This window comes from Myxocyprinus asiaticus, chromosome 5 (genome assembly GCF_019703515.2).
Source record: "Myxocyprinus asiaticus isolate MX2 ecotype Aquarium Trade chromosome 5, UBuf_Myxa_2, whole genome shotgun sequence".
Lineage (NCBI taxonomy): Eukaryota > Metazoa > Chordata > Actinopteri > Cypriniformes > Catostomidae > Myxocyprinus > Myxocyprinus asiaticus.
The window spans coordinates 32,907,510-33,051,090 of record NC_059348.1 but is presented as its reverse complement, the minus strand read 5'-3'; the positions used below and the strand labels follow the sequence as shown (position 1 = coordinate 33,051,090).

The 143,581-nt window shown below is 36.9% G+C and overlaps 8 protein-coding genes, 1 non-coding gene and 1 pseudogene across 13 annotated transcripts; 6 read left to right on the top strand and 4 right to left on the bottom strand.

Annotated features, from left to right (window-relative positions):
• Positions 1 to 15,867: 15,867 nt before the first annotated feature.
• On the top strand, positions 15,868 to 38,463 carry LOC127440497 (junctophilin-1-like). Of its 2 annotated transcripts, none has more exons than XM_051697115.1 (6): positions 15,868 to 16,485; positions 19,225 to 19,987; positions 30,502 to 30,620; positions 33,195 to 33,847; positions 35,936 to 36,034; positions 37,848 to 38,463. In XM_051697115.1, exons 1-5 carry the CDS (start codon positions 16,107 to 16,109, stop codon positions 36,014 to 36,016), a joined length of 1,995 nt encoding a protein of 664 aa, XP_051553075.1. In that variant the 5' UTR covers positions 15,868 to 16,106; the 3' UTR covers positions 36,017 to 36,034; positions 37,848 to 38,463. The 2 variants fall into 2 exon arrangements, with proteins under 2 accessions (XP_051553075.1, XP_051553074.1); XM_051697114.1 differs by having other exon boundaries at positions 36,223 to 38,463.
• Positions 38,464 to 47,442: 8,979 nt separating this feature from the next.
• On the bottom strand, positions 47,443 to 50,422 carry LOC127440499 (transmembrane protein 70, mitochondrial-like). Its single transcript, XM_051697119.1, has 3 exons — positions 50,156 to 50,422; positions 49,910 to 50,009; positions 47,443 to 48,050 (listed from the first exon to the last, which is right to left on the bottom strand). The coding sequence occupies exons 1-3, from the start codon at positions 50,357 to 50,359 to the stop codon at positions 47,605 to 47,607; spliced, it is 750 nt and encodes a 249-aa protein (XP_051553079.1). The 5' UTR covers positions 50,360 to 50,422; the 3' UTR covers positions 47,443 to 47,604.
• Positions 50,423 to 50,615: 193 nt separating this feature from the next.
• Positions 50,616 to 54,076, top strand: LOC127440502 (elongin-C). The gene is made up of 4 exons (XM_051697123.1): positions 50,616 to 50,738; positions 51,103 to 51,128; positions 52,131 to 52,274; positions 53,407 to 54,076. Exons 2-4 carry the CDS (start codon positions 51,125 to 51,127, stop codon positions 53,595 to 53,597), a joined length of 339 nt encoding a protein of 112 aa, XP_051553083.1. The 5' UTR covers positions 50,616 to 50,738; positions 51,103 to 51,124; the 3' UTR covers positions 53,598 to 54,076.
• A 1,083-nt stretch (positions 54,077 to 55,159) lies between these two features.
• LOC127440501 (ubiquitin-conjugating enzyme E2 W-like) lies at positions 55,160 to 58,633 on the top strand. 2 transcript variants are annotated; one of them, XM_051697122.1, is made up of 6 exons: positions 55,160 to 55,225; positions 55,839 to 55,930; positions 56,158 to 56,260; positions 56,340 to 56,495; positions 56,602 to 56,664; positions 57,677 to 58,633. In XM_051697122.1, exons 1-5 carry the CDS (start codon positions 55,211 to 55,213, stop codon positions 56,617 to 56,619), a joined length of 384 nt encoding a protein of 127 aa, XP_051553082.1. In that variant the 5' UTR covers positions 55,160 to 55,210; the 3' UTR covers positions 56,620 to 56,664; positions 57,677 to 58,633. The 2 variants fall into 2 exon arrangements, with proteins under 2 accessions (XP_051553082.1, XP_051553081.1); XM_051697121.1 differs by having other exon boundaries at positions 56,589 to 56,664; positions 57,677 to 58,628.
• Positions 58,634 to 65,035: 6,402 nt separating this feature from the next.
• On the bottom strand, positions 65,036 to 68,030 carry LOC127440498 (retinol dehydrogenase 10-B-like). The gene is made up of 6 exons (XM_051697118.1): positions 67,483 to 68,030; positions 67,157 to 67,392; positions 66,965 to 67,063; positions 66,003 to 66,148; positions 65,710 to 65,841; positions 65,036 to 65,619 (listed from the first exon to the last, which is right to left on the bottom strand). Exons 1-6 carry the CDS (start codon positions 67,754 to 67,756, stop codon positions 65,496 to 65,498), a joined length of 1,011 nt encoding a protein of 336 aa, XP_051553078.1. The 5' UTR covers positions 67,757 to 68,030; the 3' UTR covers positions 65,036 to 65,495.
• Positions 68,031 to 69,006: 976 nt separating this feature from the next.
• Positions 69,007 to 75,965, top strand: LOC127440500 (60S ribosomal protein L7-like). The gene is made up of 7 exons (XM_051697120.1): positions 69,007 to 69,063; positions 69,661 to 69,760; positions 69,909 to 70,075; positions 70,314 to 70,451; positions 72,993 to 73,102; positions 73,337 to 73,554; positions 75,912 to 75,965. Exons 1-6 carry the CDS (start codon positions 69,050 to 69,052, stop codon positions 73,543 to 73,545), a joined length of 738 nt encoding a protein of 245 aa, XP_051553080.1. The 5' UTR covers positions 69,007 to 69,049; the 3' UTR covers positions 73,546 to 73,554; positions 75,912 to 75,965.
• LOC127441733 (small nucleolar SNORD12/SNORD106) lies at positions 70,159 to 70,248 on the top strand. Its single transcript, XR_007897395.1, has one exon. It is a non-coding gene; the product is annotated as a small nucleolar SNORD12/SNORD106 (small nucleolar RNA).
• Positions 75,966 to 76,621: 656 nt separating the features above from the next.
• Positions 76,622 to 105,311, bottom strand: LOC127440496 (potassium voltage-gated channel subfamily B member 2-like). Of its 2 annotated transcripts, none has more exons than XM_051697112.1 (3): positions 104,955 to 105,311; positions 102,635 to 103,301; positions 76,622 to 82,666 (listed from the first exon to the last, which is right to left on the bottom strand). In XM_051697112.1, exons 2-3 carry the CDS (start codon positions 103,208 to 103,210, stop codon positions 80,741 to 80,743), a joined length of 2,502 nt encoding a protein of 833 aa, XP_051553072.1. In that variant the 5' UTR covers positions 103,211 to 103,301; positions 104,955 to 105,311; the 3' UTR covers positions 76,622 to 80,740. The 2 variants fall into 2 exon arrangements, with proteins under 2 accessions (XP_051553072.1, XP_051553073.1); XM_051697113.1 differs by lacking the exon at positions 104,955 to 105,311 and adding an exon at positions 103,640 to 103,700.
• A 9,118-nt stretch (positions 105,312 to 114,429) lies between these two features.
• LOC127441171 (transient receptor potential cation channel subfamily A member 1-like) lies at positions 114,430 to 123,935 on the top strand (annotated as a pseudogene).
• On the bottom strand, positions 123,390 to 135,805 carry LOC127441119 (dnaJ homolog subfamily B member 6-like). 2 transcript variants are annotated; one of them, XM_051698328.1, is made up of 10 exons: positions 135,642 to 135,805; positions 129,948 to 130,040; positions 129,649 to 129,758; positions 128,440 to 128,496; positions 128,122 to 128,238; positions 127,801 to 127,944; positions 127,275 to 127,428; positions 127,079 to 127,149; positions 124,682 to 124,810; positions 123,390 to 124,595 (listed from the first exon to the last, which is right to left on the bottom strand). In XM_051698328.1, exons 2-10 carry the CDS (start codon positions 130,010 to 130,012, stop codon positions 124,528 to 124,530), a joined length of 915 nt encoding a protein of 304 aa, XP_051554288.1. In that variant the 5' UTR covers positions 130,013 to 130,040; positions 135,642 to 135,805; the 3' UTR covers positions 123,390 to 124,527. The 2 variants fall into 2 exon arrangements, with proteins under 2 accessions (XP_051554288.1, XP_051554289.1); XM_051698329.1 differs by lacking the exons at positions 123,390 to 124,595; positions 124,682 to 124,810 and having other exon boundaries at positions 126,342 to 127,149.
• Between the last annotated feature and the right edge of the window lie 7,776 nt (positions 135,806 to 143,581).

Below are 143,581 nucleotides of genomic sequence, written 5' to 3'. Positions count from 1 at the left end.
TGGAATTTATGTTATTGCTTATGCATTCTAGAGGGATTGTTTTTACTGTGTTCAAACAAAAAGTTTAATTTTGGTTTATTTTATTTATTTATTTTTTAAAAAAGGAAAGAAATAGAAAGAAATATTGAAAAAAAAAAAAAAAAAACATGACCCAGTAACTGGCTGGTATTATATCAGAACTCATGGCATACAGTACACTTCTAATCAATCAACAAATGCTACTTTGCTTTCTGTTTCAAAGAATAAGATTAATACAGAGAATGTATCAGCAAACCTTAGCAAAACTGAATGTCAAAGTGCAGAGATGCTGGAGTGATAATAAAAGCAATATCTTTCTCAGATTTGCAATACATACAATATATGAGTTTTTTGACGAGACTTAAAAACAGACACAGATTCAGCAGATCTTATATCCCAGGGCAGGCTGTTCCATAATCATGGGGCCTTCACTACAAAAGCTTTATCACCTTTAGTTTTGCATCTTGATCTTGGAACAGCCAACAGTTCACGACAAAAGATCTAACTTTTTCTAAGGTCTTAAAAGTTCTGCTTAATATTCTGGAGCCAAACCATATAATGCCTTAAAATCAACCCTATAATGAATTGGTAACCAATGCAAATAAATGAAAATGGGAGTAATATGATTTGAAGAACTAATTTGTGTCAAAAGTCTATCTGCAGCATTTTGCACTAAGTGGAAAAAAAAAAAAGCATGTAAAAGCTTCTCTGTATCCCTAAAACTCAAGACATGTCTAACCTTGGAAATGTTCCTTAACTGATAAAAACAAGACTGAACTAACTGCCTGATGCGATATTCAAAATCTAAATTTGTATCAAAATTTCTCACCTTCTGCTGAATATTTGGGACCACTACCTAAGTGCTAACTCAATAATTTGTTTTAAAAAACCATGACCGATTATAACAACCTCTGTTTTATCAGTATTTGAAGAAAATCACATACCATCCAGTTATTTTATATCTGCTATGCATGCTTGAGGAACATTGAAATTAATCAGATAATTGGGATTCAATGAAAAATGCAACTGCAGTTCATCTGCATAGCAATGAAAATTAATGTTGTATTTTCGAATCACCCAAACAAGCGGTAACCGTAACATATATAGTGAAAACAAAATTGGCCCTAACAGGGATCCTTGCAGAACACCACAATTAATTGTTGAAGAGGATGACTCATCTTCAACAGACACTTCAAATTTCCTGTTCGACAAGTAGGAAACAAACCAGTCTAAAGCCACCACAGATATTCCCCCTCATCTCTTAAATGTATCAATTAAAACTGAATGATCAACTGTATCAAACACTGCAGTTGAATCAAGAAACACTAAAATGGAGCACTCTCCAGCATCCTCCACCATCAATTAGTCTTTGGTCACCATAAGAAGGGTAGTTTCTGTGCTTTGGTTTTCTCTAAATCTTGACTGAAATTTTTCAAAAAATATTGTTATCCTTCACTACCTCCAACAGTTGCTTAGCTACAGCTTTCTCTAATGTTTTAGAGATGAAAGGTAATTTTGAGATTGATCTATAGTTATTCGCAACCGAAGGATCTAATGAGGGCTTCTTCAGAATAGAAAGAAAAGATAATAAAAGATAAAAACGTGTTACAACCAGACAAAAATGCAGCACTAGACACAGGATTGATCAGATTATTAACTGTATTTAATAAAAATCTAGTGTAATGACAGTTAGTAGTTACTGTATTAGTTCAGAAAAATCTAAAATCTAAAAATCTATCTACAATTTCTGGAGCTATAATATGAAATTGATTACTTTTACTGGCAGTTAAAACAATTAAAAAAAGAATACCTTAATGACACATTTTATCATACTTTAAAACCAGATCAGAGAGCAGTTCTGAGAATTCATCCCTTAAATTTGTATTAGAATTTGGATGACGATATATCAAACAACAAAGCATAGGCTCTTTTCTGGATATTCCTGATATGATTTCCCCATATGAAGGACAAAAAGTGTATAAAACGGTGGTTCTCAACTGGTTTTGCTTCAGAACCCAGATTTCACATTGGACATCTGGAACCTTATACTTCACCTTTGCATGTATTTGACTTAATGGTAGACTCAATAGGGCTGGTGTTTATTTGAGTAAGTTTCACACAAACTGTGCTAAGTGAGCTTCAGTAGTAGTTTAAAAATGGTATAAAATGGTATAAAAATGCAAGCCTTTAACATTTTTTTTTTTTTTTTTTTACTGAATTTTAGCCTTAAACCAGTTCATACCTGATTGCTTACAATCTTATGAAATTAAACCCCTACATCTCCCTTTAATATTTAAGTTATATTTGATCATATGATGATGCATATTCATTTGGTGAGCTGGTACTGTGTGTATATGTGCAGAAAATAGTAGAGAAAAAGAGAAGGTCTACTGCCAAGCCATCCATATCCATGCTTAGTATGTGTGCTCCACCCAGTGATGTTTTTACAAATTGGCTGCTCATAGTCAGAAAAATGACTTCATTACCATGTGCTCCATTTAGGAGGTAAAAACGATCCCACTGAAATGACAAATCTGTCAAAGGCCTATTCACTAATGCCAATAACTTCTATGTATAACTATTGTTTCTTTTCTTTAAAAATAGTAGAGTAGCCTATATGGTTAGCTTTTAATCTGTGAATTCTGTAGTAATAAAACAGACTGTCTAGACTACGGATAGCCCTGGATAAGGATTGCTTTGTGCATATGTGTCTTTGTTACATAAACCCATTATCCATTTTATACCATGTCTTAAAATGTATTTGTACACCCAAAACCGTTAACTTTTTAGTTTAAAAAAGTTGTATATTCAAAACACACAACATAAATTCTAAGAATCAAATGATCATTGTGTTCAATGAAGGATTTGTGTGTGCATGTGTTTTGTTTATGCATTTAAAATCATTAATCACTATTCAATCACCAGGGAGCTGGATCTGCTCATCGACATCTGTGAAACAGTCAAATACAAATTGTCTTATTATCTGCCTTTCTTGAAGAATCTGTTCTTGCAAGTTGTTCAATAATCTTATGTTGGACTTATGTAAGTTGTCAAACATCTACACTCCTGAGTGACAATTTAAATTACAGTAAAAGTGTAGCGAAGACTCCGTCTTTTTTTGTACTGTCAATCTCCACCTTTGACCAGCCCCAACCAGTAGGTGGCTGAATGCGAAAGTCACTTCCACACCAGAATGCGGAAGTGAAAGTGTAGATTTGTAGTAAAAAAAGACTTAAATATTGATCTGTTTCTCACCCACACCTATCATATCAATTCAGAAGACATGGATTTAACCACTGGAGTCTTATGGGTTACTTTTATGCTGCCTTTATGTGCTTTTTGGACCTTCAATGTTCAGGTCACCATTCACTTGCATTGTGAGGACCTGCAGAGCTAAAATATTCTTTAAAAAAATCTTTGTTTGTGTTTTGCAGAAAAAAGAAAATCATACACATCTGGGGTGGCATGAGGGTGAGTAAATTATAAGAGAATTTTCATTTATGGGTGAACTACTCCTTTAATTGTGTCAGAAATGTTTGTTAAAATGCAGACTGACTTTTGAAGAAATATTTCTTGTTGTAATATAAATGCAATAGGGTGATGTGTTCCTTGTCAAAAATGCAGAGATAATCCACAATACATTTATATCTTAATAGATTTAGAGAGTTTTGTTGTGTACAGTTAGAGTGGGCGTTTGCTGTTTGGTATGATCTGTGCAAGTGAAATAATGGAGTTGTGCAACATTTCTGTAGATGACTTGCCAGTAATATTTTAGTGTGAGACCAGTGCAAAGGATTTACATTGTTGTTGACCTAGTATTTGAAAACAAAGTAAATAAATGTCTTAAAAATTCAAAATATTTAACATTAAGAATATATTTTAGTAATATCTGATATATTTAATAATATATGATTAAATTATTTATTGAAACATCACATTTAATGTAACTTACACAAGATTTCTAATTAAGGTATTCTGCATTTCCAAAAGTAACATATGTAAATACTGTAACATACTGAAACATACTATAGATATCTTTAGATTTTGTCTGTATAATTTCTGTACAGTAGGTAGACCATACACAAGATGTTTTGCCTTGGCCAACATGCTATTTGTGTGTAGGAGACACTCACATGGTGTGCTGGCATTCAAGTTGAGCTGAGACTCTCTAAGCTTTATATGTGGTGGACAGAGAAACTAATTGTAATAGGGAAATGCTATTAAAGGGTTCACCCAAAAAGGAAGAATGTTAATGCTGCCCTTTTTTTTCCATACAATAAAATTAAGTAGTGACTGAGGCTGTCAGTAACTATCATTCTGTCTAAAATATCCTTTTGTGTTCCACAGGATAAAGAAATTTATATGGTTTTGGGGAAACATTAGGGTGAGTAAATGATGACAGAATTTTAACTTTGTATGAACTATCCCTCTAACAATTAAATCTTTGCATTTGTCTTATTGAAGTATTATTTGTCAGTTGGGAGAGAAATGTCTTTCCACCTTTAGGGAACCTCCAAGCACAACAACTCTCTCAGTACTCCAAAAGCACTTGACTGCAGCTCAGATAAAATACAAAATAAAAACATATTAATGACCTCCCTCACCATCATGAGTCACTCAACAGAATTCCCCAGAACACAAAGTGAACCGATGTCTAATGTACTCACTTCAACAGCAGTGCTGTATTTAGAACACATTATCTAAATCATCATTTGAACATAGTGCCCTACACTGGCAAAACGCCAGTACTGAAACTGAGAAAAATGGCTTTAAAGTTGCTTGATTTTAGTGTGAATTTTGTAGTCACCACAGTTTTCACACTCTGTTTTATCTGAATCTGAGCATAGTTGAGCCTAACACATATACATTAGATCACAGTCTTAGACACCCAATTTCAATCATACCTCACTTTGACAGAACTGCATTTTGCATTTGTATGGTAACATAGTTTACATATTATTATTATTATTATTTTTTTTTACTATTTATTGATGTGTGAGATTTTTGAGCATGTTGGACATTGTAATGAAAACAATTGTATATCAAGTGAAGAACATTCATTTCTGTGACTGGGACTAAAGCCCACAAACTTTGTTGAGTGATCATACAGCCTCTGGAGTCTCTTCGCCGATATTCATTTGCACTTATTGCCTTTTAAAGAGTCGTATTATTCAGTGAATTTTTCTCATTCAAACTAGTACTGTGATGAAGTATCTGTTTCCTCTTGTGTCCAAATGTAATCCTAAAATTACTTACATTTTATGTTAATATCAGAGATGGACCTCAGCTTCAGCCTTCACTTTGTGAACACCATGCAGTGCAGTAAGTGGTTTTCTCAATAGGATTTTAATGGCAAATGATTTATAAGAAGACCTTCAATCAACCACCAAAAAACACATGTGTGAATCTAAAATCAAATAAAGAGAACTAAGTATAAAGTCAGCTATGTGGTTTATAGTGGCGGGCCGTGCATTTAAAGTCTAGGCCTTCAGTGTGATTCATGCCATTAAGAAAACACAGTTTCACAATGAATAAGACCCCCTATGCCTTTGGGCATCATACATTATATCACAGCTAACTAGTAATATCAATTGACATTTTAAAAACACGTCCACGCAAGAAAGCCAGAACTTGAAACGACACTTAATGCTCAAGTAAGCCTAATTTTAACTGCAGCATGACTGTTTTGTGAAGTGAACGTCTCTCGAACAGACATTCAAAAATCATAATTTTTCATATGAATCTACCAAGGAGGTCTATAATACCTGGAAAAATCTATCTAAAAATATTTGCGATTTAAATGTTGCTTGGAATACATTAAGTTTCGTCAGGGTACACGGTTATGCTGCGTTCCATTCAAGCTGGATGTGGGATATTCCTACTTGATATCTCCGACCATAAATGCATTCCATTCCCCGATATTCGGAACTGCAATGCTCCCGTTAGCTTAGCAGGGGTTTGACTCTCATTAGAGATGTCTCCTAGCAACCCAACTGATAAACAATGCTGCAGTGCTAACATTTGTGCTTCAGGTGTACGATTATCAAAAGAGATTATAATATTTTATACACCTGTTTCTGCAGGCGTTTGTTAAACAAGCTTTAATATCATGTAATGTGGAAACGAAATCATTTATCGATATTACTTTATAAAGTGGATGTTTATCACTTACTTTGTATATCTCCCTGAGTGTCAACATGTTTGTGTTACATCATCAGGGTTGGGAGGGTTACGTTTGAAATGTATTCCACTACAGATTACAGAGTACATGCTGTAAAATATAATTTGTAATGTATTCCGTTAGATTACTCAAGGTCAGTAACGTATTCTGAATACTTTGGATTACTTCTTCAGCACTGGTAGATTTTTTCACTTGTTTTGACTACAAAAACTCTGCCAGTACAGTAAGACAAAATACACATGTTAAAAATACATTCTCTGAAAAACATAAATATCTTATGCAGTGCTGTTTCTAAAACAAGATCAATCAAACTAATCTTTTTTTAAGGATTTTTAGATATTTTTACAGGAAAACAATACAAAAATGATCAAGAATAAGATTTTTGCCCTAATATCAAAGGTCTTACTAGAAAAAAAGAAATTATGATCTAACAAATTTTCTTGATAAAAAAATATGATCGTGCCTGGTAACATGTGCATGTAAAGTGGCTAGAAATAGCATTTTAGCTTAGTGTAAAGCTGACAATTTACACAAGGTTTATTTCTATTTCTTGTGCTCCAAACATACTTCAAACTTACTTCTCTGTCTGCTCATATGAATGTAACACATCATAAGAAAATGTTTCACCGCTGTTCAAATGCACTTTGCATCATTTATATGTATAAATGTTTTCCATCTGAAAGAACTAAATATTAAATGAAACAAATGACAATAAAATGCAAAGTAATCTGTTAAGTAATCTAAATAATTTTTGAATGTAACTGTATTCTAAATACCAATGATTTAAAGTGTAACTGTAGTGGAATACAGTTACTTATGTTTTGTATTTTAAATACGTATTCCCGTTACATCTATTTCGTTACTCCCCAACTCTGGACATCATGCCCCTGCATCTCGGCGAAATCAGAGTTGAGAATTTCTGCACGAGCCTACAAGTTTAATTCTGACTTCATGGTGCATTCCTTTGCACTTTTCCTAGTAGGAAGTTATCAAATCCGACTTTCCGAGTTGAATGGAATGCAGCACTACTTTTCAAAACTTGATCCGACACTGAATGCTCCAGCAGCCTAATTTACACTTAGAAAACTCCTGATGTTGCTATAACAATGCAAAAAGCACGTACCAATTTACTTTAAGTGAAAATCAGTCCTCCTTTCCTGTTTAATAAATTAAGCAATCACGCGGTCATGCAGAACATCTCAGGTTTGTAAATCCATAAGGATCTCTTTCTCAATGGCGATAGCAGCAGTAATGACAGTCAACAAGATCTCAAGCTCTTCGCTTTCAAATTACGTCACGTTAAAGCGTGATTGAATCACTCAAGGCCAGCTAGAAAGTCTCGACCAGGACATATCCTAAAGATCACACCCACCAAGAACAAATAAATCAATCTGATTGGCTGATGAATCTGACAATCTGACATTAGATGCGCATTCACTGCAGTGTTGAGGGTTTCTGTGGAAATTCTGAAGGCCTGAGGGAGTGGAGCTCAAACTCACGAGCTGCTTCGGGCATGCGATTTGTGAAACAGTTGTCACACTTCGCTTGTAAGCATCAAGGAATAAATTCTGACTGGATAAACTTTTAGTTTTTCTCTATTTGTTTGTAGATTAATTAAGAGTGGAAAGCGATTAAAAATACATTGGCAAAAAGGTGATTGAGAATGAAAGGATGAAAAATATGTATTTATTTATTTGGCATGTTAGGCCATCAGAGAAGTCTTTGCTGGCCCTGAGAATTTGCCACTGGTGATTTATATAGCAATAAATCGCCATTTTGAGGATTTTGCATTTTATTATTGCAATCATATATGATTACATTAGGAAAAGTCAGATAACCCCAGCATGTGCTAATTGAAATGTAAAACTTTTACAGGAAACGATTATAGTAACACTGTGATAAAGACAACCAAAACATCTTGCATGGCTAGTTCACCCCAACATTAAAGTTATGTTTAAAAGGAGATGTTAAGCAGACTCAGTCTCCATTCACATTAATAGAATGGAAAAAAAAAAAAAATCTAATGAAAGTGAATGGTGACTGAGGCTGTCAGTCCCTAACATCTGCCTTACATCTCCTGTTGTGTTCCCACGGAAGGAAGAACTTCAAACAGGTTTGGGACAACATGAGTGTTAGTTTGTGATGACAGAATTTTCATTTTGGGGTGAAATAAACTGTTAAAAGTACCATTTACACCTACTTGAAAGTGAAATTCAGGACTAACTGCTTCAGTCAAGCATTGAATGTCCATGGAATGACCTTTGGGACAATCCCATCCTGAACCTCTTGTTAGAAGCAAAGGGAAATGTAATCATGAACTGTATTTGGTGCTGTTTTGCCCAGAGCACTGCTCAGTGGAAACCAGAGAGTCCTTTATAAATAAATGTGAATTATAGTGTACAGCGTGGAATAATGTACAAGCTAATGTTGAATGTTGTAAAATGTCATGTTGCATCAAAGGGAATTTTAATGTGGTCTAGACTAAATGGGACAGGGCTTGTATTTTTTGCAGTGATTAAAGTGATGGTGCACTAGGTTGGTCAGCTGTCTGGTTTTGACAGGAATTGGTACTGACCCACATTTTAGCTGTGGGAGGAACAGATGGACACTTATTCTAGGTAAAGCTTCACCTAAAATAAACTTGCAGAAGGGGCAAAGTTTTGGATCGAAGAATTTTTCAAATGCATAAATGTGAATTTTCACAGTGTTACTAAAGTATTATCACCCCCCCCCCCCCTTTTCTCCCAATATGGAATGCCCAATTCCCACTACTTAGTAGGTCCTCGTGGTGGCACGGTTGCTCACCTCAATCCGGGTGGCAGAGGACAAGTCTCAGCTGCCTCCGCTTCTGAGATAGTCAATCCGCGCATCTTATCACGTGGCTCATTGTGCATGACACCGCGGAGACTCTCAGCTTGTGGAGGCTCATGCTACCCTCCACAATCCACGCACAACTTACCACACGCCCCATTGAGAGCGAGAGCCACTAATCGTGACCAGGAGGAGGATACCCCATGTGATTCTACCCTCCCTAGCAACCGGGCCAATTTGGTTGCTTAGGAGACCTGGCCGGAGTCACTCAGCATGCCCTGGATTCGAACTCGCTACTCCAGGGGTGGTAGTCAGCATCAATAATCGCTGAGCTACCCAGGCCCCACTAAAGTATTTTCTAAATCTATCTTGCCTTTGAATGCAACATTACAATGAGTTGCAATGTAGATATGAATTTCAATGTGGTATGCATGTTTTGTGTGGGTGGGTTTGGGTGGTTTATGAGGACATTTTAGGTTACAAACTGGTAATTACAAGGGTGTTATGCTATAGATGTGGTTTATGAGGACATTTCTAGCGTCCCCGTAATTCAAATCGCTTAAAAAACACTAAACAATGTTTTTTTGAAAATGAAAAAAGGAGAAAGTGTTTTGTGAGGGTTAGGTTTAGTGGTAGGGTTAGGGTTAGGGGATAGAATCTATAGTTTGTACAGTATAAAAATCATTATGTCTATGGAGAGTCCTCATAAGGATAGCTGCACCAACATGTGTGTGTGTGTGTGTGTGCGTGTGTGTGTGTGTGTGTGTGTGTGTGTGTGTGTGTGTGTGTGTAACAATTCTCTCTGCATTCCAACATCTTTTTTCCCCCTCTTTAATTCACATGTATGCCAGAAAAGAGATTAGCTCTTGGTACCATATATAGAATTGCACTACAAAAATAGAACGAACAGACAGCATTTACAAACATTCACCCTATAAATGCAGAAGACTTCCTTGGCCATATCATCATCCTAAAACTTAAAGAAATGGCCAAACCTATAAAATGAAACTGTCTAAAATGCATAGCATAGATTAGCAGTTAATTTAATCCTCAGTGTCTCAGTGAAAGGAAAGGGAAACAGCTAGTCTAGTCCTTTAAAAAACAGCTTGTTTTAACAATAACAACTGACATAATGGCAAGAACTTATGTTGTCCTGGTTGAAATCATAGTTTCAAAAAGGAGATGATGTCATGCAACCATGTTGATACAAGGGGTCTGATAAGGAGCAGCGAATTTATCCCTCCATCAGAACAATGCACTAAATCAGTACAACAGCAATTTAATGTTACTTTAGACACAATGACCCTTCCCCACCAGTTTTTATTCTCTCTTTTCTGTGTTGTGTATACTGTCAGTTAAACTGCAAGGACATTTAAATGTGTATACCGTAACCTGACTTACAACTAAGCTAAGCTTTAAAGAAAAAATTATTTGGCCAATTGGATACTGAGCAACTTTATAGAGAAAAACTCCGATAGACAAAGAGAAAGAGTTGCGTATATGTCTGTTCCTTTGTGTGTATCAGTGTTGTGTGTAATTTGATTGCAAAGTAATCAGTTACTGTTATCTAATTACTTTTTAAATAAAAAAATAATGTAACATTACATTTAATATCTTATAATCAGATTACAGATACTGACTTTCAATTAAGGTAATTTTATGTACATTACTAGGACCACACATGTTTCTAAAATAATATTTATATAGAATGCATTCAAAAAAATCATGTTCATATAAATGTTTATTTGCATTATAGAAACATCATTTTAAATTTGAGCATGAAGAAAAAGGTTTCTGTGAAAAGTGTCTTAAAAGCAATAGCTTAAAAGTAAAGTAAATAGTAATGTGGTTACTTTTACGATGAAGTAATTGGTAAAGCAATCTGATTACAATTTTTAGAAAAGTAATTAGTCATTTGTTGTGGATTACTTTTTTGAGTAACTTACCAAACACTGATGTGTATCTGCATATTTATACAGTACATGCGTGTGCTTTCACACGAACACAGAATACAGTAAATCCACTTCCACACACGGGGAAGTGCATACCAATGGCACAGTATCAATTATATTGTTTTTGCAGGCAAAGAGATCCAGCTGAGCACTTTCAGTGTTTTCCTGAGATATCCGAGTACCCGATCTTTGACGTCTTTTCCTTGATGAGGGGTTACATTTGGGCTTTGTTGGATTGCTGGGGTAAATCCTCTGTAATGTGGCATGAAAAAGTGGTCACACATCTTAGTATGTCTTGATAAGACTATTTCATAATGCTTAACCTGCCTATTACACAATATAAAGAAAACAAACCCATTTTCCATTATCAATATTTCTTTAAGCACAAAGGACATCAGGCCCTTTTCATTTCTTCCACAAAGACTCAATCGCTTTGACACAGAGTGCACTGATGGCTTTTTCTATAGGAATATAGCTTAGCCTTGCAATGCCTCCATGGACTTGATACTGGCAGTGCTGGTTTTGTCTTTGTTCCATCTAAGTGCTCAGCAAGTGTTGTTGTTGGCTTGCCACCCACTGCCCTCTAGTTTGAGAGCTGAGCTCTCTGCAGTACCACCAACAAATACAGAGGGCTTAGCCTTTGTGAGAGAGGAACAGTTGTCCAGAGAGGCATAAAACAGGTCTTACAAATAATCAGTTAACAGCTGATGGACTAAATGTGCATTATTTTGCCAGGTGGCCATGCTAATAAGAATAATACTGTATTGTATAACCATGTTGCCAACCGTTGCATAACCATGATGCAACTGAATTAGCTCCTGGTGTGAACATTAATGATGATAACGTCATTTTTAAGTGATTCTTATTAATTATCTTGTTTGGTTTATTGACGCAAGCAAGAATTATCCAGCTGTTCTGCTATTAACCACTGGATAACTCTAAAAACTCCAAAGGTAGAAATCTGAATGTTTCTGAGATGTGACTGATGGATAAAATATAAGAAATATTTGTACAGTATGTTCTTATCCTAAAATAGACTGTACATTTTGTCCTTATTAATTTAACTTTACTCTCTGTTCCATGTAAGCATCAAGGCCAGGTGAAAGAATTTGGTGCTGTTTTCTTTTCTTTCATTTTTTTTTAAATTTTGTTATTTTTTTATTTTTTTTGTGGGTTCTGTCTCTACTCGTTTATTTAAACACAGCTGCTCTTTAGGGGAATGGACACGGACATCATAACCACGTTGGCCCAAATGGAACCAGCGAGAGGCCATCATATTATAATAATAATAAAATAACACTATGTAACACAATTTTTGTTCCTGGGTAGTAAGTGTTATTTCCTAATTGTTTGTGCCTCATAAGCATAGAAAATGGCTATTATTCCCCACAAACTTTGCTTTTGTGACCAGGACAGTGATATTTTGAAATTTACCTATTTCCAATGAGAAAACGGGCAAATTTGTGTCTTTTCGTTCAAATAAAGTCAGAAAAAAAACCAACATATGAATCCAAAATCCTTCTTTATCTGTGGTCTGACGAAGACACTGGCTTTGACCTTTGCCTCAGACAGCTTTGGGAAGAAGTCTTGAAGGTACTTGAAGGCTGCCGACTCCTTATTCAGAGCTCTGACAAATTTCATAAGGGCCAATTTGATGTGCAGTGGTGGCATCAGCATCTTCCGGGGGTCCACCAGTGGCTCCCACTTGACATTGTTCCAACCCACAGAGAACTCGGTCCGCTATGGCCAGTCCCGCCTGTGGTAGTGCGCCTTGGTGTCCCTGCTGTCCCAGAGGCAAAGATAGCAGGGAAACTTGGTAAAACCGCCTTGGATACCCATCAGGAATGCCACCATTTTGAAGTCTCCTATGACCTCCCAGCCGTACTCATCATACTTCAAGGCGTCCAGCAAGGTCTTGATGATGTTGTAATCCTCTTTGAAGTGCACTGAGTGAGCCAGGGGATGAGACGGGTACTTGTTACCATTATGGACCAGCACGGCTTTGAATATTACTTTAGTATAGATACATGTTAATTTGGATTCATATGTTGTTGTTTTTTCTGACTTTATGTAAATGAAAAGACACAATAGGTACATTTCAAAATATCACTGTCCTGGTCACAAAAGCAAAGTTTGTGGGGAATAATAGCCATTTTCTATACTTTTGAGGCATAAGCAATTAGGAAATAACACTTACTACCCAGGAACAAAAAAAAAAATGTTACACAGTGTAATTAATGGAACAGGTAGTTGGACATGGCAATAAACTGAATTCAAATGTAGAATCAGTGACGGTGTCCAAAATAAGACATAGATTAGACATAAACTCAATTTATAGATTATCTTGATGTTTCCAAAGCAGTAAGAGGCCTTTCGACTGGATTCAGTGCACAATGAGAAATTTACCAAGCACACACTGACACCTTGTGGTGGATTATGGTAAAATGACTTCGAGCAAGAAGCTGCCATTTTTATGGGGCATAAAGAAATAACGGTAATCCTACAAGAAGGTTCTGTACATTAACATGACAGGTAATTCATTTGGTATCATTAAATAACAATGAACAACCATTTTTACAGCATTTATTAATCTAATGGTACAAAATGTAATTTTGAATTATACTCTTCTTCCTTGATGGTTAATATTATTTCATAATAATGTATTTACCTGTTAACTTACACAACTTACTGGTACATGTAGACATTAATATAAACCATTATTAATAAATGCTTAAAAAAGTATTGTTCGCTGCTAGTTCATGTTAACTGATGTGTTAACTCATATGAACATAGACAAACTTAAAATTGTTAGCTGAATATGTTTTTCTTTTGTCTTTTACTTTTAACAAAACAGCTCAGACTTTGCATACATTTATAGATTAACAAATATATATTTTTTCTAGATGAAAATTTACTTATACTCTGTTATTAGCTGTCTTGCTTGCTTCAGGTGTGCTAATATCATTGATGTCATACTGCTCACACAGCCCTGAAGATTATTATTATTATTATTATTATTATTTCAGCCTTTGATAGGGTAGTGAATATCTAGACTGCACAGACATGAAGAATAAACACAAAGTGTCAATATTGGCAGTCATTGTTGCACCAGTGCATTGTGAGAGTTGCATTTCCAACTCATACACACGTTCAACACCTGTTACTAAGAATAATTTCAAATGTCAGCGATAGGTGCCAGAGAGTGCTTTATTAAACACATTACATTGCATACAATGACTGGGGGTAAAATTTGATTGAATTCAAATTAAGTGAAAATCTATATTTTCTAACATGATTAATTTTTTTGTGTAAAATCTGAAGGCTCTAGTTACCATCTGGTCATGGATACTTAATGCTCCAGTGTAAACTCAAGGTTTCCAGGTACGTAAGTAACACTTACCACAAAAGAAAGCTATGTATATCTGCTTCCATGGTTTTACCGTTGTTGTAAAATACTGTCCACATGGATCTGAGTTTCTATTCTGAGGACCGATGACGTTCTTTGTCACCTTTTGCATAGCACAAGTTCATTCATCTTTCATCAACTGTCTGCCATTATCTGAGCACTCGATCTTTATAGAAACTGAGTATGACTTGATCTTGAGATATGGTAGACTCTTGCCAGCTCTGTTGCCTAAAGGTTGCATGTGTGTATATATCCTACTACTCATTATTTCACATTGGATTGTAAATCTGGTACAGTATATTCTGTTTTAGATAAGAGTATGTCTGTTGTATTATTTAGTATTAGAAGTATTTATTATTTTAGAACTCACTATTTCATTTTTTCTTAAAACAAATAAATAAATACAATAGTGAGATAATGCATTTTCAGGATCTATTTTTGGTAACAAGTGCAGTGGCCAACCATTACCACCACTAAAGCTGTCGTAAATCCAACTGAAGTAAACCTGGCCACATCTGATCATGACAGTGGCAAACTGTTTTTTTGTGACAATATTGCCACTGTTTTCTATAATTTAGGTAATGCTGCATAAGTATATTCTTAACTGTCCAAACTGGTCTGGCTGTTGGCAGAAGAATTTAGAAACAAAAGTTTATGCCAGATCCAGCTATCTATCTATCTATCTATCTATCTATCTATCTATCTATCTATCTATCTATCTATCTATCTATCTATCTGTCTCTCTGTCTGTCTATCTGTCTGTCTATCTGTCTGTCTGTCTGTCCATTCTTCTATCTATCTATCTATCTATCTATCTATCTATCTATCTATCTATCTATCTATCTGTCTAACTGTCTGTCCATTCTTCTATCTATCTATCTATCTATCTATCTATCTATCTATCTATCTATCTATCTATCTATCTATCTATCTGTCTGTCTGTCTGTCTGTCTGCCTGCCTGTCTGTCTGTCTGCCTGTCTGTCTGTCCATCTATCTATCTATCTATCTATCTATCTATCTATCTATCTGTCTGTCTGTCTGTCTGTCTGTCCGTCTGTCTGTCCATTCTTCTATCTATCTATCTATCTATCTATCTATCTATCTATCTATCTATCTATCTATCTATCTATCTATCTATCTATCTGTCTGTCTGTCCATTCTTCTATCTATCTATCTATCTATCTATCTATCTATCTATCTATCTATCTATCTGTCTATCTATCTATCTGTCTATCTATCTGTCTATCTATCTATCTATCTATCTATCTATCTATCTGTCTGTCTGTCTGTCTGTCTGTCTGTCTGTCTGTTCATCCATCTATCTTCCCTCTACCAATTCTTAAAAGGTCTAATGATGATAACGTTCACCCACTCATAACGTGCAACAGTGTTAATGTGATACAACGCGAGGGGCGGGGTCGTAGTACCGACGTCAGCAAATGGGTGTCTCTCTCACTTTGGGCTGCTGTCTCCTCTCCCTCTCTCCCTCCCCTGTGAAGCGAACAGGGGGGAGAGGATCATTAAAAAGCCAGGAACGGAGACAGCGAGCGCGTGTGGCTCCGGCGCCTGTGCGCGATCCTCCCTCTCACTCACCGCCAACACTCGCACCAATGCGCGCACTCAGCCATCTCCACCAGACACCACCACATCGCATCACCGCCTTCGCATTCTGACATCCCCCTTTATTTATCGTTTAGCACCATCGAGACAAACTCTTCAATTTCAACCCTATTCTGAATGACGGGCGGACGGTTTGACTTTGACGATGGCGGCACTTTCTGCGGTGGATGGGAGGATGGAAAAGCCCACGGACACGGCATCTGCACCGGCCCGAAGGGCCAGGGCGAATACTCCGGGTCCTGGTCCAACGGGTTCGAGGTAGTCGGGGTGTACACCTGGCCCAGTGGGAATACATACAAGGGCTACTGGGCTCACGGAAAGCGACACGGTCTCGGCGTGGAGTCCAAGGGGAGGTGGCTGTATCGCGGAGAGTGGAGTCACGGATTTAAGGGTCGGTATGGGGTTCGCCAGAGTCTCAATACACCTGCCAGGTATGAAGGCACATGGAGTAACGGACTGCAAGACGGATACGGGGTCGAGACGTATGGGGATGGGGGTGAGTTCAGCTAAACATCACTTGACCTATTTAATCCTCTGTAAATACTTGTATTTGTGACACTGTGGCCTAAATAATGTTAATGTGATATCAGTGCAGGATGGAAGATGGTGAATGAAATGAGGTCTCGGTTCAGTGAAAGGATTTCAGCTTTTTTTTTTTTTTTTAAGATTTGTATTTGCTCTTCTAAATGTTTTCTTCTTCTTCTTCTTCTTCTTCTTCTTCTTCTTCTTCTTCTTCTTCTTCCTTCTTTCTTTCTTTCTTTTCTTTCTACTGTCTGCCTATAACATTTTTCCCTAAATAATGGTCCCTGAAGTGTAATGTATTAAGTAGTTTACTCATGCTGAGCTGATTTGATGTATGGCATATAACTGGACTGGTCAGCAGTAGTTGCTCACAGAGGTCATGGCTAATAATAGTTACATCTGCAACATGTCAAATCAAAGCTCTTGTCAACTAGCAGATCAACAGACCAGCTCTTGTCTCTCTTTTTTATATTTATTGTGGCTCTGTTAAGCATTGAAGTTAAGAAGAAAATTGGCATATATTTAAAATAAAATAATAATTGCAACCCTAATTTTATCATTATTAATATAATTATTATAATTTTCAGGCAGTGTAAAACTGGGAAGACTGTTCCACCTGTTACTTATCAGTTTACTTATCTATACATGACTTCTGTAAGATTAACCTGTTACTTAAAATAATGCAATATTTTACAAACAGTGAAATGTAATTACAGTCAAAACAGACCAGCTTACTTCAAGAAATTGGTTCATTAAAATGTAATTAAACCTTTTGTCCATTTGTACTGAAATGACCTTTGAACAAAGTATTTCTAGAACAGTATTGGAATTGCACTTACATTATATAGAATATTGAGGAGTCTTTAAAAAAATTAATAAATAAATAAATAGACCAGGGTAATTTGACATTTAGACAAGACTTTGGCAAGGACAATGAAGTTCTATTGAACTATGGTGGCATCAGAGTGTTAGGCCTGGTGTAGAATTTAGAGAGCAGGGTCGTACATTACCACTTACTCATAACTCACTTTCATGTTCTGCAAAACACACACACACAAAAAAATACCTGAAAACATGGTTAGTGCTCAACTCAGCTGCTGAGGCAGAGGCTCTTTGATACTCCATTTATCATAAGTCCATTCGACGACTTTACCTATTGTTAGAATATTAGCTTCTCAGCATTATTAATGTGGAGGCAATGACGTGCAGAATCATGAAGAATGAGTGGATAAATAGGTAAATAAATAAGAGTTATGGTTGGATGGAGCCACAAACTTCACAATGTCTCAGGTTACCTCCAAGTTTTAAAATAGTGCTGGCTCTGCTGTTGAAGCTGTTAGGTCTGACAGACTGGTATATGAGATGTAGGACGGAGAGCTGTTCACTTCGTCACATCTTCATCATAGCGTGGATAGGATTACACATAGAAGTTTAACTACCCCGGTCCACAACAATAAAGTGTATTAAACTGTAATAGGGTAAATCTCACCAAAACATGTTCAGGTCGTGTTTCATCCTAAAATAAAATAAATAAAATAAAATATATTTTGCCAAAAGAAAAAGAGCCCTATTTTAGGAACTATTTTAGATGTTCCGCATTGTGACATTACATTTCCCCCTAAAAATCTAATTAGCATAATGTGGCCTTATGAGTTTTTTCATTTACATTATTTTCAGTTGTGATTCTCATTAGATTCTCATTAGATTCTCATTAGTGTGATACAGTAATTTTGTTACACGTTTTTTTTTTTTCATTTAAATCAGCATAAATCTATGTCAGTACAACAAATACAACCATGATGAATAAATACTTTTATACTAGTTAAATTAAAATAGCATGTCATAATTTTGTTTTGCATTTCAGTAATTAGAATTAGATTTTATACATTATGGTTATAAGAATAGTGTGTGTGTTGTGGGGGCTTACTTGTCATGATAATGATGTCACATAGCAAAAAACAAAAAAATTATGTTACTAAATGTTTTCATCAATTTTAAACAAAATAGAATTTCTGTGGTAATTATGACCTGGACATGTTTCCAATTTTGAGAGATTTAGACTATTTATTGTTCTTTTATTTGTGTAGGCCTATTTTAGCACTTTGCATATTAGCTGACGGATAAAAAAAAAATAAAAAAAATATAGACATGGCACTGGGAGAAAAAGCCTTGGATCAAGATAATAAAGGTAATGTGAGCACATATGTTTTGTGAGATTATAATTATTTTTAATGGTTTTAAATGGTTCACATTTCAACATGATTCCACAGGAAATTGACAAGTAGCTTTCGAAAGACAAATTATTGACAATTGCCGTCCCCATTATGTGATCACTCTGGATTATGTTATCCACTGGTAAACTGTCTGAGTGCTTGAAGTCATTCAGTCTTTTTAACAAAGTCCCTTGTGCAGTTTAAAAGACCTTAAAATAGGAAATGGAATTACATCAGCGTCATCCATTGAATAATTTTGCAGTTTTCAATATTCATGTATGCAAGAATTATTTTACTATTTAAAAAAATTTTGATAAGTTAGCACTGTGATGCTGCTCTCTCTGATTTAGAAATCAGCCTATAACCTCAATAAACAAAAACATTGCTTAAAAAACAAAGCACCCAGACATGTTAGTTCCTCTGGTGTTTGCTTTTGTTTGTAATCCCTGCATTATGTGTTATGCAATATCTAACTAAAGTCTCCTTAATCCCTCTGCCAGGTACGTACCAGGGCCAGTGGATGGGCGGCATGCGGCATGGTTATGGCGTACGTCAGAGCGTGCCTTACGGCATGGCCACTGTCATCCGCTCCCCGCTCCGCACCTCACTGGCCTCCCTGCGCAGTGAGCAGAGTAACGGCTCCGTTCTGCATGACCACATGTCAGACAGCCCTGCTGGCACCCGTGGCGGTTTCGTCCTGAACTTCCACAGTGACAGCGAGGTGGGCCCCGGCAAAAAAAAGGGCCTCTTCCGACGGGGCTCGCTGTTCGGCAGCCTCAAACAGCTGAGGAAGTCCGACTCCCGCTCATCCATATCCAGCAAACGCAGTTCAGCGCGAAGCGACGCCACCATGAGCCGCATCAGCTCCAGTGACGCAAACTCCACTATTAGTTTTGGTGATGGAGAGGTGGCTGACGAGTACATGCCAGCAGAGGACAACGTCGATGCCACCACCACAGAGACATACATGGGCGAATGGAAGAATGATAAGCGGAATGGTTTTGGTGTCAGCGAGCGAACAAATGGAATGAAATACGAAGGGGAGTGGTTGAACAACAAACGCCATGGCTACGGGTGCACAATGTTCCCTGATGGGACAAAAGAAGAGGGGAAGTACAAAAATAACATTTTGGTGCGTGGCATCAAGAAGCAACTCATTCCCCTAAAGAACACCAAGACGAGGCAGAAAGTGGACCGTGCCGTGGAAGGAGCCATACGAGCGTCTGCCATTGCCCGAACGAAAGTTGAAATTGCCACCTCAAGGTTAATGCTTCCTCCAGATCAATCCTACAACACACGATCAATTGCATCTTACAGTGGTCCCAAAAAGAAATCTGGACACATAAGTCACTCTTTAAAATGTCTGAAAGTCATAGCATTAGATAACAATATATCTAAGTATAATATATATATATATATAAGTGGCATCTGTAAACAAAAGATTTTAGAGCTTTTCTCAGAACATACCTCACTTTTCTGAGCCATTTTTGCAATTACTTTTTAGAAAATTGAGTCAAGGTAATATATAGTGAATGTATGAAGTCAGTTTCCCTCAAGTTCACACAGGTGACCTAGTAGAGTAACCACATGGGTAGTTCATCAGATTAACAATGGACATGTTCCACTAACATTTGACAACCAGTCAATAATACATCCTAATACTTTTTGTCTTATATTGAATGATATATCTACTTTTTTTATCACTTAGTTTGCTTGTATCATCTTTCTTTCAAACAAATGCCACTTTTTTTATATTTTGTTATATAATGCAAAGACATTCATACATTAAGTGTGGCTTAAGGGTCCAAATATTTTTGGGTGGGCATTGTATATTTACGGGTGTAATCATAACAACATTTTGGCTTTTTGTGGCATATCTCATTCTCTTACTTTCTATCTCTCTTTCTTTATGTTGAAAATTCACTCAACTTTCATTGACATAAGATTCTTCATCTAACCTGTTGCTCACAGTAATTACATCCCTCCAATCAACATTGCCCAATGCCCATGCATGCTGTTCACTCAGAGCTGTAAACCTGCTCATTTGCCCTCATGTGAATGAGCAACACAGATGGGATGCGATCAGTGTAACAGGCGAGCAGGCAGGCAGCTATTGTGCAGAAGAGCCCTGTGTGAATAGTCTGATTGCATGAGTGCCATCACATGCCCTCCGGCCATAGCTCTCATCCTGATCACATAATCAATGCAGGGCCAACAGGATGTGCTGAATTACGTCACAGAGGAATCAAGTGAGCCAATATCACTGTTTATAATCATTCAAACATTTCTAGAAGAATGTTTCACAGAAATTTCATCCCCAATTACTTTTATGCATTACTGTTTACAAAGAGGTTAGGGCCTACACTGTCCTAAGAGAAGTTCAGCACAGGTTAGGGTAGTAGGGGTTGGTCATAAAGTGCAGAGGAGCTACTTACGTAACTACGTGATGTGGTGGTATGTGTAAATCAAATGCAGAATGTGTTTTCAAAGGTAAAGCTGCTTCATACCACTGGGATTGAATTACAGTCAGTTGTTTAGGTCTCTATGGCTCATTTCATATTTAACACAAAGTCGTAAATCAACTAATGGAGGAAATGTCCAATATTAGTTTCTGAATGCAACTATAGGCATTTTCTCACTCCACAAAAACCACAAAATATTATTTCTTTTGTATTTATTCTACACAGATGGCTGAATGCATACATTGATGTTTGTAAGCTCAAGCAGGTAGAGAAGATCAGAGTGTGTTAAAGTGACTCAATAATGTTGTCATCTGAGCTGAGTGGTACCTCTGGTTCATGTAAGGACATGAAAGCGTACTAGCTGTTGTAATCACTTGTATAAAGTACTTGTGTTGAACCCTGACTCTGAACTGGCAGAGATTTCTCACCTTGTTTAATTTGAATGTGCTTTCACTCTGAGACACATTTTATTGCATTTAAGTTTAGTTCAATTTTCTTTCTTTCTTTCTTTATATTTCTTAGACTAAGACTTTCTAAGACTTTTTATTTCTAAGAATTCTCTCTAAAAATTAGAGTAATAAATCCGTAGAGTGTTTCCCCTTATTCCCCAGTATTTTTTCCCCAAATTACCATTATTCACAATTGTGATTCTCATTAGATTCTCAGAACTGTAGTTCAGGAGATTTAATGTACTGCAGTAAAAAATGACCATGTTTTTATTTAAATCAGCTAAGGCAAAACAAAAAATAGTTTGATGTACTGTATGTATACTTTGTATTGCATTATGGAAATTAGAATGGGGTGTGCGTGCTTTATTGTCATGAAAATGTCACAATGCACACAATTTTTAATCGTAATGGTCATCACTCCAAAAAGTGGTTACCTGCTATTGTTACCTTAAGGAGCTATTTCTAGCTGATCTCACCCTTAAAATTAGACTAGTTTTGTTGGTGTAACCTAATGTACTGTATTCAGATTGATTCAGTGATGTTACATATTATTTTTTACTGGAGAAAAACTGATAATTTAAATGCTACCACATGAAGCACATTTTTAGGTCAACATATTATTTATTTATTTATTTATTTTTCAGTGTAGGCTTCATTAAGCAAAATAGAATTTCTTATTTCTTTTGATTTTGATTTTGGTGTAAAAGATTTTGTGAGAACTGGGATAAGGATGACATCATTAAGCTAACGATTTAATGTAACGTCCTTAATTTGGTTGGCATGTGCTGGTTTGTGTTCTTAACTCTTTGTACTTTAGAAGCCTGGAACGGTTAGCTTTACTATTCCTTTAATGAATGAGTTATTTACTTCGCTCTGTCAGCAGCACAAGAACCATGTCCTTGTCCTGTTGTTGAACAGAGCTCATACATTAACTTGTGCCTCATTCTGATAGAATATTAATTTTAATGAAAGTTTCTATAATAAGGGTTTCACAGTCCATGTAGCTAATGAAATAGTAATATGTCCCAGAGCTGCAGGATGAATAAAATATCTCTCAGTGCCTTTGAAGATTGTTATGTAGAGAAGAGATAATCACTGTGAGGGCCCAGGGAATGTGTGGAGAGCCTGAGAGGGCTTTGGCTTGTCTTGAAGGAGTCTGGAAAAAAAGAGAAGGAGAGAGAGGGTTCTCAGCTGTGTGCTCTTTCACACATGTGTGCAGTGTGACTAAATAAGGCAAGGCAGGAGTTGGCTTCTTAGCCACTGACAAGAATATAGTCTTGCAGCCGTCACTGATACAGTAGGCAGTCTGCGTCCATTATCATCTGTTAGAGCTCTCAGGATTAGTATGTGTGTGTGTGTGTGTGTTTATCCTGTGCTTTAGCACGAACAAAAATTAGGGCTACAATCCAGCCTTACAAAAAAATTGCCATGGTAACCATCCACAGTTTCCACCAGAATACCATAGTTAAAGGGATAGTTTAACCAAAAATGAAAATTCTCTCATCATTTACTCACCCTCATGCCATCCCAGATGTGTATGACTTTCTTTCTTCTGCAGAACACAAATTATGATTTTTAGAAGAATATTTCAACTCTCTAGGTCCATACAATGCAAGTGAATGGGTGTTGAAATTTTGACACTCCAAAAAGCACATAAAGGTATCATATAAGTAATCCATACAACTCTAGTGTTTTAATCCATATTTTTAGAAGTGATATGATAGGTGTGGGTGAGAAACAGATCAATATTTAAGTCCTTTTTTACTATAAAGTCTCCTCCCTGCCCAGTAGGAGGCGATATGCATGAAGAATTTGAATCACCAAAAACACAAGATGAAGAATGTGAAAGTGATCTGTTTCTCATCATATCGCTTCTGAAGACATTGATTTAACCACTGGAGTCTTATGGATTACTGTTATGCTGACTTTTTGTGATTTTTGGAGCTTCACAATTTTGGCACCCATCCGCTTGCACAGAATGGACCAAAAGAGCTGAGAAATTAATCTTAAAATCTTAATTTGAGTTCAGCAGATGAAAGAAAGTCATACACATCTGTGATGGCATAAGGGTAAGTAAATGGTGAGAATTTTCATTTTTGGATGAACTATCCTTTTAATACATTTATTGTTAATAAAAAACATAATAAATTATTATATGGGATCTCCATGCAGTGTAAGAATATTTTTTTACCTTCTTTTTTAATGACAGTGTTGGCTAATACCCAGCTACCACAGTTTTACAGTGAAAAATACAGTAACTGTAGTAATTATAGTATTTTGACAAAGAAAAAAAACTGCTCATAATAATAAATCTATCAGTCATTTCATATTACAATATGGTAACACTTTTCAATAAGGTCATGTATGCTAAAATTAGTTAATGCAATAGCTAATATGAATAAACATTTATTAATCTTGATTGATATTAATTTTTACAAATACATCTTTACATAAAAAGTTACAGTCAGTCTGTTGTTATCGCAAAATAAGCCCCGACAGAGTGATCAAGTCCTCAACGCGAAGCAGACTAAACAAATAAATAAATACATGGCAATAAAATATTGATTTTCATTTAAATTATTTAATTATGTGAGAAGTAATAAATCGCTGAATAGCTTAAATCCACCTCCGACTTGCATCAGAGCTCTGTTTGTGTTTATTTTGTAAATACTGACCGTCTGACTCCTCATTATCCAGTCTATTACAAGACTACTTGCCAAATAAATAAATAAATAATTGGACATGAAACATTGATTTGAGCTGAAATTGTTTTATTACCTTACTTGTAGAGATCGCACAGTGATCCAAGAAGCAAGAAAGATTACTCGCAATACCCGGATGAGCGGTCTGATATGTGAATGTGCAGTTGTTAGTAATGCAGTATCATGGGAGCAAGAGAGATATATGGCCCTACATGCTGATTTAGGGCCATGCAGTATGATAGTGAGTGTGATATTGCTTTTATACAACAGTTCAAAGAACAAGTAAATAAAAAAATGAGGAAAAACTAAGGACTGTCACAAAAAAGAGAGAGGGAGAGAGAGAGAGAGAGAGAGAGAGCAACTGAGCTTGTGAAATGACTTGCTTCTGTAGCGACACCCAAGCAGCAGTGTAGTGTTTGTCAGCTTGCTTAAGATAATGGGAATAATGGGTAAAAATAGCCTTCTGCGCCAGGGTCCTCCCTGAGTATTTCGCGGTAGCCGGGGCTCAAGAGTCATTCACTATAGAAACCATTCTCTCCTCCGCCATGTTGAATACTTATATCTCCTTCCAACACGGAATCTCAGCTCAAAGGTAAGTGCCTTGAATATGTTTTTGATTACTCCGTCTGTTGTGTCACTCAGCTGTGATAAGCCTTAATGCTGAAGCTGTTAGTTTAACTGTATTTCCCAGCTGTAGTAGTGTAGTAGTAATCCGAGAAATCATGGAGTGAGACAATGTCGATGACTTCAAAGAGACCGTTCGCTGACTGACGTGCACTGACTCAATGCCCGTCAAACTTAACTTGCTCATAACACATAAAAATGGTCTTTTGTCGCCACCTGCTGGCTAAAACCTATAGTGTCACAAGGATAAATGAAAAAACACACATAGCTCTTTTACACATCTGCCCTGCTCTTACACTTTAGTTTAGAATGCCATAAACACAAGCGGAGTGAAACAAACAATGAAGCATCAGTGTGCTGATGGTGTGAGACATCGGTACTGATGGAACGTCTCTCGTCCAATCAGATTCGAGGAGATTTCAGATGTTGTATAATCAGATATAACAGACCGCTAGATGGCGCCATTGGCCAATCAGTTATTACTGCCGTGTAATAACTTTAGTTATGCATTGTAACTAACATGAGCAAACAATGAACAATATGTTGTTAAATTTACATTAATCAAAATCAATAAATGCTGTACAAAATTATTGTTCATTGTTAATTACCTAATGACACACATAAACTAATGGAATTGTATTGTAAAGTGGTACTTAAAATAGTATTTTTTTTTTATTTATTTTTTTTAGGTTATTTAGGTAATTTCAAACAAAAGGTTTCATGTCCTGTTGTCAGAATCTCTAGATCAGTTCAAAGATATAATAATGAATGGGATTACCTGCACAGATTAACAATCTTCCTTAATCTTCGGTTTGTCCTCCATAAAAGTTTGTGTAGAACAATGTTTTCTTCCATGGTAATCTGCTCTATATTTTATCTCCCTAATGATCTGGGATCATTTTCACCCCAAATTAAAATTATGCCATTATTGGCTCACACACAATACCTTTATAAATTTCAGTCACACTTTATTGTACAGTGTTCATGTTACTGTGGATTTACAGGTAATTACTGAGTAATACTAATGAACTACATATAATTATTCTGTAAATATTTAATGAAGCTGCTTGTACTTACATTTACATTTATTCATTTGGCAGACGCTTTTTTCCAAAGTGACTTACAAAAAGAGGAAGAGTACAACATAAGCAATTCATCTTAAGGAGACAGCAGTACGAAAAGAGCTGCATTACAAACTTTCAATTGTATCAGAAAAATACTATCCAAGATTAGAGTGCAACAAGAATAATATTTGTTTACATGAACTAATAATGAACAATACTTTTACAGCATTTATTAATCTTGGTTAATGTTAGTCTCAACAGATACTAATAAGTTTTTAAAATCAAGCTATGTTTGTTAACATTATGTAATGCATTATGAACTAACATGAACTAACATTGGTATATTTATTAACTAGTATTGCGATTAATAAGTGTAAAAGTGTTGTTCATTGTTTGTTCATGATGCCTAATGCATTAACTAATGTTAACGAATGGAACCTTATTGTAAAGTAACAATTATTCATGAAGTTTTAGAGAGCAGCTCAAATAATGACCATTCTAACTGAATAAGCCCATAAAGACTTAAAACTAATGGATTCTAAATTGAGCTGTCCATTTAAACAGTTAATTTAGTGTGATTAATTATATGGCCAAAAAAATAACATTAATGAAATTAATCATGCCCCCTAACTGTGAGTAAATTACGTACGCAATTCAAGCTTGATGTTACATAGTGTTATTATTTTGTTATTACTATAATAAATAATAAAAATAGCATGTTATTTGTGTAACATGGGCACTGTAAAATAAAGTGTTACCCTTGCTCTCTTAAGTGGAACACAAAAAGTGATGTTAGACAGAATGTTAGTCTCTGTCACCATTCACCTTCATTTTATGAAAAAAAAAAAGATGCAATGAAATGAATTTGTACAATTCCTATCCATTTAATCATAATTGGATAAATAGTATCCATTTTAATGATCAATTTACCAGCATTTCTCGCACGTAAGTGAAAAATCATACTATATCAGTTAGGGAGCATATGCTCATCCACTGGACATGTCAGTGTGAACAGAATAATTTGCATTGGCTGAGTGGACAGATGAGGATCAGAATCATGACACGTGTTGAATCCCTGTGGGCTCAGGCAGACAGGATGTGCTCCACTTGACATCTTTATCTGAGTTCTTGTGTATGATAGATGGAGAGTTGGCGAATGTGGAGAGAGACTGCCAAAATTAAAACCCTCAGAATTTCTGCAAGTGCTCCATCTGTGGCCAAGGAGATGTTCTTTGGCTCAAACTCCCAAGAATATCACATTAGGTCCAGCGATTAACACTTAGAGAAGGTGCTGCCTATTACTTGGTTTACGAATAGCATGTACTGTAGATGCTCTCTTAATATTATGTTAACTGTACATATATTTTCTTTGGAGGAGCCATGCTTGTCATTGATTTTAAATATTTATTGTTTGGATTAATGTGTTTTCTTCTGTAAGCAATAGATATATTTTAATGCAAGTTGAATTCAGAGTCATTTATTTAAGGAATAGTTCACCCAAGAATGAAAAGTCTGTCATTATTTACTCACCCTCATGTCATTCTAAACCTGTATTCTGTTATTTTTTTTCTACAGAACAAATATAAACAATTTTTAAAGAATCTTCACATAAAGTAGATCTTTTCAAATAAACATAAAAGTAGTCCATACAACTTAAGCACTATAGTATACTATAATATTCCAAGTTTTCTAAAGTGATTCAATAACTTTTTGTGAGGAAAATGACCAAATTTAAATCATTATTGACTGATAATTTTCAGCCCTCAAATCAAATACGGCGCCTATATTGTGCAGAATTGACATCATGACATTTGGTTAAGAGACACTGCAGTTACGTGTGATGTCATTGATGTCCAATTTGTGCCATAAATAAATAATGACAGAAATTCATTTTTGGGGTGTACTATTCCTTTAACAGGGTTCAATTATCAGCACTGTTCAAGCTAAAGCTTGCTCCTGAGATCCAGTTGCAACATGTTTCATTTAGGCCGGTGTCTTCTGAAGCTCTGTGTCCCAATGAGGGAGATGTATCTCTTCAAGGAGCTGAGCTGAGCCAGGCTGGACTGAGTGTCAGGGGCCATAATAAAGCATTAATCCAGCTCTCTCAGAGCATTAGAGCTGCTTTTGCTCTTGATGAGCACCAGAAGTATATTTGTTTCAGTGCTACATCACCATGACATGTCTCCCAAAATCAACCTTACAGTATGTCTTTCTCCTATTTAAGGTTTAATTTAGGCTATGACTATTTTCAGCAGATGATCAGTCCCATAATGTGTACTGTATCTCTTGCTCTCTTGGATCTGTGAAATGCAATTATACTGTACTTGGTATACAGTGAAGTTAGTTTTGCTACAGCTTTGTTTAAGCCCTCTGTTTTTTTGTTTTTTTTTTGTTTCATTTTTTTAAGAAAAAGGGAAGGCTGGCTAGTTTAATTAATTTACTCACTCAGAGCTTTAGATTCAGTGTAATTTATTTGTACAGACCTTCTTAGAATGTGATGACAACAAAGCTCCTTGCCAAAGTGAAAACTGTGATCCCTTAAAAGCAAGCTTAGCATAACAGTTGTAATGTGGATAGACTTCGAAAGATACTTTTTCTGGAATGTTTCATGCCAGGTGAAGTCCTTAAAAGCCTGCTAACACTTTATGATGTATAACAAGATTCTTCCTACATCATTCATTCATAGTAACACTAGATGACCTGGTAAAATATTGCAAACATATGAAAGAAACTCTAATGGTTAATCATTTACAAGGAATGAGGGTGGAGACAGCACTGACATTCATATTTTACTCTGCATATGCCACTGCCTCAATGAAGAACAGTCCAGTTGGACTGATATGAATAGCCCCAAAAGTGCTCACACTGGATGAAATGTTTAAACAAACTAAAATTAGAAGGCTGGTTTGGAGGGCCTGTCAGTGCCCCTGTTACACCATATGTGTATAAAAATATAAACTGGCCTTATATACTGGATACATACATCTGTATACATAACTCTCTCTTTTCTGACTTACTTATGCTGACATCTTCTTGAAGCTGAAGTGTGTAATTTCTGTGTCACTATCATTAACAGATGGAATGGCAAAAATAATTATTGTTTTTAAACAGGTTTCCTGAACAATCTCCCTATCTGCTATTGGTCTGGCAAACAGATAATCCTTCCCCAAACTCATGCACTGGTTAAGCCAGTGTTGCCATGGCAAGCTGGTCGGGATACTCTAACAAACAGAGCAATTTATTGAGAGCCCAACAGAGTTTACACTTTTTATGGAAACTACCTACAAATGGCCTGCTTACTGTATAGTTGTTTCTGCATATTAAAGGAATAGTTCACCCAAAAAGTAAAATTCTGTCATCAATTACATCATTGGCCCTTATGCCATCCCAGATGTGTATGATTTTCTTTCTTCTGCAGAACATAAATAAAGTTTTTTAGAAGAATATTTCACCCTGTTATAGAATGCAAGTGAATTGCGACCAAAACGTGAAAGCCCATCAAGCACATAAAGGCAGCATAAAAGTAATCCATACAACTCCAGTGGTTAAATCCATGTCTTCAGAATAAAAGTAATCCATACAACTCCGGTGGTTTAATCCATGTCTTCAGAAGCAATATGATAGGTGTGGGTGAGAAACAGATCAATATTTAAGTCCTTTTTTTATGATAAATCTTCATCTTTGACCAACCCCAACCAGTAGGTGGCAATATGCACAAAGAATACAAATTACCAAAAAACAAAAGAAGAAGAATGTGGAAGTGAACGTAAAAATGGAGATTTATAATAAAATAAAACAAAAAACTCACGCACACCTATCATATCGCTTCTGAAGACATGGATTAAACAACTGGAGTTGTATGGATTACTTTCATTCTGAAGACATGGATTAAACCACTGGAGACGTGTTGATTACTTTTATGCTGCCTTTATGTGCTTTTTGGGCTTTAAAGTTTTGGTCACCACCCACTTGCATTGTATGGCTCTACATAGCTGAGATATTCTTCTAAAAGAATATGTGTTCAGCAGAAGAAAGAAAGTCATACACATCTGGGATGGCCTGAGTTGGAGTTAATGATAAGAACATTTTTGGGTGAAAAATTCCTTTAATAGGCATTTTAAGATGGGCATTTTAAAATAAAATAAAAATCACACACTTCGGCTTTACCAAATATAATATAATGGCTTATTTAGACATTATTGGGCTGATTTTGATCCATTTACAAAAATATTTCTGAGTTATCATTCAAGTTTTATGGAATAGATATGGAATATGGAATAGTTTCTATGGAATAGATGTGTGCATATGGATGAAAGGACAATCTTGTGTGAATGAAACCATCTTTGTTTGTGAGTGTCAGAGTGGAAATACAGCCATTACAGTGGTGGTGCCTGCTTGTGCCAGGGGCAGAATAAAATCTTCTTGCCTTCCAAGCTGTCTGACTCAAGCTCTGTCTCTTTGCTTTACCTACTGTAGAACCGCACACGCCAGGGCCAAGGCAGAGGCAGCTGACCAGGCTGCCCTTTCTGCCAGCCAGGACTCTGATATCGCCAGAGCAGTGGCCAGGGATCTGTCCCCCAGCTTCCATCAACCAGGTATTCCGTCATCCACACGCATATTCATTATCTCTTACACATACACACACACGTTTGTCTGCCCTCTCGCTCCTCCCTAATTACTTTCTCTTTGTGTCATCGTCTTTGTGTCTGGGTCAAGTGTCTCTTTTTTGCGTCTCTGTCAAGCAATGGAAAATAGAGCAGATGTGATCGCAAATGAGTGGTGAAGGGGTGGAATATCGTTTGCATAAATTATCTGCTGCCTCTCTCAGTCCAGTTCCAACTCTTTTAATGCCTGCAGATTATTTTAGAAAAACATGAAGGTCATGTTTTCGCACTGACAGGAAGTGGCAGGCTGCTTATTTAAAGCCGATGTACAATATTATGTAACATTTAATTTTTTCTCTGACCCAATTGCCCATTTTTGATAATAAAAATAATTTTGTTTTAAGTTTTTGAGTTTTGAGTTTTGGAAATGTTCCATTATGAATGAAGACTATATCCACAGTTCATAGTGTGCAATAATATCACATTAATCTCAGTTTAGTGAAGCCAGGGTTTCTTCCACCTCTCTGCTCATATAAAGCCTTGCTAAACCTTTGGCATTTGTCCATACATTACCAAATGGTTTCAGGATAATTCCCAAACACTCCCAAGTGGAATCCTCAAATCCCCTCCCTCAACCCCCCACCCCAGTCGCAGGTCTGCATGGCTGGCAATTGACGTCTTTCTTATGAAGTTTAATATATACCACACATTCTGGATTACAGCTTCTTAATCAGAGCCCTTTGCTTCCTGACTGTTACTTCGAGGATTCGAAGTAGCAAGTTTCAAACAGACAAACTGGCCTATAAAATTTAACTTGAAATAAAAAATAAAAAAACTCTGTTGCAGTAAAACATCATTGTCAATTTCAATAGCAGCAGCTTAGCATCAGTTATCAGATAATCGTACAATAACCTGTTCTGACAGCTCAGCCACTGTGGGATTATACCTGCAGTTTAGGACATAAAAGATTCACTATAAAGGATGCAATTTTATTCCAGTGAATAATAGCGCTGAATCACCAGCACTCAGGCAGCTTTGTGTGAACTACAGCATTCAGAGTCAGTGTAAAGCATGTTCCCTCTATCTTTTATCTTCTGAAATATAATAACTTTTCTTAACAGGCCTACTGGCTTGAGTAGCACATTTAAAGTTGTTGTTTAGGATAGCACTGTTCACATTTTTTAGGTAAGAGTTGTCCAGAACTTTTCAGTTTTCACTCCACTTTATTGAGAATTACCTTAAAGATGTCATTTACTACATCAGTTATTCCCAACCCGGGGTACGCAATCAGGTTCCAGGCGGGTTAACCATTGGATTTTGCTATGTTGATCCTATACCAAATGTATGGCTTAAGATAAAAATAATTAGAACTAGGTATGGGTAGAAATCGCGATCTGAATTTGAACCATGTGTATATTGATTTTTAAAATCCGAAGATTGATCTTTTTTAAGCACTGAAATCCTTTCACTACAACGTGTTGAGAGTAAAAGTTTAGTGTGGCTCGATCTGTGTAATGTGTGTCCAAAGACAAAATCCACGTAATCCATTTGTCATATGTCTCTCTTTTAATACCCTTTCTGTTCTTTAAAGTCATTTGTTGATCAAAAACAAAAAGCAATTGAAGCAATTTTTGTTAGCATAGTAAAAATAGACAAAACTAACTGGTCATTGTGTCTCAAATGTAAATTACTTGATATTACCTTTTTATTTATAAATCTTTTGTATAAAAAACAATATCATACTCGCAATTGTGCTGTTGTACTGAATATCAGCATATATTCAGCTACAACTGAATATTAGCTACTGCAAATAACTGCTTAGCTCTGCTTCTCCCAGAGTCAATCCCTAAATATTAAAATATCCCTTTCTGCCTACAAATAACTTTCATGTCTGAGCCTTATTTAGATGTATCAAGGTCTTTTTGTGACACAAGAATTATTTTATGTCAGGACATTTGTTTGTAAGAATCTAATTTAGTCTGCGAGTGCTGTGACAAATTGAGATGTTGTGCTCCTGAGACCAGGGTTTGCAGCTAAGTAAATATATAAATAAATAAATCTTTATCAGTATTTTTGTCTTATTGTTCAGTAAAAATATGTAAACATCCTTAAAACTAGATACATTTACCTGAGAAGCAAAATTCCGCAAGATATTAGCACTTATTTTCAAAAAATATATATTGAATTAATTTTTATATTTTTTTATTTATTTTTTACCTCATTCGCAAATTTTTTATTCGTGTCAAGCATAAATGTAACTAAATTTAGTGAAATTTATGCTTAAAACAAGAAAGAAATGAATAGAAACTTAATGTAAAATGTTAGCCTTAATCCCTTACACAATTTTGCTTCTCAAGTAAATTTATCGTAATTTATTGTGTTTTAAGGATGCTTTGATATTTTATATTAAAACAAGACAAAAATAATGATTAAGAAAAGTTTTAAAGATAAATGCGGCAAAAAGCACAACATAAATAAATAAAAGGAATATGCATTGAGTCTGATTGTATGAAGTATGATTAAAATATAATACTAATTCTGACATTCCCGATACACATTTTAAAGGCCCAGACTATATCAAGCAACGGTTTTCCAGTGAACCCATTGAGATCAAAGAAATCCCAGAGGAAAAGAAAGAGAAATCGCCATCAGGAAGTCCGCACTTTTATCGCAAAGGCACCACCCCAAACCAGTCCCCTTCCCAAAGCCCGGGTCCCACTCCACCCCCCTCACCACCTCTCAGCAAGAAAAAGCCCTTCTTTAACAGAAGTGCCCAAAAAGCCATCAAAGAAGACAAGCCTCCTGCTGCCGAAAGCCTGGCAGTGGGTGTCACCAAAGCTACTTCCAGAATATCAGTCAAACAGGAAGTAGTACCCGTACTCAAACCCAACAAGCTGCCAACGCCGGTCGCCAATGCCTCCAGCCCAGGGAACGGTGAGCTGCACTCCCAGTATCATGGATACTTTGTGAAGGCAGATGTAATGATCCCACCTGATGATCCGGAGGAGGAAGAACATCACCATATAACTCCAACTGCTCTTGCCAGGATCCCCCCACCTGCAAAGCAGTACCGCCCACCGACACCCAAACCAATAATGGCCAAAGAGAGTAAACCCGAGCCAAAATTGAAGAAACAGGAATCATTGAAGCCAAAGAGCCTAGCAGAAACTAAGAAAGCCAGCATGGAAATCACTACTGACATTGTTGAGGAGGAATCAGTAAGTGGCTGCAACATGGCTGACATATATTCACATATATGTAAATAAAATGTGTTAAGCATATTAGCAGTCTGGTACCGGAAGTAAAAATCCCATTCATTTTTTCCATAGGGGAATTGATTATTAACAATAACATATAAACCTTTAAAGATAAAACCTACTAGCAAACCTACTTTTCCTGCTAGCATGCACTAAGTCTAGGTGCAAGTGGGTTTGGCAAAATTGCACACAAAAAGCGCTAATGGGCTAGGTCAAGTGCAATTTAATTCTGAAGTTCTTCTCCTGTAATTGCACCATCTGTGTCCTATTATATAGTCCATGCCCTGTCAAGCACCAGCAATATAAACAAAGATAGCACATTTATAAGAAGTTGTTAGTGTAAATGGGCTTTAAGCAATTTAATAGAAGAACAGTAATATGGACTTGCGTGCTTTTCTACATTAACTGTGTCCTTGTTGAATGTCAGGCATATTTCTATGACAGGGACAGCTTCTTTTATGCACATAGAAAATGTTATTCTCATCAGGATTTGCATGTAGGCTCTGTTAAATTATAGAGAATGTAAGTATTATTGATATGTTTTATCTGACATACAATCATGGCTAGTGTTAACAGTGATTGTATTGGCACGCACTTCACTTCTACCGGTCGATTATAATTAATTTATTTAAAAATACAAAAGAATATAACTACAAATATTTCTGAATTCAAATTATACTTCAAACGAAACTAAAATATAATCAAAATAATGAAGTGGTCAAAAAAATCATACTAAATTCGAACATTTTAACCCTGTCCAACTTATTCCACCAGCTCCTTTTGCAGTGACTTAAAAATCACTTGACGACAACAGGTGGAAAAATACCAATATGAATTAGATCATAACTACAATTATATATAAACATAATATTAATAATTGAAAAATAAACCATTACTAATAGATAGTTTAACACAAATACATTTTTGTTTCATAAAACGGCTACAGCTGTGATTATCAGGGACAAAATTTTATGTTTCACTATATTTTCAGAGTTTGGACATGAACTTTATTACCACTTTCTGGTGAAATCTCAAAACTGCAAATGTAGGAACTGAATTTAGACTTGAAAACAGATGTGGTTCTGAAATGTCTTAGTGCAATGACCTATTTTTTTTTTTATCTAATTAGCAAATTGTGCTTTGCGCCACTTCATTATCATACAATACACCCACAAATTGTTGTGCATACACCCAAAGATAGTGTAAACACTCCCACTCACACGCACTTGTGCTTTGCACTGGCACAAATATTGTGCTTAGAATCAGCGCTCTCACTAAAATCGGATAAGCCGTAGCGCACAATCGTTGTCCATAGTGCTGCGTTTTCCACACTTACGAAAATTGATTCTATGCTTATAATCAACAACTTTAAATCAATAGTTTTATATTTTTCCTTTCATTTTTAATTCAATTACGTAATTCATAATTATGTGATTGTTGTTCTTAATTAAGGACGTTAAGTACACAGTATTATTATTTATTTTCTTTTGTCTGATTTTCAAATATTTTTTGGTTAAAATCAAAATATGTAGTGTGGTGATTCACCTCGTTGCTGGTTGGTTTGGTTCATGGCTTAGAACTCTTTTATGAAGTACTTTATGAAATCCCTATGGGAACAAATTAATGGGAAAAATACTTCCGGACCCAGGAAGGCTGAAAAAGTTCTGTTGGGCTTTATAAGTGGGACAGTACACCCAAAAATCATTTACTCACACTTATGTTGTCCCAAACCCTTATGACTTTCTTTATTTCCATGGAACACAAAGTTATGGAGTTATGTAGAATAACAGCCTCAGTCACTATTCACTTTCATTGTTTGGAATAAGATGTTATTAATTGAATGGTGACTGAGCTACCTTACAATGCCTTTTCTGTTCCAAGGAAGAAAGTCTAATGGGTTTTGAAAAACATGAGGGTGGGTAAATGATGACTTTTCATTTTTGGGTGAACTATCCCTTTAAGTACACTAATACAGAATAAATATAACATGAGTGTTCTTTCCCCAGATGTTAAAATCTAAACCTTTGTCACTTTTGTTTGTTTTTTTAGGGTCCCAACTCAATATTGGTCATATTAGTGATGCTGATAAATATTGGACTTGCAATTATTTTTGTCCATTTTCTCACTTGACCAGAACATTAAACTCAGGTAAGCCTCACATACACAAATGGAGGAAATTACAGGTTGAGTGCTTTCACACCAGAGCCATAGGCCCTGATGTCCATCTTTGCCCCAACTAATGTAGTCTACCTTACCTACACTTGCCATGTAATTTCAGCTGTGCCTGAATGTTATTCAACATAATAACTTACCCTCTAACTGTTTCGACCCTTCAGTGAGCTCATGAAAACTAGCGGCATAGGCCCCTAATTCTCTGCTGTTGCATCAATGGCCTTTAAAACAAAATGGCGCCAGTCAGACTCAGACACAGGCAAAGGACTGGAGGACTGGAAATAGAGCAAATCATGGGAGAAAGACGAAACCTGGACCATTCGGCTTGAGCCAGCCCAGTTCCTCTGGCGATGATTTGTGACTCGCTTGGGCTCTGAAAGCTGATGCAAGCAGTCGTTGGGAATGAAAAAGAATCTGCTGATCCAAGCCGTACCAAGTCAAGTGCATGTCCACTCCGCTGCTATGGGGAGGGGTGGAATGGGGGGACTTAACTGGATATGTGCGGAGATGCAATTTTAGTTGACGGAAACGAACAGCTGCCTTACTATTTTACCAAATGACGTTTTAAAGGGGAGATGTGCAGCAGGTTGCCAGTGTGTTTGGGCAGCAGGAGTGTGTACCAGTGTCCGCTTTCCGTTTGGTTGAAAACACCATGCACATTTTGAAAGGGTCACTTGCCAGTCTTATTCCATTACCCATCTCTACAGCCTTGTCTAACATCTGCTGCTCCTGTTTTAGGAGATTGGTCCATGACATGCCTGTGCATGGTACTGGTTAAAGACTTTGTCTTGAAGGTTTTATTTCTTTGTTTTGTTTCTGTTGTTGTGTTCTTTTCTGTACTTTTACTGTAGCTAAGGATGACAAAAATATCTATAGTGTTTTGTACTCTCATTCACCTAAATCTAACCTAAAATAACAGCATGTTACAGCCAATTATTTTGTCAAAACAATGTCCTGTAGACAAATATTCAAATATTATTCACTTTATGCACAAAGACAAATTATTTCAAAGATTGGCTCTTTAGTAAACAATTAGAGTGCAGTGCATGGTTTGTTTTAAAAAGTTATTTATTCGGAATAATATTGTAGAATTGATGTTTGACATTGTAAAATCACTGTAGGGTATAATGCATGGCTTTGATTTTTTGAGAAGTGAGTAAAATTGTCACATTGGGTTTTGCACCTTTAATCTTCATGGCCTGAGACTGTGCTCAATAACCCCACACACCCTCGCACTACCCCTTAACTTGACACGTGCAGAGCAGTACGCCAATTACTTGCCTCAATATTATGCCTGATAAATTGTGTTGAATACATTCAGGTCGACCAACTGGTTCTAAACGCGAATGTAGAGATGGATGCCTTTAAGAATTTTATTCGTTTTATAGTTTACCTCAGAAAAACTGTAATTTTTTAAATGCTGTCTTAACTTGTCTTAACTGATGTTATTCTCGATTATTTTGGTCTGGTGGTGCATGAGGATGTGAATTTAAATTATTGTGCACATGGTGCTCTCGCACCAGTATTGAAATGAAAAATTTATACTTATAAAAAGAACTATATTATATACAAAGTCAGGATATATTTAGTCAACAGTTGGACACGAAATGGCCTTGACTAAAATGAGTTCGCAGCACCGCATGTTTTGCTGTTTGATTTGAATATCCTGTGTGCATGGTGTATTTTGCGGCTCTGGTCGCCAATTACGGCTCGTTTATGAGAGGATGTTGGGCTGTATGTGTCGTGTGAGGCATGAATTTCAGCAGTAACAGGGTGACTGTTTTTACAGAGGTTTTGTCAGACTGCGAGAGTATGTGAGAGGGGAGGAGGAGGGAAGAGAAGAGCATCAGAATGGATGAACACTTGTCATTTGACAAGCAAGATTAATCTTCAAATGCAGAACAGACTCTATTTTTAAAGAAAGAATATTTCAATGAAGAATTTCTTCTGTTTTGTGGCAGGGAGAAACACCTTTGATTTACACACATTGACAGTGTACATGACTAGTCTTTTTTTCTTTATTGTCTGTTTTCTATTTCTGTTTTTATTCCATCCCAACTTTATACATATTAGTTGTAAGTGTAATTACAGTATAAGATCCCAAAATTGGTATTACTTTCAACCTATAAAGATGTTTTTGTTGGATTTACTGTTTTTTTGTGCATCTATGCCAAGCACAGTACATTGTTTTTTTTTATTTTTATTTTTATTTATTTTATTTTTTTTAAAGTCAGCTTCATGTATTTAAGATGTTTTAATGGAAGAGTATTTGAATTCAATACTGCATTTGATAGTAAAATGGCTTTAAATCTGTCAGTATCTCCACATTTTCAAACTGATTTGAATGTATTGTTTTCATTTTGAAAGTTGATGAAAGTTTTGATATTAACTGTCCCACAATGAAATGTGTATATATATATATATATATATATATATATATATATATATATATATATATATATATATATATATATATGTATTTTTTGGCAATTATTGACAACTATTATAATTAAAAAAGGTGACTTTGCAAAGTCTTGAAGCATTTACTGAGATTCTTGTGTCCTGTTACATTCACTCACATTAGTTCAACACCCGGTCTAATTCACTTAATCACACTTGTTAATAAAGAATAACAAATTAGACAGAAAAGAGCTTGGGCAGGGGACTCCCAATACTTTCGTGCAGTCTCCCTAGACTTCCAGTTATGTTTTATTTTAGCGTAGTCCTTCCCCCTTGAGTGTGAAAATTGTTCCTTGTCTGAAGGATTGCTGTGGTGATCCTAAGACCAAAATAGTGTGAAGCAGCTGCTGTTGGCTAGGAGAGGGTCGTATCTGAGCACTATGAGATCTGTGCCAGCCTATGCCATCGCTCTCCTCCTCTGAGCTCACAGGAGGGAAAGGGAGTGGAAGGTCACCCCCCAGCTGCTTTTTTGTTCTCTTTTTGCATGTGAACATGGAGCCTGTAGTGCACTAATGTTACTATAGAAAGTACCTGTTACAAGTCGGGGCATTAAGACCTTGCTCCTCAGTTTTAAAGAAGAGCAATAGTGGTATAGCAAGACTGGAGACATGGAGACTGGGCCAACACACAAAGTTCGGTTTCTCATTAGTAACAGCCAATAGCTTTAAATCTCACGTGACAGTTTACCTCATCAATATTCATACTGACGCATGAACGGAAGAGGAACATACAGTACAAAGGTATGTCATGCAGTCTATATCACAGGTATAGTAATGGAATTTCCTGATGTCCAGTACATTATTCATGTTCACTTTCGGCAGAAAAGGTATTTTCATACAAATGGTCGATACAAACTTGTAGTTTGGGAAATATTTTTTGGGAATTGCAAAGGTCAAACAGCATCGGTTACAGAGAATTCATGGTATGTGAATGGGAGTCAGTAAGAAACCTTAACCATCTAAAACTACATATACTGGCTCAAGTTAAACACATTTCTACATATGTCAACATTCATTGTTTTTCCCAAAATAAATAAATAAATAATAATGATGATTAAAAATGTATTCACAGTGAAATCCTGGTTGAGGACATTTGATAGTTAATTCTCTAGTTTAAATAACAGCTGGTCTTACTCTATGTGCAAAACTGTTCTGCACACTTTTTGGCACCTCATCTTCCCTATTGAAACATAAAGTGAGCTAAGTGGAGTTTTTGATAAGGGGTGGGGTATATATAGTGGCTCCTTAATTAAACCTTGTATGCTTATCCTCCTGGCCCCCCTCCCTGCCATTCGATCTAGATGGATAGGCCCCCAGGGTCAAAGCTGTGAGGTCAGCCTGTCCTGAGACACCTGCTCTCTCTTGTCAGGCCTGGAACACGGCTCCCATTGCGAATATGCCATCTCACACCCAACCTTCTTGACAAGAGCTCTACCAAGCCCTGACTTTCCAGCATACATCTTGTATACAAATATCACACTGGCAAATACAGCTTATGCCTATGCGCTGCTCATGGCACCCACCAGCAATTTCATTCATCTTATGTTTTTTGAGGAATACATTGTAGGTTGTCAACTATATATATACAGGTGCATCTCAATAAATTAGAATGTCGTAGAAAAGTTCATTTATTTCAGTAATTCAACTCAAATTGTGAAACTCGTGTATTAAATAAATTCAATGCACACAGACTGAAGTAGTTTAAGTCTTTGGTTCTTTTAATTGTGATGATTTTGGCTCACATTTAACAAAAACCCACCAATTCACTATCTCAAAAAATTAGAATCTGGTGACATGCCAATCAGCTAATCAACTCAAAACACCTGCAAAGGTTTCCTGAGCCTTCAAAATGGTCTCTCAGTTTGGTTCACTAGGCTACACAATCATGGGGAAGACTGCTGATCTGACAGTTGTCCAGAAGACAATCACTGACACCCTTCACAAGGAGGTTAAGCCACAAACAAACAAACATTCATTGCCAAAGAAGCTGGCTGTTCACAGAGTGCTGTATCCAAGCATGTTAACAGAAAGTTGAGTGGAAGGAAAAAGTGTGGAAGAAAAAGATGCACAACCAACCGAGAGAACCGCAGCCTTATGATTGTCAAGAAAAATCGATTCAAGAATTTGGGTGAACTTCACAAGGAATGGACTGAGGCTGGGGTCAAGGCATCAAGAGCCACCACACACAGACATGTCAAGGAATTTGGCTACAGTTGTCGTATTCCTCTTGTTAAGCCACTCCTGAACCACAGACAACGTCAGAGGCGTCTTACCTGGGCTAAGGAGTAGAAGAACTGGACTGTTGCCCAGTGGTCCAAAGTCCTCTTTTCAGATGAGAGCAAGTTTTGTATTTCATTTGGAAACCAAGGTCCTAGAGTCTGGAGGAAGGGTGGAGAAGCTCATAGCCCAAGTTGCTTGAAGTCCAGTGTTAAGTTTCCACAGCCTGTGATGATCTGGGGTGCAATGTCATCTGCTGGTGTTGGTCCATTGTGTTTTTTGAAAACCAAAGTCACTGCACCCATTTACCAAGAAATTTTGGAGCACTTCATGCTTCCTTCTGCTGACCAGCTTTTTAAAGATGCTGATTTCATTTTCCAGCAGGATTTGGCACCTGCCCACACTGCCAAAAGCACCAAAAGTTGGTTAAATGACCATGGTGTTGGTGTGCTTGACTGGCCAGCAAACTCACCAGACCTGAACCCCATAGAGAATCTATGGGGTATTGTCAAGAGGAAAATGAGAAACAAGAGACCAAAAAATGCAGATGAGCTGAAGGCCACTGTCAAAGAAACCTGGGCTTCCATACCACCTCAGCAGTGCCACAAACTGATCACCTCCATGCCACGCCGAATTGAGGCAGTAATTAAAGCAAAAGGAGCCCCTACCAAGTATTGAGTACATATACAGTAAATGAACATACTTTCCAGAAGGCCAACAATTCACTAAAAATGTTTTTTTTTTATTGGTCTTATGATGTATTCTAATTTTTTGAGATAGTGAATTGGTGGGTTTTTGTTAAATGTGAGCCAAAATCATCACAATTAATAGAACCAAAGACTTAAACTACTTCAGTCTGTGTGCACTGAATTTATTTAATACATGAGTTTCACAATTTGAGTTGAATTACTGAAATAAATGAACTTTTCCACGACATTCTAATTTATTGAGATGCACCTGTATATATATATATATACACAACCACTTTCCAGTATCAATTTCAAAGTACAGTAGCACTATACAGTAATATTCTATATTGTTAACAGTTAATTGCATTAGTTAATATACTAACAACAAGCAGTACTTTTGCAGTACTTGTTAATTTTGGTTTATGTTAATTCAACATATACTGATGCATCTTTAACATTAAAAGTTGTATGCATTAACATTAGCTTATGCATCATGATCTAACATAAACTAACAGTGATCAATAGTATATTTAGAAATGAACATTAACAAAGATTAAAAAAATGCTGTAAGAAATTATTTTTCATTCATTCATGACAACTAATACATGTATAAAGTGTTACAATTATTTTTTACAGCACTTATTTATATGGAATAATGTTCATGTATATAGTGTTCTTTGTTACTTCATAATGCATTAACCAGTGCTGGGTAGATTACTTCTGAATTGTTAACAAACTGCACGGCTAAAATTGTAATCAGTGACAAAATCTCTTGGATTACATGTTTTAGGTAATCTAATCTGATAATTTTCAGATTGTTTTCGACCTTACTCTTCGTTATTTCACATCACATGCATTCAAGTTTTGTACCATTTTGACAAAATACAAGGAGTAAGAAAATATTTTTTATTCTTTATTTCACAAAAAAAAAAAAAAAAAGATTTACCAAATGTACTTGAGCGTTAGGCTAATTTTTTTTTTTTTTTTTTTTTTTAATCTTTAATATATATACATATATACACTGGCAGCCAAAAGTTTGGAATAATGTCCAGATTTTGCTCTTATTGAAAGAAATTGGTACTTTTATTCACCAAAGTGGCATTCAACTGATCACAATGTATAGCCAGGACATTAATAACGTGAAAAATTACTATTACAATTTGAAAAAATGTTCAGAACTTCTTAAACTACTTCAAAGAGTTCTCATCATAAAATCCTCCAGGTGCAGCAATGACAGCTTTGCAGATCCTTGGCATTCCAGCTGTATATATACTGTATATATGCAGTAATTATTTTTATTTCTTCGATCGTTTATCTTCTTTATCTTATTTACGTATACATCTGTGTTGGGATGAATTTTTTTTATGTATTTTTTTATTTACTTTATTTTAACTATTTATTTTTGTCTTTATGACTTAGTGATATTATTCATATATTATTGGGTCGCTAAATATCAACTATTTTAGCACAATGTGTGGACTTTTCAGACGGTCCCTTAGCATACTGTCCACAGTATTAGCACGTTTCAGCACAATGCGTGGACTTTTCAGACGTCCCCTTACCCACCGTATGAACACTTTCAAACTTATATCAATGTTAAATTAACGATCTGGAACAGTTTCTCTGTGACGGCATCTGACCATCTTACGGGACAAATCATTTCATATTTAAATACGGGACGATCCCGTATTTTACGGGACGGGTGGCAACTCTACCTGGAGGTCTAATACATCCTCATGAGAAAAGTGTGGATTTGGAAAATCGTGAGAAATTGTAAATCTGGAGTACAGCGGGAGGAGGGGAGGAGGAGAGGAGAGGTGGAAAAACGGGAGAAACCCGGTAAAATCGCGGGTGTTGGCAGGTATGATTTAGTTCTCTATACAGATTTGTGTCAGAGTTCATAATTCTGAACATCATCAAATCAGATTGTTCACAGTTTCTAATGATTATTATCTGCACAAGTATCTGGCTCTTGTGTGCAAATTCATCACACGTGCAGCAGGACAAGAAAAGGCTAATTGTCCCCTCACTGAATAGGAGGATAATAAAGAAAAAGGAGAAGAAAAAATGTTTTTTTTTTTTTTAAGTTTTAGGGTACATGTATTTTGTGCAAAAAGTCAGTTCAACATTAGATAGCCATTGTTCTCTTATGTGGGTTGGTATTGTCAAAGGTAGAGACTTAGAAGATCTAAATATTCTTCCTCAGTTTTTTATAAACAGTAAGCCTGCAGTGTGTTTTTATATTCAAAACCTATATGTTAGTTTAGGGTGTGAAGTAATGTTTGCTCTTCAGCCAGATCTTAAGAAGGAATTTACAGCCAGACCTTAAAAATGGTAATTAAATGCCTCTTTTAATGTAAATAAATACTATTTTTATGTAATTAAATACATATTATTAACAGTTTTGTTTTCATGCTAACATGTTAGTTACAATATAAGTGTAAAAAAAAGTTTGGCCTGAGTTTTCATCAGGAAAGTAGTTGAAGAGCCCTCCCGTATAGTAAAAAAATACATAAAAAACTGATGTATTTCTTTTTAAATAAGCACATTTTGTGAACAAAAACTGTCTCACAGTATCATATATTTACCAAAAAAACTAAGTTTAATACTAACAAGGAGAGTAGCCTACCTGAGCTTTTTTCATCCACTTCAAGCACTGCATATGGATTTACTGTAATGTCATCCTACATGAACTCCAGAGCAATCATATTTACTAAACAATGAGAGTCACTTGATCTGATCAGAAAACGGAACTGATAATACATCTGTCCAAAAAAATTCTCACTACCTTAATTTTTCACTTGCATGGTGCCATTAAAACGTAATGTCACTGTTCTTTCAAGGTCATCAATAATATTTACTGTCAAGTCAAACCTGATCCTCTCCCTGAAAAGATAGCAAAACCTGTTTCACTATTATAATGACATTATAGTTTTTAATATAGTTTTTTATCATATATTATTAACTACTGTATATTTGAACTTTTATTATTATAATAACATTCTATCTTTGCTATATATATTTATTTTTATTTTCTCGCCTCGCCTTTAGTGACTCGCCTCAATCCGGGTGGCGGAGGATGAATCTCAGTTGCCTCCGCATCTGAGACTGTCAATTCACGCATCTTATCACGTGGCTTGTTGAGCACATTACAGTGGAGACCTAGCGCGTGTGGAGGCTTCACGCTATTCTCCGTGGCATCAGCATCAATGACAGCGTGCAGTCTTTTGTAATAGTTGTCTATGAGACCCCAAATTCTTGCATGTGGTATAGCTGCCCATTCGTCTTGTCAAAATGCCTCCAGGTCATGCAAAGTCTTTGGTCGTCTTGCATGAACCACACGTTTGAGGTCTCCCCAGAGTGGCTCGATGATATTAAGGCCAGGAAACTGTGATAGCCACTCCAGAACCTTCACCTTTTTTTGCTGTAATCACTGGATGGTCAACTTGGCCTTGTGCTTAGGGTCATTGTCGTGCTGGAAAGTCCAAGAGCGTCCCATGCGCAGCTTTCGTGCAGAAAAATGCAAATTGTCTGCCAGTATTTTCTGATAACATGCTGCATTCATCTTGCCATCAATTTTCACAAGATTCCCCGTGCCTTCAGAGCTCACACACCCCCAAAACATCAGTGAGCCACCACCATGATTCACAGTGGGGATGGTATTCTTTTCACTATAGGCCTTGTTGATCCCTCTCCAAACATAGCACTTATGGTTGTGACCATAAAGCTCTATTATGGTCTCGTCACTCCAAATTACAGTGTGCCAGAAGCTGTGAGGCGTGTCAAGGTGTTGTCAGGCATATTGTAACCAGGCTTTTTTGTGGCATTGGCACAGTAAAGTCTTCTTTCTGGCAACTTGACCATACAGCTCATTTTTGTTCAAGTATCGTCATATTGTGCTCCTTGAAACAACCACACCGTCTTTTTCCAGAGCAGCCTGTATTTCTCCTGAGGTTACCTGTGGGTTTTTCTTTGTATCCGAACAATTCTTCTGGCAGTTGTGGCTGAAATCTTTCTTGGTCTACCTGACCTTGGCTTGGTATCAAGAGATCCCTGAATTTTCCACTTCTTAATAAGTGATTGAACAGTACTGACTGGCATTTTCAAGACTTTGGATATATTTTTATATCCTTTTCCATCTTTATAAAGTTCCATTACCTTGTTACGCAGGTCTTTTGACAGTTCTTTTCTGCTCCCCATGGCTCAGTATCTAGCCTGCTCAGTGCATCCACGTGAGAGCTAACAAACTCATTGACTATTTATACACAGACAATAATTACAATTTAAAAAGCCACAGGTGTAGGAAATTAACCTTTAATTGCCATTTAAACTTGTGTGTGACACCTTGTGTGTCTGTAACAAGGCCAAACATGCAAGGGTATGTAAACTTTTGATCAGGGCCATTTGGGTGATTTCTGTTATCATTATGATTTAAAAAGTAGCCAAACAACTATGTGTTAATAAATGGCTTCATATGATCACTATCCTTAAATAAAAGACAGTTTTTTTTTAGTTTTTTTTTTTTTTTTGCATTATCAGTCATATTTTCAAAATCAATGCCAAAATTTCACAGTTTTCTGCCAGGGTATGCAAAGTTTTGAGCACAACTGTAACTAACCCCACTTTCTCTGCCTATGGTCCTGTCTCGTGTATCTGTTGGTTGCCCACGTGTCGGGTGTGTAGTTGCCTTCCAGTTTGCTGCATCACAGTATTCACAATCACATGAGAGATGCAGTAAAAATGTTCTATCGTGTAGTACCTCCTTTGATGATGTAACATATTTTGGCTTCCTCACAGGGGAAATCTGGCTGTGTGTACTCCAACCACAGCTAATCTTTGTAGTGAATAACGGCATGATTTCCAACACAAGCAACTGTGAACACTGAATAACAAAACATGGCAAATTACAACAGCTCACTTCAAAGTTAGATATCTTGGCAATATAAACTGTAATGTATGAAATAAAAATGCCATACAGCTGTGGTGAGCCCAAACATAATACATGGAGCAGTTCAATAAGCTTTAGACTAATGAATACATAATTTAGTCACAAATGAATGAGGAGCATCTTTCTTGGGATCACTGTATAAGTTATATTGCACATGGTCATTCCTGGAGAGCAGGGGGAACCAATAATAGACAGGTAATACAATGGTCCTGATTGAATAGAGCATTGTTTTAATGAAATAACAATGATATCTCAATAAACAGTAAACAAAACAAACAAAAAAATCAGACCCACTTTATCTTTAATTACTATGAACCAAAGAATTTGATACAGTGTACGTGTTGATGCATTGGACTAAATTTAAAGTACATTAATTACAACTGTAATTACACTGTTAACCTTAGCACTAATCTTAAACCCAACCCTACCCCAACCCTTATCCTAAACCCTACCCCTAAACCTACCCATATCTCAGCCTCAGTAGCAGCAAATGTGAATCTTGTGAGAATTTCGCAGAACATGTAGTTATACAATAAGTACATTTTATTGTATGTATTGTAATGTTAGGGCAAAGTAGTTAAAGACACCTAATATAAAGTGGGACCGAAAAATCTTCTAACAAACATTGTACAAAATTTTGTTTATCTATATTTTCTGAATGGTATAGCCAAGTTGTTGAAGATCAAAATTGGGTTAAAAAAAATGTTGCGGGTCCAAATCCCATTAGAGGTGTGCTTTGTGCCATATTAACGTCATGAGCCTCAAATAAAAATGTATATTTTTTTCATTGTAGGCCTACTTTACCGTACTCCCATTAAAATCTGCCTTGTGAGCTACTGGTTCAAATTTTTCAACTATGCAGTAAGTACAGACATTGAACAGACCACACAGTATAGTTCAGTGTCACAACAATGCACTTCATTATTGTAAAACTTCTCTTTTGGATTGAAACTTGTCATAGGTTTTTTCCTCTGCAAATACCAGTAGTTCTGTAAATGAAGAAAGGAGTTTGAAATGGAAGTTCTGCCATAACATAAAATCGTGAAAAAAGCAGGGAAAACAAAGGGTATGTGAAGAGGGTAAATATAACTTTCAATTTATTTACACATTCGTAAAGTTTCAACATCGCAAGCACACAGGATGACATACAGTAGCCCACCTGCAAATATTCTATACATTACAACAGTCCAATGAAATGATGAAATGCTTTGAGATTCTCTAGATTAGCAGAAGCTAACTTTTGTCTGGTTTGTTTAAATCGTCTGTGTCAAATGAGAAGGGCCGATCGTAACCCATAAGGTGGTTGTAGTCATGGGGCAAGGCAAAAAGCATTGGGTTAACCAGCATGGAGTGTTTCTTGGCATAAAAACTAGTGAACATCCGGCTCACGTTAGGAATAAGGACGTCACTCTGGTGGAACACAGTCCGTTTCTCCAGTAGAAGGGCACTGTAAGTGATGGCTGTGTACATGTCCGTCTCTTTGTTGTGGTATAGGCGTACCACGTATCCTTTGGTGATCACGTGAAGGAGAACAGGGGTCAGAAATGTGAAGAAACCTATAAAGCCACAAAAAGCCACTTGCAGAGCAAAACTGTTCACACCAATGCCTGTTTTCATGAGGACGTACGGCATCACACAGAGGCTAAACATACTGCTGGAATAGGAGAAAAACTTCACACCTAGAAATAAGAGAAGTTGATTAACACAAACACATTCACTGCAACCATCAATAATTCTAACAATCTGAAAATTTCTTGTTTTGCATATAAAAGCATCAAAACGTCCTTAAAACAAGATACATTTTCTTGAGAAGCAATCTACGGGTATTCCCACAGTCATGGAAAACCTGGAAATATCAGGGAATTTTAACATTTTATTTTCCAGGCCTGAAAAATTGATGGAAATTTCTAGAGTGAATATATATTTTTCTAGCTTTTCTCTGCTCAAAAATATTCCATGAGCTAGATATTGCTCTTATGTAAAGGAAAATTTGCTCGCAAGCCATAGTGATATCAGATTTGTCAGTGAATCCTTCTTTTCAATGAATTAGATGAAATGGTTCACAAATCGGTCTGAATCAAAATTATTCCAGTAGTCACAAAAGCCTGGAAAGGTCATGGAGGGTGGGAACTGTGAATCTAACAAAGAGAAACCAGAGAAATCTAACACAATTTAGTGAGATTTTACTTTACAACAAAAAACTATTTGCCAATGGGGTGATAGAAATACACTTAATTCAAAGTTTGTATTCTTAACCCATTGGCAAATAGTCTTTTCTTGTTTTATGCATTAATCTAACAAATTTAGAATTCTCTGAGAACAAGACTTCATATCGTACGTCATTTTGTTTCTCAAGTAAATATCTCTTGTTTTAAGGATGTTTAGATATTTTAACTGGAACATAAGAGTAAGAATATATATATATATATATATATATATATAAAGCTTGGGAACAAATTAAGTGATCCCTGCAAAATTATCAGTTTCGCTGGATTTACTATTTATAGGTATGTGTTTGAGTAAAATGTAAATTTTTGTTTTATTCTAGAAAGTACTGACATAATTTCTCCCAAATTCCCAAAAAAAAAAAAAAAAAAAAAAAAAAAAAAAAAATAATAATACATATATATATATATATATATATATATATATATTGTCATTTAGTGCATTTATTTGCAGAAAATGACAACTGGTCAAAATAACAAAAAAGATGTAGTGTTTTCAGACCTTGAATAATGCAAAGAAAACAAGTTAATATTCATTTTTCAGAGTTCAGAAATCAATATTTGGTGGAATAACCCTGATTTTCAATCACAGCTTTCATGCGTCTTGGCATGCTCTCTACCAGTCTTTCGCATTGCTGTTGGATGACCTTATGCCACTCTTGGTGCAAAAATTCAAGCAGATCAGGTTTGTTTGATGGCTTGTGGCCATCCATCTTCCTCTTGATCACATTCCAGAGGTTTTCAATGGGGTTCCGGTCTGGAGATTGGGCTGGCCATGATAGGGTCTGGATCCGGTGGTCCAAATTTCACAGTTGGCGCGAGACACTGTGGCTTGAAGGCCTCTCCAGGTCTCTGTCTAACCATTAGACGACCAGTTGGAGGATCGGTGATGATCTGGGGGTGCTTCAGCAAGGCTGGAATCGGGCAGATTCATCTTTGTGAAGGACACATGAATCAATTTTCTGAACTCTTCCCAAGTTAAAACATAAGTATTGTGTTGTTTAAAAATGAAAATGAACTTGTTTTCTTTGCATTATTCAAGGTCAAAAACACTGCATTTTTTTGTTATTTTGACCAGTTGTCATTTTCTGAAAATAAATGCTCTAAATGACAATATTTTTAATTGGAATTTGGGAGGAATTTTGTTAGTACTTTATAGAATAAAACAAAAATGTTCATTTTACTCAAACACATACCTATAAATAGTAAATCCAGAGAAACTGATAATTTTGCAGTGGTCTCTTAATTTTTTCTAGAGCTGTATGTGTGTGTGGTATGAAAATATGTCTTTGGGTCTGACAAAAGTTATATACCAAGAACAGCTTTGCCCAGGTTGCCTGTGTAAATCAATTCCCCATCTTCAGGCTGGACTGGTAAGGACGCATAGCATCTAACAGCTACACATGGCTGAACCTATAGACAAATGTAATCATTAGGGTGGCACATTTAAACAGAACTCAAGAAGCCTCTCATTTTAGTTGCTTTTCAGTTGAACTGGTGTACGTATGATTTTAGTTAGTACCAGCAAACGAGCGTTAAAAATGTATTTTATCGGCTACCTTTTTTAGATGGACTTTTAAAAACGACCTTCGGATCTCATGCAGCAAATGATCGTGACTCCTCAAAGGCGCAGCATGAGTGTGGAAAGCTTTGTAAATATGTTCACAGCTGTTTGACGTCGAACGAATACCGATGTTTCTAATGATATGTTGCTGATTGTTTGAAAGGCGCCGCAGTCCGTGTAAAATTCCGATTAGATACATTTTCTAGGAATTACTTGGAGTAACAAGTGCCATTGACAACTAGACCACCACGCAAACCCGGAAACGATTGGGTCTTGGCTCACACACGTGGGATGTGTAATCTGATAGTTCACTGTGGAAAAACCTCATATGTCATAAATATATATTATAGGACACTTCAACCGTTACAATACACATTTAAGATATTTCTGCGGTGACGTGGATTGGTATTAAAGTATAATGAGGGAGGACTTTTAATTTGTAATCTCTATAACGGAAGCGCTTGACATTTGTTTCCTGTTGTCGGCACTCAACAGATGTAGCAGTAGCTATAGACCACCTGAGAGAAAACGGGGGAAATCTGTCTTAACTCGAAAAAGACCAGTTTGACGTTTGAAAGGTGAGTAGTTAAAGCGTATGTTTCATTGTGTTTTTGTGGTCTTGATTTGTACGAATAGTGCCCGATTAAATATTTATGAAAAAGACGACTTGATCAGAGTGCTCGAGCTAACTGGGCAGGTTGCCTATTATTTACTGTAGGCTACTACTGCATGCATGGCCCTGATTCCCATAAGACCAGTAGGGTTGTTATATCCTAATGCCAGAAAGCATATATATATATATATATCTCACATCACAAAGATGTTTTCGGTCTTGCTTGGGTTTTAACAGCTCTTTTTCCTCTTGTGTATATAATTTGCTGTTACTAAGCTTTCATTATATTATTGGGTTTTCACTGCTAATTTCTCTGTTTAAATTTTCAGAGGGAGACGGAAGGCAGTAAAAATGGGTAAGAACTGAAAGTATTCGTAGAAAATTTAATCATCTTCTCATTTCCAGTTGGGTTTGCTACTTATTCCCAGCAGTACACGATGCCTCAAAACATTTCAGAATATGTTGCAACTTTGTGGATGGTCAAAATCAGAATAAGAAATAAACTAATCTTTTGTAAAGATACGTGCCACAAAAAAAATACTATCGAAAGATGTGAGGAACGTTAGTGATTATTCAGTGTGTCCAAAGTTTTATATCAAAGGGATAGTTCACCCAAAAATGAAAATTCTCTCATCATTTACTCACCCTCATGCCATCCCAGATGTGTTTGACTTTCTTTCTTCTGCTGAACACAAAGATTTCTAGTAGAATATTTCAGCTCTGTTGGTTCATTCAATGCAAGTGAATTGTGCCTTTGAAGCTCCAAAAAGCACATAAAGGCAGTATAAAAATAATCCATAAAACTCCAGTGGTTTAATCCATGTCTTCAGAAGCGATATGATGGGTGTGGGTACGAAACAGATCAATATTTAAGTCCTTTCTTTTCTATAAATCGCCACTTTCACTTTCACATTGTTCTTCTTTGGTGATTCACATTCTTTGTGCATATTGTCACCTACTGGGCAGGAAGGTGAATTTATAGGTAAAGGACTTAAATATTGACTGTTTCTCACCCACACCTATCATATTGCTTTAGAAGACATGTATTAAACCACTGGAGTCATATGGATTACTTTTATGCTGCTTTTATGTGCTTTTTGGAGCTCCAAAGTTGAATGAACCAACAGAGGTGAGATATTTTTCTAAAAATCTTCTTTGTGTTCAGCAGAAGAAAGTCATACACATCTGAGTGGCATGTGGGTGAGTAAATGATGTGAGAATTAACTATCCCTTTAACTAATTACATAGTTTCAAAGACTGATTCTGACTGTTAGTGAAACAATTATAAATACAGTAATCCAGTTCAGGGTGTATAATCAAATACCTCTATTTATTTTTTATCAAATACCCTTTTTAGACAGTGAAGAAAAGACTTATGGCGGCTGTGAAGGGCCAGATGCTATGTACGTGAAATTGATCTCATCCGATGGGCATGAGTTTATTGTGAAGCGAGAACATGCTTTGACCTCTGGAACAATCAAAGCTATGCTTAGTGGTCCTGGTGAGTAGTTTCTACCAAAGGAATCAATAAATATGTATGAATAATTTGAAAAGAATGACATCTATAAATGCAATTATAATTTTAACTGATCAGTACTGCATGGTTTATTTGGTGCCATGTATTTACACCGATCAGCCACAACATTAAAACCACCTGTCTATTATTGTGTAGGTCCCCCTCATGCCGCAAAAATAGCGCCAACCTGCATCTCGGAATAGCATTCTGAGGTGCTATTCTTCTCACCACAATTGTACAGAGCGGTTATCTGAGTTACTGTAGACTTTGTCAGTTTGAACCAGTCTGGCCATTCTCTGTTGACCTCTCTCATCAACAAGGCATTTCCGTCCACAGAACTGCTGCTCACTGGATGTTTTTTGTTTTTGGCACCATTCAGAGTAAATTCTAGAGACTGTTGTGTGTGAAAATCCCAGGAGATCAGCAGTTACAGAAATGCTCAAACCAGCCCGTCTGGCACCAACAATCATCCATGCGATTATCTAATCAGCCAATGGTGTGGCAGCAGTGCAGTGCATAAAATCAAGCAGATACGGTTCAGGAGCTTCAGTTAATATTCACATCAACCATCAGAATGGGGAAAAAATGTGATCTCAGTGATTTGGACCGTGACATGATTGTTGGTGCCAGATGGGCTGGTTTGAGTATTTCTATAACTGCTGATCTTCTGGGATTTTCACTCACAACAGTCTCTAGAATTTACTCTAAAAGGTGCCAAAAACAAAAAACATCCAGTGAGCAGCAGTTCTGTGGATGGAAATGTCTTGTTGATGAGAGAGGTCAACATAGAATGGCCAGACTGGTTTGAACTGACAAAGTCTATGGTAACTCAGATAACTGCTCTGTACAATTGTGGTAAAAAGAATATAATCTCAGAATACTATTCTGAGATGCGGGTTGGCGCTGTTTTGGCGGCACGAAGGGGGACCTGCACAATATTAGGCAGGTGGTATTAATGTTGTGGGTGATCGGTGTATTATACAGTATATTATTTTCTCTGCAGTTGGACATTTAGAGGTTTTGAGTGTGTACTGATTCACATTGTTTCTTTATTTGTATTTTGTATCTTATTACATCATTAAAGCGATAGTAACATTGCTTTGTTTCTATGTTTCAGGCCAGTTTGCTGAGAATGAAACAAATGAAGTCAACTTTCGAGAGATTCCCTCTCATGTCCTTTCTAAAGTGTGCATGTATTTCACATACAAAGTCCGCTATACTAATAGTTCAACAGAAATCCCAGAATTTCCCATTGCCCCGGAGATAGCACTGGAGCTTCTGATGGCTGCAAACTTCTTAGATTGTTAAACATTCAAGCATACACTCATACACACATCTGACTGCAGAATAAATATGAAGAAAAAAATAAATAAAAAATGTTGGGTAATTTTATTGCTTTTAAATACTTTTAAGTTTGCCAACAATGTATGCTGTACTGAGTTAGGATCATTTAAGAGTATTACCTATTTTGGTCATTTGTTCCATTAATCTGTAAAAAAATAAATAAATAAATAAATAAATATTTAAGCTGTAACCCAGTATTAACTTCTATATTATTTCTAAATTGCAAAATAAAGATGTCTGCAGTAATGCTGTCCTATTGACTGGCTGAGTCAACCAGACAAACATGTCATTTTATTATTTATCTCCTTGTTAACAAGTTTAAAATGTGTTGAAATAGATATGTTATACCTTTTCTGCATGTGGATCAGACAGAGAGAAGTCTTGTGATTGTCAGCAGTAATAATTCATCAGTTGTTGAATAAAATCAGCTGTTCTTAAATGCATTTTGTTCCATTTTGCTCTGTGGTGTAGATATGTGCACTAAAACCTTTGTATGAAGTAGTTTGTTCACTTAAATAGAATCCTAAAATTAAGTCGACAAATGAGCAGTTTGTCAAAAAAAAAAAAAAAAGTCTATCCACCATAGATGTTGCACCCACAGTTACGCTCAAAAGAATATTTTAGCCTATTTTTAAGATTTATACATGTCAATTTTATTACAAAATTCCATCAAACTGAGTTTTTATTTTAATGAAAGATTACTCTATTTATGAAATTGAAATTATTAAATGTAATGTAATATATATATATATATTTATATATATATGTATTAGTTTTTTTTTTCTTTGTTTTTTTGAGTGTAACATTTTGAAAGGTAAGGACACTAAGGGATATTTCTACTTGCACATACCCCAGGTTTGCTATGTTATTAGTTGAGGTACTATTGGAATTCACAATGGTTTTGGTAAGCTTTAACAATTATGATTTTCTGTAATATTTTGCAACTTTTTGCACTACACTTTCAGATAAGACCCAACACATTAACTAGCACAGGTTCTAAACACTGCATTTGTATGCACCTTTGTCAAATAGTATTGGTTACCATCTTTCTAGGGCTATTATCAGTAAGAGATATTTTGCCTTCTGTAAAAAAATAATAATAATAATAATAAATGATATGGGCCATTTCAACTTAAAAGGGCTGCAAGCATGTTTAGAAAGCTGGGTAAGAAGTGTTTTATTATATTGTGTTAACCTATTTGCAAAAGGGTTCAGCAATAGCCAACCACTTAATGACCAAGTCACATTAAAATAAAATATTTGTTATATTTTCCGTGGCGTATGTATCACTTTTGTTAGGCTAAAATATGCACATTTGTGTATAGCTAACGAGAAGATGACTAATTTGCATAATGTACAATTTTAAACGCGTAATAAAAGAAAAAATCTTGTTTTGTTTTAAGCATTTTCATATGGAATACTACAAAAATAAAATAAAAAATCATTAAAAAGAAAAGCAAAACGTCAGCCCATTCACCTGTGGTACCTCTGCTGTAATGCGGTTGCATTGCGGCTGACAGAGAGAAAAATAATCAGACGTCATTCGACCAATCGCCTCTCTACAGGGGCTTTCCATCATGGCGTCTATGCAGGTGAGTGTCTCCCTAAATACATAAGCAACTATTTTTAAATCACAACATTTAAATATATATATATATCGCTGTGATACGACAGCTGTCCTTTTCTGTGATGACCTTGTCTGTAGTGGTTTAAACAAGGCAGTCAGCTGTTTCTTTCGTACGCACATTTGTTTACTTTCCAAGCTAACGTCCAGTTAGTCAGGAAGTCCAACAACTCTCTGCTGTCATCACATACTGTTGTGGCGGTGAAAGATGAAACCTGTATACCCAATGTTGTCTAAAATGGAATTATGTAGTAGAGTTAATTTGGAACTGAAAAATAATTTGAATGATGTCTAATCGCTAGCAACAATAGCATTGCCACACATTTGTTAGACCAGCTCGTTGTTGGCAGTCTGCTGTCTGTCTCTTAGATTGTTAGTTTATATTCCACTACTGCTGAAAAAATAAATGTGTCTTTGTATTATAATATTTGAAGAATGACGGCTGATGTAGACATGCACCCGACATGCAAAAATAGCGTGATATGATGACGTTTCTCTGTTTTTTTTTTTTTTTTTTTTTTTGTTTGTTTTTTGTTTTTGCTGTCAGTTATGCTTTAACTGAAGTTATTTTCACTTCACAGAGAAGATTACAGAAGGAATTGTTGGCACTGCAAAGTGATCCACCACCTGGAATGACACTGAATGAGAGAAGTGTACAGAACACAATCACAGAGTAAGTTATTGTGATATGATTAAAGGTGAAGCACCCTTACTGGACAAAGCAGTCAGTTCAGTAGAGACCACATTACATTTTTTTGACCACTTGCTTGGCAACTTACTTCCTTAAACCGGTTTGTCTTCTGTTCATCTTGAATGGGTTAATTTAAATGTACCTGAGTCAATGAAAGTATTCTCATCAATACACCCATTTTTTTTTTTTTTTTTTTTTTTTTTGTCCAGGTGGCTCATAGATATGGAGGGTGCACCAGGCACTCTTTACGAGGGAGAGAAATTTCAGCTCCTTTTTAAATTCAGTGGTCGATATCCTTTTGATTCCCCTCAGGTAAATGTTGAATCTTTTGAAATGTAGTATTTTTGTCTTTTGTAGCAATGTTGTAAATATTTGATTATTTCATTTGTAGGTAATGTTCACTGGAGAGAATATACCTATTCATCCACACGTGTATAGCAATGGTCATATCTGTTTATCTATATTAACCGAGGACTGGTCACCAGCTCTGTCTGTGCAGTCTGTTTGTTTAAGCATTATTAGCATGCTGTCAAGCTGCAAAGAAAAGGTAAACGTAGACTTTTTTCTTATCAGAATTGGGAAAGTTATTAATTGTGAAAATTAATTGCTATAGTTGTTTAATGAGCTGTTTTCTTTACAGCGACGTCCTCCAGATAACTCATTTTATGTAAAGACGTGTAATAAGAATCCAAAGAAAACAAAGTGGTGGTATCATGGTGAGTCTGTCCCATTTTCTTCAACTTGTCTTTTTCACATGACTTTGTATTGACAGAATTCTTTTGGTATCTAATACTTATCTAAGAAATTTAATATTTGTAGTTGAAAGTGTTAAAGGAGGTGTTCACCCAAAAATTAAAATCCTCTCATCATTTACTCACCCTCATGCCATCCCAGATGTGTATGAATTTCTTTCTTCTGCAGAACGCAAATAAGGATTTTTAGAATATCTTTGCTATGTAGGTCCATATGATGCAAGTGAATGGTGACCAAAGCGTTGAAGCTCCAAAAAGCACATAAATTCAGCATAAAAGTAACCAATATGACTCCAGTGGTTTTAATCCATATCTTCTGAGGCAATCTAATTGGTTTTAGGTGAGAACAGACCAAAAAGTAACTACTTTTTCACTGTACATCATGCCTTTGCAGTTTCTAGGCACGATCATGATTTTAAGCTCGATTACACTTCCTAGTACTTCACGCATGCGCAAATTGTTAGGAAGTGTAATCAAGCTTGAAATCATGATCGCCAAAGAGAACTGATGATGTCAAGATTTATGGAGGAAAACGAGTTATATTTTGGTTTGTTTTCATCCAAAATCAATTCGATCACTTAAGAAGACCTGGATTAAACCACTGGATTGTATTGGTTACTTTTATGAAGACTTTATATGCTGTTTGGAGCTTCAAAGTCCTGGCCACCATTCACTTGCACTGTATGGACCTACAGAGCTTCTTTGTGTATGTGTGTATGTGTGTGTGTATGTGTGTGTGTGTGTGTGTGTGTGTGTGTGTGTGTGTGTGTGTGTGTGTGTGTGTGTTCTGCAGAAGAAAGAAAGTCATGCACACCTGGAAAGGCATGAAGGTGAGTAAATGATAAGAAAATTATCATTTTGGCTGAACTATTCCTTTAAGTGACTTCTTAGGAACCATATGTTGTTTTACTTTAAATCACTTTCTGTCACTTTCTCTGTTCACCTATTTATGCCTCCCTGTTTTGTTTTGATACAGACGATACATGCTAGTATCTAAGCGCACCATTTGGAAATAGACTTTCAGTTTATTATATTGAGTCTTTGAATTAAGACTGAACCAGCAGACCCTGGCAATTTGTGTATGGATCGGGCACACACTTCTGCTGACTGTGAAAGTGCATAGAAACTGCAGGAATGTAACCCACCCAGCAAGTATATTTTGATGGATGCAAGATGTGGGGATCTTTTTTTATTATTATTATTATTATAATTTTTTTGTAATTATTATTTCTTATTATTTTTTAAACATGTGATTCATGTTGTATTGTTTTCTTTCATGAGCCTTTGGGGCTTTTCAACCATTTGTGCAATAATAACTTTAAGCATGGGTTTGGAATAAAAGGAAAGTCAGTGCAAATCAGAAAACTATTGTAATGAATGAATCATCAAAAGCAGAGACTAATGTCTGTGTCTGCCTTGCTTGGTCATGCACTGTGAAATTTGAACAGGGCAAAGATTTTAAATTATTTTTATCTGTATATTTTAAACCCATAGTTTATTTGAAGAAATAAGCCATTTTAAGTTGTGTATTGTAGTTGGGTGTGGTGTATAGTACTATTCTGATGAATTTACATTAATTAATACGTACAGATTTGATGCAGGGTGATGATCGTATTACATGATCTTAAAGGTAATTTGAGATTACACAAGAAATGTTGTATGGGTTAATATTTAAGCACTGATTTTATAGATGAACCCACATTTTGTGTGGTTAAAACGAAGTTAACTTTAGACGTAATCACTTTATCTTTCATGTAAAGCTTTATCTAGCACTAATATAATGGTCAGTTTGATTTAATGGTTGTATACTGCTGTGCTGGGAAAGATTCTTTTAAAAAGATTGCTTTTCCCTGCTATTAACTGTAGAAAACCTTAAAGTTGTGTTCGTGGTTTTGTTATAACTTAATTTAACATTATTTAAAAGAAATGTTCTTATTAAAATAATATATTTTGAAATGTTGTCATTTATTTCAGGTAGGCTACTGTGATTTTGAAATGTGTGCCACTTCAAGTCAAGTCATTTTTATTTGTGTAGTGCTTTTCACAACAAACATCATTTCAAATCACCTTTACAGAAAATTATGCTGTAACAGAAAATTACGCTGTGATGTCTTAAATTCCTCATTGTGCAGTTTAAATGTATAACGTGATTGAAAATCATGTCTTAAAAAAGGTCTCCAGGCCACTAGTGAGCAAGCCAAAGGCGACTGTGGCCAGGAACACAAAACTTCATAGAATGTTAGTTAAAGGAGAAAAATAACCTTGGGAGAAACCAGGCTCACCGGGGGAGCCAGTTCCACTCTGGCTAGCGGCTTCCCCTTCAAGCAACTTCATCGTGAAATATGACGTAATACTCAAAATAGGCAAACTTGATGGTACTCACAGTGTGTTTGACGTAATTGTGGTATAACCACATTTTTCAGTTTAAAGGAATATTCCAGGTTCATTACAAGTTAAGTTCAATTGACAGCTGTTGTGGCATAATGTTATATATCACAAAATAATTTAGGCTTGTACCTCCCTTTATTTTATTTTTTTAGGAAAAAAGAAAAGGAAGGAACTATTTTATATTTAAGGTGAGGCACTTACAATGGAAGTGAATGGGGACAATTTTTAAAGGGTTTAAAGGCAGTAATGTGAAGCTTATAATTTTTTTAAGGCACTTTAAGGCATTTATTCTTTTGTTAAATCTTGTGTATTATTTGAGCTGTAAAGCTGTTAAAATCACTGTTTTGAGGGTTATGGCGTTACGTTGTTGTGGCAATGAACTTTTAAAATTAGATATAACTTTCTATTGTAAGCTATATGATCACACTAAAAAAATTATGTTAACACAGACATTATGTGTTTTGGCTATACTTTTAAATCACTACTTTAACGTTTACGGAAGTCCCTATTCAGTTTTATTGTAAGTGACCCAGATATATATAAACTCAGCATAAAAAGAAATGTCGCTTTTTCAGGACACTGTATTTTAAAGATAATTTAGAAAAATCCAAATAACTTTAAAGATCTTTATTGTAAAAGGTTTAAACAATGTTTTCCATGCTTATTCAATGAACCATAAACAATTAATGAACATGCACCTGTGGAATGGTCGTTAAGACACTAACAGCTTACAGACGGTAGGCAATTAAGGTCACAGTTATAAAAACTTAGGACACTAAAAAGACCTTTCTACTGACTCTGAAAAACACCAAAAGAAAGATGCCCAGGGTCCCTGCTCATCTGCGTGAACATGCCTTAGGCATGCTGCATGGAGGAATGAGGACTGCAGATGTGGCCAGGGCAATAAATTGCAATACCCATACTGTGAGACGCCTAAGACAGCAATACAGGGAGACAGGAAGAACAGCTGATTCTCGCAGTGCACAGGATCGGTACATCCGAATATTACACCTGCGGGACAGGTACAGGATGGCAACAACAACTGCCCGAGTTACACCAGGAACGCACAATCCCTCCATCAGCGCTCGGACTGTCCGCAATAGGCTGAGAGAGGCTGGACTGAGGGCTTGTAGGCCTGTTGTAAGGCAGGTTCTTACCAGACAGTACCACAACAACGTCACCTATTGGCACAAACCAACCTTCGCTGGACCAGACAGGACTGGCAAAAAGTGCTCTTCACTGACGAGTCACGGTTTTGTCTCACCAGGGGTGATGGTCTGACTCGCGTTTATCCTCGAAGTAGTAGCGTTACACTGAGGCCTGTACTATGGAGTGGGATCGATTTGGAGGTGGAAGGTCTGTCATGGTCTTGGGCGGTGTGACACAGCATCATCGGACTGAGCTTGTTGTCATTGCAGGCAATCTCAACGCTGTGCGTTACAGGGAAGACATCCTCCTCCCTCATGTGGTACCCTTCCTGCAGGCTCATCCTGACATGACCTTCCAGCATGACAATGCCACCAGCCATACTGCTTGTTATGTGCGTGATTTCCTGCAAGACAGGAATGTCAGTGTTCTGCCATGGCCAGCGAAGAGCCCGGATCTCAATCCCATTGAGCACGTCTGGGACCTGTTGGATCGGAGGTTGAGGGCTAGGGCCATTCCCCCCAGAAATGTCTGGGAACTTGCAAGTTCTTTGGTGGAAGAGTGGGGTAACATCTCACAGCAAGAACTGGAAAATCTGGCGCAGTCCATGAGGAGGAGATGCACTGCTGTACTTAATTCAGCTGTTGGCCACACCAGATACTGACTGTTACTTTTTGATTTTGACCCCCAGGGACACATTATTCCATTGCTGTTAGTCACATGTCTGTGAAACTTGTTCAGTTTATGTCTTAGTTGCTGAATCTTTATGTTCATACAAATATTTACACGTTAAATTTGAAAAAAGCAGTTGAAAGTGAGAGGACTTTTTTATTTTATTTTTCTTTTTTTAGGGACTTTCAGAATTAATGATTGTGTTAATCCAACATTATACCACAAATGCTGTAGATTAAGCTTAACTTGTACTGAACCCTGAATATTCCTTTAAGATGAAGTGTATAATTTCAGCACAAATAAAACATTCACCATTAACGTTAGTGATTGAGTGCTGCTCTGTCCACTAGAGGGAAGTACAGTGTTGCAGACACTTTCACAGCAAAACAGAAGCTAAGATACTTTTGCTAATGGTACTGGTTAATGGTACTACTAGCATAGTAAAAGTGTATTGCTATTTACAATTTAATTTTGAAGGTTATATTTCTCTGATTGGGAATGGGAGGCCAGCGATGGGTAAAATAGTGGTTAACTACAGGGAAAATTCACCTGAAAATGAACATTTTTAAATTATTTGTTCAACAAGTGTCCTTCCAAACTCATGTGATTTTTATTTTATTTTTTTGGTGGTCATTCTGCCTAACATCTCCTTTGGTGTTCTACGGATGAAAGAAAGCTATATGGGTTTGGAAAGACATATGGGTGAATAAATGATGGCAGCATATTTATTTGTTAGTGAACTATCTCTTTAAGAAAATGATTCTCCTAATGTTGTAAGGCATGAAGTGACAGGAAATGACAGTTGCTATCAGCAGGGGTGAACTGGACATGAAGAATGATTCTTAGTATTTGTACACACTTGGAAGTGTGGGGTGTTGAGTCACGGGTGGAAGAGGAAGAGTGGTCTTGTCAAGGTTGCCCTTAAATGAATAAGTTTACTGTGATGCAATATTGATGTGCTTGCCTTAGTGAATCATAGGTCTAAAAAAAACTGTATATGATAGTGACCCTTTTCATTCTAAAAAGAAAAAAGTAGTCTGGAATGTTCCTGAACTGTTTATACAGAATGTAGTTCGTAAAGACCACTGTCTCATCAGAACATTTTCTTCCGTCATATGGAATTCCACTGGAATGTGAATGCATTAGGATCTTCCTCATGGGCTATCTTCTCTCTTGAAATGTGTCGTGACATCATCACTTATCACAATGTAATAGCATCATCCAAATGCATGCATGGTGGGAGTATCATTTCCTGGTAACGGGAACGGGACATACTATGTGTCAGTGATATCTCTTATCTCTTATATTTGGCCTGTTGGCTAATGGATGCTTGTTCATTTTCAAGGAAGTTAAGGTAGGCCAGAGGCTATTAGTCAATGGGTTTACACTTGGACTGTCTGCCTTTCCGTGGTGTCATTGTAATGATTTAGCAATAGCATACCAACACTGCTGAGACAACAGGTCAGTGATGCAATAGCTCTGATGTAAGTTGAAATTCTTTAGTTTTTCCATTTGATCAAATACTCCTTTACAAATCAGAGTTGCTGAATGATGAAAATAATTTTCTCTGTTGACAGATTTCAAGCAATATGTAGTTTACAGCACATATTTTATGGTAATAAAACTTATAGTTCAAACTTTGACTTTTGCAAACACAAACTAATGCTAATGCTAGAATTTAATATTCAAACTGTCCTCTATTAAGAATTATGTACTTCAACTGCATATTAACTCACACCAAGTGCACAAACACAATGCAGCCAATTTTTATGTCCCATGTAAATCCAACAATCTCTCCCTAAAGCATTTTTTAGCGAAGCAAAATAGTCTTAAGTTAGCTCATAATTAATTAAAAGATTCAAGTGAAAGCATGTCACAAGCACATTAAAATGAGCTGCTACACATCGTCCAAACATTCTTTTATGCTGTTTTCTCTCTTGAGGGACATGCTTGCATACTTTCTGAATTTGTACAAGGGGTTCTTTATTGTTTTGTGCTATTTAGGCTGAAAATGGAGTTACTGACAGGCGTCTCTTCTTTGCTTTTGTCAGTATATGTTCCAAAGATTTGTTAGGCTACGCAATAAGACAACATTTAGAAACGCTGAAAATACATTTGGCTACATGTTTCTTGGCGAAAACAACTTTACCACATGTTTATATACAGCGATCAACCACAACATTAAAACCACCTGCCTAATATTGTGTAGGTCCCCCTTGTGCCGCCAAAACAGCACAAACTCGCATCTCAGAATTGCATTCTGAGATCTGTGATCTCAGTGATTTGGACCATGGCATGATTGTTGGTGCCAGATGGGCAGGTTTGAGTATTTCTGTAACTGCTGATCTCCTGGGATTTTCACACACAACAGTCTGTAGAATTTACTCAGAATGGTGCCAAAAACAAAAACATCTAGTGAGGGGCAGTTCTGCAGATGGAAACGCCTTGTTGATGAGAGAGGTCAACATAGAATGGCCAGACAGGTTCAAACTGACAAGTCTACGTTAACTCAGATAACCGCTCTGTACAATTGTGGTGAGAAGAATAGCATCTCAGAATGCTATTCTGAGATGCTGGTTGGCGCTGTTTTGGCATCATGAGGGGGACTTACACAATATTAAGCAGGAAGTTTTAATGTTGTGGCCGATCGGTGTAAGAGTATTTGAATAATTTCAATATTTCTTAAACATTAAAGTGAAAAAAAAAAAATCTTATGATAAATATCTTAATTTGTGCTTTCTTACTAGCCATTTACAGCATATAGTCAGTCTGTATTCACAAAATATATTCCGCTAAACAGCAGCTTTATTTGCTATATTTTAAATATGGTAGATAGCCTCTGCCAAATAAAAACAATTTCCATATAGTATTTTCTATGCTGTAGCATGGAGCTCTATGCTTTTTCCTGATTTGACTATCATTGTACTATTGATTGAGAGGAATCCCAGTTTCCCTCTGGCCAGGAACAAGTATGATGGCATTTGAATGTGATTCCACTGATAAGAATGGCTGATATTTCTCTCATGTGATCACTGGTATTTCCAAATGTAATCTCGAGTGGGCAGGGGAAGACTTTCCATTTAAATATGAGGCTTTTCATTATGTAGTGACAACCTTTACTATACTACACTGTATTATGTTATGTGATTTCAAACAGAAGTTTGATTTTGAAGTTATATATGAATGTTTTACAAAAAGAAGTTTAGAAGGCTTTAAATGACAAACAATAGATAGGATACAGTGTTAACAAATTGACATTTTCAAGTCAAACGTTAATACACTACTAAACCACATATTGTTAATCTGGGAGCTCACGTGTGTGAGTTTAATTGAAAGCAACTCATTTCATCCATCCACTAAAATCTCCTTGACACCAGTTGGTTAAGTGCAAAAATGGCTTAGAAAAGTGAAGTTTGTTCTGAGAAAAGCCCTGTCATCATATATTGACAGACAACACTTGCTTTAATATTTTCTTATCTAATGTGACGACATTTTTATTTTGATTTGAAGAGACCAAATACTTTCTGGGGCCACTATTTTCAAAAGAAAATGTTTCCAGACATATATACACTGTACATAGCTCATCTGACTATTCAATTTAAGTACAGATACCAAGCTTAATATTTTAACAATATCTGAAACCAACCTCAAAAAATTTATTTCTGTTTTCGTAAGACTAATACAAATAGATTGTTTTTGCTGTTAAAATGCTTTGGAATGTATGCTGTAATTGAATCCACTACCAGGAAGGACTGTATCATTCAAAGTGAAGATACAGATGATGGAACAGGAACTTCCCTCCTATAGAATGGGTTTCTCCATATGAAATGGGACATTGTATTTTTTGACACTGTAATTTACAGCTCATTATCTTAGCCTACCCATCTTGTCCACATTAATTGTTTTAGTCAGCTTTGACATTGTTGGCATGGAATTTTATACTGTGGGTTTATCATGCAATTCAATGCATCCATCTTGTTCGGTCTCTTGATATATTCACAAAAGAGGGGAATAGCACCAACAATTAATTAAAGCTGCCAGCTGAAAATATAACATATAGCCACAAACTAATAAACTCTCCTGAATTCAAATAGGCATTAGCACTTGAAAATCAGACACTGCATCAACCTGAAGAGACAATTTATTTAACAATAAGCAAGTATAGTACTTTTCTGATCACTATGATCATCATCTTTATGTTTTGCAATATCAACACACCAAGACCACTTAAGGCAATAAGAAGAAATACTTTCAATACATTGTGCATTTCTTAGTGTTATAAGGAGGATACACCCTCTAAAGTGACACATCTTGGAATATTGAGAAGCAAGAACAATACATTACATACAAAAATTACAAGTGAATAAATATAAACAGGTGATAGATCTTCTTGTGTAATCATATAGTTACACACTGCATTTCATAATTATAAATTAAACGCTACATAATGTGTTCTAAATTTGTGAAATTCTGAAGTTGGAAAATACAAAGTTGACAGCTAGGTGTCATTAGGAGAAACTTATGTACAGCTTTCTTCGTTCCAGAGGAACTACACAGAATTTAGCACCACTGCTCTAAGATAGAACCAGTTAGATCCCAGTCTTTGATTCATTGTTGTTTGTGGATTCCTTTCGGTGAGCCAAGAAGGGGTACATGCATTTGTCAGCACCAATAAATCTGTACATGCACACAATGGCATCAAATGGCAAAATTCTGCAAGATATAGAACAATATAGAACACCGTGGTAAATAGACAGGTAAAATAAACCAAAAGATAGTGCACATGTGTTTAGGTATGCATACGTTTTCATGAAGGCGACCATGTACATGGCTCGAGGTGTGCAGATCATTGGCTGGTCTGTCAGTATGGCTCTCATAGCCTGTTTGACACAGTACTCTGGCTTTAGCGGTGGGAAAAATGGAGCCATTTCGTTCCTGTTTAAACGAGACAGCAGTAAAGAGAGATGAGAACCACAAAACACTTAAAACATACATGCTTTATAAGTTAGTCTTTTATGAAGTGACATAAGAAAAGGTGGTGACATTAGATCATGTCTTGCCCTCAGAAGTAAACTGGGGATAAGCAGACCACAAACCTAATTTTGCAGCCTTTGAACATGCCAGTGTCAACCAAAAAAGGACAGACAAGAGTCATCTTAATTCCGTCCTTATCAGCAGCTTTCAGCTCATGGCTCAAAGACTCATGGAAGCCTATGGCACCAAACTTGCTTGCACAATAGTCCTACAATAAAAAGGAGAAAAGTTCAGTTTTTTGAAATGCAAAGGATCCTCAGGTCAGGTAGTAGGACCAGGAAAACTTTAAAGGAAAAATTGACCCCAAAACAAGTACTCTCTCATGCCATCCCAAATGTTTGACTTTCTTCTAAAAATCTTTGTGTTCCGCATAAGAAAGAATATCTCAGCTCTCTAGGTCCATACAATGCAAGTGAAATGGGACTAAAACTCTGAAGCTCCAAAAAGCACATAAAATCAGCATAAAAGTAATCCATACGACTAATCCATACGTTTAATCCAGGTCTTCTGAAGCGATCCAATTGACTTTGGATGAGTACAGATCAAAATAAAACTCCTTTTCACTATAAATCTTGACATCAGCAGTCTCCCTAGCGATCACGATTTCAAGCTCGATTACACTTCCTAGCACCAACTAGCACTCTGCACAAGCAAGCACGAGGAAGTGTAATTGAGCTTGAAATCATGATCATGCCTTAAGACTGCAATGGCAAGATGTACAGTGAAAAAGGAGTTACATTTTGGTCTGTTCTCACCCCAAACCAATTAGATTGTTTCAGAAGACATTAACCACTGGAGTTGTATGGGTTAATTTTATGCTGCCTTTATGTGCTTTTTGGAGCTTCAAAGTTCTTGCCACCATTCACTTGCATTGTGACCTACAGAGCAGAGTTATTCTTCTAAAAAATCTTAATGTGTGTTCAGCAGAAGAAAGAAAGTCATACACATCTGGAATGGCATGAGGGCAAGTAACTGATGAGAGAATTTTCATTTCTGGGTGAACTATTCCTTTTAACTTCTTTACCTCCACACCAGCTGTAGTGAACAAACCCAATGAGCTGGCTACAGTTACAATGTGCCCGTGATTCTGCTCCAGCATATTGGGAAGGAAAGCCTTGGTAGTCTGTGAATATAAATATGAATAATAATTAAAACAATTAACACACTGAACAAGCTTGACATAAAGGGTCTGATCAAAGCATGGTAATAAACTGACCCAGAAGTGAGCATGGCAGTTGACCATCATAGTTCTTTCAATGAGCTCGTCCGGGCACTCGAGAAGATGATGTCCTGAGACAACGCCAGCATTATTGATCAAAAAGTCGATGTTGCCAACCTCTTTTCGCACCTTTTCTGCAGTAGCATACACACTTTCACGCTTACCAACGTCGCAAACATATGTGTGAACTTTGGGCTGAAACAGGGGCAACTCTTGAACACTGTCCGAACACCCTTGGAGGAGACAAACATAACAGAGTAAATGAAAATATATATAAGCAATGCTCAAAGTATGACAAAAGTAATTCAAGCAACTTAACTCACCTTCGGAGGGGCTCATTTCCCGGTAGATTTCTCGCACCATCTCTGCTGTCTCTGCGTTGCCCACTCGGTTGATGTCCCAGAGCACAAGGGTCGCTCGTCTCCGGGCAAACTCCAGTGCAAAGAGCCGCCCGAGACCGCTTCCAGCACCGGTGATAACGCACACCTGGCCCTCCACACTCTTCTCCCGTGGACGAATAAGCAATTTAGCGCCAGCCAGAACAAACGACCAGATTATTTTGAACGTGACCACGAAAAATTCAGCGACGATATTCATTATGTATGCGCGCTGCTGCGTACCAACTCGCCAAACTAAACAAATGAAAGCGACTTTTAAGTCCCAATAGTACTAGCAAGAAATCTAACCACAGACGTGCTCAAATAAACAACTTTTCGGACCTTCAGCAGAAGCTGGATCCCTCAATTTACACAACAGAGTGATGTCTGGCCATCACAGTGTTTTCTTATGGCTCTCCAGCGCTTTAAATATGATCGGACACGCTTGCATAATCTGAGATCTTCTATACCTGAAAACCACATTTGTGCTTTTACCAAAGGAGAGAGCGTAACGGTCAACGAGCGTGTTACGACAGTAAGTCACAGTTTGCGGATACCATAGAAATCCATGCTGTGAGCCGTAAACTGACACCTACCTGTCGCAAACTTGTCCGAATCTAGTCTTATTAAACAGAAATTTGATCGTAGTAAACTCCACACATAGTTCATTTCAAAAGGATAATTTAGTGTGAAACATGTTGAAGATTAGCTGTTTACTCACAAGAGCCATTTATTCCGCGTATTGAAGCAAATTCTCCATAGACATCCATCGCGAAAACACAACGGATGGCACCTTTCTCCCATCGCGTTAAAAAACGGCTGCTGGTCTACCCACCAATGGACAGCCCATAGAATGTCTATGTAAGTGGTTCTCAACCTTTTTGACTCGCCCGAAACTAGACGTGTCTGATTAAAATAATTAATCATGAATAATTTTTTATTCTAGAAGTTTCAGAAAGAAGTTTCTGTTAATCATTTGTAGGCAAACCTCTTAAAGTATTTTTTTTAGCATTTTAATTTAGTTGAAGTGTTTTATTATTTTAATATTTCTTATTTTAAATTAATTTTAAGTCAACTCGAGGCACCCTTGGAAGTGTGCTGAGGCCCCCTTGTGGGTCCCGGCCCCCTGGTTGAGAACCACTGGTCTATGGGACCGCTGTGCAGTGCATTGTTTTGCTAACCTTGCATGCCTTGCTTTGCTAATCTCATATAACAACATGGTAGAAGGGCTTTGGCATAACTTTCCACGCATGTGTGTATCCGCTAGCTATGCAAAGCAACTCGAGATAAGCTATTTCCTATCACTCTACTTCAGAGCGTAATTTATATTTGTATGTATAAATATACGACTTCATTAACATGGAAAAAAGGTTGCCTAAGAAAATTCTAATGATATGTAATACAATTTATAAACTTTTTAAGTGCAGGCAACAGCACTAGGCACCTAATGATAAGGACCCGACTTATAAACCCCCACTGCGCATGCGTAGAAGCCTCTTTTACTGTAGGGGTAATGGCGGGTGAAACGTAAGTTGAAATCCGTGCCATAGGAATCTGTCTCCATCGGTTTAAATATTGCCTATGTAGTACTTCTCGCAATATAAAATAGTAATTAAAGTACATTTAAGTGTTATGATGATGAAATTGGGTGCGTTGGTTGAATGATGAATCAATAAAATTCATGTGGAATTCGAGTTGCCTGCTTGTGTTGAATCGGAATAGCAACGTGAAAATACAGTTCGTGTAACGCCATTCAGATGTGTTCGTATTTATGTGCTAAAATAAAATGTAAACGCTAGATGTGAATTAATATTGTTAAAACCAAGTATTTTAATTGTCACAAGATGACTGGTAACATACGATAATTGCATTATGCTACTCGTTTGTTTTATTAATGGTAATTGTAGTCTTATATTATGCTGTCATATGGCAGTGTTATGTGTGCATATATAAATATATGGGTTGTTTAATCTATACGTAATCATACTGTTCTTGTTACTTGTTTGATGTGACATGGTTGTCATCTTAATTGCCTGGTCTGTAGGTCTCGTGAGGATGGCAGGAAAATGATCAATGTGCTTTTTTTTATTTTATTTATTTATTTATTTTTTTATGTCCCATCAGAGAGAAGGTTCCCTCAGTCCCTGAAAGCCTCTTGAAGAGGCGAAAGCGGTTCGCTGCCATCAAGGCCGTTTGTCTGAAGAAGATGAAGGCTGAGAAGAAGGTTTGTGTTTAATTCTTCCTGTTTGTCTTATTCTTTCTAAACAGAGGTGAAGACATGCCTCTGACACTATTTGAATTTGTAATTGTGATGAGTTGGAATAACATGATTATAGAGGTAAAATTAACTGCATTGCTTCTCTTGATCTCAGGCCCGCAAAGTCACCAGAAGGCTCATCTTCAAGAGAGCTGAAGCTTACCACAAGGAATACAGGGAGATGTACCGGCGTGAGATCCGTATGAGCAGGATGGCTCGCAAGGCAGGCAACTACTACGTTCCAGCTGAGCCCAAACTGGCTTTTGTTATCAGGATCAGAGGGTAAATGTTCCACTATCAGATGCTGATTTTGCATAGCGCTCTATGTGATGCAGCCGCCTTACTATGGGCAGGAGGTGTTAAAGACTGTGGTTAATGATGTTGCTCTTTTTTCCCCGTCATATCGACCATGGTGATTCCTCTTGAAAATAAGCCAAATCCTCTGAAACCACAACTTAACATTATTTAATGAAATGAAATTTGTCTTAAGTTGTTGATGCGAAATCTTGTCTCTCCTCAGTATCAATGGTGTCAGCCCCAAAGTCCGCAAGGTGCTTCAGCTGCTTCGTCTCCGCCAGATCTTCAATGGTGTCTTTGTCAAACTGAACAAGGCCACCATAAACATGCTGCGAATTGCAGAGCCCTACATTGCCTGGGGGTGTGTAAAGCTGTCTTTTGTTTTGGGTTGATGAACTTGTAATGGTGTGTCTGTGCAGGGCATATTTTAGGGCTGAGATAATGCAATCAAGTAATGCAATTTTTTCGGAGTTTTCATTGATGCTTTTGGTTATGAATCTATTTCATGTGCATTAATAGCATTTCATACAGTTCAGTTAAGAAGGTACAAGACTTGTGGAAACTGATTCCACATATTCACTCATTTTTTTGCTCGTGTGTTTGTCGCCGTTTCACTCTTTTAGAAACATGCTATCTTTAAAGGAATAGTTAATCTTAGAATGTTGATTTTGTCAATTTACTCATCCTTATGCCGTCTCAAACTCGTACGACTTCTGTGGAACACTGAAGATTTTTTTTCACAACGTATGAGGTTTTTCACACAGTGCAAGTCCAAAATTTCTAAGCTCCAAAAAGGACATAGGCAATCCATATGACTTAAGTGGTTTAGTCCATGTCTTCTGAAGCGATTCTATTGGTTTTGTATAAGAAACAGACTAAAATGTAACTCCTTATTTACTATAAATCTTGACATAAGCAGTCTCCATGGCCCGATTATGATTTGAAGCTTGATTACACTTTATTTGGAGCTTGGAAGTTTTGGACCCCATGGACTTGCATTGTATAGATACACATCTATGCAAAAAAATAAGTCATAGAAGTTTAAGATGGCATAAGGCTGAGTAAATGAAGAGAAATTATATTTTTGGGTTAACCATTCCTTTTGACTAATGTATCTTAGTGTATATTATGAGTAAGGCAGCAATACCCTTAGTGTATCTTATTCCTAAGGTTGTAGCATGTCTTGTGATACAGTGCATCCGGAAAGTATTCACAGCGCTTCACTTTTTCCACATTTTGTTATGTTACAGCCTTATTCCAAAATTGATTAAATTCATTATTTTCCTCAAAATTCTACAAACAATACCCCATAATGACAATGTGAAAGAAGTTTGTTTGAAATCTTTGCAAATTTATTAAAAATAAAAAATGAAAAAAATCACATGTACATAAGTATTCACAGCCTTTGCCATGACACTCAAAATTGAGCTCAGGTGCATCGTGTTTCCACTGAACATCCTTGAGATGTTTCTACAACTTCATTGGAGTCCACTTGTGGTAAATTCAGTTGATTGGACATGATTTGGAAAGGCACACACCTGTCTATATAAGGTCCCACAGTTAACAGTGCATGTCAGAGCACAAACCGAGCCATGAAGTCCAAGGAATTGTCTGTAGACCTCCGAGACAGGATTGTATCGAGGCTCAGATCTGGGGAAGGGTACAGAAAAATTTCTGCAGCATTGAAGGTCCCAATGAGCACAGTGGCCTACAACATCTGTAAATGGAAGAAGTTTGGAACCACCAGGACTCTTCCTTGAGCTGGCCGCCTGGCCAAACTGAGCGATCAGGGGAGAAGGGCCTTAGTCAGAGAGGTGACCAAGAACCCGATGGTCACTCTGACAGAGCTCCAGCATTTCTCTGTGGAGAGAGGAGAACCTTCCAGAAGAACAACCATCTCTGCAGCACTCCACCAATCATGCCTGTATGGTAGAGTGGCCAGATGGAAGCCACTCCTCAGTAAAAGGCACATGACTGCCTGCCTGAAGTTTGCCAAAAGGCACCTGAAGGACTCTCAGACCATGAGAAACAAAGACTGAACTCTTTGGCCTGAATGGCAAGCGTCATGTCTGGAGGAAACCAGGCACCGCTTATCACCTGGCCAATACCATCCCTACAGTGAAGCATGGTGGTGGCAGCATCATGCTGTGGGGACGTTTTTCAGCGGCAGGAACTGGGAGACTAGTCAGGATTGAGGGAAAGATGAATGCAGCAATGTACAGAGACATCCTTGATGAAAACCTGCTCCAGAGCACTCTGGACCTCAGACTGGGGCGAAGGTTCATCTTCCAATAGGACAACGACCCTAAGCACACAGCCAAGATAACAAAGGAGTGGCTCCGGGACAACTCTGTGAATGTCCTTGAGTGGCCCAGCCAGAGCCCAGACTTAAACCCGATTGAACATCTCTGGAGAGATCTGAAAATGGCTGTGCACCGACACTCCCCACCCAACCTGATGGAGCTTGAGAGATCCTGCAAAGAAGAATGGGAGACACTGCCCAAAAATAGGTGTGCCAAGCTTGTAGCAGCATACTCAAAAAGACTTGAGGCTGTAATTGGTGCCAAAGGTGCTTCAACAAAGTACTTAGCAAAGGCTGTGAATACTTATGTACATGTGATTTTCATTTTTTTTTTTTTTTTTAATAAATTTGCAAAGATTTCAAACTTCTTTCACATTGTCATTATGGGGTATTGTTTGTAGAATTTTGAGGAAAATAATGAATTTAATCTATTTTGGAATAAGGCTGTAACATCACAAAATGTGGAAAAAGTGAAGCGCTGTGAATACTTTCCGGATGCACTGTATGTATCTCTTTGACATTTGTTTAGTGCTTTATTATTTGCTGGCTGAAGCCCAATTTTGCTTTTTATTTTATTTATTTATTTATTTATTTTTTCAGCTACCCCAACCTAAAATCTGTGCGTGAGCTGATCTACAAGCGTGGCTTCGGCAAGATCAACAAGCAGCGCATTGGTCTTACAGACAACTCTCTTATCGAGAAGTCCCTTGGTAGGCATTGCAAACCCTATTTTAACACTTGAAATTACTGTAGTACTTTGAATGCTTAAGTTTAAGAACAATCTTAAGAAAAAAAAAAGTTTTTTTCAGGAATACAGAATATTCTTAACTTTTTTCTTAAGTTAGAAATTAAGAAGAAAATGGCAAAGAAGAAATTAAGAACGTTTCGTGAATCTGATGCCTGGTTATTAGGATTCAAGCAAGTCATGATTTTCATCTCTCCAGGTCAGTTTGGAATCATCTGCATTGAGGATCTCATCCATGAGATTTACACTGTTGGAAAGAACTTCAAAGCAGCAAACAACTTCCTCTGGCCATTCAAATTGTCTTCCCCTCGTGGAGGCATGAACAAGAAGACCACACACTTTGTTGAGGGAGGTGATGCAGGAAACAGGGAGGACCAGATCAACAGACTCGTCAGGAGGATGAACTAAGAGCACTTGGTGAGAACCTGATTAGTTGTCTTTATGGATGCCCTGCTTTTCATAGTTTTCATAATTATTTATTTGCCCTCAACATGTGCCTTCCAACTGAAGTGAGAATGTGTGTAAATGAGGCTGATGTTAAAACAGATGTTTAGAGAAAAACGTATGTGTGATCTGAATGGAGGAATTGTAGCATTCGCTTTAATACATCAAGCCATGTTAGTATAAATCTTTGTGCTGTGCATTAGTGTTGTCACGGTACCAAAATTTCAGTAGTCAGTACTAATAACAGTGAAATTTCACGGTTCTCGATACCACAGCAAAAATATGCTAATATGATAATGTGCTATTGAACACAAGTTTAGTTATTTTTAATAATTAGTTTAATTATTTTCCATAACACGTTTTTAAGTTTAATCATCAAAATGGTGTCTAATCAATTAATTCGTAAAACATTTTACAAGTGAACATTTTACTTTTTAACATCATTGCATTGTTTTTGCCAAACCTTTATCAACAGCTGTCTTGCTTGTGATAAATTATTATTACTACAGAGAATATTACATTTTACTATACAGTTGTATTATTAATATATTTTTATTCAATTTTTTAATTTCTTCAGTTTCATGCATTTAGCTTTTATTTTGAATCGTGCTTTTATGATGACGTGTGACAAACCAGATAAATAGTTTGCGGCACGGCTATTGTGATCATTGAAGAAAGTCGCATCTGAAATCTCATCTATTTACACTGGCCTTTGAGTCCGACAAATGAAATGTAGAACACAGTTTTGAAGTGTTTGTATTTTAGATTACTGGTGTTTGTGTATGTGGTCATTTTGAAATGTTATGTTTTAAATTGTATTACTGTGAAGCACTTCTGGTCAACTCTGTTGTTTTAAATGCGATATAAATAAAGCTGAGCTGAGATTAAAGTGCAAATGCTGTGATTTAATTATATAAATATATATTTTACTTGTGCTTAGTGGTTCACAATGGATTAGTGCTCTGTTTTGTCATCTCAAACAATGTGAATGATTCTCAGTGTCTGGAGTTTCCAGTGTATGAGCGGTCGGATTTATTCATTTAAAGTATTCTGCTCATCCACGCTAAAATTGCAGCCTTCAGTGGTTTAATAAATCACATTAGGACATGTCACTTGTATTAAGGGTGTGTTCACACTTGGCGGGTTTGGTTCGATTAAAATGAACTCTGGTGCGATTGTTCTGTTAGTGCGGTTCATTTCAACAAGTGTGAATGCTGCCATCCGAACCTTGGTGCTGAATAGTGGGTCTTGGTCCGCTTTCAAACGAACTCTGGTGCGGTTCGATTGATATATGAACTCAACATGGACCAAAGACGTCTAAACAGACCAAAAACAGGAAGTAATTTGCCTAATACTGACCTCAAGCATACCTGGTTCTTCTCATCATAGGAGCTATGTTGCCCATTATAGTTCGGTACAGGCGTCGGAACCGCTGTCAGCCATCCTTGCAGCATATCTTCGTTTGTGTGTGCTACGGAGAAATTCCTGGCACTGTTTTGACTCCTTTACACATTTTAGTAGCTCTTTGTTTGTTCTCAGCTGGTAAAAATACCACCATATATACATATATAAATCTAATGAGTGCATTTCGCCCAGCAGCAGCATTGTTTTGGATGTTCAGCAAGTTCCGCTGCAAAATATACGTCATAAAAGCTGTCCAATCAGGTTGTGACTTTTTCCTGATGCCTTTTGTTTCGTATCTTTAGGTTCGGTGTTAAAAATGCCAGTGTGAACGCTAAGCGAACCAGGACTAAATGTATCATTTTCTTTTTTTGCCCGGAAGAGAATCGAACTACAAGTGTGAACATACCCTAATTGTCCATTTGAGTGTAAAAGGAGTAAAGGAGAACACATTGTGTTTCAGTCATATTGCGCGCCGACAGAGTCGGAGCTGCTCGGTACTACTGGTAATGCAGAAACATTGGTATCGTTACATCTTTTTTTATTTTAGTACAGACTTGGTACCGAAGTACCGCTACTTTTGACAACACTACTGTGCATAGTTAACATGCATACTCTGTGCTCCAAGCAATGTGGGTTTACCTCCTTTATTCATTGATTTATTTGGACTGTACTAGCATCTCAGAACCATGAACTTTAATCCCTTTTGATAGATATGTTCAGGAATGTAGTGGTTAACCATAGGGGGATAAGACTGAAAATTGGTGCAAACTACCGAGTGTCTGAATGCCTTGTCCCGAGGCCTGTTTGACAGTTTTAGTGTTGCACGGTTACTTGAAGCTTAGCATCAAGGCACTTAACTGAATCCTTGAAGCACTGAATGCAAATGATTTAATAAAGCTTAAATTTGTTTTTCTCTCTCTCTACAGGTTTTGGGACTTTTATGCTGTTGGTTTGTGAGAGAATAAAATAATTTACACAAACATTCTTTTTGAGATGTGTTTCTTGTACCATGGCATCACTTTATTGTGGTTTCTAGAATAGGCTTATCAACCTTTTGTTTACAGCAGAGGTCAGCAACCTATTGCACATGTGCCAGCATTGGCATGCAGAGGGTTAATCACTGACACACACAATCAACAGTGAGATTGAAGTGTATGTATTTTGTGCAGCTCAGTGATTAACAAGTAAAATAAAAAATGGCACTCAACGTCAAAAAGGTTTCCGACCTCTGGTTTACAGTGTGACAGTGCCACTAAGCATAACTTAAGCTCAGGGGTGTCAAACAAACCCACGGCCTGTGGATGAGTTTAGTCTTGCCTGCTGGATGTTTTTTTGGGGAGGGGGAGAATCAAACATTAGCTTAATATTTATATATATATATATATATAAATATTGGTTTGATATTAATAATGTTCTATTTTAGCAACAGCAGAACAAACATTAAATTACCCAATTTATATAATTTTAAAATTCACTCTTAATCGTTACCATAACAGCATTAAGTTGATTCAGCACCCTCACACATTTGTGTGTATTGTGCATGTGATCTCCATTGGCTATAACTACCAAAAAAAAGGGAGTTTTTGTTTAATCCTGCCCTTAACACCTTAGCCAAATACATTTAAACTCAGTTTTTTCACAGTTCCTGACATTTAATCATAGAAAACATTCCCTGTCTTAGGTCAATTAGGATCACCATTTTAAGAATGTTAAATATCAGAATAATAGTAGAGAGAATGCTTTATTTCAGCTTTTATTTTATTTCACATTCCCAGCTGGTCATTAGTTTATATACAATTTGTTAGTATTTAGTAGCATTGCCTTTAAATTGTTTAACTTGGGTCGAACGTTTTGGGTAGCCTCCCACAAGCTTCTCACAATAAGTTGCTGGTATTTCAGCCCATTCCTTCAGACAGAACTGGTGTAACCGTGTCAGGTTTGTAGGCCTCCTTGCTCGCACATGCTTTTTCAGTTCTGCCCAGAAATTTTCTATTGGGTTGAGATCAGGGCTTTGAAGGCCACTCCAATACCTTGACTTTGTTGTCCTTGAGCCATTTTGCCCCAACTTTGGAGCTATGCTTGGGGTCATTGTCTATTTGGAAGACCCATTTGCGACCGAGTTTATTTTTCTCCCAATTTGGAATGCCCAATTCCCAATGTGCTTTTAAGTCCTCGTGGTCGTGTAGTGATTTGCCTCAGTCCAGGTGGTGGAGGACGAATCCCAGTTGCCTCCGCATCTGAGACCGTCAACCCGCGCATTTTATCACGTGGCTTGTTGAGCGCATTGCCACGGAGACAGCACATGTGGAGGCTTCACGCCATCCACCGCGGCAACCACGCTCAACTCACAATGCGCCCCACCGAGAAAGAACCACATTATAGCGACCACGAGGAGTTTACTCCATATGACTCTACCCTCTCTAGCAACTGGGCCAATTTGGTTGCTTAGGAGACCTGGCTGGAGTCACTCAGCATGCCCTGGATTTTCGAGCTAGCGAACTCCAGGGGTGGTAGCCAGCATATTTTACCACTGAGCTACCCAGGCCCTGCGACCAAGTTTTAACTTCCTGGTTGATGTCTTGAGATGTTGCTTAAATATATCCACATAATTTTCCTTCCTCATGATACCATCCATTTTGTGAAGTGCACCAGTCCCTCCTGCAGCAAAGCACCCCCACAACATGATGCTGCCACCACCATGCTTCATGGTTGGGATGGTGCTCTTCAGCTTGCAAGCCTCCCCCTTTTTCCTTCAGACATAACGATGGTCATTATGGCCAAAAAGTTTAATTTTTGTTTCACCAAACCAGAGGACATTTCTCCATAAAGTAAGATCTTTGTCCCCATGTGCACTTGCAAACTGTAGTCTGGCTTTTTTATGGCAGTGTTTGAGCATTGGCTTCTTCCTGGCTGAGTAGCCTTTCAGGTTATGTCGATATAGGACTCGTTTAAAAAAAATAATTCTTGTTGCACTTTAATCTGTTTTGAATGCTATTCTGATGCTAGTGAAACTTTGTAATATGGCACTTTTCGTACCACTGTCTCTTTAAGATGATTCGCTTATGTGTTCCTCTTTTGTAAGTCACTTTGGTTAAACGCGTCTGCCAAATGAGTAAATGTTTTACTGTGGATATAGATACTTGTATACCTGTTTCCTCCAGCATCTTCACAAGGTCCTTTGCTGATGTTCTGGGATTGATTTGCACTTCGCACCAAACTACGTTCATCTCTAGGAGACAGAATGCGTCTCCTCCCTGAGTGGTATGGTATGATAGCAGCGTGGTCCCGTGTTGTTAATACTTGTGTACTGTTGTTTGTACAGATGAGCGTGGTACCTTCAGGCATTTGAAAATTGCTCGCAAGGATAAACCAGACTTGTGGATGTCCACAATTTTTTTTTCTGAGGTTTTGGCTGATTTCTTTTGATTTACCCATGGTGTCATGCAAAGAAGCACTGAGTTTGAAGGTAGGCCTTAAAATACATCCACAGGTACACCTCCAATTCAGTACACCACCTATCAGAAGCTAATTGTCTAAAGGCTTGACATTTTCTAGAATTTTCCAAGCTGCTTAAAGGCATAGTTAACAAAGTTTATGTAAACTTCTGACCCACTAGAATTGTGAAATTGTAAATTAAAAGTGAAACAATCTGTCTGTAACCAATTGTTGGAAAAATTACTAATGTCATACACAAAGTAGATGTCCTAAATGACTTAACAACACTATAGTTTGCTAATATTAAATCTGTGGAGTGGTTAAGAAATTAGTTTTAATGACTTCAACCTAAGTATGTCAACTTCTGACTTTAAATGTAAAATGAGTTTTGATAGCCTTGCTAATCTAATGCTTTGTAAAACATTTGTCTCTGATGTCTGAACTGCACCTAAAAGATTGCTGCCGCTGTTTGAAAAGTTTCTTACAATGATACCACTTAATAACGAGCTTGAAAGGGCACTGCAGTTTTTACCTTCAAGAAAGCAATCATATTGTCCTGTACAAATGTTTATTTGTTGTTTTATGGTCATTCTAGGAATCTGGAACAATGTAGTCACTATTTCAAAGAAAATATGTACAACAATAAATATCTAATGTCACATACTGATCTACAAACTAAGAACCAAACTTAATGAAAAACACAAATTTGAGCTTGAATGCAGAAATAAGTCTGTATAGGAGTGTACATACAATATTCAAGTTGTATCCATGATAAATCTGTGCATGATGTCTGATTGTGCTATTTAGACTATCGTGCAGTGCTTTTAAATGTTCATTTTATCGTGTTATAGACATCCTTTAATGTGACTAGCAAAATATAGAAACAAACTATGACATCAGGGCTTTTAACATTACATAAAAATAAAAAAAACCTGAGAACATGTATTTGCATATATTACTCTATAAAAAGTAGAATTTCTGTACAGAATTATCTGAACCAAACCAAATCTCTTAACGCCTTCTCATAAATGACTGTTTATGAAAAGGCACAGATTTGAATATTTAAAGCAGGGCTTGTGGTCCTGCCTAATTTGTCTTAAAAATCTCTCGAATACGATTGATAACACAAACTTGTTTCTACACACTACATGGGTGTAGCCAATAATGTCTTGAATATACAGTTAATATACAAATCATACAATTCACGGTGGAGTGCTCAAAGTTCTGCTTTTAGCTTTTTACATCCATCGACCTCTTTGTTACTAGATTATTCCTATTGCGCATCAGGAGACGAATGTTAAAATGACATTTATCAAATGTACGACCATTCAAACGGATGTATCAGAAATAAAGTGCCATTTCCTTCATCCAGCAGAGGGCATAGTTGATTTACTATGCATTCATAGCTGTTTCTGAATTAAAGGCAACATAAAAACAAAGATCTCTTCAGACGTTTTTACAGATATACTAATTTGGGGTGTTGTCCACAGCAGTAAACGTGCTAAACTATTTATACAATGAATTTATGCATTTTCTGAGTAGGCTATGGCTCAACTAAACAGTGATGCAAATGGGAACAGTCACCCTCATGTTATATCTAAACCATCATGCTCGTATAGATATCAGAATAATATTTAGCATAGACAAGTTTTATTTTTGTTATTCCCCCCCCCCATGTCAAGCGACATTTAAATAAAAATGGATTAGAGTCTACTGAATAATTGTTGCATCACATATTACCACTGAGGCATAGCACTCAGAAGGAAATTATCAAATCAAAAGGCATATTTTGGTCAAATATTATTTCAAGTCAAAAGCTAACTGCCAATTTACACTGGTAGCACTTTGATCAGAACTATTAAACAAACCCAACACAAATGTTACAGTGGTTAGCCTTTTTAAAAATGTGTATGCTTCTTACATCTACTGAGTAGGCTGCAAATCAATGATTTTCTTCAACAAATCAGTTGCCTGGATCAGTCAATGCTTCAAATAAATGACAGCTAACTAATCCTTCACATTAAGGGTCATACTGTTACAAAATAAAAATGTTTTATTAAGAGTATGTTTTGTTAATTGATGTCCGCCCTCTGAATGAATGTCAGAAAGCTCTTGAATTGGGAGCAGACCTTTTCTCTCAGAGTCAGAAAGTCCATTGCTGCAGATATGCAGTCTAATCGTTGATTAATAGTGTGGAAGACATGTTGAGTCACACAGACAATAGAACATCCTCCATACATCAGTATGCCTCTTTCTGTCAACATACTTCCTTAGATGCATGCATTCTGTGAATCTTTATATGTCAAGGCTGCTTAGTGCATCACATGCTAGTTTCACACGGTGGTGACCGACCTCCATCCCCTGATGACTTGAGAATATCTGGAGAAAGGAGGTGGTTGTCCACCTTCTGTCCACTTTGAATGCTTTCTTCCACTCCAATGGCACCAACCGTAACAGAAGCACAGTTTAGTGCACTTTTAGGGGAAGTGGGAGTAACAGCTGCTCTATCAACATGGTTTCTCCCTCTTTGGCTTTCTGAAGAGGACAGGCTGAAATCTGGAGAGCTTGTTGCTCCATCCCCTTCAAAGCATTTCCCTGGGGACCTCGGACTCTGTCGAGGAGAACCAGCCAGCAGTAATGGATCACAAGCTGGTAGCTTTGGTGTCAGTGTTGCCGTGTCCTCTGTCACAACAAAATGCAAGTTAGTAGCCCCCTGGTCTGCAGATTCAGTGAAATTCACTTTGAATCCCTTGATCTTTACTTGGCTGTTTTCTCTTGGAGAGCTCCTCACATTTTCACCACTGAGATCGAAGCTTTGATTCTCCTCACCCTTCGGCGTGGCGCTGCTCTCGGGCTTGCACTGGACAAACTCATAGAGGCCCTCTTTGATGATTGTGGGGTGCTTTACTTTCTCAGGTGCTCGTTTGTCCAGAGAGGTAATCTGGCTAAGGTCAAGTGGGGGAGGAGCACGTAGATGTCTCTGTATTCCTGAAATATTGGGCAGTAGTGCGATTTTCTCAACCTCACTGATATCGGTGGCGCAGCTAGTGAAGCTGTCAACACTAGACAGACTTCTGATCTCAGTAATGGGTCTTTCTTTTAGCCGAGGTTCACACTGGACTACCTTCATCTCCACCTCTTCTTCTCTACTGACACTGCAGCCTTTAGAGGTTGAGGGTCTACTTCGGCTAATGGCTGATGGAGATGTCATCTGGTTGTACATTTGTTCGAGGGATTTGGCATTCAGCCGCTGAGGGCTTGAACTAGGTTCAAAGACTCGATCTGGAGAACCCAACTGGCCTATTTCTTGATATTTTGCTTCACATGCTTTGGAACTTAAGTCAGAGTTGGAGCTCTTTTGATAGTTCCACCTGCTTGGTGAAAGATGATTGTCTGAGCCCTTCTCCTCACCCTTTTCTATTACAACATCCATTAGCTCCATATTGCGAGCGAAGGCATCTTTCAGGTTCATTGACACAATGCTGCCATTCCTCTTGGCCCTCTCAAGCGCCTCTCTTCGTTTGATAGCTTTCTCTTGTCTCTTTTGTTCTTTGTAGAACTCAGAGAAGTTATTCACAATAATAGGGATAGGCAGTGCAATCACTAACACACCAGCAATACAACAGAGACCACCCACTATTTTGCCGAGGAGGGTTTGGGGATAAATATCCCCATAACCCACAGTTGTCATGGTTATTGTTGCCCACCAGAATGAAGCGGGAATACTGGTGAATTTTGTAGCGTCTTCGTCTTTTTCAGCAAAGAATACCAGGCTGGAGAAGATCATGATACCCATAGCTAAAAACAGTATCAACAGTCCAAGTTCATTGTAGCTTCTTCTGAGGGTGAACCCAAGAGACTGAAGACCTGTAGAGTGTCTTGCAAGTTTCAAAATTCTAAGAATTCTCATAATCCTGAAGATTTGTACCACCCTGCGGACATTCTGGAACTGGAGGACACTCTTGTTGGATTCTGTCAGGAATATTGTGACATAATAGGGGAGTATAGCCAACAGATCAATGACGTTCAGAGGTCCTTTGAAGAACTTCCACTTGTTGGGAGAAGACAAAAAACGGAGGAGATATTCCATAGTGAACCAGGCGATACAAACAGCTTCAACATGGGCCAGGTTTGGATTGTCATTAGATTGTCCGAATTCATCAATCACTTGTAACTCAGGCAGAGTATTTAGTGACAATGCTATTGTTGAGAGAATGATAAACAGGATGGATATTATAGCCAGAATCTGCAAAAAAACAAACAAAAAACAAAAAAAAAAAACAAAGAGAAGAGAGGGTTTAGAGATGTGACATTAAAAAGTATTTTCTATACAGAATCTAGATACAGATCTATACTGATCAGCCACAACATTAAAACCACCTGCTAATATTGTGTAGGTCCCCCTTGTGCCACCAAAACAGTGCCAACCCGCATCTCAGAATAGCATTCCGAGATGATATTCTTCTCACTACAATTGTACAAAGCAGTTATCTGAGTTACCGTAGACTTTGTCAGTTTGAACCAGTCTGGCCAACAATCATGCCACTCCAAATCACTGAGATCACGTTTTTCCCCATTCTGATGGTTGATGTGAACATTAACTGAAGCTCCTGACACGTATCTGAATGATTTTATGCACTGCACTGCTGCTACACGATTGGCTAATTAGATAATTGCATGGATGATTGTTGGTGCCAGATGGGCTGGTTCCTGGGATTTTCACACACAACAGTCTCTAGAATTTAGTCAGAATGGTACAAAAAACATCCAGTGAGTGGCAGTTCTGTGGACGGAAATGCCTTGTTGATGAGAGAGGTCATCAGAGAATGGCCAGACTGGTTAGAACGGACAAAGTCTACGGTAATTCAGATAACCGCTCTGTAAAATTGTGGTGAGAAGAATATAATCTCAGAATTCTATTCTGAGATGAGGGTTGGTGCTGTTTTGGTGGCACTAGGGGGACCTACACAATAATAGACAGGTGGTTTTAATGTTGTGGCTGATCTGTGTATATTGACAATAACACCAAGTAATTTAAGTGTGGCTCAATTCGGAAATAGAACAGAGAACAGTTGAGTTCATTCTTCCTAAAACAAAAAGTAAATACAAATACATACATAAAATATATATACAGTGCATCTGGAAAGTATTCACAGCGCTTCACTTTTTCCACATTTTGTTATGTTACAGCTTTATTCCAAAATGGATTAAATTCATTATTTTCCTCAAAATTCTACAAACAATACCCCATAATGACAATGTGAAAGAAGTTTGTTTGAAATCTTTACAAATTTATTAAAAATAAAAAATGAAAAAAATCACATGTACATAAGTATTCACAGCCTTTGCCATGACACTCAAAATTGAGCTCAGGTGCACCCTGTTTCCACTGATCATCCTTGAGATGTTTCTACAACTTGATTGGAGCCCACCTGTGGTACATTCAGTTGATTGGACATGATTTGGGAAGGCACACACCTGTCTATATAAGGTCCCACAGTTAACAGTGCATGTCAGAGCACAAACCAAGCCATGAAGTCCAAGGAATTGTCTGTAGACTTCCGAGACAGGATTGTATCGAGGCACAGATCTGGGGAAGTGTATGGAAAATTTCTGCAGCATTGAAGGTCCCAGTGAGCACAGTGGCCTCCATCATCCGTAAATGGAAGAAGTTTGGAACCACCAGGACTCTTTCTAGAGCTGGCTGCCCGGCCAAACTGAGTGATCGGGGGAGAAGGGCCTTAGTCAGGGAGGTGACCAAGAACCTGATGGTCACTCTGACAGAGCTCCAACATTTCTCTGTGGAGAGAGGAGAGCCTTCCAGAAGAACAACCATCTCTGCAGCACTCCACCAATCAGGCCTGTATGGTAGAGTGGCCAGATGGAAGCCACTCCTCAGTAAAAGGCACATGACAGCCCACCTGGAATTTGCCAAAAGGCACCTGAAGGACTCTCAGACCATGAGAAACAAAATTCTCTGGTCTGATGAAACAAAGATTGAACTCTTTGGCCTGAATGGCAAGCGTCATGTCTGGAGGAAACCAGGCACCGCTCATCACCTGGCCAATACCACCCCTACAGTGAAGCATGGTGGTGGCAGCATCATGCTGTGGGGATGTTTTTCAGTGGCAGGAACTGAGAGACTAGTCAGGATCAAGGGAAAGATGAATGCAGCAATGTACAGAGAGATCCTTGATGAAAACCTGCTCCAGAGCACTCTGGACCTCAGACTGGGGCGAAGGTTCATCTTCCAATAGGACAACGACCCTAAGCACACAGCCAAGATAACAAAGGAGTGGCTCCGGAACAACTCTGTGAATGTCCTTGAGTGGCCCAGCCAGAGCCCAGACTTGAACCCGATTGAACATCTCTGGAGAGATCTGAAAATGGCTGTGCACCGACGCTCCCCATCCAACCTGATGGAGCTTGAGAGGTCCTGCAAAGAAGAATGGGAGAAACTGCCCAAAAATAGGTGTGCCAAGCTTGTAGCATCATACTCAAAAAGACTTGAGGCTGTAATTGGTGTCAAAGGTGCTTCAACAAATTATTGAGCAAAGGCTGTGAATACTTATGTGATGATTTGTTTTTTTTTTTTGTTTTTTTTTCGTTTTTTATTTTTAATAAATTTGCAAAGATTTCAAACTTCTTTCACATTGTCATTATGGGGTATTGTTTGTAGAATTGAGGAAAATAATGAATTTAATCCATTTTGGAATAAGGCTGTAACATCACAAAATGTGGAAAAAGTGAAGCACTGTGAATACTTTCCGGATGCACTGTGTATATATATATATATGTAGCAAAATAATATAAAAGAAATGTAGCTTTTCTCACACTGTAACCACACAGGTTTTGTTTTTTAAATGGAAAAAATAGTCCTCTGATATTTTAAGTCTAACAGACAGTCAAAAACTAAGAATTATTAATTTAAATTAATAATTTACAATTCACAAATGAAAGTGATGAGTACACCCTCATCCTTATTACAATGACGTAATCTGAACTGTCCTCTCATTCTCAGTATACATCTATTCACAAATAGCTCTGACAAGCACTTATTGATCAACTGCTTAGTTAGAATATGGAATTGATGTCCCATGAGGTTATCCAAATCATCCTGCAAGGTAATAAAATAATCCTGATCAGACTAGTTACTAATCTGGCTATTCTATTTCACATCATCAAATCAATTTCCATGATTGGAACATTACAGGTAGAGCAAACATCCCTGTTTTACAAAAAAGCATTAAACAATATAAAGCATTTTATTTTATTTTTTTAATATATACAGGTGCATCTCAATAAATTAGAATGTCGTGGAAAAGTTCATTTATTTCAGTAATCCAACTCAAATTGTTAAACTCGTGTATTAAATCAATTCAGTGCACACAGACTGAAGTAGTTTAAGTCTTTGGTTCTTTTAATTGTGATGATTTTGGCTCACATTTAACAAAAACCCACCAATTCACTATCTCATAAAATTAGAATATGGTGACATGCCAATCAGCTAATCAACTCAAAACACCTGCAAAGATTTCCTGAGCCTTCAAAATGGTCTCTCAGTTTGGTTCACTAGGCTACACAATCATGGGGAAGACTGCTGATCTGACAGTTGTCCAGAAGACAATCATTGACACCCTTCACAAGGAGGGTAAGCCACAAACATTCATTGCCAAAGAAGCTGGCTGTTCACAGAGTGCTGTATCCAAGCATGTTAACAGAAAGTTGAGTGGAAGGAAAAAGTGTGGAAGAAAAAGATGCACAACCAACCGAGAGAACCGCAGCCTTATGAGGATTGTCAAGCAAAATCGATTCAAGAATTTGGGTGAACTTCACAAGGAATGGACTGAGGCTGGGGTCAAGGCATCAAGAGCCACCACACACAGACGTGTCAAGGAATTTGGCTACAGTTGTCGTATTCCTCTTGTTAAGCCACTCCTGAACCACAGACAACGTCAGAGGCGTCTTACCTGGGCTAAGGAGAAGAAGAACTGGACTGTTGCCCAGTGGTCCAAAGTCCTCTTTTCAGATGAGAGCAAGTTTTGTATTTCATTTGGAAACCAAGGTCCTAGAGTCTGGAGGAAGGGTGGAGAAGCTCATAGCCCAAGTCCAGTGTTAAGTTTCCACAGTCTGTGATGATTTGGGGTGCAATGTCATCTGCTGGTGTTGGTCCATTGTGTTTTTTGAAAACCAAAGTCACTGCACCCGTTTACCAAGAAATTTGGAGCACTTCATGCTTCCTTCTGCTGACCAGCTTTTTAAAGATGCTGATTTCATTTTCCAGCAGGATTTGGCACCTGCCCACACTGCCAAAAGCACCAAAAGTTGGTTAAATGACCATGGTGTTGGTGTGCTTGACTGGCCAGCAAACTCTCCAGACCTGAACCCCATAGAGAATCTATGGGGTATTGTCAAGAGGAAAATGAGAAACAAGAGACAAAAAAAAATGCAGATGAGCTGAAGGCCACTGTCAAAGAAACCTGGGCTTCCATACCACCTCAGCAGTGCCACAAACTGATCATCTCCATGCCACGCCGAATTGAGGCAGTAATTAAAGCAAAAGGAGCCCCTACCAAGTATTGAGTACATATACAGTAAATGAACATACTTTCCAGAAGGCCAACAATTCACTAAAAATGTTTTTTTTATTGGTCTTATGATGTATTCTAATTTTTTGAGAAGGTGAATTGGTGGGTTTTTGTTAAATGTGAGCCAAAATCATCACAATTATAAGAACCAAAGACTTAAACTACTTCAGTCTGTGTGCATTGAATTTATTTAATACACGAGTTTCACAATTTGAGTTGAATTACTGAAATAAATGAACTTTTGCGTGACATTCTAATTTATTGAGATGCACCTGTATATATACACTATGTATACAGGATGTGCTAATGTGTTATCTTAATACAGACAATGAAACAAATGAATATCAATGTCAAGCAAATTATTTGGTGGTTTAATTGTAATAGCTTAGGAAAAGTACATTTCAAATGCACTACTTAATTCCCTACATTTTAAATTTAAAATGAAAAATAGCCTAATGATTTTGAGGAAAAAATTAGTGTTGATTAAGAGAAGCTTATTGAACCAATTGCAAGTTTCAGAGAGTGTCAGAGTATGGACAAGACCATAATGACTCCTACTTTGCAAATTATTATTTTTTTATTATTATTAAGAAAAAAGCCAGCCTCGCCTTTAGGCATTAATTTTTTTTAGCTATCCCCTCTCTTGTAAGAGTCAACCAAAAAAAAAAAAAAAAAAACAAGCCTTGAATGATGCTGTATGAATCATGTGCCTTTAATGACACAAAATTTATTTTATGGTGCAACCAGCCACCCACATCTACCCTTTAATTGTATCTTTTTATGCTTAATTTGGTTTTGAGAAAATACTCATTGCATGTTAAAGTTCATCTGATAAGTTAATTGTGAGTTCGGGGAACATGATTTTTGCTGTTTGGACTGAACGCTTGTGCGTGGAGTTTTCAGGCAGAACAAATTATTCTACTGGCATTATGCCCTTAAAAATTATAATCTCACCATCAGAGAAAAACAAACTTTGGTGTACTACAAATGCACAAAGCAATGCACTGAGGAACTGTTACCCATACATTTGAACTGCATTAAGAGGGGATTAATAATGATCCTAGTGGAGAATAAAACTGTTGACCTTGACTGTGTCCTTACATTGGTACTCAGTGGTTTGAGTACTCTTATAAAAGAGATATTATAATACACACATACATATTCAGCACATTTTATCAACATCTTCAAGATATGACACCTGAACTGTGCTTGCCAAATTATTAGAACTAGTGGAGAGAGAGTCCTCCAAATTGTTCAGTTGCTTTAAAATATATGATTCATACAGGAATTTATGATTTCACACAATCAGCACTTTTTGACGCAATTTGCCAGCCCACTGTCCTTTATCAAGGAGTGCTTAATATTACAATGTTTAAGGAAGACTGAAGAGATTACATGTTGATTCTTCCCTTGTGGGGGGAAGAGAAAGAGTGAGTAACTGTTCCTAACCTTTCTATATCCTTACTATACATAGAAACTCAATCCTATTACAATTATCCTGAAATGTCCTCCTACACAGACGACAATGTGAACACCCATAGCAAGGTCCATATGGTTTTCTAACAAGAAAAAAGTTAAAAGTGTCAGGATGCTCTGATTTTAATAGTAGAATTACAGTATAATGGGACCGTTTGTTGCTGAACATACAATAAAACTATCTGCCAACTCTGCAAGGATACCTTATCAAATGCCAAAGGCTTGGATATTCCTTGGTTCTCAGCAATGGGCAGGAATTGTAGGAAAATTCTCTTACCAGAAATAGCCTCGCTTTGCTTGCTGCACCAATATCATTTGTGTAGTAAAACATAGTGGTTTGTTGTCAGAGTTCTTTTGGTCATTGCCTACACCTCTAGTACTGAAAATTGCTAGATCAAGCTAAAGGATTGGTATAACAAATATGGAGATCAATGGGCAAAGACAAATGAAAGAGTATACTTGCTGTTGGAGGTTTGTGGCATTGTGTAATGTACTAGAAGTACATTACTGCCATTGCGTGATGCAGGGATTGTCCCCGCCAGGTAGGGTTGAGTAGCTTCTGGCTGTGACCAAGAGACCTAAAGTCCAGTCAGATGTCATAGAGTACACTTGTAATACTCGACATGTCCCCTGATGTTTCACATGCTATACTTAAAATACATATACTCTCTATACATTGAAACTATACTCTCTCATCTAAAACTTATTTCAAACAGCATTTTGCTAATTTTTCTTTAATATGCATGCAGTTATAATGATCATATTAATTGAATATTTGCACTGTGCCGCTGAGTGATGATGACCAACTGCAGCATGTGCCAGCCAGACTTCACTTCAGTCTACTAAGACAGACTTCACAGAGGATGAATTGATGCAAACTCAGAAACTTGTGATTCTTCATGAGCCTCTGTCTGAAGCATGGGTTCAGGATGGAGTTCACCAAAATTACCAGCCATAAGCTTCCAGCTGGACTGCAATGCACCTAATTGAATGATACCTATTTCAACTTGGTCAAAGACAACACTCTCTTAAAAAAAAAAAAAAAACATAGAAAATTATTTAATTGAAGTTCCTAACGCAAGTTCAGGAGGAGCTTGTTCATATAATCCCATTAATCAATCACGTTCAAGTGCTATATAATCTGTAGCTCACCTACATCTCCTATGACATCTTTTGAGCATCCCTCTTCGAATCCATAGTTCAACGTACACGGGGGAATCTAAGAGCTCTGTTTTGATTCGAGATTCAACTTTTATGCATAGCATAAAAAGTTCATGCTATGCATTTAATACCCAGATAACTACTTATATAAAAAAAAATAATAATCTGTGTACTTCTTTTTAACACTTTGAAAAGTTTACAATCAACCTGCTGTCAAATAGCTCTGCCAGACCTATAATGACTCCACGATGGAAGCCATGTGTGGTTCTAGTCCCATTAAATCAGTGCAATGTTCTGACTTTAAGATTTGGTTTGAAGGACATGAATTTCCAGCCCAATGTGTCACTGTGGCCAGCTCATTAATCAGTTTCACTCAGGTTCTAGGAGAAACATTTATATATCAAGGTACGTCATGCAGTTTAATTTCTCTGCTGACACATGCAGTAGAGGCTGTGTTTGTTCTGAACGCAAGAGAGATAGGAGCAGATTATCTAACTGTTCTCACTGGTGGATCTGTACAAACGTAATTACATGGGCAGTGATCTCAACACAGGGAGATTTCTGGCATTAGACCAGGGCTTCTGCGTGTAGGGAAGCACAGAGAGATCCTTCAAGTCACCCTAATATAACCCTGTCACAGAGGAAGAGTACTATCTTGCAACCTATTTGTAAGTTGATCCCATCAAAAGTTTAAACATTGTGGCCCCATCAAAAAATCCAACCAATTTGTAATAACAGTTCAAGATGGCAATATCACAAGAAATCGCAGGAAAAAGTTGGTTCGTACAAAAACGTATGACTTTTACTCCCAGAGCAAAAACAATAAAAACAACGATGTTATGATGATTTTTTCTAACCCTAAACCTAACCATGATTTTAACAGGAAATAAATACATTAGGGAATGAGTAACCAAATTTGTTCACAGATGTTTCCTTTTTTTATGCCTGTATTGTATAGATTTGAGGTTAGTCTCTATGGATATAAAAGTCATATGATATGTCATATCATATCTTTTAATTTCGCTTTCTTGTACAAATCATTATGAGTTGACATGAGACAAATTGTGTGACCAGCCTGACACAGCAACTTTAACTCAACCAATGACAGAAGTTTGGGGCAGGATTATCTGTTTGTTTGATCAATAGCAGACAGGTGGAGTGTTAGGAAAATCTAAATGAAAACAATTATTATTTTAGCTAGTGGTGCACACATTACAGAAATCACCTTCAACCATAGAAAACACTTTATCATTTCATTTTGCCATTTGTTTTCTGTGCTTGAGTATGCACACAATTTTCACTTATTTCTCTCTCCCCCTCTGAAAACCTTTGCAACCAAAAGCGTGTGGTTTGCAAAGGCTCCGTAAAGTGCATAGCAGTCTTTTAGTCAACTGAGCTGAGCACTTAGCTTCCTCTTTTTAACACTCTGTAATGTAATTGTATCTAGACTCTGTCCGGTCTTCCCCATTCTTTTAGAGACAGTTTGATGTAACTAAACTACAATACCTAAACAATGGCAATTCCAATATCCATCCATATATGTCAGGTCTACCAAATGTACTTGACATTCCGGAGTTTAGTTCAAATGTTGCTGAAAGGGATAGTTTACCCAAACATGAAAATGATGTTGTCATTTACTCACCCTCATGTTTTACATTACAACATGAGGCTTAATCTAAATGAGGCTCACCCTAATTAATTACAGAAATTTCATTTTTGAGTAAACTATCCCTTTAAGGGCTACAATATTTTCAAGGTTTTTCTAATTTTGCAACATTTAAAAGTATTGCCAACATTGTTCAATGACAGTTGATTAACATAATACAGTATATGCAAATAAATGCATAGAACAATCCATATTTGTCTTTAGTTTTATAATTATACATAGTCTTTTCTCTTCTCTCATGGAGCTACAGAACCTCTCCACAAAATATGCACAATTGCGGGAGACTGCTGCACCAGAATCACATTTAAATGAGCAGAGTGAAGAGTGAAACTATGACGTTGGGGAGGGTGGAGAAGCTCAGATATCCTCTAGACTAGAGTGTATGGTTGAGCTGCTTTGAGATCAAGTCCTTGGAACATCTGGCCTGCAGGGTCGGCTTAATTTAATATGTAAAAAATATATATATGTATTTTGAATGATTTTTCGCATTTGGATTCACTGCCTAGAGAGTTATTGTAGTGGCACCCAACTGGGCTAAAGATCTGAAAATAATCACAAATTCACAAAGAAAATTATATGAGGAGATTTGATTGTAGAAGGCAATCTGGCTGAACATGAGGATTTGCCTTTTTAATCTGCACGGAGAGATGGATTTACCTGCATTTCTAAAAGTAAACGATTCAACTGTGAGTCAACAACAAGGAAAACAGAATAATAATAATCAAATAAAAAAATCTGAGAAAGAAATGCTGAATGAGAGGATTTTTATTAGAATGAACCATTAATAAAGCTGATTCCCTGTGTAAGACCAGCACCATGGAGAGCTCCTTCGTTGAACAGACTACTGCAAATGAAGTGGATTCCAGCCACTAATCCTACAAACATCCTACAATTCAGGAATTAAAGAGTTAAATAAATCTTCTTTGTTTCTATGAACCTTGGTCAGGTGCTCAAATGACTCCGTAATGTGTTCTCTAAAAACAATTACAACAGGCCAGGATTTCAGCTCTACTAGACTGCTCCTTTTTTCCTGTTTTCTCTCAAATAAACTAGTTGAGTAACACCTTGCTGACACATAATTTACCAAAATTACAAAGAGCACATTATATAATTTCAAAGGCTCACTATTTAAATAGGATTAGGACAGAGAGATGCAGCATTGTCCGTTGCTGTAATGCAGTGTGGAAACACTAAATGGAGCAATCCAGAGCTGTACAGTCAGTCAGTCCCAGCTCTTCTAAGACAATGCACTTCCTGAGAGAAGTGAAGGTTAAATTATTTCTGGAAAACATTGTTATCATTACTGCCAAGAGAGGAAGAAGAAACTCTGTCTGGAAACCCAAGAATGTCTTGATCGATATTGAAGGGTTATTTATATAGCGGTGACATGGGATACGTTTGATTCTGTGTTTTTAATAGGACGGGTTTATTTGGAGCTAACCTCCCACATTTGTCAAGGAGCTTTTGCTGAGTAAGGGACACACTATCCAGTTCCTCTGTAATGGCAATGCTCAATGGAGTATCTGTGAACTTAAGAAAACAAATGAAGGTTCCAACAAGCACAAGACCAGCTGAGCTTAGCTAATCAACGTGATCTTTTGAGTATTTGTAGGTATTTGATGTAAAGTGTGGTTCTATCACATGAACATTTACGTTCGTTGGCATAGACATGGAAATGTACAATATTTACTTATTGACAGCAGCTGAAACCTAAACCCTTTTACATTTAAACAACTTCAGAGACGTACAAACGTTTACAATCTTTTGGGATTCAAAGAATTTACAAAGAAACATCAACAGAGTTTCACTTACATTTCGTACTTGTTAAAGTTATATGATAATTACACTGAGCCATACAAACAGTGGAAATGATTATAACTTTAAAAAAAGGTAATTCTTGGAATAAAAGTTTCTCTTTCATTCACTGGTAAAGTTTCGCTATGGGATTGTATCTGAGTATTGAACTCGTTCACCTGCAGCGATACCTCATGGTATACTGTAGGTTCCGGTAATTTTATTTCAGACCCGTCATCAAAGCATTCATAAAGATTTGCAAGTCTTTAAAGCTCCACATACATAAAAGCACTTACATTTTATTTGTTGTGAATATGCTGATATTGTACGTTGATGTGTCTAACTAAATGTACAAACATGTTAGGTACAAATATCTACGAAAACTAATGATACCACCCTGAGCTACCAGATAGTAAGATGACTACTGTGTTTGACAGTGTCTTTGCATGTGCGGGGGTAGGAGGAAGCAGGGGGTCATGATTATAGTGATTTGTCAATAATGGGGCCCTGACGACTGCTTGTGATTTACAGGCTAACCCTCAGCCTACCACTTACAGCCACATCCTCACATGCAAAATATTCAGCCTCACAAGTAGGGTAGGCAGGCAACCTCTACTTAAACACAGTGCACATCCTGCTATTCAGTCTGTCCAACTGCCACTGTCTATTTTTAAAACACGTTCAAAGATATTTGCCCTCATACATGCACGAAAATTTGCCAGGCATTAGTCCCCATGCAAGCACTTGACAACACAGAAATCAGAACTAGGTTCAAGGTGAGGTTGAGTTCAGAGGATAAAAACTCTAAGTCTTATCCTACAAGACTGGCAGTACCCCTGCCTGTGCCAGGGTTTAAGCTCCTGTGGGTTGGGTAGATGGAGCTAATGGCATGTATTTTTGTTGTCACAGAATGAATAGCAGACATATTGCCTAAGAAATAGCATTATCACCACAACAGGAGGAGATCTGGTCTGCTTTTACCAAACTGAGTTGTCTAGTAGTAAGTTGTTCATCTTAATAATAAGAAAAAAATCATTTGTAAGAAAAAAGACATAACAAAGGATCTAACTAAACTGAGTGAAGAGCAGATAATAACAATGGAAAAGGAATACCACTGATCAAACATTGAAGACTGTAAAGAAGTCTAACATAAAGAGATGGCAATAAAATCTTCCATGTAAGCATTCCTATCCCTAACGCACCTCAACTTAGTGACTATAGTGTTTGTCTTCAGTAATAACAATGTATTAACCATCAGCTATTTGTTGTAGTGTAAAATCTCTATTCCTGATTCATAGTCTTGCTATTCCATTTTGACGTAAGTGAATGCCCCAGTTAAAAAATGATTGGAGGGAACTGAACTGAAATACAATTTGTGGTTTTACTGTGCATGTAACAACAAAACCTCCAATCTAACTTCAGTCATGGTCATTTAAAGACTTGATTTTGGTCGTGATAAACTGACTATGTGGTGGGATTCAGTGTCAGAAATGATCTGTCACTTCATGTCTTTCTCTTGTGCACATCTGACTTTGGCTTCACATTGTGGTCAAATACCACAAACAGACACCCTTAAAGGAACTGTTCACCCAAACATAAAAATTTTCCAATCATTTACTCACCCTTATGTCATCCTAGATGTTTATGACTTTCTTTCATCTGCTGAACCCAAATGAAGATTTTTAGAAGAATTTCTCAGCTCTTTTGGTCCATACAATGCAAGTGAATTGGTGCCAAAACATTTGAAGCTCCAAAAATCACATAAGTCAGCATAAAAGTAATCCATAAGAGTCCAGTGGTTAAATCAATGTCTTCGGAAGCGATAGGTGTGGGTTAGAAACATATCAATATTTAAGTCCTTTTTTTTTTTTTTTTTACAATAATTCTCCTCCCTGCTCAGCCAATCTCCACTTTAACTTTTACTTTTACATTCTTCTTCTTGTGTTTTTGGTGATTCACATTCTTCATGCCTATCGCCCCCCTACTGGGCAGGGAGAAGTATTTCTTGCAAAAAAGGACTTAAACTTTTATCTGTTTCTCACCCGCAACGTATCACTTCTGAAGATATGGATTGAAACACTGGAGTCATGTGGATTACTTTATGATGCCTTTATGTGCTTTTTGGAGCATTAAAAATTTGGCACCCATTCACTTGCATTGTATGGACCTACAGAGCTGAAATATTCATCTAAAAATCATAATTTGTGTTCTGCAGAAGAAAGTCATACACATCTGGGATGGCATGAGGGTGAGTAAATGATGAGAGAATTTTCATTTTTGAGGGAACGAACCCTTTAAGATACACCCTTTAAATGTTTTCTAAACCCTCAAAATAAACTATACATTTGAGCACTCTGAATAGGAAATCAGAGGATTAAATGTAAAGAAATTCCCAATTCATAGTAATATACTGTATATGTGTGTTTCAACATGCTAACTATTTAACATCAAAATACCAGTGACTTCTTAGAAGTTTAACCTCCAGATTATGAAATAAATCAAATGTGAAAATGTGACAAGACCATAGATTTTAAAAGAATGCTAGGTGGACTCAGTAATTATTGATTGTCAGTCATACTCCATGAGAAACTGGCTTTTAAGATACCCTCAACGAAGCTTCAATTAGAGGATCACATCATGTCTATGACTTGTAGCAGATGCCCACTAAGTGGGACTTTATCCCTCAGAGTGGAATGGAAGGTGGAACTGTAGCTATTTTGTTTGTTCATTACTCAGATTAAAGATAAATCCCTTTAGGTTTCCCTGGCTTAACTACATAATTGTGTGACATTGTGGGGGATGGAGTCTTTCTGAGTCGGCAGAGAGGCTAAAGGACTTGTTCCAATGTTCAACGCCCACGTCGGGCCAATGTACAGTAGTTTGCACTTTCTGTGTCACAAGCTCAGCCCTTCCTTTTCAAAGCACTGGATTATATAACATGACAATTACTTTAAATTCAGAGATGCCTATTCTTGAATTGATTTCTTTTTAACCTACATCTAAAGGCTCACATGGACTTGATAACTGAAAGGAAAAGTGTTTTGCTATTTTTATCTTGAGTACAAAAATAAATAATAAATATAATAAATGAAAAGAAATAAAAATAAAAACCTGTAGTAATAGATGACAAATATACAGTCAAAAAGTTCTGCAATTTAAAGTACATGCCTCTTTTAAGCTGAGATTCTCCATTGTTTTATAAGTCTGTTGAAATGTCTTTCAACACCACTAAATTATATTTTAAATATAATAATGTTAAATTTCAGTGACAGTATATGGAATAAAATGCCATATTAAAAATGTATCTGTCTCCTTACCGCACATTATTCACATGACTGTTCAGAAAATAGTCCCCTCTAGTCCATAATCTTGAGAGGAGATCGATTTACCAGGCTAACTCTGAAAGCGCACAAAGAAATGATGCCTTTATTTAAGTGGGCGAAGAATGAATTATTCTGAAATGATTAATGCAATCTCCCTTTAGTTAATAAGATCTAGAAGTCTCTTAAAAGAGCACTGTATGTAACCTTTACTCATCTTCACACTCACTCCATCTGTTGACCTCCATGGCTCTTAAAGTGATGGCTAAAGGGGGGAGCCAGAATTTACCTTTCCCAGTGTAATGTCACAGGTATCTCCTTCCAAAGGCAGACCTTGTATCATAGCCTAAATCCAAAGCCTCTTTATTCAGTAATGGAACCTCCACAAAGAAAACTTTTCCTCTTTCCTTTCTCCCCTTTCCCATCCCTGTGCTCTGTTAAGAGAATATCCATTCTGTCCACAGAGATAGTCCACAGAGCATAGAGCATCATGTCATGACCAATTACTGTAAATACACATAAATTATTCACACCAAAGACATTTCAGGAGAACAGCGATATCATCAAAACTATCTATCGTGAACACCTCTTTACAGAGTCAGATACCTGATAAGATACTTCTCCATTTCATGTAACATTCACAACCATTTGTCATTTAAAAAAAAAAAACTTAAATAAATAGATTCATCTTCCATTTCTATTAGATTTATGAATACATCTTATAGATGCATATTTACATACTGTATATAATATGTATATTTATACTGTATAAGTTTAAGTGTCCTTTGGAACAGTGAAGCATCACAGGATGATTCATTTTCTTCTGTGATGGATGACACATAGAGAAGAATAGGAAAGGAAGCCTTAGGCGATATTTCAATTATATTTCCTTCCCAAAAGACAGATATTAGGCAGTTGCAGTTAAGCCTAAAGTTAAAAGATAGTGATTAAAAAACCAAATAAAGATACAGTAAGTGGTCAGATACCAATATAAAAGCTGAGTATAATAATGTACAGCAATCTTTTGCATTATTGCTCATGAAAGGTCCCAATTATCTTCATTTATTTACTGTATTTTAATGTCTATTTGCATTGTGCACTGTACGCAGCAATAGACTTTTATGCATACAACATAATTTGAAATTAATTGCCAGGAGTCAGGGTGATTTCAAAGACTGGCGAGCTCTTTAAAATGACATGACCTGACTATGTAAGAGTATTCTGACCCGTGAGAGGATGCACACCAAGTTTTTTTAGATAAATGTGTAAGGAGAGAATCAAATGGAAATGAGATGGTTAAATTGGAAGGAAAAGCCCACATACATCAAAATCCTAACGTTCATCCACATAGCCAATTCAGAATGCTCCTCAATGGAAATTATGTGGGAAATGATCATAGTCAACGTCCCCTACCGTTCTTAATAACTTCCGCGGGGTGGAAAACTGCATCCACTAATTGATTAACTGCTCTGGCTAAAAACGTGACCACATTACACACTATAGCAATAAGCCAGACAACCCAAAGCCCTCAGCAGTCTATTTGTAGGAGCAGACTAGGTAAATCACCAAAGGAGATTAAGTCTCCACTGCCTCACAGGGAGCAGTATTGTAACAGCTAAACAAGGCACTGTTAACGTTATCTTTTTTAACCAGCTAGCAACTGTCCGGTGGCAATAACTAGCAGTAACAATTTAACAGCTTATTTTCCAGCACTTAAGGTTAAACACATTCACATTTTACTAAACAATGTAATGAGCTCCTCTAAGCGTTCAAGTGCTGAGATGGTAATCTCAATGTACAATTCACCATACATCAAACACTGATTCGTAAGACATGAGACAAAACAACTTACAGTGAAAAAATAGTTTATGTACCAATTAATAATTTTGGATTAATCTAAGAAACATTTACATATTTCTTTGCTATCACTTTACGTGTCAGCTGTGAAAAAAATATAAATAAATAATGTGTGTACTGTCATTTGAAATATTTACTATAAATATTAAAACAAATATTTATTATAAACTATAACTAAGATTATTAATAAGATGGTTTAAAACTTATTTGCAGCTCCATCTATTGAATTGTCACCACTGTCCGACAGAAAATCTGAAGGGTTGACCTCTTACAGTGTTGATATAATACATTATTTTGCATATAACACACATATTAATTTCATTTTTTTTTTTTTTTTATGTTGATAGCTACTAATGGGACCTACTTAAAATGCAGGGAATGATCTAAAAATTCAAAACGATTTTTTTTACAATTTGTGTGATGGATTTGACATACAGGTATCTTGGCTGTGACAAAAATAACCATGGTCATTTTAATAATAAAAAAAAAAAAACACTTTGAAACTCATCAGAGTGTGACATTAACCTATTGCAGGTGAAATGTGGAAAGAAGACCTTCAAGATAAAGGCTGACATTGATATTACATGATATTTATAATTGTTTTTATAAATATCTGATGGTGTTCACATAAAGTACACAGCTGTGAACCCTTATAAAGGATAGATTTTAGAGTTTCCTTCTGTCAGGACATACATGAGTAATGTTTCTTATTTAAAATGCATATTTATCATTCTGTTTTTCTTAGGAGTAATATAAATATTAATTTATATGAAGCACTGATTTATGGTCAGAGAACAGGCAGTTTCAGGGATAATGAGTCATAATGTAATTTTGATCAAATAAAGAGTAAACTTAAATAACATGAAATGGTTAACATTTTAGTGATCATATCTGATTAATTTCAAAGTGGATTTTTTAAAAACAAAAACAAATGGCATGTAACATTTTCCATCCCATGTCTCAAGAATCAGTGAAAGTAGAGAAAAGCATTATTGCCATTATTCTGCCCAAATGTGCTATTACCATGTATTGGGGAATACCTCTTCAATAAGCCTGCAGTCATTTCGTGTTCAAAAAGCAGTGTCAGATAACCAAACCACGGAACCCACAGAAGTGAAGGTGGAGCTCAAGGTTAGGAATCATTTGTCATTAAAAAGTTATATGGAGAGACACTTTCTGTTCTCCCTTAAACACTGTCTCAGATCCAGGCACACAAACATTAGAAATGATTTAATGTTCCAATCATTAACTGACAGTAAACTGCAGATAACTCAAATTGGACTACTTTGTAATTTAATAGGCTGCTAAATTGTGAGCAGATGTCTGCTATCTGATTGGGCTTTTTGCATTCTTGCCAGATCTTTTTAGCTTCATCTCCACCTCTCAACATACTCCTCCAATGTACAGAGCAGTGATATGATAATCTAAACTTAGTTGAAGGGGATTTCAGTCATTACAAAGCTGCTCCTGCCCTGTCAAAGAAGACATTATAGCCGATGGGTGTAGGCAGAATGGATGCTGTGTGTTTGTGCTGACTCAGAAATGACTGACTGCCAACAAATCATAATGGCAGTGACTCAACCTTCATATTCCTCTCTGAGAGCAGAACGTGCAACTCCACCTACCCAGTCCCACTACTGCCAATAATGCTAAAGTAAATCTGCCAAACACAATGAATCAGAGCAAGATGATGTCCCTTGTACTCTCTGGACAGGAAACATTTTTAACAAATATGCCCAAGCAAGCAGTGTGGTGGAGATGAATGCAGTTAAATTTGATACTTATGGATGCAGTTAAATTTGATAATGGGTATGTTTATGGGGAGTACTATCTATTTGTTCTCGCTACTCTTTTCACATTTTCCATTTTCCTTTTGTGCCTGTCCATTGTCTTTTTCAGCTCATTGCATAAGCCTTTACCTTGCTTTTACTGACACTGAACTCAGTGTAGCAATGACAATTCTGCCATTGCTGCTTCATATTTAATGTTTAGAATAAGTGTCTTCAAAGATTTTTTTTCTTCTCTAATTATAGATTATAACTGAAAAGTTATAGGCAGTTAATCTATAATCAAATTAAATCAATTGTTTATGTGATTTAATGAGTATGTGATTTAGGTATATTTTTCATGATTTCAATGCTTATATTTTTATTATTGTGATAATTACCATTATTATGATGCACAATGCAACTGCTGTTCTAATGATAATTCTTTCATTAGATGTATTTGTCAACCAGTTTTTATTTGTATTCATTTATTGAGAATGTTTTCCCACTTAGACTGTATCTTTTCTCAAGAGCCAAAGGGTAAGAAAAATCCTGCACATTAAAGCATTTCACTAATGGCTCCTCTGACTACTTTCCCTGTCTGTATTCTGGGAAGTAGGCAATCAGTACCATTGGGGCTGCACACTGAGTGGAGACAAGGCCTCTGAGCAGCTGTGAAAAAGCATTTCAATATTCTTTACAACCTTCTACCAGTGCATTCTACCAATGTGCAAGAAAATCCAATAACTCAAAAAATACTTATTTACCTAAATGAGACCACTGATATTTAAAAGAACACATCTTCTGATTTAACAGGCCAAAAATGGCTACCATGTTGCTATTATATTATACACGGCAAAAATGTTTTGGCATGTAACCTAAAGATGTGTATCATGTGGTCACATCTGAATTAACTGGTTTTATTCTACACTGTAAAATAAATAAATAAATAAATAATAATAAAAAAGATCCTGTTGTTTTTACAAAAAAAAAAAAAAAAAGAAAAGAAAACTGCCAGCTGTGGTAGCCAGAATAATTATGTTAAAAATACAGTAAAAATGTAAACAACTTTACAGAACAACCTGTAAATTTTAGTTTTTAAAACTGTTGTAATTTACATGACCATGATGGCACTGTAAAAAACAATTCTGTTAAATTTACAGTACAAAAATGTCATAAACTTGATATTAACCTTCTGAAACTATAAAAATCTACTTTTTACTTTATAAGGTATTGTTAATCACAGTAAACATTACAGAAGGGCACATAATGGCATGAAGTTCACCAATAGTGGCTCTTCTTGGAGCAGTGGCTAATAAACGTATAGAGCAGTGCTCAGTGTCACTCACACAAACAATAAACACCGTCAGGGTAACACATGTGAAATTTAAATCATGCAGTAAACATTAACTAAACTACATCAAATATAAAACAGAACACCCCAATGTATGTAACTGATATTAAAAATAAGAAGAAACATAACTATTCCTATAAAATATAATGAAATATGATGGGTCATGCAGGGAATTGTGGGAATGCCTGATTAATGTTTTGTTTTTGTTTTTTTGTTTTTTTGTTTTTTACTGTAATTTTAACAATCATTTACTGTAAAAAGTACACGTACTCTCTTGTTAAACATAATGTAAATGTTTTACCATTAATTGTACAGGAAAATCATACTTTTTACATCTAAAAAATGTAATTTTTTACAACATTTTATTGTAAAAACTAATGTATTGTCTTTTAAAATATATTAAAAAAAATTTATGTATATTATACAGTTAATATTCGTTAATCAATTAACGTTTTATTTCTGTAGCACTTTTACAGTCTTTACCGTTAAAATTACAGATTTTTTTATTTTTTATTTTACAGTGTAATAAACATTTTATTTAATCTGTCTAAATCAACCTGACAAAAAGTCATTTTTAAGGGTAAGCTCATGTAAAATTTGTGATAACAATTGCAGGTTACCACTTTTTCAGGCTAGAGTGGTAATTAATCATTTGAAATGTAAATTTCAATTGATTTGGAAATTAAGTTAGATGTGCATATCAGTCTCCCATACAGCATCTTACCATGTCTGCAAAATAAAGAGCTGGAACAAGCATCTTGGATAGAAATGGCAGCTAAAATAGTTTCACACTGAGATGCCAAGGCCATAAATCCTTCTTTGGTATGGCAACAGAGCAAGCTATGTACCACAAAAAATATGCCTCTTCTTTTGTGGCATAAAAGCCTGAGCTCAAATGTCAGTCACAACAGTCATGGATTTCAAATTTCATTGTAAAACTGAAAGTGAAATCCATATGCATAGTCTCAAAATGTTACTATGTAAACATTACCCTTGAATTTGCCCCCAATTCATTATAAGCCAATTTGATGGTCTATCTCAGACACAACATCTGGACTATCATTCTTCTGTATTTAAGTGACGGTTTGTTATTCTGGTGATCTTTCAATTGCACAAATGGAACATTCTAAATGGAAATGTCCTTGGCATGATCCTTGTGAGTTAAATTAGTGTGTGAATACTTTTATATTTGTGCATATTGCATGTATTGGTGGGCCATGTGTTTGCTCTACCTTGGCTGCCACAGAAGAACTTGGTTTCTCCAGCAAATCCCAGAGCTTCTGTCTTTTGTCTGGACAGCAGCCTGTGTCCACCTGATCTCCTTCCTTCTCCCTGAGAGTTTCAGCCTCTCTCCTCAGTTCTTCATTCATCTGCTCCTTCTTCTGATGGTACCGAGCCTGGCAGCACGACTCTAAATAGATCTCATCAATGCCCCAGTAGTCAAGCTCCTGACCAAAAGAGAGAGCGCACATCTCTTCCATCATGTGTAGCTTGCCCGTCCGGTAAAAGTTTAAAATGGATGAAAAGGCACCCGGGTGCCTATCAAAGAAATATTCGTTGTCATTTAGACTGTAGTCATCACAGATCTCCATTAAGGTTTCGTGGGTGTTACAGTCTCTGAGTTTCCCCAGACGGGTTCGAGGCAGTCGGTCCAGGGTTCTCCATAGCACCTCATGGACCAACCCACCCACATTGATCCGAACTCTTCTGGATCTTGCTTTTGTCCGGATAATGTCGATGGGTTCTGGCGGGAGTGAGCCCTGTGGCCGTGAGACCCTCTGAGCCCCAAAGTTTGCCCTCTCAGCCATGACTGCTGCTACTCAAATGTTATGCTACTTAAGATGCCAGCGAGGAGTACTATGGTGAATCCAACTCAGACAAGTCCATCCATGGTTGCACCTGAAAATGAAAGCAATTACAGAAAGTCATATCATAACTGAAAATGTACTCCAATAATATTTTGAATAGCTCACAGTGTTAAGTAGAATAAAACACATGTGAAAGATATAACAGTTATGTCAAATGTAACAGTCTGGCTGGGGGGGCTGTCACAGTGGTCTGGGGGGGGGGGGGGGTGGGGTACAGCTCCCTAAGGCCCCGTGTGGCACCGACACTGCTCACAAGAAAAAAGGAATATATGATCAGACGGTCAAAATGCTGTAAAACCATCAATACGCTACATTTAAAATAGTATTTTAAGGTATAAAATGCATTTAAAACTCCAAAACTATAATGACCTTATTTTATGCTCCAAAAAATTAATGAACCAATACACGATGCATGCTATTGCCAGCCTGCATAGCACACAGTTTTTTTTTTTTTTTTTAGAAGGGAGAGTGTTATGTAAGGAGGCATCTTAACAAAGCCCTGCATTTTAGTACAAGCTCTATTGCAATGACATTGTGAATGTAAATACACAGATCTGAGAAACGGAAATAAAGTGATAATCCAACATAATGGCAATTGCAATGCAGTTCCTTTGTAGCGTTTAAATGTCAAGTAGGCTATACTTTTGGCTCTGAGGACAGACGGTAATGCGATTGAGTATTTAAGAATGTCTTGATGATAAATCCCTGTAGGACTGTTTAGTGGGTTTCTATTTCCTGCTCTTAAAAGACTTCGTAACAGCCGGCTATTTAAAACTTCCAACCAGAGAGGAAACTATATAGGCCAACATTTCATAATGGTGCAGCACTGCAATATATATCAAAAACTATATTGTCCTGTTGTGTACTTGCATTGCGTTAACACCCTGCACATCCGATATATCCGCAGATTTAGGCGTTATCCCCCACAAGGTTAAGTTGGTGTGCCCTATTATTTGGAACACACTCTTTAAATTGTAATTACTGAGGGACAATCAACTAAAAAACACTTGTCCAAGAGCTATAGTCAAGTGAGAAACAAAAGATATGCACTAGCGTAACATTAACGTCCATTGTTTGTAGCTTACAAGAAAGGAAAGATTAGGGCTCATCCTCATAAATGAATAAATAATAAAGTTTTCCTTGAAGTCTAAACTTTTTTTATTTTAAGTTGTTTAGGTAAAATGATCACAGACTAATTCCCAATCAGGAACGTAGAATCTTTACTTTTGTGTGCACTTGTTTAAGGACCGCTGATCATCGCCTAAGGGGCCGTTCACACCGAACACGTCCTTTCCTATATAAAGCTGGACGCAGCGCAACGAAAAGAGCAGAACGCCTGTCTCGAGTGTGTCTTCTTTTAAAAGTTCTTTTTAACTTGACAAACTGCCAAAGACGTCCGTCAACCGCATGTTTTCATAGGTAAACAATCGAGAGCGGACACAAAGCCGTGTTCGGTGTGAACGGCCCCTTAAACCGCTGGGGGACACTTTACACTGAGAGCAGTAGAACTGTAGCGCTCTGACAAGACCGTGGAGTTTTCTGTGCCTGATGAAATCAAGTTAAATCTTCCGCACAACTATCCAGGCGACCTCCGGATCACCTCACGGTGTATCGCCAGGGAAATAAATAGATTTTAAAGAAAGAAAAAAACAAAACAAAAAAAACAAAAACAAAGAAATCTTACCTTCCCCCGTTCACCTCCTCTTCATTTACCTCTACAACCAAAAAAAAAAGTAAATTACCCCCTTATTTCCCCCTCCATCCGATTAGGGGAGAGAGGTGTCAGTAGTACCCATGTTAAAAGGGCGGTCGTTCCTCTTCATTTTGTAAATCTCACAAACTACTCATGCATATTAAGCAGAAAAAAAAGAAAAAGAAAAAAAAACAAAAAAACAGGAGTAGTATAAATGAAACTGGATTATTCTCGCCAGGAAGCCATGATAATGTGTTATAATTCAAATGCTGCACATATAAGGACCGTCACACATAGCGCTCAGTGAAACACGCGGCGCATCGACTGAGCAGGATTGCTCGCCCCGCGCTCTGCATCACAGCCCGGAGGTGAAGCCTAATTGGATTGAGCTGTACATCACCAAGGATAGCAGCAGCATCAGATCCCTCCGTCCCATACAAGAATCAGTGACAATGATCTCCAGCTCTCTATCATAGCAAGTTCAAATGAGGTGGGGACATGACACAATGGAACACATTGATATCCATGCACGGGACGGGAACATAGAGCAAATCAAGGAACTTTTTAAAGATGGTGTTCTCTTATCTCATCAAGGATAACTTAATTTAAAGATTGTGAGAGAATTAGCTGGTATCAGGATCTACTGTCTTTGTTTCTGATATAGCACAGCATATAAATCCCAGACACAATTCCAGACAATATCATTTTGACATTCAAATCTTAAGATCTTTCACACTGACCCAGGAGATTTCAAAAAATTCGTGCCAGATTTGAAATTTCAGAGTTGCACACATGCAGCAACTCTTTTGAAGTGTTAAATACAAGACTACTAGCCTATTATTTATTGTTCCTGTTGTAATAATAAAACAACATGGGGCAAGTGCTATGATTGTGTTGACCACAGGAAGGGGATATGATCCTTCTTCCTTTTCTGCACTAACTCACCCCCCTCAACTCCTCCACCCCCCATCCCTAAACTGTGCTCAACACTCCTTCCTGTCAGCTTTATAACTGAGTGAGACTATTGTTCCTTTGGGATCCAGACCCATGTAGCTGTCAACAGAGAGCCTTCTCTCTTCCCCCTCACTTTTTCTTACTCTGATACTGGATCTATTAAAACTTGCAAAGGAGCCAAATACATAAAAAATACAGGATATTGTTTTAGAATGGCAAACCAAACACTCACAGCTAAGTGAAGGTCAAGTGCAAAGTTTGGAGGAGTCATGCTCAGACAGAAGCAGAGAGTCATTTAACTCCCATCTGTAATGCATTTATTGTTCTAGATGTCTGATGATACAATAATATATTTGAGGCTTGGCCAATAGCCTAGTCACACTTTGCACTCCAGTGAATATTTCTCTGGGTGGTTTATTTTTCAACATTAATTTCTATATAGGCACATACACTGTAGTGGGGCATGTTGTCAAACTATATGGGATAAGATGTCACTATGGGAACCTGCCATTAAATAGCTTATTATGGGCTTTCCGGAACAATTTAAAGAGTAAAACAATTCTGAAACACAAAACTAATGATGAAAAATAAAAAATAGGAAAGGAAATGTGCAAAAACATCAAACCATTGTTTTAGGCAAACAGAAATTATAGTTCATAATTTGCTTAAAATTCAAACATAAAAAACACATGTGAAGTCATTTTTATTTGTATAGCGCTTTTCACAACACACATCGTTTCAAAGCAGCTTTTCAGAAAATCATGCATTAACAGAAAATGAAACCGTAATATCTATAATGTCTTAGAGTGATCATTGTGTAATTTGATTAAATATGATTGTAAATTGTGTATAAAAATAAAAAATTAAATAATAATTGTTTTTAGAACCCCAGTGAGCAAGCCGAAGGCAACTGTGGCAAGGAACACAAAACTCCATAAGATGTTGGTTAATGGAGAAAAATAACCTTGGGAGAAACCAGACTCACTGTGTGGGCCAGTTCCCCTCTGGCTAAACAGCCTGAATATAATGCCAATATTAGTTATTTATGTGCAGTGCATGTCATAGTTTAAAATGATTAAACTAAGTAAGTGTTAAGGGCCAGTGTTTAAACAAAGATTTTGTATGAACAGGTTGATACTTGGTACTACTCTTGGTAAGGACCACATGGAATACAATTTTCAGACAGATGGTCGCTGTCTGTATTGTCTGAGTGGTCTCAGTACAAGGACACCATACATTTTTAGGTGTTGATTCTGATAAAATAGACAGACAAGCCCATTGTAATTGTAACAGTGGTGAGGTTTCACTTTAAGCTCTCACTCCAAAGAGACTGTGAAAGAATACCAGAGACTGGGCAGAGTGAGTCAATACCATCCTTTCTCTGAAGAGAGAGGAAGAGACTGTTTTGTGTTAGAGCATGATGAATCAGCAAATGTGTATGTGCATATTTATATATATACAGTATATATATATATATACATATATATATATATATAGTATATATACAGGATTGGGAGGGTTACTTTTGAAATTTATTCCACTACAGATTACAGAGTACATGCTGTAAAATGTAATTTGTAACGTATTCTGTTAGATTACTCAAGGTCAGTAACGTATTCTAAATACTTTGGATTACTTCTTCAGCACTGGTAGATATTTGCACTTGTTTTGACTATAAAAACTCTGCCAGTACAGTAAGACAAAATATACATGTTAAAATTACATTCTCTGAAAAACCTAAATACGTATCTTATGCAGTGTTGTTTCTAAAACAAGATAAATCAAATTGATCTTGTTTTAAGGATTTTTAGATATTTTTACAGGAAAACAATACAAAAATGATTATCAAGAATACGATTTTTGCTCTACTATCAAAGGTCTTACTAGAAAAAAGAAATTATGATCCAACGTGAATTTTCTTGATAAAATATATGATTGTGCCTGGTAACATGTGCATGTAAAATGGCTAGAAATAGCATTTTAGCTTAGCGTAAAGATGACAATTTACACAAGGATTTATTTCTATTTCTTCTGCTCCAAACGTACTTCAAACTTACTTCTCTGTCTGCTAGTATGAATGTAACACATCATAAGAAAATGTTTCACCGCTGTTCAAATTCACTTTGGATCACATTATTTATATGTGTAAATGTTTTCCATCTGAAAGGACTAAATATTAAATGAAACAAATTACAATAAAATGCAAAGTAATCTCTTCAGTAATCAAAATACTGTATTCTAATTACCAATGATTTAAATTGTAACTCTAGTGGAATACAGTTACTTATATTTTGTATTTTCAATACGTAATCCTGTTCCATGTATTCCATTACTCCCCAACCCTGTATTTATACAGTTTGTGTGTATGTACTGCCATTATCTGGATCTGAATAGAAGTTTCCGGTAAACATTTTGTAAAGCATCACATTTTAACTTGGGACTTTTTAGCCCATGCTCAGCGCAGATGTTTCCCTGTGAAATACCAGTGACATTGTTGTGCTGGTCATGGTAAACTGTTTTTGGCTGCATCCTGCTATTAGATGCTGCATTGTCTCAAAAGGCTTCTTGCACAGTCTGTTGCTTGGGTCTTTTATTTACCTCCTTGGATCTCTATTGATCAAGCGCTGAGGGCTTGATTATTGGGTGGAGTGGGGAGATATTTTTAAATAGAGCCATTTTTTGATTTACAGTATTAGTGTTTTAAAAATATTTAAAATTTGCAATATTTTTGTAAAAAATAATCTTACATTTGTAGATGTAGATGTTGGTACTTCTATCATTACAAGGACTCTCCACAGACATAATGATTTTTATACTGTACAAACTATATATTCTATAGCCTAACCCTAACCCTAAACCCTACACCATCACAGAAACCTTTTGGCATTTTTACATAAAAAAATAAATAAAAATAAAATAAAAAACATTGTTTAGTATGTTTTTTAAGCCGTTTGAAAAACAGGGACACTAGAAATGTCCTCGTAAACCACCCAAACCTGCCCTCACACACACACACACACACACACACACACACACACACACACACACACACACACACACACACACACACACACACAGATGTTGGTGCAGCTATCATTATGAGGACTCTCCATAGACATAATGATTTTTATACTGTATGAACTATAGATTCTATCCCCTAACCCTAAACCTAACCCTCACAAAAAACTTTCTGCATTTTTACATTTTCAATAAAACATAGTTTAGTATGTTTTTAAGTGACTTGAATTATAGGTAGACTAGAAATGTCCTCATAAACCACATATATAGCAAAATACCCTTGTAATTACCAGTTTGTAACTTCCTTGTAAAAAAAGTCCTTGTAAACCACTTAAACCTGCCCACACACACACACATTTTATATATACTTAACTAAACTAAATTTGTAAATGTGCAAAATATGTGTAAAATAACTGATAAACTATTATCATTGGATTAAAAACACAATGACATATTATTGTATCCTGTTTCTTATAACCCATCTGCAAATGTTTAGAATTAAGATCAGAACAAACCATAACACTGCAAAGCATTAATAACTAGCTATTTAATCTTCAGCATGATAAAGCAACTAAACTGTATTTGTAATTGCACTGTGCACATCATAGAGGGAAATTGCATAATATGCAATCTGCCTGTAGCTATATAAGCAACTCTTTCAATCCTTTCATTGTATTTATAGTGTTCATTATCTTCTGCAGAATCTTTGTGGTACTTCTATTAGAAACATCCAATATGCATTTTAAAAATAAAAAAGTTGTTTTATGGCTTAGTGAACCTAAGTAAAGCAAACATCTATAACTAAACATCAAAGGCTCGGAATTAGATTATTCCTGTTATGAGCTATTTGCCTGATCAAACAATAATAAACCTCATATGATTAGTTAGTCATGCTCCAAACTAAATGATCACGATTATTGTCTAGTATGAATTTAACAAAACATAGTAACAAAAACAAGTACTTTTTAAATTGCATGTAAAACAGTTCACACAATATAATAGAGACTAAAGTAAAAAAAAAAAAAAAAAAAAAATATATATATATATATATATATATATATATATATATATATATATATATATATATATATATATATATAGTATTTAGCATGTAGGCACTGCTATACTCTTTTAAGTGGACTGTAAGTCTCATTATGTGATGAAGAGCTGGCTGGTTGATCTCTCTCTCTCTCTCTCTCTCTCTCTCTCTCTCTCTCTCTCTCTCTCTCAGTGAAAATTGTAATCTGATTGTAATCTGATAGCCTGGACACATCTCACCATACTATAAAAATTCCCTCACTGATTGCAAAAAAATCCACACACAAGCTAATACTGAGGAGTTTTCAAATCGTAAAAAAATGGACCTTACTAAAAGCCAAGCCAAGTTCTTTCACTGATTTTTATTACTTTGTTGAATCACTGTTTATGCCTTGATGCTATTGTGTCTTTATATACTCAGATACACTTTTAAAAAACAGTTTTCTTGTTTGCAGCTCAAATGTTCAGTTGTATTTCATAAAAGCTAATAGGTAACACTTTACAATAAGACTGTCTATGTTAACATTAGTTAACGCAATAGTTAATATCAGAGGTGGACAGTAACGGAATACATTTACTTGAGTACTGTACTTAAGTACACTTTTTGAGTATTTGTACTTTACTTGAGTATTATTTTTTCTGGAAACTTGTGACGAAAGACAAATATCGTACTTTTCACTCCACTACATTTCTATCAAGGTCCTCAAGTAGAAAGTCGTTACTATGTAGCAGCTTTGAAAATCAGTGGATGATTTTTTTTTTCTTCACTAAAACTTGATTGGTTTTTTACAGGTGACAGACAGCCTATCTATAATCACTCTTGTAGGGTCACGTGTCGTGAAGTTCAATGATTTCCCAGCATTTTTTGAACACTGATCAGTTGGCAAAATGGAAGACGGCGGTTCCTCGGCGCAGTGCGCGCACCCATGGCCATATTTAGAAAATATGTTCCAGTTTTCTGAAAATGTTAAAGATACGTTTCGTTTTAAATGTTTGCTTTGTTTGCCTAAAACGAACCATATCACAGCCTTCAAAAACTCGCCATCCAACCTGCGAAAGCATATTGAGGTATGTAAACTTTTAATTTCTTGTGAAAACTTGAAATTATCTGTGCTTTAGAGTTAAAGTTTCAGTATGAAATATGGTCGGTCAAATTATTTTTTATGGATTTGCCCGCCAAGTTGCCATAGCCTTGTGGATACACTGCTAACACATAGGTAAGGTTCGACTATGACGTTAGTTAGCATGCAAAAGCGTGAATTCAAATGTAAATGAGCTTAAGAGCTAAATAAGTTAATATCTTGTAAATTTTATCGTTTTTTTGTTGTTGTTGTTGTTGTTGTTGTTGTTACCTTGCATAATTACTATAGTTATGTGTAGAGCTGCACGATTAAATCATAAAAAGATTGCGATCTCGATTCAAACACCCACACGATTTCTTTCCTAAATGATAACGATAACCTCTGACAAAAATCATACCGGAACATTCAAATCTGCGTTGGTGCTGCTGCTGAGCCAGAGACAGCATTTAACATGTATAGGTATGAAACAGCTTCATAAACAGTCTTTTCTACCACACAGTATCATTATTTCTTTCTGCGTTACAAATATTCAAATAATCACAGAAGTACTGGGATAAAAGTTTACAGTTCGCATATAAACACTGATGTCTACGATCAAAATAGGGCAAACACCATTTAAAAGTAACTTGACACTTGAAATAATGATTGTACCGATTACATTATTTACAAGTGTACAAGTGACTGTTAAAAAATGTATTTGTCATTGAATCATTCATTCAAGAGATTCATTCAAAAATGCTGATTCATCCAGTAATGAAACAAGTGAAGTATTTGAGTGAGTCATTGAATCATTCAAACAGATTTTTTTTTTTTAAATAATTCATTCGAATCAATTAAACGTTTTTAAATAGACTGCAGCAATTAATATTTTGTCAGAACCTCTAGTAAATTACATGTTATTTTCTTTATGTGGCGTTCAGAATCGTGGGAGAATCATGATCTTTATTTGAAACAAAAACATTGTGATTCTCAGTTTATCCAGAATCTAGTCAGTGTATTCAAGTATTACACTAAGTATTAAGTATTACATACAACAATGCAACATTAATAAAACAATGCGTTGACATACACTATATTGCCAAAAGTATTCGCTCACCCATCCAAATAATTGAATTCAGGTGTTCCAATCACTTCCATGGCCACAGGTGTATAAAATGAAGCACCTAGGCATGCAGACTGCTTCTACAAACATTTGTGAAAGAATGGGCCGCTCTCAGGAGCTCAGTGAATTCCAGCGTGGTATTGTGATAGGATGCCACCTGTGCAACAAGTCCAGTCGTGAAAGTTCCTCGCTACTAAATATTTCACAGTCAACTGTCAGTGGTATTATAACAAAGTGGAAGTGATTGGGAATGACAGCAATGACAGGCCACGTAAAATGACAGAGCGGGGTCAGCGGATGCTGAGGCGCATAGTGCACAGAGGTCGCCAACTTTCTGCAGAGTCAATTGCTACAGACCTCCAATGTTCATGTGGCCTTCAGATTAGCTCAAGGACAGTGCGTAGAGAGCTTCATGGAATGGGTTTCCATGGCCGAGCAGCTGCATCTAAGCCATACATCACCAAGTGCAATGCAAAGCGTCGGATGCAGTGATGTAAAGCACGCCACCACTGGACTCTAGAGCAGTGGAGACGCGTTCTCTGGAGTGATGAATCACGCTTCTGCATCTGGCAATCTGATGGACGAGTCTGGGTTTGGCGGTTGCCAGGAGAACGGTACTTGTCTGACTGCATTGTGCCAACTGTGAAGTTTGGTGGAGGGGGGATTATGGTGTGGGGTTGTTTTTCAGGAGCTGGGCTTGGCCCCTTAGTTCCAGTGAAAGGAACTCTGAATGCTTCAGCATACCAAGAGATTTTGGACAATTCCATGCTCCCAACTTTGTGGGAACAGTTTGGGGATGGCCCCTTCCTGTTCCAACATGACTGTGCACCAGTGCACAAAGCAAGGTCCATAAAGACATGGATGAGCGAGTTTGGTGTGGAAGAACTTGACTGGCCTGCACAGAGTCCTGACCTCAACCCGACAGAGCACCTTTGGGATGAATTAGAGCGAAGACTGTGAGCCAGGCCTTCTCGTCCAACATCAGTGTCTGACCTCACAAATGCACTTCTGGAAGAATGGTCAAAAATTCCCATAAACACACTCCTAAACCTTGTGGAAAGCCTTCCCAGAAGAGTTGAAGCTGTTATAGCTGCAAAGGGTGGGCCGACGTCATATTAAACCCTATGGATTAAGAATGGGATGTCACTTAAGTTCATATGCGTCTAAAGGCAGATGAGCGAATACTTTTGGCAATATAGTGTATATCAAAAATATATTTTGATACTTAAGTACTTTTAAATCCAAGTACTTCTGTACTTTTACTTAAGTAAAAATCTGTCTTTACAACTTTCACTTGTAATGGAGTAATATTTGACCAGTAGTATCTGTACTTTCAATCAAGTAATGGAGTTGTGTACTTTGTCCACCTCTGGTTAATATGAACTAACAACGAACAATACAGTTACAGGCACATTATTTAATCTTGGTTACTGTTAATTTCTACATATACATTTTGAACATTAAAACTTGCATATGTTAACATACACTATATGGCCAAAAGTTTGTGGACACCCCCTTCTAATTAACGAATTTGGTTACTCAATTAAATCCAGTAAAGAAAAATCTTAATGTTTCTTTATGTAATGGCTTGGGCTTTGTGTGCGTCCATATTGTGGCAACTGTTTGGGAATAGCCCTTTTCTGTTCCAGCATGACAATGCCCCTGTGAACAAAGTGAGGTCCATAAAGAAATGGTTTACTGTGTCTGGTGTGGTAGAAATTGACTGGTCTGCACAAAGCCCAGACCTGAACCCCACTAATCACTTTTGGGGTGAACTGGAACAGCAACTGTAAGTCAGACCCCATCGACCAACATCAGTTCCTGACCTCACTGATAGCCTTGTGTCTGAATGAGAGCAAATCCCTGCAGCCATGTTACTACATACAGTATAGTGGAAAGCCTTCCCAAAAGAGTGGAATCTGTTATTACAGCAAAGGGGGAAATTGATGCCTAAGGTTTTGAAATAAAATGTTCATCAAGCAGATATGGTGTCCACAAACTTTTGGCCATATAGTGTAGCTATAGTTAGTATTAGTTAGTGCAATATGAATAAACAATAGTATATTTGTACATTATCAAGATTGATGAAAGTTGTGGAAAGAATGTTGTTCACTATTAGTTCATGATGCCTAATGCATTAACTAATGTTAATGAATATATCCTTATTAAAAAGTGTTACCAGCAAATATCATATGAATTAACAGGGACATGAAATATGTTTTTCTGTTGTTTTTCTTGATACTCTTGCAGGATGAATTAAAAATATTCAGAAATGGCACACAACACCAAGAGTCTGTCAAAATCCAGGCAATCGTCCTATGACAGCGTGATGGATAGAGATGACAGCAACCAGATATCAACAAATGTGTAGGTACTCTTCTTATCCAAACTGACTCATCTAGTCAGAACTTACATATAACTTATTTATAAAATATTTTATAATTTTGAGAGATTTCAGATAGGGACAGTAAAAATTCTGTGCTACGCCCTTTCAGTTGTGTTTAGTTTCCCTATCTAACTGATTAGTATTATGAGATGACAGCTTGTGCAGGTGGTCTAATGTTCTTCATTAATTAATTCTAAACTCTGTTGGTTTCAGTGGGCAATGCAAGGAAATACAGTCGCTCTGAAGAAGCACTCCTGGCATCTGGACATACGTGACCACGTCGGTGCCAGCCCGCTGCACTACGCCTCATCCAAGGGAAATGTTTGCACCATTAGACTTCTCATGCAGATCAATGGACAACAAGGTGATAGAAAAAAGCAGCCACACTATTAGCCCTAAATTATACTGTGAAATGTATACTGGTAATGCAAAAACATGTTCCATCAACTAAAGTAGAAAAATTAATCTGAATGTCAAAGGATAGGGTTAGGACATTAAAGAAAGAAAGAAAGAAAGAAAGAAAGACAGAAAAATCTAAAACAAACAACAAACAAACAAACAAACAAACAAACAAACAAACAGACAGACAAATATTTTTTCCCCTAATTTTTGTCACTGCAAGAGCTAAATGCCAGGAATGAAGAGGGGAATACACCTCTTCACTGGGCTGTACAGAGGGACCAGCCACGGAGCTGCTCTATGCTGCTGACTCTGGGAGCAGATCCTAGCATCCTCAACAATCGTTATCAGTCACCGCTGCATCTTGCAGTCAGTCTGGGCAATAATGTCCTAGTAGAGGTGGGTCAGTCTGATCACGATGATTACAATATACACTTAATAACACAGATAATCATTTGTTTGTTTGTTTTAGGGGCTGATCTGAACATCATCATCTGAAAAACCTGCCCACAGAGGTCTTGCAGGTAAAATTTAAAGGGTTTCAAGAGACTGGACCACTGCTATACTGTATATATAGAACTGGATCGCTGATGCAACGTTAAACTGCTAGCAGGTGGTGAAGCCACCGGAAGTGTTCGAGCGGCCATCTTGGTATGCCCAAACTGCCATAGAGCATCAATGACTGACAGGTGGAATCACCATAGGAAGCGGCAAAACTGTCCACAAGTTGTAATGTAAGTATGAAAAGCTGTAATATTTGCTTGTTTTGGGGTGACGACATATCTGTTGCCTCGGAGTGTCCTTAAAAAAGTCAAACCAGGATTTTTAATTTGCCTAAAATGCCCGGATTTGCCTGTTTTCATATTGAAGCGCTCGCTGTTGTCATACATGGATGCATGTCATAAATTACCTGTTCATTTGCCATTTAAATCTAGCATATCAGTTTAATTTTAACCAGCTTTGCTTTGCGTGTCTCCCTCAGGTGCTGAGCGTGTGATAGAGGGAGAGAGAGCGTGCGCTCTTATTCAAGTGAGTTTTTGATGAAAATATAAAACAAGTAACTCTGAACAAACACTTCGATGTTCACAATAAATAGTCTGAATATGTCTGTTTGTATCTTACCTCAGTTTCAGTGAACTTGTTTACATTCAGCTGATCTGTTCGCCGATTAAGTTTGTTAGTGGTGGATACTGTTGGATGTAGATAAACATAACTTGCTCTGGCTTTCAAAAAACAGGAAAAGTTCCGACTTTAAATATATAAATAATTACATGTGTAGGACGTTTGCGTTGTAGGGATGTACATGCAGATTTCAGATATAAAATTGGTGTCATAATGGAACAGAAAAAACTTTGCCCCGTTCTTCTAAAAAAACATTTGTCTAAGGTGATTGCATGACTGTATGCTGGATTTTATGCACCTGTTTGTAATGGGTGTGGATGAAATTGCCAAAACTGTTAATTAGAAGGGTGTATCCAGTGCTGGTAATAGTCTTCTGGGGCCCTAAGCAAAAATTTGTCTGTTCGTAACTACTTATAATGTCTTTGAGAGTGTGGGGGCCCCCTGGCGGATTGGGGGACCTAAGCAACTTGCTTAGTTTGCCTGTGGGGAGGACCGGCACTGGGGGCATCCACATACTTTTGACAATATAGTGTATTTCACATTTCCACATCCCATCCAAAATTAAGTCACTGCTGCCATCTACTGTTAGTGCCACTAAAAAAAGTTAACTTTGTGTTAACTGAAACTAAGGCTGTTTTGATTTAACCACTGCACCACAGTGTTAGAGAGCTTCTCAATGATGAGGATATTGAGGGCTGTACTCCCCTTCATTATGCCTGTAGACTGGGAAAACCAGAATCTGTAAAGAATACGCTGGGATTGGAGGACTCACTCAACCGAAAAAGTCCAAACAGAAGAAATCTGCTCTGCATTTTGCTGATGAGTAAGTCAGTTGTACTTTGACAATTTAGAAATGCCAATAGGAAAACAGTGTAGAGCATTCTCAAGTGTGTATTGGTATTTACCATGTATTTTCCATGGCCGGATCTAAAGGGAGGGATTTTTCTTATTACCCCCAGAAACTTCTGACACCCCCCTCCCGGTCCAGTGAAGAGACAACCACTTGCCCACCCTAAAGATAAAAATGCTCCCCCAAAAATCACATCTTAGTCTAGGTCCTGGCCACCCTGATAACACATACATTTAAGTGCATTTATTTCTGTTTCTGTGAAGATATGGAAGGATCAACACCTGCCACAAACTTTTGGAGATGATGACAGACACCAAACTGTTGAATGAGGGGGATGAGAAAGGAATGACCCCACTGCACCTGGCTTCTCATGGTGGTCATGTTAAAGTAGTTGAGCTACTCCTCCGCAAAGGGGCTTTATTTCACAAGTACAAGTGAACACACATTTACATAGTCACATTCTCATTATGTTTTCTGTGGAACAAAGTTGAAAAGTTTGAATTAATATATTGATGTCTTGTTTGTTTTACTTTGGAAAGTAAAAAAAAAATAATGCAATGTAACACTTCAAAACATTTCCCATGTAATTCAAATCGTCAAGTAATTTTTTTTTGTATAGCACTTTTCACAACACACATCGTTTCAAAGAAGCGTTACAGGAAATCATGCATTAACAAAAACAAAAAAGTGAAACTGTAATATCTATAATGTCTCGTTGTGTAGTTTGATTAAATATGATTGTAAAATGTGTATAGAAATTAAGTAATTAAATAATAATTGTATTTAGAACCCCTGTGAGCAAGCTGAAGGCGACTGTGGCATGGAACACAAAACTCCACAAGATGTTGGTTAATGGAGAAAAATAACCTTAGGAGAAACCAGGCTCACTGTGGGGGCCAGTTCCCCTCTGGCTAACATCATGAATATAATGCCAATATTAGTTATTTGTGTGCAGTGCAAGTCATGGTTTTAAATTTGTAAATTAAGGAAGCGTGTTTTAAAAATAAAAATAAAAGATTTTTTATGAACTTTAAGATTAATGACTAATGTCTTTGAAGTCCATCCTGGATTAACTGCAGAAGTTTACATAGATGCATTGTACTTTTTTAATTGGCTGATGAAGGCTTTTGTTGGCAATTAAATGATAGCCTATGTATTCCATTTCAAGAGTGTAGTCATAGAAAAAGGTGATGCAGGCAGAGATAAATGATGAGGTGCATCGCAGTTCAACTGGCAGGTCATTTCAGTGGGGTTCAGTGGGGTCCAAGGTTCAGGCAGTGGCATATGAAGTATCCGATGTCTTACAGTTGGAGTTGGCATCAGTTCATTTATGCAGAGTTATAGATCATGATGGATGTTTCTGGTTCCGGCAGACCTAACTAAAGCAGCCTAATTGATGAGTTGATGGATAAATTAGGTGTATGCCTGGCTAAATAGATGGGTCTTTAGTCTAGACTTAAACTGAGTGAGTGTGTCTGCATCCCAAACAGTGTTAGGGAGACTTTTCCATTGTTTAGGAGCCAAGTATCAAAAGGATCAACCTCCTTTTGTGGATTTTGATATTCTTAGAGTTATTAACTAGCCAGAATTTTGTGATCAAATGAACATGACGGAATATAGCGTGTCAGAAGGTCACTTAAGTACTGTGGAGCTAGACCATTCAAAGCTTTGTACATATTTAACAGAATTTTAAAATTAATACGAAATTGAACAGGTAGCCAATGTAACGATGGTAAAATTGGGCTAATATGATCATATTTCTTAGTTCTAGTCAGCACTCTGGCAGCTGCATTTTGAACCAATTGAACTTGCTGGACATCCTCCTAGTAATGCATTACAATAATCTAGTCTTGAGGTCATGAATGCATGAATACATTTTTCGGCATCAGCAACAGAGAGCATGTGTTATAATTTAGCAATATTTCTCAGGTGGAAGAATGCTGTTCTACAAACATTGGAAATGTATTAATTTTGGTATCTAACATAACACCTAAGTTTTTCGCTGTTGAAGATAACGTAACAGTACATCCATCGAGAGTCAAATTATATTTTAGTGGCTTATTTTTAGAGGTTTTGGTCCAATCATTAGTACCTCTGTTTTGTCGGAATAGAGTAGAAGGAAATTTCTGGCCATCCAATCTTTGATTTCATTGATACACTGTGCTAATTTGGAGAATTGTGAATTTTCGTTGGGTTTAGAAGAAATATAAAGTTGGGTATCGTCGGCATAACAGTGGAAACTTATTCCTGATAATATCTCCAGGGGAAGCATGTATAAGGAGAAAAGCAGAGGTCCTAAAACTGATACCTGTGGCACTCCATACTTAACTTTTGTTTGATTTGACAATGACTTATTTACACATACAAAGTGGTAGCGGTCTGATAAATAGGACCTAAACCATGCTAATGCAAGTCCACTAATGCCAACATAATTCTCCAGCCTATTCAAGAGAATGCCGTGATCTATCATGTCGAAGGCAGCACTGAGATCTAAAAGCACTAGAAGAGAAATGCAGCCGCAATCAGATGATAAGAGCAAGTCATTTGTAACTCTGATAAGTGCAGTCTCTGTACTGTGATGGGGCCTAAATCCTGACTGAAATTGTTCATATATAGAAGTGAACATAGTTGGGAGGACACTACCTATTCTAGTATTTTCGACATAAATGGTAGATTTGAAATCGGTCTGTAATTAGCCAATTCACTAGGATCAAGCTGTGGCTTCTTAATAAGTGGTTTGATAACTGCCATTTTCAGAAGAGAGCTCATGGTCAGACCACATCAAGTCATCACATCTTGAGTGTTTTATTTGTGTATTTTGTTTAGTGACTACAGATGATGGTCATGACTGCATCATGCTGCATCTGAAGGATACACACAGACCATGGACACTTTGCTGACATCTAACATCAAAATTCTGGACAACATTGATGGAGATGGGGTAGACTTATTTCACTAATTTGCTAAAATGCTGTTATTACAATTCAGCCATCACAGGTTCAACAGCTGATTTTGTCCTTTAAAGTGAGTCCTTTAAAGTGAGATTTTTTTTTTTTTTTTACTGTTGCTTTAGTACAATCATTAATTTGTCAGTGGTTTAAATGGAAATCTCACCCGACATTGAAACTGTCATCATTTAGTCACCCTCATGTTGTTTCAAACCCCCATGACTTTCTTCAGTGGAACACAAAATGAAGATGTTGGGCAGAATGTTAGTCTCAGTCACCATTCACTTTAATTGTATAGAAAGCAAGATGCAATGAAAGTGAATGGTAACTGAGGCTCAGTTATTTTGCCAAACATCTCTTATTGTTCCCCTTTAATACTCTAACCAACAGAGCATTATATATTTTCCCCAGCATCTTCTAGACACTTGCATAAAAGAGTCAGAGGAAGATGTAATCTCCAGCAATTACGGTGCAAGTTTTCTAATGTTCTAGAAGCCTAAAGGAACAACTTCTGAAGTAATTGCCTGCGAATTGCCTCCAACATTTAAATCTTTCATGTTCTCTTTTAAACAAATCGAGTATGAATTCAGATGGCTTCAGCATCCACTGCAAAACCTTAAAAAAGCAAGCACAGAAAGAGACAGAAGTTACAAACCTCTCAGTGCATTAAATGTTGGTCCTTTAAAAAAATGTTGTGATTGTGTCCATTTTGAATTGTGAACGGCCATGTTTAGAAATTAAAATGAATCACAGGCTATGGTACATTTTAATCTATGAGCTTGTTAACCCATTCAGTCTGCAAGAAATATTTGGAGATGAAATGGTAAGTTTTCTATAAACTACAAATTTGAATTTGCTATTTTTTTATACGTATGTATCAACATCCTGAGCTAAAAAACATTTGTTTTATATGAATGCCTATGGCATCAAGGCACATTTACTCAACATGACTGTTTCCCTTAACTCACCTGATTGTGAATCTAAAGCCCACATTGAACACTGAAAGAAATGTGACATCGTTCAAAATGGTCTGCACATCCCTGTACAAGGTATGGTGTCAAGACAATAAGGAAATTCATAGAAAAATGAGATTTTATGTGTATTAATGTACTGTATCCCTAAAGACAAAAAAGATGCCACTTCTGATGATTTTCTTTTGATTTACACAGCAATCCTATTTTATCACAACATGCATATTCCTGGTTCTTGTTATGAATATGTATGCAGTTGGCAAAGAGATTCTGCAAATGGTTCAGCAGGTTTGTTTATGCTGCACTTACAACAGTACCACCTTATCAATTCTTAAATTCTCAAAATCTCACCAATCCCTTAAGGAATGTTCCAGGTTCTATACAAGTTAAGCTCAATTGACAGCATTTTGTGGCATAATGTTGATTACCACAAAAATAATTTTGACTCCCTTGTTTCTTAAAAAAAGAAAAGAAAAAAACATTACAGGTGCAGTAAGGCACTAACCATGGAAGTGAATGGAACCAGTTCATAAACATTAAATTACTGTTTCAAAAGTATAGTCACGATAAGATGTAAACACTATATGTGTTAACATTTTTGTGTGATAAAATCAGGGATTTAATGCCTTTTCAGCGTTTATCAGATAAAAGATTTTTCCAGTGTTACATTGTAATGACAACAAAGTTGTAACTTTTGGGTATAACTTTACACAGCTAAGATTAGTGAGCAACTTTATCACACTAAAAGCATGCTCACACATCATCAGGCTTTACTTTTTAAAAAGTGGGTATTTTAATGTGTATGTACTGGCTTTTTTCTAGTTGTATAGTAAGTGCCTTACTATAATCATGAGACTAAATTATTTTTTGTGGTAATCAACATTATGCAAAAAATACTGTCAATAGAGCTTAACTTGTATTTAAAACAACTTAACTTGTATTTAATTTGCTTTTCTGTGCATGAATCTATGGATAATCATTTAAAAATGTGCCTTTCCTTTGGAAGTGGACCAATTATTTGCGAGATTTGTCTGTCTACATGGACTGGGCTGCTACAATCTGTGCTCTGCTGTTTGTGGTACCATTGCTGCTGAATCTAAAGAGCTCTTGGTACTAGTAGGCTGGATCATTAGAAGCTCTGGCTTCCTGGATGAATCTCCTTCTCTATCTCCAGCGGTATGAACCACTGCAATGACATTTAATCAATCCACAACAAAAACAGAATTATGTAATAGAAGCATTTCATAATATTTTGAAGGATTTATCATTTGTAATCTGTGGGCTGTCAGAGATTTAACAAAGTCTTTTATGTCCATAGCTTTGAACGGATTGGTATTTACATATTCATATTTCGAGAGATCTCACAGACACTGCTGAGCATCATTGTGTTGGTCTTCTACTTGATATTGGCATTTGCCTTGTACTTCTATGCCTTGATGATCGAACATGTGAGTATATGAGAGCTCAAAAAACAATTAATATGAAGATGTGTACAAAACATATATGACCTGCTCCATCATTTTGAGCCACTTTGACCCAGAAACTCAATTTAATCTTGATGCACTAAAGTAAAATGGAAAGTTTCAGACAATATTTAAATGATATAAATGCAATGAATTAAGGGAAACATAATGATATCAATAGAAAGCTGAGACTTTCCTTTTTTTTTTTAGTGTATAAAATTCAAAAATGTGTTTCAAAGTGACTCAAAATGATGAAGCAGGTCACATATCTATCATGGATGGATGGATTTTTGAATAGGCAAACTACCTTGTATGCTTTAAAAGCCACAATACATTTTTAAATATGGATGTATTTTACAGTGACATTTTGGAAATATGTTCCTTTCACTGATGCAGACCTTTGTCATGATGGTAGGGGAAATCAACTACCAAGACAATTTCTTGAAACCCTTCCTGGAAGGAAACCTTCCTTTCCCTTACTTGACTATGGCAATGTTTATCTGGTTTGTCTTACTTGTACCTATCATTCTCATGGACCTACTGGTAAGTCCAACAGGAAAAAGAATCTGAATTAGATATACAAGAACACTCCACTTTGACAGGTTACATACCAAATTCACTTATTGTTTTTACTTCAGATTGGCTGTTGGTGACATAGCATAAGTGCAGACAAATTCTTGCTTAAAGTGAGTTGAAATGCATGTAATTCCAAACTCCAGTTCTCTATCATGATAAGAATAAACTACCTCTTTGTAAAAACAGTGCTGACCATTGTTACTCCACATATTGATCTTCACACAAATCTTGAGGAGAGGCTTCCATACTGGTTTATGAAGAGGGTGGACCAGGTCTCCATTAAAGAATACCCAAACAGAAGCTTCAGAGGAAAGGTCTGACAACCCAACACATAAATTAACCAAGCTAAATCAGATAATTGACTAGGCGGTAGCCTATATTGTAAATCAATAAATGTTTCCAAATTATAGCATACTCTGGCATTGCCATGCTGTCTCTACCCTACACGCACAAAATAAATTCAGTTATTATGGAATTAAAGAAAAAATGGGAGATTTGTGATGTACTCTATAAAGCATTTGTTGTCAAAGTAAAGCTTTTATTTTTTTCCAACTTGAAAACACTGACATTTTCCATCAGATCTAAATGTGCAGATTCAATGTGCTTGTGTACAGAAAAGGTGTTTTTTTTTTTGTGGCAATGATGTTCGGAGGGTCAGGACCCGCCTCCCCGCCACACAACAGTCAACTCCACTGGAACAGGAGCTAACCAAACAGAAATGCAGGTAACACCAACCTGAGAAATTGCTTCACAGCTTCTCAAAAATTGCAGTTCTGTCCAGCTGAACTGCTTTAGCAAAATTTGTCATCTAGTTATGATGGTATGCATTTGAATTTAAATTCATACAATTTATGCCCAGCATTAATCCCAGAGGTTCTTCATGCCAGACCATGTGATGTGATTTACCAGGATGAAGATGTCGTCAGAGACTGGAAAAACAACACAACCTGCTGAAGCTCATAGTGCAGAAGATGGAGATCAGCTCCGAGAGTTGAAGGAAAAACTTCTCACCAGGAGCAAATGGGGTCCTCTACTCAGGATAGTTACTGCCAGAAAGAAATGAGCTTGCAGTCATAAACTGGTGGAAAACGTTGTCCAGTTTTCAAGATGTCCCTTGGAACATTTCTATGAACAACTCACTACTATATGATGTGGCTAATATTTCTCAGTATTAACTTGCTTCTGTACATCAAGGCTACAACCAAATTGCAGGCTTCTACAGTAATTGTGCTCCTATGTGTTAAACTCTTAAATGTTACCAAAGACAGTTTGGTCTTCTTCTGTACTCTAAATTCCTCCAAAGGCAAGAGATTCTTTATTACAGAAAAAACACTGTACACTCTGATTCTGTGTCAATGTATTAATAAAATAAGTATTGATCATGTTAATGACATATGTTCGGTTCCACATTAACACTCCATTGCCTTTTTTATTTAGGTATATGTCACAGTTCAGACAGTGATCATTTATTTTCAATCATTATTGATTTGTAGTGCCATGGGAAAATTTGATACATTTCAGTCAACTCTGCAATAAAAAACAAAAACAAACAAAAAAACATAAAAATGCTATAATGTTGATCCAACCTCAACAGAGAATATCCACAGCTACAATATATCAGAATTTAGACTATCAGTACAGATATAGAGCCAAATTTAGGATTCTTTGGCCTTTTTGGTCTCTCCATTCACAGTCAATCTCTTCCTCTTGACTCCAGCTTGCTCTGTTGGGATACATAACTTTTAAATATCACAAGGGTCATTCTAGAGCTGTAGGAATCTTACACAAAATATGAAATGGGCTCCTGACCTTTGCCTGTGGTTTTATTTTGCTCCTCTCTCTGAGCTGACTGCCTTGCAGAATGTGAGGAGGTTGAGGAGTCAGGGAGCTCTCTCCTCTGTCTGTGACCCTCAGGCATGTCTATCTCCTGGGCTCTTCCTAGAGAGAGGGGTGTGGTTTAGTAACACTGGGAAGAGCACCATTTAAATAGGCGTAATATTATCTGCCTTTAATTTAAAATGGTTTTCCATACCAATTACAATGTCTATTAGCAGTCAGCTTGACCCAAACTTTTTGACGAGGAAAACTCTGCATTATGCATTAAACCTCTAACATCAAGAGATATGCATTTAGAGAGCACTAACAAAACCACTGAGCTTGCTAGTTTGCATTCAGTTAGTACTGCAGCCAACTTTGCATTGTTGAAAGTTATTGATCAAAACATTTGGGCAATGGCAAATTAATGTTATTCTACATAATACAGAGATAATTCAAAGTACCTGGACTTGATAACATTCCATGCATAATTTATTTATAAAACACTTTGACACTACATTATTTCTGACATCTAAAACAGTGTTTTCCTTCTCTCTTCATCTCTACATTTCTTTTCAATTCTATTCATTGGTTTAAGAACCCAGTAAAACATTATAATACCTTTCCTAATTTTAGTGAATAACAGTATTAATAACATTCATTAACAAGCATTATTGCATTACATTTTCCTGTGCATTCAAAATATAGTAGTTAGAAATGTCATAAAACTTTGATATTTTCTAATATATAATTTTTTTGGATAAGCATTACTAAATCTGCTACGCATTAATGTCTGCTGATGACTTACTCTTGAATGTTACTGTAATGTGTTACTCACTTGTTGATATCACATATCAGGTGAACAGAATTCACTCAATTTGAGATATATACTTTATAATGCCACGTAAAATAATGCATTTTTATTATTAAAAGGAATAGTTCACCCCAAAATAAAGAAAATTCTCTTATCGTTTATGCCATCGCAGATGTGTATGACTTTTTTCTTCTGCAGAACACAAATGAAGATTTTTAGAATAATATCTCAGCTCTGAAGGTCCTCACAATGCAAGTGAATGGTGGCCAGAATCTTGTCATTGCAGTCTCTAGGCAAAAACAAGAGTTCAAGCTCGATTACACTTCCTAGTGCTTGATGCATGCACAGAGCGCTAGATGGCACTATAGGAAGCGTAATCGAGCTTGAAATCATGAACACTGATTTAACCCCTGGAGTCATATGTATTTACTTTTGTGATGCTTTTATGTGATATTTGGACCTTCAGAGTTCTGGCCACCATTCACTTGCATTGTATGGACCTACAGAGCTGAAATATCCTTCTAAAAATCTTTGTTTGTGTTCAGCAGACGAAAGAAAGTCATACATATCTTGGCATGAGGGTGAGTAAATTGAGAAAATTTTCATTTTTTCCCTTTAAAATGCCTATATTGATACAGTAGTTCCTCGACTTAACCAGACATATTATTTTGTTCTGTTTTCCTACACCACTATAAAAATTCCCTGCATTAGTTATCAGGCCAGTGTTTTCTATAAGGGTAAGAATGTTAGTTTAAGCAAACATCCAGCAACATGCTCCCTAATAATTGGATTTGAAAGAAAACCTATGATCACACTTTGTAAAAGCAAAACTACACAGACTGCAGGGCTGCCACATCCCCAAAAAGGATGAAACTCATTTATTTGGGTTCAAATTCTTTTACAAAGTACACAAAGTTTCTTGAATGTTCATGTATCAGTTATATCACCTCTGATGCTCATCAGGTTATTTAGTAATAACATTACGACTTTAAACAACTTTTGTTGTCTTGCATGCAACAATGAGGGAAAAAAAAAGTTTAAATCAATCAAAAATAATACAAATTGCATATCAGTACAATGGATCACTCTATCAGCATTTACAAAGATTATGTTTAACAAACAAATAAGACAAGTTGCCATCAGGTTTGAACAGTAAGTTACGTATTCCAATTCCACACTCAGTTGGGAAAGTCATGCACAATGCACAATTCTCTTATTCCTTAAAGCCCAAAAGTACTATTCAAAAGGCAATGTGCATTCATGAGGACACTGCAACACAGCAAAGTGCTTGTGGAAAGAAAAACGAATCTAACATTATGGTCCCAAATAAAAGTAAACATTTACGCACTCTGCCCAAAATACTGACAGTCCCGTTTATAAATATATTAGCAAAAATTGTTCTTGACGTTCTAAAAAAAATTAAAAAGGGAAAAACAAACAAACCAACAAACAAGCAGAAAAACTAAATATACAGACATGTGAACAATAGTACTAACATTGTATTTTTCTAGCTCAAGTTTGTGCTGAAAGGGCTCCATTATCTTACTTGTGTTCCAATCGCAGGAGCTGTTCCTTACCATTTATGGTTAGAGATTTTAACTGTCCATCTTCTTCCACTTCTATCCGTTCCTGTCCATTCTCAATGATTCTACAGAAACAAATAAATAGCACATTTATGAATTACACGTGGGACTAACCAGGGATTTGAAATTTGGTTTTATGTTGCATTTATATCTCAAATATACAAAATTTGGGCTTTGGAAATGTGTCTACCTTTTTGTTGTGATTTTCCTGCCATTGATGAATTTAGTGGAGGTTGACACAGAGCGGAAGTTGCCCATCCCTCCACCGCCTCCCCCTCCACCTATCGAGCTTGAGGAGAAGGAGGTAAAGCCACCTCCTCCCATATGCCCAAAGGGGCTGAAACCTACAGTAGAAAAATAAAAACACGCACATTTAATACAGAGTTAAAATACTAGTAAGTATATCCACATGGTACAAGCTATTTGTATTGGTGGATAAAACATCTTCACAAAATACTATGGAAATGTGTTTAATACTATCAAAAAACAACAAAGTGCAATTTCAGCACCAGTCAAAGCTTGGCTAATCCGTAAACTTTCCTGGTGCATTTACAGCAATGGCTGTAAATATATGTGGCCTGATGCCTATAGAACATACACTCTTATGGTATTGGTCTTAATTTGAAGCAGTTACTTTTGCATTTGCACTTTTGCATTAGTTTCAAAGATTTGTTTCAAAGAACTTGAAATGAGCAAACATATTTGTAACATCTGACCTGCATTAAAAGATGAAAACCCAGCACCAAAAGGTGGGAAGCCACCAAAGCCCCCAAAAAACGACCCGCTTGTCCGGCTTCTGCTCATATCCCGCTGATGTCTACGACCACCACCAAAGAAGTCATCAGCAAATGGATCTCCCCCTAAAAGTCCAAAGAGGACTTTTTAGAGCTGTTTGCATGCAAGCTTTATTCAGTTATGTATTGAAAGTATTACCTGAGAAATTCAAAGCCATGAACGAAAACGGATTAAAAAAAAATAAATAAAAAAAACAGATTACACCAATCACTTTGGAAGTAAATGCACACATTCTTACTCACCAAAGAAGTCTGCAAATGGATCACGTCCACCAAAGAATTCCCTGAAGACATCTTCTGGATTGCGGAATGTGAATCCTCCAAAGTGGTCACCATTATAATGACCTCCTCCTCCTCCTCCTGTCCAAATTGAGAAAGGTGACATGTTCAAGCATTGTGGACAAAGGACAAGCATAAAGCAGTTCCTTTGATCCTCACAACAACAACAAAATGTAAGCTTAGTATTGGGATATTAAATAATGGGAAAGTATACATTTAAAATCCAAATGTACAATTTTACCAAAACTTAGTATATTAAAATACATTGAAGCATGCAATTACCTCCGCTTCCTGCTAAGCCCTCTTTGCCATATCGATCGTATATGTTCCTTTTGTTTGCTGAAAGAATGAAGAGAAATAAACAACAACATTTGCTACATTAATTCAAAGTAAAGTTGAAAATACAAAATGTATTTACTGCACATCAACTCTCCATAATCTAGCAACTGCATAACTTATGCATAAACCTTGAGTCACACCTGGAAAACACTAGACACACAAAGTGGGACACTTTGCACCGTGGATCATTATTAATTGGTTTGGAAACTACCAGAGAGGCCCACCATAAAAAGTGGTGACTCAAACCTCTGAACACAGCTCTTCCTTCTTAAGGAGTGTCTCAAAAGTGCAGAGTCTGTATAAGGCTGATAAGTCTGTTAGGGCTACAATTGACACAGGAAATGTTTTAGATAGCATGCCTCTCATTTCAACAACACAGTGAGAGTTTGAGTACTAAGCTGAATGACTTTTTGGCTCTAAGCAGCTTGTATGCACCATATTAACAAACTTGTTGCTCCTCTGAAATTGACCCCGTTTACACCTGGTGTTAAGATACGTCTAGGGTGATCCAATCACATTTGGTCAGGAGAGACACATCACCGTTTACACCTGGATGCTCAAATGTGTCTCCTGTGACCACTTGTGTTCGGATTTCGAGAGGAGGGTCTCTGATTTCATGACGACATACATCAATCACTATGTTGGTAAGTTACTGCATGATAAACCACAAAGTCATAAAAGTCAAAGGAAGTGTGAAAAAACCCAGCAGACTGTTTCTCCCACATTTCAAGCAGAATTCTGCATTATTTAGTGGAATACCCGTGTTAACTGAGCTGTCTCTCTGCGTGTTGACATCAGACACACTGATGAAGTTCCATGAAAATCTTGTGCATGTTTCTATATATGCTTTTTCATATTTTCTGACTGGACTGTTCTGGCAAAGTTCAAATTCTTGTTTTAGCACAGCAGCTGATTGACAGCATTTTACACCTCAAATGTGATGTGTTCATGTACAATTCTGACTCTCTCCGTATGTGGCTTTTGTGATGTGATCACAATTAAGCGCTGACCACCATTAGTGATCAGATCACTCGAAATGCATCTTAATACCAGGTGTAAACGGGGTCATTGCAAACACAGGCAGAGAAAGTAAAGGCAATTTGCTTACACAACTGAGAAAGTAGTTGTAAACTTGTGAATGTTAAGACATACCATCTGAAAGGACTTCATATGCCTCTGAAAGCTCTTTAAACTTATGTTCTGCCTCCTCCTTATTATCCGGGTTCTTATCTGGATGCCACCTGAGAGCTAGTTTCCTGTAACTACAGGGGACAGGCAGCATGGTTCATTGAGAAATTAATGAGTCTAGAAAAACAGAATAACAATTAACATAACTGAAAAAAAGATATTCATTAAAATGTTACTGTTTTGTGAAACTTCATTAAAACAGATTGTTGATTAGCATGTGTTTTAGATGTAGAAAGAGAAGCATGTTAAATCGAAGAACTCACGCTTTTTTGATGTCATCTGGAGATGCCGTTTTCTGCACTCCTAGAATCTGGTAATAGTCCACCATGACTTCAGAGGGCCAGCAACTTCAATAGCTGGCAAGCAAATGAGAGAAGAAAAAAAATCAGCACATTTCTGCATGGACTTAAAGCCAAAATGAAACAGCCTGACAAACCATCTTACATCTGTAATGTGACAAATTTCTGAGTAACGTCATTTTCAACAAGAAAAATCAATTTTCCATCAGAAATGGACTGGATTGTAAAAAGTGGACTTTATATGACAGGTGATAAGGAGGGAGAGATTGAAAAAAATTTGTCTGAAAGGAAAAAAAAGGAATTAAATTTCAGAGGCTAAGCAAGTCATTACATTTTGTGAGAACAGATTGAATGTAACTCCTTTTTCACTATACATCTTGCCATTGCATTCTCTAGGCATGATCATGTTTTCAAGCTCTATTACACTTCCTAGTGCCTGACGCATTAGCAGAGCTGGATGGCACTAGGAAGTGTAACCAAGCATGAAACCATGATCACCAAGGAGACTGCTGTCAAGATTTATAGAGAAATGGAAGTTACATGTTGATCTGTTTCTAACCCAAAAAACGATTTGATTGCCTCAGAAGACATGGATTAAACCACTGGAGTCTTATGGATTACTTTTATGCTGCTTTATGTGCTTTTTTGGAGCTTCAAAATTTTGGTCACCATTAACTTACATTGTATGGACCTACAGAGCTGAAATATTCTTCATTTGTGTTCAGCAAAAGAAAGAAAGAAGGGCTGAATGACTGGGACAAAAAGTCATATTGCAATTGCGATTTGGACTGCGATGTAATAAGCAAAAAACTAGGAAGTGATTCCTTTTTACCAAATTTGATGATGTTTTGCCCATGTTCTACTGCCAATAAAAAAAGACTTGGGCTACTCTTTGAGGGTTCACACTTGAGTCCTCTTTTAAAAAACATCTTATTACCTGTCCACCGTGTGCCTGTTTTATCCACTTTGTGATACTGTCTCAGCCCACTATTCATTATTACTATTTTTTGGAACCCAGTCAACTTAAATATTTTGTTACTGTAATATTATATTGATTATTATTATTTATTATACACATGGCATTTATATGCGGTCCTGTTAAAACAAAGAGTTCTAAACTTTCACAGTTTTTATTTTGGCAACATCTGCATGAAGAGTTTCTGTGTGTAGCTGAATTCACAACAACTGTATAATGCACTCCTCATTTTAAATGGTTAGTTCACCCAAAACTGAAAATTCTCTCATGATTTACAGAACAAAAATGAAGATTTTTAAAATAATATCTCAGCTCTGTAGGTCCTCACAATGCAAGTGAATCCAAAATTTTGAAGCTCCAAAATCCACATAATGGGAGCATAAAAGTAATCCATATTACTCCAGTGGTTAAATCCATATGTTCAGACATATGATAGGTGTGGGTGAGAAACAAATCAATATTTAAGTCATATTTTTTTACCATAAATTCTCCTCCCTGCCCAGTAGGGGGTGATATGCATGAAGAATGTGAATCACCAAAAACAGGAGAAAGTAACAGTTGAAGTGAAAGTGTAGACTGACTGAGCAGGGAGGAGAATTTATAGTAAATAAGTACCTAAAGGTGCTGTAAACGATTTTAGCATTCTGAAGCTTTTACGTGAATCAGCCATTGAAATATCCATGCCCCCTCATTCCAAAACCACGCCCTCCAAAGATAATTTTGAGACCAAAACTGAGCAAAAGAGCAGCATTGTTTTTTCCTGTGGCTGTCAAATTCAACAGTGGCACAATAGTGCCCTCAACTGACAAACATTATGAATCATAGCCTCAATGATCCGCTTCAAATACAACACTAAGCGTCAATGTCCACAGACACATTTTTGTTTGCTGTTTACAAAGTCTACAGCTGTCACACAGACCATTGAGATATCTCAGGACACTTCATTAATATCTTTAAGGGAGAAGGAACATTTTTTGCATACTTTTTCATGAAATAATCGCTTTCAGCACCTTTTAATATTGATCTGTTTCTCACCCACACCTGTCATGTCGCTTCTGAATATGGATTTAACCACCAGAGTTGTCTGGAGTACTTTTATGTTGCCCTGATGTAGATTTTGGAGCTTCAAAATTTTGGCACCCATTCACTTACAATGTATGGACCTAGAGAGCTGAGAAATATTTCTAACATTTTTGTTTGTGTTAACTAAGCAGATGAAAGAATGTCATACACATCTGGGATGGCATGAGGGTGAGTAAATGATGAGATAATATTCATTTTCGGGTGAACTATTCCTTTAAAATCTCCCGGCCATGGGGTTTATTATTTGTTTTTGTATATTAACTTGTAGTGGCCAAACATATTCGGAATTATGCAAAAGTGAAATTAAAGTGAATCTGGAGCGCTTAAAACGGGGATGCTCACAATTATGGAATAAGATCTACTTTTTTTTTTAAATACGTATTTGGCAATGAAATTTGACGACTCTCGATAATAATTTCGATACTACAACAAATAATAATAATAATAATATTAATAATAATAATTTGTTAATTATGTAGTAAATACAGTTTCAAGTTCTCAAGTAATAATTCAAGACAAGAAAAAGAAACAAAATAAAAGCAACGAATAGAAACAAATTAAAAACAACAGAACAAAAAATACAAATTAATAAAACTGTGCTTTTTAATAGCTTAAGTTTTTTTTACTGCAGTATCAATTATTTAAATAAATGTTCAGAATGAAATGAAATAACAAAACCACTACTGGTCTTTGCTGTATGATTATAATACATTAATACTTTTTAGTATTCAGTCATGAGTAATGAGTGGTTGTATCGTTTCATCGTTTCCTTTATTGCTTATTATTTCGTCATTTCTCTATCCTCTTTCACTTTTGGCCTGTCAAGATTGACAAATGGTAAATATTATCATATATATATATATTTTTTTTCCTTTTTCTCCCAATTTGGAATGCCCAATTCCCAATGTGCCTTTAAGTCCTCATGGCAAATCCCAGTTGCCTACGCGTCTGAGACCGTCAATCCACGCATCTCATCACGTGGCTTGTTGAGCGCGTTGCCACGGAGACATAGATGGCTTCACGCCATCCACTGCGGCAACCACACTCAACTCACCACCCCACCGAGAACGAACCACATTATAGCGACCACAAGGAGTTCACCCCATGTGACTCTACCCTCCCTAGCAACCGGGCCAATTTGGTTGCTTAGGAGACCTGGCTGGAGTCATTCAGCATGCCCTGGGATTCGAACTAGCGAGCTAACGAACCCCAGCGTATTTTACCACTGAGCTACCCAGGTCCCGATGAATGGTAATCTTGCGATCGACCTAATTGGCTTAAAATATAATGCACTCAGCGCACGTAAGCAAAGCAAACGACACCAAACTCGAAGCACATCTATTACTCTGAGCACGAGTTGTTGAGAAGAACAGAACCACTCTGAACACAATACAAACAGGACAGAACAGCAAACATAAACTTTTAAAAAAGAGAGCAGCTCCTGCTGACTATTTATTTATTGATTTAATTAAATTGCAGGCCTCTGCCGTTTAATATTGCATAAAGTCATATCACAATTATTTTGATTAACTGTGCAGCCCTAAAAGAAAGTCATGCACATCTGGGATGGTGTGAGGCTAAGTAAATAATGAGAGGATTTTCATTTTAGGGTGAACTATTCCTTTAAGATTGTAAATAGGGCCACTTGTTTACTGTACACTGACAGTGATCACGTGTGTGACATGGTTACATTAGAAAGAGAATGGGTAACTGCAATACAGGTAAGGGTAACACACCCACACAGCAATGTCTGACTATCTGCACTATCCATTATGGTAAACATAATAAAAAATCAATTAAAAGAAACGTGCCTCACAAGGCACACTACTACCATTCAGACGTTTAGACAGACTTAAGTGATTTTGTTTTTAATGATCTTAAAAATATATTTAAAGGCTTACACATAAATGTTATCAAAGCATTGCGTTTATACTGTATGCACACTTTATCTACATCTAAATAACATCTAAACACATTAGCAATAATAATGATGCTATAAAATCTTTTGTTTGTACATATTGCTTGTGGTTGTGATAACCTGTGACAGAAAATAATTTAAAAGTCTGCATGACCCTATATAAATGATGAATACTCATTCTGTGGTACAATTGATCTGTGACCAGCAAGGCTACAGTTTGCCCGTAAGGTCAGTTTTCCCGACAGCAGCGCCAGATGCTACCAGGCTTTTTTCATTTCAGAACCAGGACAGCAGCATGTGATGCCCCCATTTTGTCCTTTAATGACTCAGAATCCATCAGATCAGGCCAACAGTGTCTCATTCATGTGTGGCACACACCTTAGGACACTGACTGCATGTGTAACAGTAGCCAGCTGGTAGGTAGCTGTGCAGTGTGTAAACCTCACTCCCCTGGCCTCAAGAGGCGCACTAGCGACTGGCGCTAGAGGCTGTAGCCTTTAGCCTCCTTGTTAGCGCGCCCACCTCCCACACCGGAAACACCAGTTCGAAGCGGGTTGAGCAGGAAAGGCCACAGTGATGCCGTGACCCAGATGGGAGTGAGGTGTAGGGGGGCGAGTGTAACCGTGGCCAGCTGGTAGGTAGCTGTGCAATGTGTGTAAACCTCACTCCCCTGGCCTCAAGAGGCGCACTAGCGACTGGCACTACAGGCTGTAGCCTTTAGCCTCCTTGTTAGCACAGCCACCTCCCACACCGGAAACACCGGTTCGAATCCCGTTCGAAGCGGGTTGAGCAGGAACAGCCAAAGTGGTGCCGTGACCCGGATGGGAGTGAGGTGTAGGGGGGTGAGTGTAACCGTGGCCAGCTGCTAGGTAGCTGTGCAGTGTGTGTAAACCTCACTCCCCTGGCCTCAGGAGGCACACTAGCAACTGACGCTATAGGCTGTAACCTTTAGCCTCCTTAGTGCGCCCGCCTCCCATGTCTGAGACCCCGGTTTAAATCCAGCTCTGAACACGAGGGCAGGACTGGCTTTAGCCTTTAGCCTCCTTGTTAGCGCGCCCGCCTCACACACTTTAGCCTCGAATCCCGTTCGGAGCGGGTCGAGCAGGACCGGTTACACATGGATGGGTTTGCATTCTCAAAGCAAACTCTTAAACTCTCACTGAGTGTTGGTAAGGATGCATGTACACTAAAGACGGATAATTGCCTTAGTCCAAGTGTTACTGACTTAATGTGCGAACACTTAATTCTAATTACACTCCACTAAATAAGTAATGGATGGATTAAACATAACAAACAATAACTAAATAACTAAATTATATATACGGAACATGCTTTGTCAGTATGTGCGTGACAACAATTGCATTAATGTGGCCATCCTTATTTTTTTCGATATCTAGGTGCAAATCTACTAAGTATACTTATTGTATGACTGCCATGCTATGTCAAAACAAGTAAAACACCCAATTTAATCATATCTGTATGACTAATAAAATGCTTGTCCAGTTAATATTTTGCCTGCACTTACGTGTTGTTGTTCATATTTCGACCTGGCAACGCTGCCATCTTCCAGATGAACTAGCTAGCAACAAGGCTATCAGTTAGCGAGCAGGAATTGTTTTATTTATCTCGTTAAACAAACATCTCGCGTAACCATGGACAACACATTTAATACTTAACCTACCTTGTGTTTTAACTGGCAGAGGCAACTGCTCTGTGTTTGGTGCACTTCTGTCAGGATGAGGGACACTGAATCGAGCTGATGTGATAAGCATCGAAGTATCCGGAAACAACACGAATCTTCTGTTTCTTTTTCTTTTAGAGGATTTGACGTCACATCCTGTTCGAGAAGGCTTTTGCGCCTTTGGCTCCAGTTAATCGGGTGAAATAAATAAATCTGCGGAGAATTCCTCACCTCAAAGCTGGACGGCCGCGTTATTAGGTCGTAAAATAGTAATCTCGCTGTGTTTTCTCCCATTGTATGAAAAATACTGGCGGTTATTATTGCTGTATTTCATGTTGCCATAGGGGCCGTTCACATCGAACACGTTATGCGTCCATTTGCGCTGTTTGTCAATTGTTTTCTGAGGTAAACATGCGCTAGACGTATTTGACCGTTGCGCCAAGGTTTTTAGAGGTTGTGAACTGTTAAAACAAACTTCAACTGTTAAAACACGTCCCGAGACACCCATCTTCTCTATAATTCGTGGCGCGGAGTCTAGCCTTGTTTATATTCTTTGCTTAAAACATATTCGGTGTGAACGGCCCTTGTGGTTATCATTACAGACCTACAAGCAACTCTATGATATTTAAGTTTTTAATGTATTTGTTGCTTTCGCAACATGTCGAGGTCCTATGCTGGCTCTATGAAGCATAACGTTTATTAGGTGCAAAAGGGTCAAGCGCTTACTTTCTGCCCAAAAGCCAGCGTATGTAGCGTTTGATATGTTGCTGATGTAACGCTGTATCTAACCTTTTTACTTTTACTACCATTTTCCTGTTTTCTCTCGTATTGGCCTATATTACGTCATAATATTATTATATTGCGTATTATATTGGTAATGTGTTTAAAGTGTTACATTTGTAAAAATTGTCAAAAAAAATAAATAAATAATAATAATTAAAAAAAAAATACCGTGCCAAAACTTCCCAGAGTCGAGATGACCGTTTTATTTGAGGGTGCCTCACCTGAGTGAGTAGATAACATGAAGAGATGGTCTGAGGTTAGTTCCATTGAACATGATATCATTAACTACTTTGAGTTATGACAGCGAACAACCGCACAAGTTGAGCCTGACATTTATTTTTACTCCAAAAAAGAAAAAAACGTAAATGTTTTTTTTTTTTTTTCCCTCCATCTGGATTGCTCCTTCCGGTAGTTTTACATTGGATCTCGAGACCAGAAACAGAAAACAGGCAATTAGAATCATCATGGCACAGTCTAGTGGTTGCTCAGGAAAACTGTGGCTAAAGCTGTGTCTCCTTTCGAAGGCTGCGTGCTAGCTAGGATGCGTCATTTGAAGGCTGCTGTATACCGAGCGTCCTCCTTTAAACAAGCCGCGTTTAAACCAGATGGCCTTCGTAGGACAAACGGAAACAGAACTTATCATGGTTGCTATGACAGCACGCCATTCTTTGGAAGGGAGTGTGTGAGGTAAATTTTAGGAGAATTATAATGATGTAGAGAGAAAAGAAAATAGATTTAACAGGTGTACTTTTAGTCTATAATACTTTATTTAAATGTTATATTACTATAAGTATACATATTATATACTTTGCACACGTCTTCTGAGGTACTTCAACTTGGGAATTAACATTACTTGCATTTGAACATCATATTTTCGGGCAAATTGGCATCATTTTTTTTTTTTCAGGCAAATGATGTTAATTTCCGTTGAAGCAAAGAATTGTGGGTTGTGAGTGCCCACGAAGAATACACCTCATGCATTCTCCGAATTCCTGTGAAAGAAGGTCGCATTCGAAGGCTGCATTCGGAGTGTCCTACTCGCTTTTCTGAAACAAGACATTCTCGAAGTATTACTTTTATGCTGCCCTTATGTTCTTTTTGGAGCTTCAGAGTTTCATTTTTCAACAGCTTTCAAAAATTTACTTCAAAGAGGTACTTTTATTTGGTGACTTTAATTGGGACAGGTTATCTCCTGTTTCGGATCATTTTAAATCTTTTTGTGATATTTTTCATTTAACAGCTGATTGATAGTCCTACTTGATTAAATCTTAAATGTTCTGATAAATCAACACTATTAGACCTCATTTTGATTAATGCACCTCACAAATATACTGATATGGGGGGTGGGGGGATATACTGAATAACTATAGGCCAATATCTAAATTATTTGTCATATCTAAACTTCTGGAAAAATAAGTAAATGAACAATTATATATTTTTTTTTTGAAGTGAATAATATTCTTTTCCCATATCAGTCTGGTTTTAGAAAGCAACATTGTATGGTCACTACTGCTATTAAAGTGTTTAGTGATATTATAAATGTTATGGATTGTAAACAAATTTGCTCAGCTCTTTGTCTCGATTTATCGAAGGCTTTTGACACAGTTGATCACAACATCCTTTTAAAGAGGCTGTACATTATTGTTTTTTCTGATAAAACTATTAAATGGTTTGCCAATTATCTTTCGGCTCGAACTCAATGTGTGAGGGTTCTATCTCATCTTTCCTGCCAGTTTCTAATGGAGTTCCGCAGGGGTCAGGCATAGAGCCAATTCTATTTTCTTTAGACATAAATAACATTTGTGATAATATTCCTAATGCTAGGTATCATCTTTATGCAGATGATACCAGTATTTATTGTTGTGCACCATCGTCTATACAAGATCTTCAATATTTACAGTCAGCTTTTGACATTGTACAGTCTCGTTTGGGTGACAAATTGGATTTAAATTCAGACAAAACTAAATTAATGCTGTTTTCAAATTCCAAAGCCTTACCTTTAAATCTTCCTGACATCATATCTTCCCAAGGTATAAAATTAAACATGTTGTCAATTATAAGTATTTGGGTATTTTAGTTGATATGCAATTATCTTTCAAGTTTTATATTGATAATTTAATTTCTAAACTTAAACTAGGGTTTTACTTTAGAAATTGAACTTTATTCTCTTTTATCTTTATTCTTTTAGTGCTAGAAAATACTTGGTGTCTGCAACATTTCTACCATTATTGGATTATGGAGATCTGCTTTATATGAATGCACCAGTACAACATTTAAAAAAACTTGGCATTGTTTTTCATAGTGCCTTATGTTTTATTACTGATTGTACTTATCAAACACACCATTGCATTCTATATGATAAGGCAGAATTGCCACCGCTGGATACACTGAGAAGTTTTAACTGGTATTGGTTGATCTATAAGCCCATTTGTTGTTTAACTCCTCCTTATTTGTCTCTCAGCTCATCCAATAGAAATGTACGCTATAATATTCGTTCAAATGACCTGTTATATTTTAATGTTCCTCGGGTCCGGACAGAGCTTGGTAAAAAAGATTTTAAGTATAATGCTCCTGCTGCTTGGAATAATTTACAGAACATTTTAAAGTTGTCTATGCTCCCATCATTAAATGAATTTAAGGTTCTTTTAAAAGATATGGTGTTTTATCCTCTTGTGAACTGTTGTAGTGATTCCTGATTTTTTCTATATTGTACTGTTGTTGTTGTTATTGTAAATTGTTCTTTATATTACTTGTTGCTGCCCTCTTGGCCACTCTTGTAAAAGAGATTTTAATCTCAATTAGTTTTTAATAACCTGGTTAAATAAAGGGAAAGAAAGAAGAAGAAGAAGAAGATGTAAAATACAAAATCAAATATTTTATCTTACCTCAAGGGTATAACTTTACCTTTTCTTTTCAAAAAATTGTAAATACATGACTGTCCACAAATTCCCCATTAACAAATAAACATGAAAACTTTTAATATCCAACATGACAGAAGTAGAATCACAGAAGACGTAAAAGTATAGTAAGTAAAAATAATTATTTCATTATAATTTGTAATGGGGCATGTGTCAGCTACATCAACATCAGACAGATTTTCAAAACGTTTTATGCTCAGGAACAGATTGGCTTTATTTATTTATTTATTTTTTTTTTGGCAATGCATACTATTAAGATGATTTTTGCAGGTAGAGAATGGCATTTGTACTCTGTAACATTGCAGAATCAATTTTATAAATTGAGGGGTTCCTCAGATAGAAACAGGTGCTGTTCTCAAGATCTCTCACTGACTTTCACGTGTTTCTCATTAAGTTAAGCCTGTTAGCAGTTCAACACCAAGTGCCCTTTCCAGACCCATCATTTATACAGTCCAGATGCTGCAAGCTTGTCAGTAGCAATGCAGTCTCAAATATAAATTATGACTGGGAAGTTCCTCTTGGCATTACACTTGGTATGAAGTGCCAGAAAGATACTATTAGATTACTCATTCCATTCCCTTAATCATTCCATTAAGTAAAGACAATATAATCGGTTTCAATTTTGCATCAGTATAAGGAGAACTAAGTGTGCTGTAGTTGTCATTTTGGTGATATGAATTTCTTTTATATTTTCATCATGACATTTTGGCAAGATTAGGCATGGCAAACTCTTTTCTAGGGAGGTGGAGGAAGCATAACTCCAGTCTCTTTTATGTCTGTCTCCGTTCTTGTAGCTGTAACAGCAACTGACCATTCATCTATAAACAAAAGAGACAGTAAAATAGAGGAAGTGCTGCTTCATGTTAGCTACACATCCAGGTATTGCGATATTAAAGCATGACGCCCTGCTGTGCTGAAGCTTGGTCTCACATGATAGCCCTATAATTGTATTGTGTTTAAGGTGGATAACAATTTGATTTTTTTTAGGATTAGTTTGTAAGGAAGATATTCTTGTCAAACCACAAAATATACTTAACTTTTGTTACTTTGTATCACACAAGAAAGGAGTTCTATGAGCATCAAGACTGACAAGCAGCCTATAGCATAATGCAATGTTTTTCCAAGTAATTCAGGCAGTGACTATACAGAGAAGTTTGTCAAGTTTAGCCTGTTGAGAGAGACAATACCGAAAAGAAAATTTAAAGGGATATTTCCCCTCCAAAATGAAAATTCTGTCATCATTTACTCACCCTCACGTTGTTCCAAACCTGTATGATTTTCTTTTTTCTGCTGAGCACAAAGGGAGATATTAGGCAGAATGTTAGGAATTGCAATTGGCAGCCTCCATTCACATTCACTGCATCTTTTGTCCATACAATGAATGTGAATGGTGACTGAGGCTGGCATTGTGTCTTACATCTCCTGTCAGGTTTGGACCCAACACTGATAGTAAGCAGATGATGGCAGAAATTTCATTTTTGGGTGAACTATCCTATTTAAATCACAGCCATACACTCCTCCTCTCTGTCCCATTTGTCCCTTTAGGATTGTAATGTCTAATTTTATCCCTGGTTATTTAATAATGGTTCATGAGAAGGCAGAATCAGAGTCAGGTTGAATAATCGATTGTGGCGCTCTTGGCTCTATAAATAGAAGTTGGCTAAGAGCTTCATCAGAGGTGGACAGATGGAGAGGCCTTTCTCTGCTCCAGTGAAAAAAGAGCAATACTGTGAACAAGGCTCAGTGCAGAGTGCATTGCAGACTATCCATGATCTTTCACTGTTAACATCATATGTGGAGTAAAACCAAGCAACAGAGGCAGTGAAGTTAGAAATGTCTTGCTTAAGGAGAGATATTAGCATATCAAAGATTACTTGAAAAAATATATTTTTAATGTAATCTTTAAAAAGTGTTAATTGCGGACAGGGAAGAGAAATCGATTGGTTCTCCCTATGGCCAGTCCGCTCTTGATTGCAGGGGTGAGAATTGAGATTCATCAGCTTTCTAGTCATTTGCACCTTGACTACCTGTACTACCACACCTCACCACTTGAGGGCTTCACAAGACTTCTAGCAGTCAACAAAATCACAGTTATAAATCAGAGCACACCTAAGATTGGCTGGTCTCGTTTTCCAGCACTCATCAACAATGTGCCCCAGGCAAACTATGTTTCTATGGCTTCTTCACTAACTGTTACTAGATGTAAATGTCTCAGTTTCTTTTAGAAAAACAGGAAACCTGTCATCATCTGCATCCAAATATGCATACTTCCCAACAGTATAGTATGCCAAAAGCAGTATGACAGGGTGTCTGAATCCTCACTATCATAAAACAATAGGCAAGAAATACCCAGATGACATACTAGATCTGTTGAGATTCCGAAGTGCTCATCCATGGGACTCTTTACTATCCCATAATGCCAGTGGAGCTGAGATGTCACATTCAAAACGGTGAATAAAAAAACAAACAAACAAAACGGTGAAGGACTGCAATTTGGACAACTCTTTTCAACTGTAAATGCTGTATATACCAATAAAGTTGTTCCTTGTGATTAAATTGTACTTGTTTAACAAAACCAAAGTAGATTATTAAATTATATAGCTGGGTTACAGGACAATAGCCACGTTCCCGAATGATGTATGTCCTGGAATGTATTCATACTAGTCACCTGCATACCTTTCAATGGCCGAGGAGTACGTTCTTCAACAAATGCAGTATATACTCTTGACAGTATGCAAAACTGGACACAGCCAACATCACAATAAAGTTACATTATTTAGAGTACTGGAGTTCCAGTGGCCTTAGGATGAATTTTGGCCTTATCAATTTAGTTCAATAAGGAGTAATATCAAATCTCAGTTTCACAAGCATTTACACATTCACAAAAAAACGATTCTTGTAATTTAAAAGTTACAAATCACTTTTGATACAAATCAAAGTGTTGTCTTTTTTCATTATCTATTAAATAATATTAACTTTATGAATGACTTGCTTTGTCCTTATTCATGATTGTGTCCATTCACTTAGTTTGACGCAATTGAGCTGGAAGAGGAAATTATAAGAGATGAGTATAAGACATGCAGTTAGCTAATTGACAACCTACATACACATATACTTTAAATTAACTGTACAGTTACATTCCCATTGCATGGGCAACCCATCTCTGAGTGTCCAATCAAGCACTACTTTGCACTGAAGAGGATTAATCAGACTGAACTGCTGTTCCCTTTTTATTCTAAAGAGGAAATGGAATGGAATAGAGTCATTTTAAATTTGTTCATTTAGACATGTTCATCAAAAAATACTCTATATCTTAAATTTTCAGTTTGACACAAACATGTGCCTACAGCAAAGTACTAATTACTGCTTTGTACCCCAACAAAACATTGTACCTACTAAGACAAGGACAATACAATTTGTGTGCACAAACCATGTCTTTTTGTCTATTAATGTCATCGTATAATGGCTATGCATCAAAATACTGGTGAATGACCTTTGTGCACAGAATGAGATAGGATTCAGAAAAAGGCTGCAGCTGTGACTGAATGACATGGATTAATCAACTATACACAAGATCCTGTGGTGTTCCACTGGAATCCCCTTTTATCTTAACTTGACAAGTCACTACAGGCATGTTCCTTACAAGGCAGCAACAGACACACACCTCACAGATCTCTCCAAAAGTCGTTTAAAATCACAGTCAATAGTTCTACTTGGTTTCATTTGTTTGTTAACCTGTAAACAGTGGGACAGTTAAAATATATGGTCAGTAAAATCATCAAAGAGCACAAACAGTTACCAGGATTCTGTACACAATTATGGATCTCCTCATTTTGACAATCCTCTCTTAGGACTTTGGGTCACTCACTGTACCAGGCCTCCTCTTTTGGGAAAAGGTGCATTATTGATGGCTATGTCTCACTCGGTGTTGCCGTTGCTTAGGAAGGGATACAGAGGCACTTAGGAAATTGAACTAGATGCAAACTTCATTGCACCAAAACCTTTTAGTGATGTCATTAATTAAACTGCATTGTGAGTATGGAGTGTGTTTGGCAGGAGACCGTGACAGCCATCGGATGTCATCCAACATATACACTGCTGAGAGTATTGGGAGAAGTAGTTTTTAGTTGTATTTGAGATGACCTATTATTTTGAAGTAATAAACAAAATAACCCCAAATTTGAAATCCAAGTTGAATCCACAATGTGCTATTTTGAACAATATTGTTAGCCATAATCT

Excerpts from the sequence above, each read along its gene's own strand:
- LOC127440497 (XM_051697115.1), top strand. The coding sequence starts at position 16,107 with ATGACGGGCGGACGGTTTGACTTTGACGATGGCGGCACTTTCTGCGGT. Across the intron at positions 16,486-19,224 it reads CGAGACGTATGGGGATGGGG|GTACGTACCAGGGCCAGTGG; the intron begins GTGAGTTCAGCT and ends TCCCTCTGCCAG. Across the intron at positions 30,621-33,194 it reads CCCCAGCTTCCATCAACCAG|GCCCAGACTATATCAAGCAA; the intron begins GTATTCCGTCAT and ends CACATTTTAAAG.
- LOC127440499 (XM_051697119.1), bottom strand. The coding sequence starts at position 50,359 with ATGTATCTAATCGGAATTTTACACGGACTGCGGCGCCTTTCAAACAAT. Across the intron at positions 50,010-50,155 it reads TAAAAGTCCATCTAAAAAAG|GTTCAGCCATGTGTAGCTGT; the intron begins GTAGCCGATAAA and ends ATTTGTCTATAG. Across the intron at positions 48,051-49,909 it reads CCTGGGCAAAGCTGTTCTTG|GTGTGAAGTTTTTCTCCTAT; the intron begins GTATATAACTTT and ends TCTTATTTCTAG.
- LOC127440502 (XM_051697123.1), top strand. Across the intron at positions 52,275-53,406 it reads AGCTATGCTTAGTGGTCCTG|GCCAGTTTGCTGAGAATGAA; the intron begins GTGAGTAGTTTC and ends TCTATGTTTCAG.
- LOC127440501 (XM_051697121.1), top strand. Across the intron at positions 55,931-56,157 it reads GTACAGAACACAATCACAGA|GTGGCTCATAGATATGGAGG; the intron begins GTAAGTTATTGT and ends TTTTTTGTCCAG. Across the intron at positions 56,261-56,339 it reads ATCCTTTTGATTCCCCTCAG|GTAATGTTCACTGGAGAGAA; the intron begins GTAAATGTTGAA and ends TTTCATTTGTAG.
- LOC127440498 (XM_051697118.1), bottom strand. The coding sequence starts at position 67,756 with ATGAATATCGTCGCTGAATTTTTCGTGGTCACGTTCAAAATAATCTGG. Across the intron at positions 66,149-66,964 it reads TCACTACAGCTGGTGTGGAG|GACTATTGTGCAAGCAAGTT; the intron begins GTAAAGAAGTTA and ends TTTTTATTGTAG. Across the intron at positions 65,620-65,709 it reads ATGGTCGCCTTCATGAAAAC|AATTTTGCCATTTGATGCCA; the intron begins GTATGCATACCT and ends TATATCTTGCAG.
- LOC127440500 (XM_051697120.1), top strand. Across the intron at positions 70,076-70,313 it reads TTTGTTATCAGGATCAGAGG|TATCAATGGTGTCAGCCCCA; the intron begins GTAAATGTTCCA and ends GTCTCTCCTCAG. Across the intron at positions 70,452-72,992 it reads GAGCCCTACATTGCCTGGGG|CTACCCCAACCTAAAATCTG; the intron begins GTGTGTAAAGCT and ends TTATTTTTTCAG.
- LOC127440496 (XM_051697112.1), bottom strand. The coding sequence starts at position 103,210 with ATGGCTGAGAGGGCAAACTTTGGGGCTCAGAGGGTCTCACGGCCACAG. Across the intron at positions 82,667-102,634 it reads GTTCTTCTGTGGCAGCCAAG|ATTCTGGCTATAATATCCAT; the intron begins GTAGAGCAAACA and ends GTTTTTTTGCAG.
- LOC127441119 (XM_051698328.1), bottom strand. The coding sequence starts at position 130,012 with ATGGTGGACTATTACCAGATTCTAGGAGTGCAGAAAACGGCATCTCCA. Across the intron at positions 128,497-129,648 it reads ATATGAAGTCCTTTCAGATG|CAAACAAAAGGAACATATAC; the intron begins GTATGTCTTAAC and ends TCATTCTTTCAG. Across the intron at positions 128,239-128,439 it reads GGGCTTAGCAGGAAGCGGAG|GAGGAGGAGGAGGAGGTCAT; the intron begins GTAATTGCATGC and ends CAATTTGGACAG.